Genomic DNA, 108,835 nt, shown 5'->3' with positions numbered 1-108,835 from the left:
GATATACCAGTAATGTATACTACTACTGGTAGTATACAGTACTGGTATGCCTGGAGGATGTTCTAGGGGTCAACATCCCCGTGGGCTGGTCCATGACCAGGCCTGGTGGTGGACCAGGACCTGATCAACCAGGTCGTTACTGCTGGTGGCACGTAAATCAACGTAGAAACCACAGCCTGGCTGGTCAGGTACTGACTTTCTGTGTCTGTCCAGCTCTCTCTTGAAGACAACTAGAGGTCTTGAAGACAGCCAGGGGTCTTTAAGACAGCTAGGGGTCTATTGGACAGCCAGGGGGTCTATTGGTAATCCTCCTTATGTATGCTGGGAGGCAGCTGAACAGTCTTGGGCCCCTGAGACTTAACAGTCTTGGGCCCCTGAGACTTAGTATGTTGTCTCTCAGTGTACTCGTGGCACCGCTGCTTTTCATTGGAGGAATGTTGCATCTCCTGCCGAGTCCTTTGCTTTCCTAGGGAGTGATTTCTGTGGGTAGATTTGGTACTAATCCCTCTAGGATTTTCCAAGTGTATTGTGGAAATTTATTTGGTCCCTAAAGTTCCACAGGACAGATACGACGTACGAAGGGGTCCCAGCATAGCTGTAATGGGACGGCTGAGCTGGGTGGGCCTTATACCCCACCCAAAACAAAGCATTCTCTAGTAGGCGTGGATTGCTGGTAGGCATTTATTTAATTTATAGATTTACTCTTCAGGGAAGGAGTAGGTAGTTTTACTGTTAGTATATTAATATTGGGTTTACTAAGGCAACTGTGGATAATAATAATGTAGACCTAAGACCTTAACATAGGTAGTAATAGGCCGATAATGTAGGCAAACACTAGGATAAGTTAGCTAGGGAGAACTGGCAGCCCTAGTTTGAACGAAGAGACGAGGGTCTGGAAGAGGGACCAGCTCGTTCTTCTTAAGACAGACACCAACTGGACAAGACGTGCCGTGATCAGCAGACGGCGCCCCCCATGTGCTTCACATTTGAGACCTGGGGAAATCTGGTAGAGGCACCTCGATGTACCATAGATGACCTCTGTCAGGTCCATACAGTAAGACAAGACCTCCACTTTATCTTGTAGATTTCTGGCCAGTGTCTGGGGAGAATTGTGAGTGAGTTTGATCTGTGGGCCCGGTGTGCAACAGGCAGTGCATGCCCAGTAAGTACCAGTGTCTCAGGGCAGTCTGGAGTTTACCTGGAGTTTACCTGGAGAGAGTTCCGGGGGTCAACGCCCCCGCGGCCCGGTCTGAGACCAGGCCTCCTGGTGGATCAGAGCCTGATCAACCAGGCTGTTGCTGCTGGCTGCACGCAAACCAACATACGAGCCACAGCCCGGCTGATCCGGAACTGACTTTAGGTGCTTGTCCAGTGCCAGCTTGAAGACTGCCAGGGGTCTGTTGGTAATCCCCCTTATGTGTGCTGGGAGGCAGTTGAACAGTCTCGGGCCCCTGACACTTATTGTATGGTCTCTTAATGTGCTAGTGACACCCCTGCTTTTCATTGGGGGGATGGTGCATCGTCTGCCAAGTCTTTTGCTTTCGTAATGAGTGATTTTCGTGTGCAAGTTCGGTACTAGTCCCTCTAGGATTTTCCAGGTGTATATAATCATGTATCTCTCCCTCCTGCGTTCCAGGGAATACAGGTTTAGGAACCTCAAGCGCTCCCAATAATTGAGGTGTTTTATCTCCGTTATGCGCGCCGTGAAAGTTCTCTGTACATTTTCTAGGTCGGCAATTTCACCTGCCTTGAAAGGTGCTGTTAGTGTGCAGCAATATTCCAGCCTAGATAGAACAAGTGACCTGAAGAGTGTCATCATGGGCTTGGCCTCCCTAGTTTTGAAGGTTCTCATTATCCATCCTGTCATTTTTCTAGCAGATGCGATTGATACAATGTTATGGTCCTTGAAGGTGAGATCCTCCGACATGATCACTCCCAGGTCTTTGACGTTGGTGTTTCGCTCTATTTTGTGGCCAGAATTTGTTTTGTACTCTGATGAAGATTTAATTTCCTCATGTTTACCATATCTGAGTAATTGAAATTTCTCATCGTTGAACTTCATATTGTTTTCTGCAGCCCACTGAAAGATTTGGTTGATGTCCGCCTGGAGCTTTGCAGTGTCTGCAATGGAAGACACTGTCATGCAGATTCGGGAAGCTAGTGTCCTTGTCTGCATAGTTATACTAGGGGATACATACCCTCTTGGATATAGGAATTTCTGAGGTGCAGGCAGGACACTAATAACGATTGAATATTGCAGGAATTAAGGCTCCCGGTTGCACGTGGTTTCTGAGGGGAAGTCCAAAGGGGCTAAGGCTAAGCTTAGGGAAGTTGAAGATCAGGATATATGCTGCAACACCAAGTAAGTTAGTCCTTTATACGTGCATGCAGGCGAGTTTCTTGCAACATCAATCATTTGTGAAAATCTGTCCTATAAGCCACTTGTGAGGCTGAGGTACCCACCTCAGCTCGGTGTCAACAGAGTTTGCCAGGGTAGGTGACTCACTTGGAGGCAGTCCACACAAATTTTCACATGTATATTATCATGTATCTGTCTCTCGCCTGCGTTCCAGGGAGTACAAATCAAGGGAAGTATGAACTACTGGTACACAGTAAACTACCCCTGGTAGTGTCTTCACGAAAGTCAAGTACCACAACCCCCCCCCCCAAAGCACCACTGGACTACTCACTTACACTCACTCACCCATTTGACCATAAACAGAAATATTAATCTCAATTTTAAAATAATGAATCCTGTGATACTCCAATACTGAAACTATGTACTGTGCCAAAACAAAAGCATTCACATTGCTAAACGCACAAACTAGTATTTAGTCACTTAGCCATAATACCAACTTACCTCATAATTTGTAATATTTTAAAATAAAGAATTAAACTAAGTCTGCCCGAAATTCCTAGCCATGCTAGGCGTTCTAGTGGTACACTCTGTAATGCCTAGCCATGCTAGGTGTTCTAGTGGTACACTTTGTAATGCCTAGCCATGCTAGGTGTTCTAGTGGTACACTTTGTAATGCCTAGCCATGCTAGGTGTTCTAGTGGTACACTTTGTAATGCCTAGCCATGCTAGGTGTTCTAGTGGTACACTCTGTAATGCCTAGCCATGCTAGGTGTTCTAGTGGTACACTCTGTAATACCTAGCCATGCTAGGTGTTCTAGTGGTACACTTTGTAATGCCTAGCCATGCTAGGTGTTCTAGTGGTACACTCTGTAATGCCTAGCCATGCTAGGTGTTCTAGTGGTACACTCTGTAATGCCTAGCCATGCTAGGTGTTCTAGTGGTACACTTTGTAATGCCTAGCCATGCTAGGTGTTCTAGTGGTACACTTTGTAATGCCTAGCCATGCTAGGTGTTCTAGTGGTACACTCTGTAATGCCTAGCCATGCTAGGTGTTCTAGTGGTACACTCTGTAATGCCTAGCCATGCTAGGTGTTCTAGTGGTACACTCTGTAATGCCTAGCCATGCTAGGTGTTCTAGTGGTACACTCTGTAATACCTAGCCATGCTAGGTGTTCTAGTGGTAAAATACTAGCCATGTAGGTGTTCTATGGTAAACTCTGTAATTATTTAACTACATGTAAACCACACAACAACCAAATTCTGTAAACTCACCAGGCCCGGTGGCCTGGTGGCTAAAGCTCCCGCTTCACACACGGAGGGCCCGGGTTCGATTCCCGGCGGGTGGAAGCATTTCGACACGTGTTTCCTTACACCTGTTGTCCTGTTCACCTAGCAGCAAATAGGTACCTGGGTGTTAGTCGACTGGTGTGGGTCGCATCCTGGGGGACAAGATTAAGGACCCCAATGGAAATAAGTTAGACAGTCCTCGATGACGCACTGACTTTCTTGGGTTATCCTGGGTGGCTAACCCTTCGGGGTTAAAAATCCGAACGAAATCTTATCTTATAGAGAATAAACTTTGAATTGAATTGAATTTGAACCATAGTAGTATCTCTGGACTCCTCAAGCCATCACAACCCTTCATCCCAGCAGCAACTACCTATTTGAAGTAAACGGTAGTGTCTCTACAGCTTCTCAAACCCTTATTTCTCTTAACTCAAACACTATTAATACGATAGTGTCTCTAAGAGTCCTGGAACTGTTACCACTTAACACCCCAATGTATATAAGTCAGGGGGGCCCAATGTAAATAAGTAAGAGGGGCCCCAGTGGAAATAAGTCAGGGGGCCTCAATGGAAATAAGTAAGAGGGGCCCCAGTGGAAATAAGTCAGGGGGCCTCAATGGAAATAAGTCAGAGGGGACACAATGTAAATAAGTAAGAGGGGCCCCAATGTAAATAAGTCAAAGGGGCCCCAATGTAAATAAGTAAGAGGGGCCCCAATGTAAATAAGTCAAAGGGGCCCCAATGTAAATAAGTCAAAGGGGCCCCAATGTAAATAAGTAAGAGGGGTCCCAATGTAAATAAGTCAAAGGGGCCCCAATGTAAATAAGTAAGAGGGGCCCCAATGTAAATAAGTCAAAGGGGCCCCAATGTAAATAAGTCCAGGGGGCCCCAATGGAAATAAGAACCACAATGGAAATAAGCTACTTAGTCTGACTTTTTTTAGGGTTATCCTGGTGGGTAATATACACTATGAATGATAATTATACTTACGTGTACCTGACCCTAAATAAACTTATTTACTTATTTACTGCCTGGATGGCATCCAGGGCCTCTGAACAGTTGTCTTCTAATTACTGAGTAATTAACCCCCCAGTGCCCCCAACAGGGCAGGAAGGACACCTCAAGTCATACCCTCAAACACAAGACATGTGTCAGCGTAATTATTCAAAATTATCATTCAAAATCATTATTATTATACAAATTTTAGTGTCAATTCCGTCCTCTGGTCCAAACATTAGAGTCTATGTCTGTCCAAACATTAGCGTCTATGTCTGTCCAAACATTAGAGTCTATGTCTGTCCAAACATTAGAGTCTATGTCTGTCCAAACATTAGAGTCTATGTCTGTCCAAACATTAGAGTCTATGTCTGTCCAAACATTAGAGTCTATGTCTGTCCAAACATTAGAGTCTATGTCTGTCCAAACATTAGAGTCTATGTCTTTCAAAAAGCCTGTTTTTGTTGACTCTGGTGGGGGATGTAGGTGGAACTCACCTATTTGTCTTCACATATTTGTGGTTCCGAGGGTTGAGACTCAGCTCCTGGGCCCCGATTTCTCTCCAGGTTGATACTTTTTTTTTAAGTTTCTCGGCTGCGTGAGCACTGTCGTACCTGTTCGGGAAGCTGTGTATGGATTCTGTCTTTACATTAATAATAATAATAATAATAATAATAATAATAATAATAGTAATAATAATAATAATAATAATAATAATAATAATAATAATAATAATAATAATAATATAAAATCTTGATTTACCTCAAGTACATGTACAAGGTATATAGACCATAGCTGACATTAATGGCCCGCAAATTAGGTCACTTTTGTCCCAGGATGCCAACCACACCAGTCCACTAACACCCAGGTGGCTAGGCCTGGGGACAGTTGGTCCCAAAGATGAGGAGGTACTTGTGCCTCCTCCCATGGGAGACTTAGGTCTCAGACACTCCCTAAAGAGGGAGCCAAGGCCGGGCCACCACTTGGAAAAGGCCCGGGCCGGGAGAATACCGGCTAATCTTTAACTAACTAACTAACTAACACCCAGGATGCCACCCACACCAGTCCACTAACACCCAGGATGCCACCCACACCAGTCCACTAACACCCAGGATGCCACCCACACCAGTCCACTAACACCCAGGATGCCACCCACACCAGTCCACTAACACCCAGGTACCTATTTTACTGATGGGTGAACATAGACAACCGGTGTAAGGAAACACTCCCAATGTTTCTACCCTGACTGGGAATCGAACCCAGACCCTCGCCGTGTGAAGCGAGAGCTTCAGCAACCAGGCCAACAGAGCCACCAACCTGTCTAGGTTAATAAATTAAACACATGTGCAGCACTTAGGTATCTTTATAAGAACATAAGCAAGGAGGATCACTGCAGCAGGCCTGTTGGCCCATACTAGGCAGGTCCTTTACAATCCATCCCGTTTCGCCACACAGTGGCTTCATCAGTCCATACAAAGGAGAACACTGAAGAACAGGACGAGTTTGAGGTAATCAGTCCCTCAGCCTTGAGTCGATGTAGTCAGTCCATCAATATTGAAAAGAATACAGCATATGTGCATAAAAGTAGCTTATATGCTGTAGGCAGGAGAGGTACATTATTATTATTATTATTATTATTATTATTATTATTATTATTATTATTATTATTATTATTATTATTATTATTATTATTATTATTATAATCAAGGGGGAAGCGCTAAACCCGTAGGATTGTCCAATATGGAAGTAGGTCGTGCACGAGGTTTAGGCCAGTGAAGAATTACCAAGTATTAAGATCTCAACATGTTGCAACATGTGTCTGATATGGAAATAAATGGTATAAAATACCGACATAATGCAAATATTTACCTGGAGTTTACCTGGAGAGAGTTCCGGGGGTCAACGCCCCCGCGGACCGGTCTGTGACCAGGCCTCCTGGTGGATCAGAGCCTGATCAACCAGGCTGTTACTGCTGGCTGCACGCAAACCAACGTACGAGCCACAGCCTGGTTGCTCAGGAACCGACTTTAGGTCGATATATCAGACACATGGAAATATAAACACATATGCAGTATAATGTGATCTTTTATTGACAATGTTTCGCCCACACAGTGGGCTTTTTCAAGTCACAAACAGATGTTTTTGACTAGAAAAAGCCCACTGTGTGGGCGAAACGTTGTCAATAAAGGATCACATTATACTGCATTTATGTTTATTTTTCCATGTGTCTGGTATATCAAGGTATCGGTTGCCTGAACCATTCATCTACATTATTGTCTAGGTTGGTTCACTTCCTGGCTATTGTAACCCTAAAGCTTGCTTTATAGTTTATACAAATAGAGCTTGCTTTACTTTATAGTTTATAGAAACAGAGCTTGCTTTACTCTATAATTGACATAAATGCAGTTTCCTTTACTCTATAATTGACATGAAAAAAGCTTGCTTTATTGTTTATGAAAATAAAGCTAGCTTTACACCATCATTGACAAATAAAGCTTGATTTACACCATAATTGACATAAATAAAGCTTGATTTACACCATAATTGACATAAATAAAGCTTGATTTACACCTTTATAGTTTATATAAATGAAGGTAATAATTGAAGTTAAGGCTGAGTTTTGTTTAAATTAAGGCTGAGTTTTGTTGGCCTTTAACACCAACAACAACAACAACAACAACAAGAGGGAAAAAACTCAAGATATTTGACAATTTAGAAGCTACAAAGTCTCCTGGATGGTATTTCTAACATCAAAATGTTCATAGAAGTGTCTTAAAACATTTAGAAATGATCACCAGGGTGAAATAAGGGCGGAAAGAGGCGGAAAATAGGAATATAAGAGGTGGTGTGTGAGGCAGAGTTGACCTTGAAGAAGTGACTTTCACTGTATCTCGCTCCTCCATTATTTAAAGCCATTTATTGTATTTTTAGCCATTTTTTGGGGGGGTTATTACATTATTTTTAAGCGGTAACATGTGTGTAAATTACCCAGATTAACCCCCAAAAATGTAATTATATCCATTGTGTTCCTTGACTTAACCTTCACAGCTTCGTTATTTAAAGCCATTTACTCTATTTAAGCCATTTTTGGGGGTTATTACATTATTTTTAGGAGGTAATATGTGTGTAAATTACCCAGGATAACCCAAAAAATTATTTCCATTGGGTTCCTTGACTTAACCGTCCCTGCTGCCTTATTTAACGCCATTTATTCAATATTTTAGCCATTTTTGGGGAGTAATAATATTATTTTTACGAGGTAATATATGTGTAAATTACCCAGGATAACCCAAAAAATATAATTATTTTCATTGGGTTACTTTCACTGCTGCATTACTTAATGTAACTTATTCTGTATTTTAGCCATTTTTTGGGTTATTACATTAATTATTACGAGATAACTTACGTAAATTACCTTGGATAACCTTAAATTACCTTGGATAACCTTGAATTATCTTGGATAACCTTAAATTACCTTGGATACCCTTAAATTATATTGGATAACCTTAAATTACCTTGGATACCCTTAAATTACCTTGGATAACCTTAAATTATATTGGATAACCTTAAATTACTTTGGATACCCTTAAATTACCTTGGATAACCTTAAATTATATTGGATAACCTTAAATTACTTTGGATACCCTTAAATTACCTTGGATAACCTTAAATTACCTTAGATAACCTTAAATTACCTTGAGTAACCTTAAATTACCTTGGATAACCTTAAATTACCTTGGATAACCTTAAATTACCTTGGATAACCTTAAATTACCTTGGATAACCTTAAATTACCTTGGATAACCTTAAATTACCTTGGATAACCTTAAATTACCTTGGATAACCTTAAATTACCTTGGATAACCTTAAATTACCTTGAATAACCTTAAATTACCTTGGGTAACCTTAAATTACCTTGGATAACCTTAAATTACCTTGGATACCCTTAAATTACCTTGGATACCCTTAAATTACCTTGGATAACCTTAAATTACCTTGGATAACCCTACAGAAAGTCAAAAGTGACTTACTTCCACTGGGGTCATTAGTTCCACTGGGGTACTTGACTTCCACTGGGGTCCGTCGTAAGATTTTGTTTAAGTTCCACGACCAGATTATTTTTACGTTTTTAATGGTAAATTACTTTGAAGGGAAATGCCCTAATGGTGGTGAGGGGCTTTTGATCCAAGAAATTGGACCTGACCTCCCATTCTGTAGGTCAAACCTGGTTGCCTCCCATTCTCTCCAACCTTCAAGTGACGGGCTTTTGTTCCTAGGAAATGAAGCTACACTTTCTTTGGATAAAACCAAATTACTCTCCCATCTCCATTGTTTTTTTTACCCTTATGGGTTTAGTGGTTACCATTCCTCCAGAAATTTGTCCATGAATTACGAAATCTAATTTTTCCTTTTCATTCCAGATTATGAACAACTAGCCTTTGGCCACCGGGAAATCACGACCAGCGCGCCAAGATGAAGTTCGCAGAGCATCTTGCGGCGCATATTACGCCGGAGTGGAGGAAGCAATATATTAGTTATGAGGAGATGAAGGCATGTTCTTAATTAATTTTTACTACAATAATAACAGTAACAATGACAAGTTTATTTCAGCATGATTCATGTTTGTACAAAGGAGTGTAACAATATGGTGAACTTGCCAAAAGTTGTTAAGTTTGCCCCGAAATGTAGAGCATTTCGGGGCAAACTTAAGACTAAATTAAGATTAAGCTTAATTTAAGATTTATAATACATTAGTGCCCGAGTCCACGGGGGATACCTTCCAAGACTTACTGTGGATACCTGAAACCATGGTTTGTTTGAAGTCATGTCATTACGATTTCATGAGTCTGAAACCACGGATAGTAGCGGATCCTATATATAAGTCATTTTTCCTTTACAGACATACCTATGATAAAGTTTAATTCATAAATTAAGCAAAATAAGTCTAGAATTAGGACTTTTTTCACTGATAGGAAGCATTTCATGGCTTCTCTTAGGCTTTGGGGAACTGCCACCATCACTACTTTTGCACTTTGTGGCCATCATTAAGCATATTTGGGGGTTATTTTTTGGGCCACAGTAAAGCATGGATAACTGAAACTGTGGATACCGAATCCATGGATACAGGGGTGCTGCTGTAATGCATAATTAAAATCTACCACTCCATAACCTATGTCTAGTCTTTAAAAAGTGTATAAGTACAAGTGTTTAAGGTCCCCAGTGGAAATAAGTCACTTTGTCTGACTTTTTTGGATTATCCTAGAAGGTAATCTACACATATGCTGCTGTGTATGATAATTTATGTAACTATTTACAGTGGAACTTTGGTACTCGAACAGCTCCCTACTCGAGCAAAGCTCAGCACTCGAACAAACAAATACAACCTCCCAGAACTTCACTGTAAACTATTTCATGTTTCTTCGCATTTTTTGTTGTTTTTTTATATTATTTGTATAAATAAGTCGCCATGGGGCCTACGAAGATTAGTGATAACAGCCGACCAAATAGAAAATTGGTTTGGAAAAATTTGTTTGATACTCGAACAGATCGGCACTCAGCCTTCTGGAATGAATTAACTTTGAGTAGCAAGGTTCCACTGTATGTGTACCTATACCTAAATAACCTTACTGCCATTAGTTGTGCTTCTGCATATCACTTCATGTTGTGTTCAGAATGCTCTGCACATTAAGGGGCTTTCTGCATACACACCCAAATGTCACCTGTTTCTGTACAAACATTGTATCATGCTGAAATAAAGACTGTGAATGGTGTTACAGGCTATGTTATATGCTGCTGTGGAGCAAGCCCCATCATCTGAGGTCACTGAAGCTGAAGTTATAACTCGATACTATGCCCGATTTGATGAGCAGTTCTTTCGGGTGTGTGACAAAGAATTAGCGAAGATCAACACTTTCTTCTCAGGTGAATATCAAAATGATACCGTTTTTATCTTAAAGAATTAAAAAGCACAATACCATGACTGGTACAATACACAAATAACCTGCACATAGGAGAAAGAAACCCACGAGTTTTTTCCTTCTATGTGCTGGTTAGCTGTGTATTCTTTCTCTTATGTGTAGATTATTTGTGTACAATTGTTGTCTCTTCAGATACTGTTTTATGTTGCATCTTGTAGTCAAGTTTTAAGCTTGGAGTGAGTTGTCCTCTAAACTTCTGCCTGAGCTAAGTGCTGTTAAATATTATTTTCTCATTGTGGTGATCATGAATCCTTAGCTAATAAGTTTTTTCCCAGCTTCTTGATTGGTATTTTTAATACCCAAGTGTCATGGAACTTGTAAATTTTTTCTGGCATAATATGTATAACAATAGCGACTAGAATACCGGGAGCAATGGGCTAGTAACACCTCGTGTATAAATTACTAAATGTGAAAAGAAGAAACACTTTTGTTTCTTCTTTTTCGGGTCACCCTGCCTCGGTGATCACCCTGTCTCAGTGATCACCCTGCCTTGGTGGTCACCCTGCCTCGGTGGTCACCCTGCCTCGGTGGTCATCCTGCCTGGGTGGTCATCCTGCCTGAGTGGTCACCCTACCTCAGTGATCACCCTGTCTCAGTGATCACCCTGCCTGGGTGGTCATCCTGCCTGGGTGGTCACCCTGCCTCATTGATCACCCTGTCTCGGTGATCACCCCTGTCTCAGTGATCACCCTGTCTGTGTGTTCACCCTGCCTTGGTGCTCACCCTGTCTCGGTGATCACCCTGCCTGGATGGTCACCCTGCCTGGGTGGTCATCCTGCCTGGGTGGTCACCTTGGCTGAGTGGTCACCCTGCTTGAGTGGTCACCCTGCATCAGTGATCACCCTGCCTGGCTGGTCACCCTGTCTGGTTGGGAGACGGCCGGTGTGTTAAAAAAAGCATACATCATACACATCCTTACAGAGAAGATGGCTGAAGCAACCAGAAAATATACCACACTGACATCGGACTTACAAGCATCAAAGGATCAACATGGGGATGGCCTTCGCAACCGCAAGGGCTTCACCTTTCTACCCAAACTCAACGTACCAGCGAGGAAGATGCAGGATCTGAAACTGGCATTTTCAGAGTTCTACTTAAGTCTTATACTTCTTCAGAACTATCAGAACCTCAATTTTACTGGCTTTAGAAAGATTTTGAAGAAACATGATAAAGTTAGTAAACTGTGGCTGCTGTTGTACATATAACACACAAACCTTTACTAAGACAAATGGAGACACACGGTGAAGTGGGAAATATATAAATAACAAAAAGGCACAATACCATGACTGAAACTATACACAAATAACCCGCACATAGGAGAGCAGAGCTTATGATGACGTTTCAATCTGACTTGGACCCTTTACAAAGTCACATTCTTTGTAAATAGTCCAAGTTGGCCTGAACTGTCACGGTAAGCTCCTATCTCTCCTATGTGTGGGTTATTTGTAAAGTGGGGAAATTTACACGCTCCTCAGTGTATGATGGTTCAACTTTAGATATTTTGACTTTACAATGGTAAGGTACAGTACAGTGGTAAGGTACAGTACAGTACTGTACAGTTCAGTACTGTACTGTACAGTAATTATTTGTTTATTTACTTATTCAGTAACAGTAATATTTATCATATCATATATTCATATTCAACCTCATTGTAGGTTGATGTTATGTTCCAATAAACATAACTTCAACTTGACTAGAGTTGTGACCAGATCTACCTGGAGTTCATTACCTTTGTAACTAGTTCAGCTATCATAACTTTGGGGTCCAGTCCCTGGACCAATTATGTACCTCTTATCTTTTGACTACCGCCCACAGGATGGGTATGTGGTGACTACCGCCCACAGGATGGGTATGGGGTGACTACCGCCCACAGGATGGGTATGGGGTGACTACCGCCCACAGGATGGGTATGGGGTGACTACCGCCCACAGGATGGGTATTTTTTTTTTTTTTTTTTTTTCAAACAAGTCGGTCGTCTCCCACCGAGGCAGGGTGACCCAAAAAAGAAAGAAAATCCCCAAAAAGAAAATACTTTCATCATCATTCAACACTTTCACCACACTCACACATTATCACTGCTTTTGCAGAGGTGCTCAGAATATAACAGTTTAGAAGCATATACGTATAGAGATACACAACATATCCCTCCAAACTGCCAATATCCCAAACCCCTCCTTTAAAGTGCAGGCATTGTACTTCCCATTTCCAGGACTCAAGTCCGACTATATGAAAATAACCGGTTTCCCTGAATCCCTTCACTAAATATTACCCTGCTCACACTCCAACAGATCGTCAGGTCCCAAGTATCATTCGTCTCCATTCACTCCTATCTAACACGCTCATGCACGCTTGCTGGAAGTCCAATGCCCTCACCCACAAAACCTCCTTTACCCCCTCTTTCCAACCCTTTCGAGGACGACCCCTACCCCTCTTTCCTTCCCCTATAGATTTATATGCTTTCCATGTCATTCTACTTTGATCCATTCTCTCTAAATGACCAAACCACCTCAACAACCCCTCTTCTGCCCTCTGACTAATGCTTTTATTAACTCCACACCTTCTCCTAATTTCCACATTCCGAATTTTCTGCATAATATTTACACCACACATTGCCCTTAGACAGGACATCTCCACTGCCTCCAACCGTCTCCTCGCTGCTGCATTTACCACCCAAGCTTCACATCCATATAAGAGTGTTGGTACTACTATACTTTCATACATTCCCTTCTTTGCCTCCATAGATAACGTTTTTTGACTCCACATATACCTCAACGCACCACTCACCTTTTTTCCCTCATCAATTCTATGATTAACCTCATCCTTCATAAATCCATCCGCCGACACGTCAACTCCCAAGTATCTGAAAACATTCACTTCTTCCATACTCCTCCTCCCCAATTTGATATCCAATTTTTCTTTATCTAAATCATTTGATACCCTCATCACCTTACTCTTTTCTATGTTCACTTTCAACTTTCTACCTTTACACACATTCTCAAACTCATCCACTAACCTTTGCAATTTTTCTTTAGAATCTCCCATAAGCACAGTATCATCAGCAAAAAGTAACTGTGTCAATTCCCATTTTGAATTTGATTCCCCATAATTTAATCCCACCCCTCTCCCGAACACCCTAGCATTTACTTCTTTTACAACCCCATCTATAAATATATTAAACAACCATGGTGACATTACACATCCCTGTCTAAGACCTACTTTTACCGGGAAGTATTCTCCCTCTTTTCTACACACCCTAACCTGAGCCTCACTATCCTCATAAAAGCTCTTTACAGCATTTATTAACTTACCACCTATTCCATATACTTGCAACATCTGCCACATTGCTCCTCTATCCACTCTATCATATGCCTTTTCTAAATCCATAAATGCAATAAAAACTTCCCTACCTTTATCTAAATACTGTTCACATATATGCTTCAATGTAAACACTTGATCTACACATCCCCTACCCACTCTGAAACCTCCTTGTTCGTCCGCAATTCTACATTCTGTCTTACCTCTAATTCTTTCAATTATAACCCTACCGTATACTTTTCCTGGTATACTCAGTAAACTTATTCCTCTATAATTTTTACAATCTCTTTTGTCCCCTTTCCCTTTATATAAAGGGACTATACATGCTCTCCGCCAATCCCTAGGTACCTTCCCCTCTTTCAAACATTTATTAAACAAAAGTACCAACCACTCCAACACTATATCCCCCCCTGCTTTTAACATTTCTGTCATGATCCCATCAGTTCCAGCTGCTTTACCCCCTTTCATTTTACGTAATGCCTCACGTACCTCCACCACACTTACAGTCTGCTCTTCTTCACTCCTAAAAGATGGTATACCTCCCTGGCCAGTGCATGAAATTACCGCCTCCCTTTCTTCCTTAACATTTAAAAGTTCCTCAAAATATTCTCGCCATCTACCTAATACCTCCCTCTCCCCATCTACTAACTCCCCTACTCTGTTTTTAACTGACAAATCCATACTTTCCCTAGGCTTTCTTAACTTGTTTAACTCACTCCAAAATTTTTTCTTATTTTCATTAAAATTTCTTGACAGTGCCTCTCCCACTCTTTCATCTGCTCTCCTTTTGCACTCTCTCACCACTCTCTTCACCTTTCTTTTACTCTCCATATACTCTGCTCTTCTTATAGCACTTCTGCTTTGTAAAAACCTCTCGTAAGCTACCTTTTTCTCTTTTATCACACCCTTTACTTCATCATTCCACCAATCACTCCTCTTTCCTCCTGCCCCCACCCTCCTATAACCACAAACTTCTGCCCCACATTCTAATACTGCATTTTTAAAACTATTCCAACCCTCTTCAACCCCCCCACTACTCATCTTTGCACTAGCCCACCTTTCTGCCAATAGTCGCTTATATCTCGCCCTAACTTCCTCCTCCCTTAGTTTATACACTTTCACCTCCCTCTTACTTGTTGTTGCCACCTTCCTCTTTTCCCATCTACCTCTTACTCTAACTGTAGCTACAACTAAATAATGATCCGATATATCAGTTGCCCCTCTATAAACATGTACATCCTGGAGCCTACCCATCAACCTTTTATCCACCAATACATAATCTAACAAACTACTTTCATTACGTGCTACATCATACCTTGTATATTTATTTATCCTCTTTTTCATAAAATATGTATTACTTATTACCAAATTTCTTTCTACACATAGCTCAATTAAAGGCTCCCCATTTACATTTACCCCTGGCACCCCAAAATTACCTACTACTCCCTCCATAACATTTTTACCCACTTTAGCATTGAAATCCCCAACCACCATTACTCTCACACTTGATTCAAAACTCCCCACGCATTCACTCAACATTTCCCAGAATCTCTCTCTCTCCTCTACACTTCTCTCTTCTCCAGGTGCATACACGCTTACTATAACCCACTTTTCACATCCAATCTTTATTTTACTCCACATAATCAGGATGGGTATATGGTGCATAATAAACATATTAAACTAACTAGAGTTAGAGATTGCAAAATATAAGTTCCACTTCCCGATGTGTCTTATTTTGTCTCCGTGCGCTATGTACACCCGTACCATATGAAAATATAAGACTTATACAAAGTATATTGAAAGATTAAAGTGCATTATTACAGTGCCTGCACTCTGAAGGAGGGGTGTTAATGTTGCAGTTTAAAAACTGTAGTGTAAAGCACCCTTCTGGCAAGACAGTGATGGAGTGAATGATGGTGAAAGTTTTTCTTTTTCGGGCCACCCTGCCTTGGTGGGAATCGGCCAGTGTGATAATAAATAAATAAATATTACCCGCAATATCAATGCATGGACACAAGTGGATATATACCATATTTCGTGGCATATTAGATGCATGTTTTTTCCCATAAAATGTCTCCAAAAACCACCCTGCATCCTATAAACTAAAGGTCAGTGACAGGAGCTATAAGTTTGGGGTGTGGGGTGGACCGTAGCTCTCCCAGTTCATCCAATGCCAAGTCATTGAAACTGAAACGCGTCTTATAAGCCGCGTCTCATAAGCCATGAAATACAGTGGACCCCTGGTTTACGATCAGCTCCCAATGCGACCAATTATATAAGTACATTTATGTAAGTGCATTTGTATGTGTGCCTAGGTAGTAGGTTGGTAGACAGCAACCGCCCAGGGAGGTACTACCGTCCTGCCAAGTGAGTGTAAAACGTAAGCCTGTAATTGTTTTACACGATGGTAGGATTGCTGGTGTTTTTTCTGTCTCATAAACATGCAAGGTTTCAGGTACGTCTTGCTACTTCTGCTTACACTTAGGTCACACTACACATACATGTACAAGCATATGTATACACACCCCTCTGGGTTTTCTTCTATTTTCTTACTAGCTCTTGTTCTTGTTTATTTCCTCTTATCTCCATGGGGAAGTGGAACAGAATTCTTCCTCCGTAAGCTATGCGTGTTGTAAGAGGCGACTAAAATGCCAGGAGCAAGGGGCTAGTAACCCCTTCTCCTGTATATATTACTAAATATGAAAGGAGAAACTTTTGTTTTTCCTTTTGGGCCACCCCACCTCGGTGGGATACGGCTGGTGTGTTGAAAGAAAGATTTGTATGTGTATGTTTGGGGGTCTGAAATGGACTAATCTAATTCACAATATTCCTTATGGGAACAAATTCGATCAGTACTGGCACCTGAACATACTTCTGGAATGAAATAATATCGTAAACTGGGGGTCCACTGTACAGTACTTTGGACATCTGGGACTGAGGTCCCAGGAGTAAACATGTCCAGTAGAGATGTCTTTAAGTGTCATTTGTGTCCTGAATCCACCATGTACAGAATATGTTTTCATTAAGCATTTATCTTCAACAGCTCATGAGTACATCAGATGGAGCTAAGTGGAGAGAAGATAATGTTGATTGCTCTCCCTTCAATACCAATAAAGACATTGACAAGCTCATTCAAGAGGTAAGCTGACATTGTACTCTATTGGATTGAGTGAGTGATGATGAGAGTGTCTTCTTTTTTGGGTCACCTTGCCTTGGTGGGAAATGGCCGATGTGTTAAAAAAAAAAATGAGGTGTAGTATCGACATGTCTCTGGCAAGACAGTGATGGAGTGAATGATGGTGAAAGTGTTTCTTCTTTTTTGGGTCACCTTGTTAAAAAAATACTACTCATTCGGGTTGCCAGCTGTATTAAAAGAAAGATAAAGCATGGAACAGTTGGGGTTCAGATTTCACCCATTCCATGGTCTGTTTACAATGTTGTTATTACAGTTTTGTTAAAAGACAGATTATGGTCATGACTGGTACTTATGTCCCTGCAGGTTGAAGGTACCTTCACCTCAGAGCTGGAACAAGGTGACCGTCAGAGAGCCATGAAACGACTGCGTGTGCCTCCCCTGGGTGAAGCTCAGAGCCCCTGGACCACATTTAAAGTTGGACTCTTTTCTGGAGCATTTATTGTCCTTATTGTCTCAGTTATTCTCTCAGGTGAGGTGTAAGCATTGTCATGTTAAACTGTAGAGGATTTGGAATATATCTTGTCTTAGATATTTTATGTTGACGAGTAAGACATATCCAACTGTTGTGCATGTTGGTATTTTATACCATTTTCAACATATTCAGAATGGTGGATTAGGGGCTCAAACTGGGGTCCGTAAACTGACAGTCCGATGCTCTACCGTCTAGGCTAACCCTATTAGAGGCCTGGATTAGTCTAGGTGGTAGAGCGTCAGACTGTCAATTTACAGACTGCAGTTCAAGCCCCTCATTCACCCTTCTGTTTATTCATTGACATTTGTTTATTATAACTCGATTTGAGTTCATATGTACTTTAAACACATGATTATTTTTGTTCTTCAGGAATCTTCCACTGGGGTTCACACAACTTGCAGGTCGTCCTGCGGCTCTTCCGAGCTCCACTCATGATCATTCTCTTCCTCTTTCTCATTGGCATCAACATCTATGGCTGGAGATCATCTGGAGTCAATCATGTCCTTATTTTTGAAATAGACCCCAGGAACCATTTGACAGAACAACATCTAATTGAGATTGCGGCAATTTTTGGTAAGATTTGTTGCTTTATTTTGTATGTTGAGTCTTGGAGGTGGGAAGTACAGTGCCTGCGCTCTGAAGGAGGGGTGGGGATATTTGCTGTTTGGAAGAGCATCTAAACTGTTGTATCTGTGTAGTGTGAATGATGAAAGTGTTTCTTTTTCGGGTCATCCTGCCTCGGTGGGAGATGGCCAATGTGTTAAAAAATAATACAGGAATGACAGTGTTTTACAATGTATCTTTTGTATCACTTGCAGGTGTAATTTGGGCACTGAGTGTGCTAGGGTTCCTCTATGCAGAAGCTTTATCCATCCCTTCATATACTGTTCCCTTGGCTCTTCTCTGTTTTATGATGCTGTTTCTTCTTAACCCAACAAGAACATTCCATCATGAAGCTCGCTTCTGGCTTCTTAAAAAGCTGGTAAGTAGCAATTATATAGCCAAAATTTCGTAATGATGGTAACAAATAAATAGTATTGTTGGCAACCTTTTTTTTTTTTTGTGATAAAAATACTGAATAAAGCAGTGGTTCTGGTGCTTTGTAAATCATACAGGTCAACAAAATGGTTGAACATCCTCACCGAGAGTATCATACACTCCTATCATAAACATTATCTCTCAGTCCACAGCAGGATTCGAAACTGCAAACTCGGCATCGACTCAGTGATAATGTTTGTAAATAGTTTTGCCTATTTGTGAATTGTTAAAGATTCCTTCTATCATATATGCAGTACCAGCCTAAAGCAGCTTCAGTCATCCCTCCTGCGTCCTAAACAAAAATCGCTGTTGTATTAAATTCATGAAGCTATTTTCCAATTTTCCCTGGAAGTTGCATTGTAGAATTTGCAGATATACAGTGGACCCCCGGTTAACGAACTTTTTTCATTCCAGTAGTATGTTCAGGTGCCAGTACTGACCGAATTTGTTCCCATAAGGAATATTGTGAAGTAGATTAGTCCATTTCAGACCCCCAAACATACACGTACAAACGCACTTACATAAATACACTTACATAATTGGTCGCATTTGGAGGTGATCGTTAAGCGGGGGTCCACTGTAATTTGTTTTTCTTGTTAAATTTTTTCAACACACCAGCCATCTGCCCATAAACCATGCATGTTGTAAGAGGCGACTAAAATTCTGGGAGCAAGGAGCTAGTATCACCTTCTCCTGTGTAAATTACTAAATATAAAAGTAAAAAAACACTTGTTTTTTCTTTTTTTGGATCACCTTTCCTCGGTGGTAGATGGCCGATGTGTTAATGAAAAAAATTAATTTTAATTATTTTATCTTAATATTGTCATTCACTCACTCTTGAGAAAGCATTGTTCAGCATGACTGTTGATGTTTCAGGGACGAGTGGTGTGCGCACCATTCTGCTTTGTGCAGTTTGCGGACTTCTGGCTGGGTGACCAACTGAACACCCTCGTGCAGGTGCTGAAGGACTTTGAATACTCTCTCTGCTTCTATACTCAAGGCATCAACTGGTATTCAAGTCTAAATGGTAAGTTAATGCCAAGTGTTCATTTTGTCAGCCTTAATCTGATTGTTCTCCATGGGGAAGTGGAAAAGAATTCTTCCACTGTAAGCCATATTTGTCGTAAGAGGCTTCTAAAATGCTGAGAGCAAGGGGTTAGTAACCCCTTCTGTATATATTACTAAATTTAAAAAGAAAAACAAATTGTTTTTCTTTTTAGGTCACCCTGCTTCAGTGGGAGACAGCCAGTGTTAAAACAAAATCTAATCGTTATCATGCTGGACTTTTGTAATGCGGCGAAACCTCAATGTAAAAAATTAATAACGACCCTTTAAAATATTCGGAACAATTCATTGGGTAGATTGTACTTGTAACTCCGTTATTTTCAGTGGGGTATTTGCAGTTTTGAAGATAGTGTGGTAAGAGAGGTGAATATTCAAATATGTAGACTCGAGGAGAAATAAATATTTTTCCTATGCTTCTCTGAGGCTATGGCTGGACCCCATCTGTTATGCAATAAATATTACCATACCACGGGCAGGATTGAACCTGCGGTCAGAGAGTCTCAAAACTCCAGACCGTTGCATTAGCCACTGGAGTTTTGAGACTCTGACCGCGGGTTCAATCCCGCCCATGGTATGGTCAGTTTGCAATCGTGTCATTACGATTTCGTGAGTCAATAAATATTGTTTACCTATTTATCAAAAAAGTGAATTTCATGTACCCTTCACTGACATGTTTGCGACAATATTTTTTTTCTATTTTTCTGCAGTAGATGATAACGTGTGTATCGACAAGACGCAGGTGGTGCGCAATATTGTCGCATGTCTGCCTGCTTGGTGGCGCTTTGCCCAGTGCCTTCGTCGGTACCGTGACACTCGTGAAATGTTCCCTCATCTTGTTAATGCGTTCAAGTACGCCACCACGTTCTTCGTTGTAACGTTCACCTGTCTCACGCACTTGTACAGAGGTAAGGCTTGTTGTACGTTCCCTAGGCATCATAAAGCCCCTTAGAATTTACTGCTTCCCCTGTCAAAATAATACTAATAATTACTCATTATAAGGAGAGATGTTATTTATTTTTTTTTTTTATTATCACACCGGCCGATTCCCACCAAGGCAGGGTGGCCCGAAAAAGAAAAACTTTCACCATCATTCACTCCATCACTGTCTTGCCAGAAGGGTGCTTTACACTACAGTTTTTAAACTGCAACATTAACACCCCTCCTTCAGAGTGCAGGCACTGTACTTCCCATCTCCAGGACTCAAGTCCGGCCTGCCGGTTTCCCTGAATCCCTTCATAAATGTTACTTTGCTCACACTCCAACAGCACGTCAAGTATTAAAAACCATTTGTCTCCATTCACTCCTATCAAACACGCTCACGCATGCCTGCTGGAAGTCCAAGCCCCTCGCACACAAAACCTCCTTTACCCCCTCCCTCCAACCCTTCCTAGGCCGACCCCTACCCCGCCTTCCTTCCACTACAGACTGATATACTCTTGAAGTCATTCTGTTTCGCTCCATTCTCTCTACATGTCCGAACCACCTCAACAACCCTTCCTCAGCCCTCTGGACAACAGTTTTGGTAATCCCGCACCTCCTCCTAACTTCCAAACTACGAATTCTCTGCATTATATTCACACCACACATTGCTCTCAGACATGACATCTCCACTGCCTCCAGCCTTCTCCTCGCTGCAACATTCATCACCCACGCTTCACACCCATATAAGAGCGTTGGTAAAACTATACTCTCATACATTCCCCTCTTTGCCTCCAAGGACAAAGTTCTTTGTCTCCACAGACTCCTAAGTGCACCACTCACTCTTTTTCCCTCATCAATTCTATGATTCACCTCATCTTTCATAGACCCATCCGCTGACACGTCCACTCCCAAATATCTGAATACGTTCACCTCCTCCATACTCTCTCCCTCCAATCTGATATTCAATCTTTCATCACCTAATCTTTTTGTTATCCTCATAACCTTACTCTTTCCTGTATTCACCTTTAATTTTCTTCTTTTGCACACCCTACCAAATTCATCCACCAATCTCTGCAACTTCTCTTCAGAATCTCCCAAGAGCACAGTGTCATCAGCAAAGAGCAGCTGTGACAACTCCCACTTTGTGTGTGATTCTTTATCTTTTAACTCCACGCCTCTTGCCAAGACCCTCGCATTTACTTCTCTTACAACCCCATCTATAAATATATTAAACAACCACGGTGACATCACACATCCTTGTCTAAGGCCTACTTTTACTGGGAAAAAATTTCCCTCTTTCCTACATACTCTAACTTGAGCCTCACTATCCTCGTAAAAACTCTTCACTGCTTTCAGTAACCTACCTCCTACACCATCCACTTGCAACATCTGCCACATTGCCCCCCTATCCACCCTGTCATACGCCTTTTCCAAATCCATAAATGCCACAAAGACCTCTTTAGCCTTATCTAAATACTGTTCACTTATATGTTTCACTGTAAACACCTGGTCCACACACCCCCTACCTTTCCTAAAGCCTCCTTGTTCATCTGCTATCCTATTCTCCGTCTTACTCTTAATTCTTTCAATTATAACTCTACCATACACTTTACCAGGTACACTCAACAGACTTATCCCCCTATAATTTCAATATGGCTATAACAAGATTATATATACAGAAGCAAAAAAATTTTGGAGATTAAATATGTATATGTTAAATATACAGGGTGTTTCAAAAAGATGGACCCAATTTGTATTATTATTATTATTATTATTATTATTATTATTATTATTATTATTATTATTATTATTATTATTTTTTTTTTTTTTTTTTTTTATTATCACACCGGCCGATTCCCACCAAGGCAGGGTGGCCCGAAAAAGAAAAACTTTCACCATCATTCACTCCATCACTGTCTTGCCAGAAGGGTGCTTTACACTACAGTTTTTAAACTGCAACATTAACACCCCTCCTTCAGAGTGCAGGCACTGTACTTCCCATCTCCAGGACTCAAGTCCGGCCTGCCGGTTTCCCTGAATCCCTTCATAAATGTTACTTTGCTCACACTCCAACAGCACGTCAAGTATTAAAAACCATTTGTCTCCATTCACTCCTATCAAACACGCTTATTATTATTATTTGTGAAAAAAATTTTGAATAGGTCAAAATTAATGTATTTCATTAGTGCTAAGTAGTACTAACTCAATGAAGAATTAAATATTTTGATTTTGGGGTAGTTTAGCTTTTTTGAATGACTTTCTAAAAAGCACAGGAAGTTTGAGTCTTGTGTTATCTTTGAAGGGTCTCAGGAACACTGGTTAGCCAGTATTGAGTTCTGGAGGTGGGAAGTACAGTACCTGTACTCTGAAAGATGGGTGAGGATGCAGTTCTAGTGGTGGGAAGCACAGTACCTGTACTCTGAAGGATGGGTGAGGATGTGGTTCTGGAGGTGGGAAGTACAGTGCTTGCATTCTGAAGGATGAATAGGGGTATTGTAATTCAGAGTATCATTTAAATTACACTTTCCATACATTTTTATAGAGGCAATTACTGAATAAACAAAGGTAAATATATCTTATTATTTGCATATAGTCGGACTTGAGTCCTGGAAATGGGAAGTACAATGCCTGCACTTTAAAGGAGGGGTTTGGGATATTGGCAGTTTGGAGGGATATGTTGTGTATCTTTATACGTATATGCTTCTAAACTGTTGTATTCTGAGCACCTCTGCAAAAACAGTGATTATGTGTGAGTGTGGTGAAAGTGTTGAATGATGATGAAAGCATTTTCTTTTTGGGGATTTTCTTTCTTTTTTGGGTCACCCTGCCTCGGTGGGAGATGGCCAACTTGTTGAAAAAAAAAAAAATAAAAAAAAAAATATCTTTATTTTGGGGTAGTTGGGGGTCATCTTACTTTCTTGGAGGAACATCTGACAGTATTAAAAAAAAGCCCAGACCTTGACATACTCATGAAAGAACATTGTAAACATTTCAGATCAGTACGAGGATGGCATCAACAATCCTTTCTTCTACATGTGGGTGGGATCAATGCTCTTCAGCTCATGTTTTGTCTTCTGGTGGGATATGGTGATGGATTGGGGTCTCTTTGAGAAGAATGCCGGTGAATACAAGTTTCTGCGTGAAGAGCTTGTTTATTCTTCACCGGTAAGCCATTTAATCTTTTTTTTTTAAATATTATTATTATTATTATTTTAATATGCTGGCTATCTCTCACCAGGGCAGGGTGAGCAGAAAAGAAATGCTTTCACTATCATTAACATTATCACTGTCTTGCCAGAGGTGCATAGATATGACAATTTAGATGTCCTTCCAAACAGCAAATGTAAATGGAAAATGAGGCACGTGTCTAAATTTTAAAGTATTTTTTCAGTGCACTGGCTGCCTCCCACTGAGGCAGGGTGACCTAAAGAAAAAAACGAAAGTTTTTGTTTTTAAATGTGATAATAAATTCTAAATTCTACTTATTAAAATCCCAAACTTGTTTCAAATTCTTGCTAGACAAATACCAACTTTTTTCCAAACTTGTACAGCTTTGCTGTGTCTCTCACAAACTCCTCTAATTCTAATTCCTCTAATGTAGTTTAATGTGATTGCAGGAAGTCATCAGCATACAAACACTTTGGGGACCAATATTGTGTATAATAATGATAATATAAACAATAATAATAATGATATTATACATGGTACAGAAGATTATCAACATATTTGTAAGTTGAGGGCTTACAGTATTAACATTTTGACCATTAAAATGGTATAAAATACCGACAGATTGTTAGGTAAGACACATACGCAACAGTTAGGTATCTTTATTTCGAAACGTTTCACCTACACAGTAGGCTTCTTCAGTCGAGTACAGAAAAGTTGATAGAAGCAGAAGATACTTGAAGACGATGTAATCAGTCCATCACCCTTAAAGTTTTGAGGTGGTCAGTCCCTCAGTCTGGAGAAGAGCATTGTTCCATAGTATGAAACAATATTGAAACATATTGTTTCAGACTTTGGAACAATGCTCTTCTCCAGACTGAGGGACTGACCACCTCAAAACTTTAAGGGTGATGGACTGATTACATCGTCTTCAAGTATCTTCTGCTTCTATCAACTTTTCTGTACTCGACTGAAGAAGCCTACTGTGTAGGTGAAACGTTTCGAAATAAAGATACCTAACTGTTGCATATGTGTCTTACCTAACAACATTTTGACCATTGCTGTTATGTACAGAATTTCTTTTATCGTGACGTGTACGTTTGTCTTTATTCCAGTACTACTATTACTTTGGCATCGTGGAAGATTTTATTCTAAGATTTAGTTGGACCTTCTCTCTCACTCTCACCGAGCTTAAGCTGACCAACGGTGAAATTATTGTTTCCATACTTGCTCCGTTGGAAATTTTCAGGTACGTATAGCCTCTGAACTTGTATATATACATGTGTTATTATTATTATTATTGTTATTATTATTTTGATTATTATTTTATTATTGTCATAATTATTATTATTATTATTATTATTATTATTATTATTATTTAACATACTAGTTGTCTCCCACCATAGGAGTCATACAACTCGTTGAAAATGGTATGTAACTAGGTTTGATCCAAGGAAGAGGAGGGTACCTCCAATATTTAAGATGAAGAGCGATTCCCCAGCATCAAGGTACCACCTTGATAGCTCAAACTTGCATTATAAATATCAACTTTCACAGTGTACTGTGTTGTAATTTGTTAGTGTTGAAATAGCTCCCAGATATTCAATAAAACTTTTATTAGTTCAGTAAGATGAATTTTTTGTAAAAAAAAAAAAATTATTTGATGAGTACATTGTTAGTTTTGGTGAATAAGACACTTCTGTCATATTTTTTTTTTTAACAAGTCGGCCGTCTCCCATCAAGGCAGGGTGACCCAAAAAGAAAGAAAATCCCCAAAAAGAAAATACTTTCATCATCATTCAACACTTTCACCACACTCACACATAATCACTGTTTTTGCAGAGGTGCTCAGAATACAACAGTTTAGAAGTATATACGTATAAAGATACACAACATATCCCTCCAAACTGCCAACATCCCGAACCCCTCCTTTAAAGTGCAAACATTGTATACTTCCCATTTCCAGGACTCAAGTCCAGCTATATAAAAATAACCAGTTTCCCTGAATTTTTTTTTTTTTTTTTTTTCAACAAGTTGGCCGTCTCCCACCGAGGCAGGGTGACCCAAAAAAGAAAGAAAATCCCCAAAAAGAAAATGCTTTCATCATCATTCAACACTTTCACCACACTCACACATAATCACTGTTTTTGCAGAGGTGCTCAGAATACAACAGTTTAGAAGCATACACATATAAAGATACACAACATATCCCTCCAAACTGCCAATATCCCAAACCCCTCCTTTAAAGTGCAGGCATTGTACTTCCCATTTCCAGGACTCAAGTCCGACTATATGAAAATAACCGGTTTCCCTGAATCCCTTCACTAAATATTACCCTGCTCACACTCCAACAGATCGTCAGGTCCCAAGTACCATTCGTCTCCATTCACTCCTATCTAACATGCTCACGCACGCTTGCTGGAAGTCCAAGCCCCTTGCCCACAAAACCTCCTTTACCCCCTCTCTCCAACCCTTTTGAGGATCACCCCTACCTCGCCTTCCTTCCCCTATAGATTTATATGCTTTCCATGTCATTCTACTTTGATCCATTCTCTCTAAATGACCAAACCACCTCAACAACCCCTCTTCTGCCCTCTGACTAATACTTTTATTAACTCCACACCTTTTCCTAATTTCCACACTCCGAATTTTCTGCATAATATTTACACCACACATTGCCCTTAGACAGGACATCTCCACTGCCTCCAACCGTCTCCTCGCTGCTGCATTTACCACCCAAGCTTCACACCCATATAAGAGTGTTGGTACTACTATACTTTCATACATTCCCTTCTTTGCCTCCATAGATAACGTTTTTTGACTCCACATATACCTCAATGCACCACTCACCTTTTTTCCCTCATCAGTTCTATGATTAACCTCATCCTTCATAAATCCATCCGCCGACACGTCAACTCCCAAGTATCTGAAAACATTTTACTTCTTCCATACTCCTCCTCCCCAATTTGATATCCAATTTTTCTTTATCTAAATCATTTGATACCCTCATCACCTTACTCTTTTCTATGTTCACTTTCAACTTTCTACCTTTACACACATTCCCAAACTCATCCACTAACCTTTGCAATTTTTCTTTAGAATCTCCCATAAGCACAGTATCATCAGCAAAAAGTAACTGTGTTAATTCCCATTTTGAATTTGATTCCCCATAATTTAATCCCACCCCTCTACTGAACACCCTAGCATTTACTTCTTTTACAACCCCATCTATAAATATATTAAACAACCATGGTGACATTACACATCCCTGTCTAAGACCTACTTTTACCGGGAAGTAGTCTCCCTCTCTTCTACACACCCTAACCTGAGCCTCACTATCCTCATAAAAACTCTTTACAGCATTTAGTAACTTACCACCTATTCCATATACTTGCAACATCTGCCACATTGCTTCCCTATCCACTCTATCATATGCCTTTTCTAAATCCATAAATGCAATAAAAACTTCCCTACCTTTATCTAAATACTGTTCACATATATGCTTCAATGTAAACACTTGATCTACACATCCCCTACCCACTCTGAAACCTCCTTGCTCATCCGCAATCCTACATTCTGTCTTACCTCTAATTCTTTCAATTATAACCCTACCATACACTTTTCCTGGTATACTCAATAAACTTATTCCTCTATAATTTTTACAATCTCTTTTGTCCCCTTTCCCTTTATATAAAGGGACTATACATGCTCTCCGCCAATCCCTAGGTACCTTCCCCTCTTTCATACATTTATTAAACAAAAGTACCAACCACTCCAACACTATATCCCCCCCTGCTTTTAACATTTCTGTCATGATCCCATCAGTTCCAGCTGCTTTACCCCCCTTTCATTCTACGTAATGCCTCACGTACCTCCCCCACACTTACATTCTGCTCTTCTTCACTCCTAAAAGATGGTATACCTCCCTGACCAGTGCATGAAATTGCCACCTCCCTTTCTTCCTCAACATTTAAAAGTTCCTCAAAATATTCTCGCCATCTACCTAATACCTCCCTCTCCCCATCTACTAACTCCCCTACTCTATTTTTAACTGACAAATCCATACTTTCCCTAGGCTTTCTTAACTTGTTTAACTCACTCCAAAATTTTTTCTTATTTTCATTAAAATTTCTTGACAGTGCCTCTCCCACTCTATCATCTGCTCTCCTTTTGCACTCTCTCACCACTCTCTTCACCTTTCTTTACTGTCCATATACTCTGCTTTTCTTATAACACTTCTGCTTTGTAAAAACCTCTCATAAGCTAACTTTTTCTCTTTTATCACACCCTATACTTCATCATTCCACCAATCACTCCTCTTTCCACCTGCCCCCACCCTCCTATAACCACAAACTTCTGCCCCACATTCTAATACTGCATTTTTAAAACTATTCCAACCCTCTTCAACCCCCCCCCCCCCCCCCCACTACTCATCTTTGCACTAGCCCACCTTTCTGCCAACAGTTGCTTATATCTCGCCCGAACTTTCTCCTCCCTTAGTTTATACACTTTCACCTCCCTCTTACTTGTTGTTGCCACCTTCCTCTTTTCCCATCTACCTCTTACTCTAACTGTAGCTACAACTAAATAATGATCCGATATATCAGTTGCCCCTCTATAAACATGTACATCCTGGAGCCTACCCATCAACCTTTTATCCACCAATACATAATCTAACAAACTACTTTCATTACGTGCTACATCATACCTTGTATATTTATTTATCCTCTTTTTCATAAAATATGTATTACTTATTACCAAATTTCTTTCTACACATAGCTCAATTAAAGGCTCCCCATTTACATTTACCCCTGGCACCCCAAATTTACCTACTACTCCCTCCATAACATTTTTACTCACTTTAGCATTGAAATCCCCAACCACCATTACTCTCACACTTGATTCAAAACTCCCCATGCATTCACTCAACATTTCCCAAAATCTCTCTCTCTCCTCTACACTTCTTTCTTCTCCAGGTGCATACATGCTTACTATAACCCTTCACTAAATATTACCCTGCTCACACTCCAACAGCTCGTCAGGTCCCAAATACCATTCGTCTCCATTCACTCTTATCTAACATGCTCACGCATGCCTGCTGGAAGTCCAAGCTCCTCGCCCAATATTTGGGTATCTTTATTAGGGAAGTGTTTTGCCAGCCAGTGGTTTCTTCAGTCCATTATAGGGACTGATGGTGGAAGATAAGGAGAAGTTTGAGGTAATCAGTCTCTCAATCTGGAGTCCATCAGTCTTGAGCACATCAACTACAGGCTGAGGGACTGATTACCTCAAACTCCTCTTCCTCCTCCTCATCTTACATCGTTCTTCTCTGCATTAGACTGAAGAAGCCACTGACTATCTAAATGTTCCCACCATACATACTTAGTTTTGGTAATTTTGAATAACACTTCTAGCAGACAACTGTTGAATGATAGTGAATATGTTGGAGATATCTTGCAGTCTTTGAACTGTAGTGTTGGTGCACCTCTGGCAGGACAGTGATGGAGTGAGTGATGATGAAAGTGTTTCTTCTATTTTGGGTCACCCTACCTTGGAGTATTAACCTTTAAAAGCACTTATGGCAAGGCAGCTACTGAATGAATGATGGTGAATGTGTCTTTTTTTTTTTTTTTGGGCCTCCCTAACTTGGTGTGAAGATGACTGGTATGTTCTGAAACCTAAGTTATTAGTTTGAGCTTATATTTGACAATAAAGTGACAATATTTGACTCATGAACATGTTCAAAGTTCATCTATCATTTGATCACATTCTTGTTCATTCGCTGATTTAATGAAAGTTTGGTTTCAGGCGATTCATATGGAACTTCTTCCGTCTTGAGAACGAACACATAAACAACTGTGGTAAATTCCGAGCCGTACGAGATATTTCCGTGATACCCATGGATGCTTCTGATCAGGCCCAGGTGAGTGCAAAACCCTAAGGAACTTACAGTGGAACCTTGGTCCTTGAACAGGTCCCTACTTGAACAATTCAGTATTCGAACTCTTTGTTCGGTAAAAAATCACTTGGTAGTCAATTGTTTGCTTGGCACTCGACTAAACAAACATGACCTGCCAGAACTTGATTATAAACCATTTCATATTTCTTCGCATTTTTTGGTGTTTTTTTTATACATATTATTTGTATAAAAAAGTCACCATGGGGCCTAAGAGGGTTAGTGATAACAGCCAACCAAAAAAAATATTGGTTGGGAGCAATTCGTTCAGTACTCGAACAGATCGGCACTCGAACAGCCTTCTGGAATGAATCAAGTTCGAGTACCAAGGTTCCACTGTATTACAGTAAGTCCTTAACTTAAAAACACACTGGGGACCTCCTGTATTGTGTATAATATTCATAATACAGGAAGTCTTCAACTTACGAACACACTGGGGACCTCCTGTATTGTGCATAATAACGATATTATACACAATACATATTTGTAAGTACATGTACTTACTGTATTCTGGTATGTAGATAAATGGTACAGAGAACCGTAAAGTTGATAAATTAGACATATGTGCAACACTGGGGTATCTTTATTATGGAAATGTTTCACCACACAATGGCTTCATCAGTCCATTGCAAAGAAGAATGGTGAAGATCAGGAGTTTGAGGTAATCAGTCCTTCAGGTCTGGAGTTGAAGTAATCAGTCCATCGATCCTGAAATCATTGATGGTGTTACTGGTAATGCTCAATATAATTTATTTATATTGAGCATTACCAGTAACACCATCAATGATTTCAGAACCTCGGCAGTCGAACTTAATTGGTTCCAGAAGGCTGTTTGAGTGCTGATCTGTTCGAGTACAGAACGAATTTTATCCAACCGATTTTCTTTTTGGTGGCTGTTATCACTAACCCTCTTAAGTCCCATGGTGACTTATTTACGCAAATAATATAAAAAAATGTGAAGAAACACAAAATAGTTTACAGGGAAGTTCTGGCAGGTCATGTTTGTTTGGTCGAGTGCCAAGCAAACGGTTGAATACTGAGCGATTTGTTTAGCAAACAAAGGGTTCGAATACTGAATTGTTCAAGTGTGGAGCTGTTCGAGTACCAAGGTTCCACTGTACAGTGGAACCCTAGTATTTCAATATACCTGACCTAGAACAAACTGGAGTCCGAATAATTTTGTTCCTAAGAAATTGACCCAATCTTTGAACGTTTTTCCGGAGTCAAAACATGCTGACATGTTTAAAATTCAGTTGTAAAAACTTTACAGGAAAGCCCTGTTTCAGAAGTGCTTTGACGTGACCTCTGACATTGACTTAACTCTTAGAGACTTATGGAAGAGTCAATTCAACATCCTCCAGTGTAAGAGGCTATAATTAAAGCCTGAGAAATACTGTTTCCCATATCCAACTTTTTGCAGGTCAAGCACCGGAACCAGTTAAGTTCATACAGCAGGGTTCCACTGTATGTACAGGAGAAAACTTATTACTTAGGCTTGCATATTAAAAATTTTTTGGTACAGTGAGCATGGCTCTGGCCTCAGTTGTTTGAGCTTGATGCAAAGGTCTGTTTGTTATGTTTTCCAACCTTGAGGCCAAATAGCTTTATTTTCCTTGCCTCCTAATGGTTGATTTTTCTTATAGCAATAAGGATTTAGAAGGCTGAGTTGAAATGTTTTGTAATAGTCATTTGTTAGTGATGATTGTTTTATTGATCTTATTTAAAGAGTTTGTTGTATATCTGATAGTAGCCTACAAAATTAATATGGCAAACTTGACTTACCTGACCAATAGGAGAAGAGTGGTTGGCCTGTAATGGTGATTGTGGTATATAGAGATGGGATTATTTTGCTATAATTGTTATAATAATAGTTGAATCTAACCCCTTCTCCTGTATATATTACTAAATGTAAAAGGAGAAACTTTCATTTTTCCTTTTGGGCCACCCCGCCTCGGTGAGATACAGCCGGTGTGTTGAAAGAAGAACGGTTGAATCTTTAATAAGTGTACTTTGTCCATTGATTCTGAATCAGTTGATCCAGGGGATTTTGTTCAGTATTTCCAAAGGCTGTTAAATCGAGATCCATTAAATTGAGTGCTTTTTGTATACAGTGTCTTTCCATATATTTAAGGATATGGGAGTACCAAAGTATCTGTATTGGTGATCGTTGACCAGTTTTGATAGTATCAGTATTGGTCCTAGTATCTGTGGCTCACTAATAATTTTGATGGTATTGTAACTGACCTAAAATTGAGCATTAGTATTGGCCAAAAAAAAGTGGTGTCATCCCATCCCTAATTAAGAAATTATGATTATTTTTCAGATTGTGAAGATGATGGACGAGCCTGATGGTATAGTAAATCGGAAAAAGAAGAAGGCGGGCGGCAAACAACGTAAGGGAATTGATGCTCGACCTTTGCTTGCTGAAGGGACAGGTGGTGGTGTTGGCGAGAGTGTTGACGAAGAGGCAAACTACCTCACCGTCACCTCTGTAGAGCTTCGCAACTGGTTTCGGGGGATAACTGGTCATCGCAACACACACACTGCTAACACCTAACTAGATACAGTGTTAGTTAGAGATATAAAATATTAACTGCATGCAGGGAAGATAGTGTATAACTGGGGATATATTAGACAACCTCTAGTGCTAGAAAAATTCGTACGATTCCATAATTTGTAAAACTTTAGTATGTGTTTAACACGTGACAAATTTTTCACAATGCTATGTGTGGTAATGATCTCATATACATATTTTATATTTAATTTGGAAATGTCAAAACATTGTTTTTAATATATTTGTGTATATTGTCTTGTATAAGTTGCTTATACTAGAGAGATATGTATGAAGCCACTCCATGGGGAAGTGGAGAAGAATCCTTCCTCCATAAGCCTTGTATGCCGTAAGAGGTGACTAAAAATGCCGGGAGCTAGGTGCTAGTAACCCCTTCTCCCGTACAAGTTACTAAATGTTCGGAGAAGATGATTTTATATTTTTTCATTTTTTTTTGGTCACCCTTCCTTGGTGGGAGTTGGCCGTTATGTTAAAAAATATATAAAGCTGTAAGTGCATTGGGTTTCTGCTGTAGATAAAACTTTTTATGTCAAATTACTGAACATTTGTAAAATAGGAGTGAATGGAGACAAATGGTTTTTAATACTTGATGTGCTGTTGGAGTGTGAGCAAAGTAACATTTATGAAGGGGTTCAGGGAAACCGGCAGGCCGGACTTGAGTCCTGGAGATGGGAAGTACAGTGCCTGCACTCTGAAGGAGGGGTGTTAATGTTGCAGTTTAAAAACTGTAGTGTAAAGCACCCTTCTGGCAAGACAGTGATGGAGTGAATGATGGTGAAAGTTTTTCTTTTTCGGGCCACCCTGCCTTGGTGGGAATCGGCCGGTGTGATAATAAAAAAAAAAAAAAAAAAAAAAAATTGTAAAATTGTGCGTTTGATGAATATTTCAGGTGCAAAACTTGAGAGTTCCAGCTGCTAACTATGATTAGTTGCAACTTCCATAGAAATTATCTTGTTTGACTATCATTTTTTATTTTTTTAATTACATTTTTCTAAAATTATCACAATAAAGAATTCCAGTCTTCGACAGATCCACGATAAGTATAACTGTGTTTTGACAGTTTGGCCATTAAAACATTAGTTTCATTCACGGTATTACGTCCTGTTTTCCCAAGATATTATTAGCACTGTTGTGTGAAAGCCATTGCATATAAAGAATAAAAAGTCACAATAGCGTGACTAGATCAATACACAAATAACTCACACAGGAGAAAGAAACTTGTGAGCACGTTTTGGATGGACTTGGACCATTAACTAGCTGCACACTGTGTGACTAGTGTTTGGCTAGTTAGTGGTCCAAGGATTGAAATGTTGCTATAAGTTTCTCCTATGTACAGGTTGTTTGTCCATGAAATGCATGATTACAAATATGGAAAATACCATTAAAAAATTAAGAGGTGATTTAGAGACCTTGGATATTTTCCGTTGCATTCACACACCTGTCTATGGGGGGACTAATTTCTCCGAAGATTGTGTGTGTGAATGATTCAGTATTTCCCGTTTAGTATTTTTATATGTAAATGCTTGAATTGCAGTTGTGTGCGTCTTTTTTTGACACGCATATATCCCGAACTTAGCATTGAGTTATAAGTGCAGTCGTTGCAAACTGTGTAGTGGCGTAATGAAACAATGCACATATCTGGAAGTTAACATCTGATATGCTGTATGTAACTTTGATTAACCACAAGTTGCATAGTCTGAGTGGACATAAACCAAGAGTTGTGTCTTTCTCAGCCTATGTGCTCTGAGAGTTTTACCTTAATTCTTATGACTTAAGAAATCGTAATGACACGATTGCAAATAAACACCTATGGTGTAGAAATATACCTAGTTGGATGAATCTTATTGTGGCTAGCTGGTCTAGTGGCTAGCGCGACGGGCTGGAGTTTTGAGACTCTATGACCGCGGGTTCAATCCCGGCCGGGGGTATGGCTTAATTCTTATTCTGGGGAGTAGCGTATTCTGGAGTAATAGTAAACAGGTTATATGCAGTCTTAATAACTTTTATGTAGATGATAAACCTTAAACCCCATTAACGAACCTGGTTTGAAGAATTAAGAGTCACAACACCGTGACTGGAACAATACACAAATAATTTATTCCGCACATAGGAGAGAGGAACTTATGACGACATTTGGATCCAAGTTGGACCATTAACTAGTGACTAGTTACTGGTCCAAGTTGGACTGAAATATCCTCATAAATTTCACTGTCCTATGTATGGATTATAATCCATATAAGTGTTTGCAAGTGAACATCAACCAGGTTCACTATACAAATAATTTGTATAGTGAACCTGGTTGATGTTCACTTGTAAACACTTGTCAACATATTTGATAAAATCTAGCAGGAATTTCTGTAGATAACTTCATGTATCTTGTAACAATGTACCTTATTAAGTCTCCATGGATCTTGCAGTAGGAATCTTAGACATATTTCTTGTGTTGCTTCAGGTTTTCAGTGCTTTTACGTTTAATGTACATGATTATGCAAGGAGCGCTGGGGACTTAACTGGTGCTTGCAAATGCAGCTTCACAGATGTATTGATTTAGCCACAAAATGAAGAAAAGTTTATGTAATTTTATGACATGATAAAATGCTCATATATGTTAAATGTGTGAAGAAAATTTCACTTGTAGATGAATGGTTCAAAGAACCGACACATTGCACATGTGTCTAATTTAATAACAAAAAAAAAAAAAAAGGCACAATACCATGACTGGAACGATACACAAATAACCCGCACATAAAAGAGAGAAGCTTACGACGACATTTCGGTCTGACTTGGACCATTTACAAAGTCACAAAGTCGTAAGCTTCTCTCTTTTATGTGTTGGTTATTTGTGTGTCTAATTTAACAAAAAAATTATTGTCGGAGGTCTTGGGGCTTCCTATCCCAGAAACATTTATGCCATGTATCATATACAGGTGCTCCTTGACTTACGATTGTTCGACTTACGATATTTCAACTTGACGATGGTGCAAAAGCATTTCTTTTGGAGATGAAACTAGAGACATTTACCCAGCATGAAGGCAGCAAGTTCTTAACTTGTATTCATTTATATACTTTTCAATGCTGGTATTTAGGTAGTAACAGTAATTATTTATTTATTTATTTGGTGACTATTTATTTATTTATTTATTTAGCATATAGTATTCATATTCGACTTATATGTTCATATATTCATATTCAACTTACGATGGGTTTGTCAGAATGTAACCCCATTGTAAGTTAAGGAGCACCTGTATATACGTACTGTATATTCCGAGGCATTTCAGATTGTGATAACAGGTTTTATATATAATATATATACAGTGGACCCCCGCATAACGATTACCTCCGAATGTGACCAATTATGTAAGTGTATTTATGCAAGTGCATTTGTACGTGTATGTTTGGGGGTCTGAAATGGACTAATCTACTTCACAATATTTCTTATGGGAACAAATTCGGTCAGTACTGGCACCTGAACATACTTCTGGAGTGAAAAAATATCGTTAACCGGGGGTCCACTGTATTATATATGGGGGTATTGTATACTATTTTTTACTAAAATTTTGGCATACACGGGTTCATGGTTTAATTGTTGTAGCACAAAATTAGTTAATAAGTGTAGTTGGATTATGTTTTTGTATATGTTATTGGTTAAGCACACTGTATGGCAGTTTGTTGAGTGAGCAGTGAACTTCATGGGTGCAGTGTTAGTACACTGGACTGGTTCCAGGGTTCTCCAGGAGGGGGGAAGGGAAGAAGCTGATTAGTGACCTAAGTCAAGTGTGGCCCTTAACTCCAGAACATACGAAACCTTTAACCTGTCCTCAGATTCTACATTATCTATACAGAGACTCTCCTACATGTGAACATTCATGTTGCAAACTTTCGATAATATGAACAAAGATCAGCTCGAAGCTCAGCAGCAGTGTTGGGTGCTGTTGAGCCTAACGCTGATCCAAGAGGAGCTGACCAATGTATTTTTCCTGTGTTCACGTATATGTTTAAACCATGTACATTCTAGGTTACTCAATGTTTTTACTTACACATATTAAACTACAATACTGTATACGTACATATTTTGGACTTAGGAACAAATTGACTTAAAAATGACGGCTCAGAACTGAACCTGTTTGTAACTAGAAAGTATCTGTATTGTTTTCTTAATAATTTTTTTTAATTTTCTGAGTTTTAGTATTATAAGTAAACTTCCTGGGTGCCATTTTTATTATGCAATGATGAGGAAGGCATGTAGAAAAACTAGGTTTGTGAATTAATTTTTATTTGGATGCTGGAATATAGTCTGAATCATTGAAATATGCAAAGAAATAACCTTTTAGCACATATTTCTTAATTTTTAATATTTCACATCTTTTTTAACCCTTAAACTGTCCAAACGTAGATCTGCGTTTTTATGCGTAGCGCTCCGACTTTGATTTTCCCCTTAAGAAAGAATGTAAAAAAAAAAGTAGATCTACGTTTGAAGCGCTGCGCGAGCGAGCGTAGATCTACTTTTGGACAGTTTAAAAAGTAAGTCTTAAAGAACTTATGAATTTTTCGCATGTAGCTCCTAACTTGCTTCAATCGAAATTTTGCTCATAAAATTAATATATTATTATTATACAGTTCACGTAGATGCTCATCTCAGAGTACAGTGGACCCTCGACCAACGATGGCATCGTCTAACGTTAAATCCGACTAACGATACATGTTAACGCTAACATGTTGCCTCGACTAACGCTAAAAAAACTCGACTAACGATATTCGTACTCTGGTACCAATTAATATCGTTAGTTGAGGGTCCACTGTATAGAATTATTTTTCATGCTTTGGTAGAGAGCTAGAGATCAAATAGGAGAATGGTTATAATTATAACCATGATTTTTAAAGAGGTGGAGGGGTAAGCCAGTGGAAGGTCTCGGCCAGATGACCAAAAGCTCCAGCTGTGGAGTCATCATATAACTAAGACCTGTGTCAGGAAGCACTTGTCCTGTTTCCTGACAAACCTTACTTAACCATGCACTTGGTAGTGCGTGGGTGCCAGTGGCTGGCAGTGGATAGACAATGGCTCTTATGCAAGCGGACATAGTCACAACAGGAACTTCAGACAATTCTGAAAGCAGCTTGTGTCAAGAGCTGCAAATGCTCTTTTGGTGACCTCTTGAACTTCCATACACCAGGAATCTATGCCCATTACCAGTTTTCTCAGGAAACTGCTGCTAGTCCATTGGAAGAGTAGTGCAAACATTAATCAGAAGAAAATCTACCACCCTTTCTGGCAGCTTGTTGAAGCATTGTTTGTAAGACTGATTTGCAGAGGTAATTTTATGACGTATGTACTTGATTAAACCAATTTGTTGTGATGTGTACCAATGACGACTCTTCCATAATCGTTGTTTCACCCTATTTCAACTTGTGATAAGAATAGCACTGGATGTACTGCCCAAGGACAGATACTATCTATGAAGGCATTTTTTAGCATGGGTGATGCCCTGACATAACTGGGATGGCTCTCCTGTGGTCTCAACTACTATGACTTTACCTGTGTTGTAGTAATTCACTGAAAGGAGAGTTTGAACCCATGTCAGGTCAGTGCTAAATCTAAAGAACAAAAAGGCACAAAACCGTGACTGGAACAATATACAAATACCCCGCACGTGCAGGTTATTTGTGTAGTGCTAAATCTAGCAGACCAGTATGCTGAGCACTGTACCATGCTGGTCTAATAAGAGACATCCAACTAGGAGTATTTCTATACACAAGAAAGTTTAACATAGCCACTACTATGACCACAATGCACGTTGTTACAGATGAATCTCACGCCAGCATGACTGTGACAAGCTATAGCTCAAGATCCTTGAAAGCTGCTATGAATGACTCATGAGTCAAGCGTAGTTATATGATGTGACTGGGCATATTTATAGCATTTTGTGAATGGAGTAATTTTTTATTTTTTGGAGGGGGCTGGGTTCCTGGAGACAATGGTGTTTATGAGAAACAGACATTGAATTTGCATATTCCTTTGCACATTCTGTACCTCATGAGCCTCCAGTTTTCTACAGGGAGGGTAATGGCTTGGAAATAGAGTAGTGGATGAGTAGAACAGTCTACCTAGTAGTGGATGAGTGGAACAGGGTACCTAGTAGTTGATGAGTGGAACAGTCTACCTATTAGTGGATGAGTGGAACAATGTACCTAGTAGTGGATGAGTCTACCTATTAGTGGAACAGTAGTGGATGAGTGGAACTACCTAGTAGTGGATGAGTGGAACAATCTACCTAGTAGTGGATGAGTGGAACAATCTACCTAGTAGTGGATGAGTGGAACAATCTACCTAGTAGTGGATGAGTGGAACAATCTACCTAGTAGTGGATGAGTGGAACAACCTAGTAGTGGATGAGTGGAACTACCTAGTAGTGGATGAGTGGAACAATCTACCTAGTAGTGGATGAGTGGAACAATCTACCTAGTAGTGGATGAGTGGAACTAAAATGCTTGAGTAGCTTCAAATTGCGGTTAGATAAATGTATGAGTGAGAAGGGTTGGAGTTGAGTGGGACTTGCACATGAGTGAGAAGGGTTGGTGTTGAGTGGGACTTGCACATGAGTGAGAAGGGCTGGTGTTGAGTGGGACTTGCACTTGAGTTTATAGTGTTATTAAAGCTTATTTGCCTTGGCTAACATTGATTTATAGTGTTATTAAAGCTTATTCCTTGGCTAACATTGATAATGGTCTTGGCAAGTATTTTTTAGTGGGTTTGGGTTGGACAAGGACCTGGCAAGTATGGGCCAGTAGTCCTGCTGCAGTGTTCCTCCTTTCTTAAGTTCTTAATAGCACAAAAGAATTGTACACTGTTGATGTTGCTTGTACAGTTCCCATAATGTTATTCTCAGTAATTTTAATTCAATGTACAGTGGTTGTGGTTATACTATATCCATTATAACAGTTCATGGGCTGGGTTAGGTATATTTTATTAAAAATATATGACAGCTTTGTAATATAGGAAGGCAACTCAAAAAGGCCTGATATTAATATTTTTACGTTGAAAGGCATGGTAGGCTCTTATGGCTCACGAAATCGTCATGACACGATTGCAAACAAACCATATCACATGGTGGGGTTAGAACCCGTGACAGTCTGGAGTTTTGAGACTCTGATTATGGGTTCTAACCCTTCCCGTGACAATATGCTGTGATCAGTTAACTCGTATAATTATTAATGTGGTTATTTTTTGTATATTGAGTGTAATATATGTGTGTGTCAGTTCTTGGAATAAAGGCTGACAGTCTTGAACAAATGCAAGGGACTTCTTTTTTAATCAGTAAAAGTACCCCTGATGGATATATTTATCCTTGTAAATAGTGATAAGTTATTAATCTTTTATGTTAAGAATTAATATTGCATTTTTGTAGGTAATAAGAAAAGTAAATATACATCAGATTAATTGAAATGCTTATAAAAAAATCAGGGTGGGCATAATAATGAATAGGTATAATAAATAATAATAAATGGGCATAAGAAAGTATATTGTGTTACATTTAGTATTTGAGGCAAGTATTAATCTAACACTTGAGCTAAATAATGAATATTTAAGAGACGTATGTAATACAGCCTCTCCTCACTTAATGACGGAGTTCCGTTCCTAAGACCTCATTGGTAAATAAATTCATCGCTAAGTGAGGATCGTACTATAATGGTAGTGGGTTTGTGTCAGCCATCTTTGATATTGTTTTAATGTCACCTTTGCACCATTTATAACATTTCTGGTATATTTTTTAAATGTTTATGCAGTAGTGTTCTGTATATTGTAATAAACAGAATAGAGGAAATCAGCTCTAATGTATATTAATTAGGTATGAATACTGGCCAAAGAGCCCGTCGTAAGTCTGAGTCGGTAAACGAATACGTTTCTAAGTGAGGAGAGGCTGTATAGTAAATTGTACATATGGTGAGTCGGGAAAACCATAGTCTACATTTCCGTAGCTTTTGCAAGAGAATTGGAGAGATTTGAACCAGAATGAAGTATGATGATGTAAACTTGTTGTACCAACACCCTGGCTATGATGACTGTAAACAAATTATACTAACACCCTGGCTATGATGACTGTAAACACATTATACTAACACCCTGGCTATGATGACTGTAAACACATTGTACCAACACCCTGGCTATGATGACTGTAAACACATCGTACCAACACCCAGCTACGATGACTACAGTGATAGTATTCATTATCATAGCCATAGCCAAATTGCTTGACACAGGTTCAAATCCCATCATTTCTTTCAAAATATTGGGCATTACATTTACAGAATGGCATTCCTACTTTCAACTGGTAATATTGAAAGTTGATATTATTTTTTAACTTGGGTAATATTGTGAATAGTTATGAGATAACTGCATTTTCTTTTCCTCAATAGAATAATTAAGAAAAAACAGCAGCGTGGCAGTAAGTACGGTAAAAATGGAAAAAGTCGCAGGCCTACTGCAATTAATGTGAAATTAGATTGAAATAAGGTAGTAGGTTGGTAGACAGCAACCGCCCAGGGAGGTACTACCGTTCTGTGGTAGTTGGTTGGTAGACAGCAACCACCCAGGGAGGTACTACCGTCCTGTGGTAGTAGGTTGGTAGACAGCAACCACCCAGGGAGGTACTACCGTCCTGTGGTAGTAGGTTGGTAGACAGCAACCACCCAGGGAGGTACTACCGTCCTGTGGTAGTAGGTTGGTAGACAGCAACCACCCAGGGAGGTACTACCGTCCTGTGGTAGTAGGTTGGTAGACAGCAACCACCCAGGGAGGTACTACCGTCCTGTGGTAGTAGGTTGGTAGACAGCAACCACCCAGGGAGGTACTACCGTCCTGTGGTAGTAGGTTGGTAGACAGCAACCACCCAGGGAGGTACTACCGTCCTGTGGTAGTAGGTTGGTAGACAGCAACCACCCAGGGAGGTACTACCGTCCTGTGGTAGTAGGTTGGTAGACAGCAACCACCCAGGGAGGTACTACCGTCCTGCCAAGTGAGTGTAAAACAAAAGCCTGTAATTGTTTTACATGATGGTAGGATTGCTGGTGTCTTTTGTCTGTCTCTATAAACATGCAAGATTTCAGGTACGTCTTGCTACTTCTACTTACACTTAGGTCACACTACACATGCATGTACAAGTATATATATACACACCCCTCTGGGTTTTCTTCTATTTTCTTACTAGTTCTTGTTTATTTCCTCTTATCCCCATGGGGAAGTGGAACAGAATTATTCTTCCATAAGCAATGCGTGTTGTAAGAGGTGACTAAAATACCGGGAGCAAGGGGCTAGTAACCCCTTCTCCCGTATAAATTAATAAATTTAAAAAGAGAGACTTTTCTTTTTCTTTTTGGGCCACCCTGCCTCGGTGGGATACTGCCAGTTTGCATTGAAAGAAAGAAGAAAGATTGAAGTTTTGTTTTGTAACTGATGCTTGTGGTTAAGGCATAATGTGTATTTAATAATAATAATAATAATAATAGTAATCTTTATTTCTACAAGTACATACCTGGAGTATACCTGGAGAGGGTTTCGCGGGTCAACGCCCCTGTGGCCCAGTCTGAGACCATGCCTCGTGGTGGATCAGGGTCTGATCAACCAGCTGTTACAGTTGGCCACACACAAACTGATGTACAAACCACAGCCCAGCTGATAAAGTATACTGACATTAGGTGCCTATCCAGTGCCATTTTTAAGACAGCCAGGGGTCTATTGGTAATCCCCCTTATGTTTGCTGGGAGGCAGTTGAACAGTCTTGGACCCCTTAAACTTAGTGTGTTGTCTCTCAGTGTACTCGTGGTACCCCTGCTTTTCATTGAGAGAATGGTACATCTCCTGCCAAGTGTTTTGTGTTCATAGGGAGAGATTTTCGTGTACAAGTTTGGTACCTGCTGCATGAGTGGGGCCCTACAGTAGCCTGGAACCTAACCTGCTGTATAAGCAGGGCCCTCCTGTACAGCAGTAGCCTGGAACCTAACCTGCTGTATAAGCAGGACCCTTCTGTACAGCAGTAGCCCAGAACCTAACCTGCTGTATAAGTGGGGCCCTACAGTAGCCCAGAACCTAACATGCTGTATAAGTGGGGCCCTACAGTAGCCCAGAACCTAACCTGCTGTATAAGTGGGGCCCTACAGTAGCCCAGAACCTAACCTGCTGTATAAGTGGAGCCCTACAGTAGCCCAGAACCTAACCTGCTGTATAAGTGGGGCCCTACAGTAGCCCAGAACCTAACCTGCTGTATAAGTGGGGCCCTACAGTAGCCCAGAACCTAACCTGCTGTATAAGTGGGGCCCTACAGTAGCCCAGAACCTAACCTGCTGTATAAGTGGGGCCCTACAGTAGCCCAGAACCTAACCTGCTGTATAAGTGGGGCCCTACAGTAGCCCAGAACCTAACCTGCTGTATAAGTGGGGCCCTACAGTAGCCCAGAACCTAACCTGCTGTATAAGTGGAGCCCTACAGTAGCCCAGAACCTAACCTGCTGTATAAGTGGGGCCCTACAGTAGCCCAGAACCTAACCTGCTGTATAAATGGGGCCCTACAGTAGCCCAGAACCTAACCTGCTGTATAAGTGGGGCCCTACAGTAGCCCAGAACCTAACCTGCTGTATAAGCAGGGCCCTCCTGTACAGCAGTAGCCTGGAACCTAACCTGCTGTAAAGCAGGACCCTTCTGTACAGCAGTAGCCCAGAACCTAACCTGCTGTATAAGTGGGGCCCTACAGTAGCCCAGAACCTAACCTGCTGTATAAATGGGGCCCTACAGTAGCCCAGAACCTAACCTGCTGTATAAGTGGGGCCTGCATGTATGTGATTTTTTGCAAATGGATTTGAGAAAGGGCATCCAAAATTAAACAGTATGTACTATGAGTGCCTTTTCATGTGATATTCAGTTTTGGATGAAGTTTTTTAATTTTATTTATAAAAAAGGTATATATATAGCAACTTGTTAAGAGGGATTTTAGTACGTATATTCTTAAGTATTTGATAGTTTTCTGGGAGTGAACACCCCCGCGGCCCGGTCAATGACCAGGCCTTGCGGTGGATCAGGACGTGATCAACCAGGCTGTTACTGCTGGCTGCACGCAGACCATTAATGGAGATGTATCACATGAGGGCAAACCTGTTCTAGCCTTAGTTTCCCCAGTTGACTTTCACATGACCTTTCAAGTCTTTACGAGGTTAGGGTCCTCTTGTCTGCTTGTGAATGGCAGGTTTGGCCAACCTTTTTTATTGAGTGTGTCAATCAAGGCAGGTTCCTTGATGCTGGTGAGTGGCTCTTGATCCAAGGAGTTGGAGTTGGGCTTGTCCTCCTCTTGACTGAATCTGATTGCTTAATTCTGCCTAGTAGTATTATTAGTAGTAGAGGTAGTAGGTAGTAGCAGTGGCAGTAGTAGTAGTAGGAGTGGCAGTAGTAGTAGTAGGAGTGGCAGTAGTAGTAGTAGGAGTGGCAGTAGTAGTAGGAGTGGCAGTAGTAGTAGTAGCAGTGGTAGCAGTAGCAGTGGTAGTGGTAGTAGTAGCAGTGGTAGTGGTAGTAGTAGCAGTGGTAGTGGTAGTAGTAGCAGTGGTAGTGGTAGTAGTAGGTATATAGTTGGTGTGGTTGGATCATTCGCCTAGAGGACTGGTGAATTCAAATTCAAATTCAAATTCAAAGTTTATTCTCTATAAGGATTACAATGCTGAGTTTACAGAATTGGTTATTGTGTGGTTTACATGTAGTAAAATAATAATTACAGAGTGTACCACTAGAACGCCTAGCATGGCTAGGCATTTCGGGCAGACTTAGAATAATTCTTAAATTTAAAATATTACAAATTATGAGGTAAGTTGGTATTATGGCTAAGTGACTAAATACTAGTTTGTGAGTTTAGCAATGTGAATGCTTTTGTTTTGGCACAATACATAGTTTCAGTATTGGAGTATCACAGGCCAACTTATGACTAGTTAGGAATCATTATTTTAAGATTGAGATTGATATTTCTGTTTATTGTCAAATGGGTGAGTGAGTGTAAGTGTGAACCACCGGGTGGTATTCGTGTAGTTAGTTGATGGGGTGTATCAGGGAGATGAGATGTTTTCTAATGGTAGTTTTGAAAGTGATGAATGTGTCTGCAGTTCTAGAGTTCTCAGGTAGGGTGTTCCAGATTTTAGGGCCTTTGACATACATTGAATTTTTGTAAAGGTTTAGTCAGACACGGGGAATGTCGTAGAGATGTTTGTGTCTGGTGTTATGCCTGTGGGTTCTGTCACAACTATCAAGAAAGCGTTTTAGGTCAAGGTTGATATTGGAGTTTAAGGTCCTGTAGATGTAGATTGCACAGTAGTAAGTGTGGATGTTCTGAACAGGGAGTAAGTTTAGATCTATGAAGAGTGGGGGGGGGGTGTTGCCAGGGATGGGATTTAGTGATTATTCTTACTGCGGCTTTTTGTTGGGTTATTATTGGCTTTAGGTGTGTTGCTGCAGTTGATCCCCAAGCACAAATAGCATAGATGAGGTAAGGATAAATAAGTGAGTGGTATAGTGTGAGAAGGGCATTTTGCGGCACGTAGTATCGTATCTTGGAGAGGTAAAGTTTGATTCTCACTACCCACTCTGGGCATACCTGACCAGTCAGACTAGCTGAATTGACTTTCAACTGTTACTAGCTCCCTGACAACTGTTACTAGCTCCCTGACAACTGTTACTAGCTCCCTGACAACTGTTACTAGCTCCCTGACAACTGTTACTAGCTCCCTGGCAACTGTTACTAGCTCCCTGATAACTGTTACTAGCTCCCTGACAACTGTTACTAGCTCCCTGACAACTGTTACTAGCTCCCTGACAACTGTTACTAGCTCCCTGACAACTGTTACTAGCTCCCTGGCAACTGTTACTAGCTCCCTGATAACTGTTACTAGCTCCCTGACAACTGTTACTAGCTCCCTGACAACTGTTACTAGCTCCCTGACAACTGTTACTAGCTCCCTGGCAACTGTTACTAGCTCCCTGATAACTGTTACTAGCTCCCTGACAACTGTTACTAGCTCCCTGACAACTGTTACTAGCTCCCTGACAACTGTTACTAGCTCCCTGACAACTGTTACTAGCTCCCTGACAACTGACAGGCTTGGTTAGTGAAGATAACTAGCAACGTTGCCTCCCAATAGCACTAAAGTCTAGGGACGGTATCTTTCCCACAGACGCAGTTCAAACTCCCGCAAGACTGGCCCCACATGACCCACTCCCACACACACAAAACTCCACTCCCTTTTCCCCACATATACATTACTCTCTTGCTCCCACACACACGTCTCCCCCATGCCCCACTACGCAAAACAGGGCCCACATAGTGATGGAGGCACAACTGGTTAGAGATAAGTGGCGGGTTGATGGAAGAGCCGGACGCAACCTGCTTCGTAGCTTCTGCTGTTAGAACTTTGTGGCCCGGTCCCTAGACCCGTATGCGGCTCTGATGTTGAGGTGCAGTCCCTGGACCTATTATGTGGCTCTAATGTTCAGGTACAGTCCCTGGTCCCATTATGTGGCTCTAATGTTGAGATACAGTCACTAGACCTATTATGTGGCTCTAATGTTGAGGTACAGTTCCTAGACCTATTATGTGGCTCCGATGTTGAGGTACAGTCCCTGGACCTATTATGTGGCTCTAATGTTGAGGTACAGTCCCTGGTCCCATTATGTGGCTCTAATGTTGATGTACCGTCCCTAGACTTACATAAATTATCATACACAGAAAAGTGTGTAAATTACCCACCACGATAACCCGAGAAAATGTCAAAGTGACTTAGATGTGTATGCAAAAAGCCCATACTTATAATTTCGCCCCCATTGTATTTCTCAAAACAGATATAGTCCCACTGCCCCCATGGGTTTAGCTCGTTCCCCATGAATAAGCGCAGGTGCCGAGAGAGAACCAGTAAATCGGGTGAATATGTCAGAAGTTCAAGATGGGTTATGATTTGCCAGTTTTACCCAACCTTCCCTGCCTGAGGTTGGTTCCTTGATGCAGGTGACGAGGCTCTTGATGCACTTCCTAAAGGGAGGTTCCTTGATGCAGGTGACGAGGCTCTTGATGCACCTCCTGAAGGGAGGTTCCTTGATGCAAGTGACGAGGCTCTTGATGCACCTCCTGAAGGGAGGTTCCTTGATGCAGGTGACGAGGCTCTTGATGCACTTCCTAAAGGGAGGTTCCTTGATGCAGGTGACGAGGCTCTTGATGCACTTCCTAAAGGGAGGTTCCTTGATGCAGGTGACGAGGCTCTTGATGCACCTCCTGAAGGGAGGTTCCTTGATGCAAGTGACGAGGCTCTTGATGCACCTCCTGAAGGGAGGTTCCTTGATGCAGGTGACGAGGCTCTTGATACATCCCCTGAAGGGAGGTTCCTTGATGCAGGTGACGAGGCTCTTGATACATCCCCTGAAGGGAAGTTCCTTGATGCAGGTGACGCGGCTCTTGATAAACCAAGTTGAACCTGATCTCTCTCCGATCCAACCTGATTTTAAGTATTCAAAGTACTCTTGACAGGTGGTGTACAGGTGACATGCAGTCTTAATGACCCTCGTGTAGTAGATAGACTTGATCACGTCTTACAAGCAGACAGTAACCTATCAAGGCCATAATGCCATTGTAGTGTCCGTGGTGGCGTCAGCGCAATGGCGTAATAGCGCACAAAATGCGTGCTAAAGGAATAACAGGAAAAGTTGGTCGATGGATCTATAATTTCCTCACAAACAGAACACAAAGAGTAGTCAACAGAGTAAAGTCCGAGGCAGCTACGGTGAAAAGCTCTGTTCCACAAGGCCCGGTGGCCTGGTGGCTAAAGCTCCCGCTTCACACACGGAGGGCCCGGGTTCGATTCCCGGCGGGTGGAAACATTTCGACACGTTTCCTTACACCTGTTGTCCTGTTCACCTAGCAGCAAATAGGTACCTGGGTGTTAGTCGACTGGTGTGGGTCGCATCCTGGGGGACAAGATTAAGGACCCCAATGGAAATAAGTTAGACAGTCCTCGATGACGCACTGACTTTCTTGGGTTATCCTGGGTGGCTAACCCTCCGGGGTTAAAAATCCGAACGAAATCTTATCTTATCTTATCTTATCTTATCAAGGCACAGTACTCGCTCCCATCTTGTTCCTCATCCTCATATCCGACATAGACAAGGATGTCAGCCACAGCACCGTGTCTTCCTTTGCAGATGACACCCGAATCTGCATGACAGTGTCTTCCATTGCAGACACTGCAAGGCTCCAGGCGGACATCAACCAAATCTTTCAGTGGGCTGTGTTGTGATAGAAACACAGGCCTTATCTCTAGGCTTTATTGAACATAGAATCTTCATAGTACTTCTGCAACAACAAAATATAATGACTAGTACATCTAATAATAGCTTCTACAGGGATGGTGATGTCTTGCATATGTCAAGAGAAAAGTTATAACTACAGGCCACATATTTAAACTCACCATGTAATCTGCATCGCTGATAAATGGATAAAGTAGGAGAGAATCACACACCATGTGTTGGTGCCCATGACACACACCAAACTGTTGTTGTTGTTAAGGGCCCCTAGAGGTGGTGCAGTATTATCCTGCTGCTGCTCCCCACAGGACCAGTATCACTACAATCTCCCCCTTCTAAAATATCAGAGACAGTAATCTCCCAAACTGTTAGGTGGGCGACGTACACGTCCCGACCTTCGTAGCCCTTGAGCCTCTTCACCAGGTTCGATATTTTCCAGCGGGGTTTGATTAACTGCTGGAGCAGAATCCTCTATTTCCATAGGGGTAGTCTCAAGGGGCTTTCCAGGAGAAAACGAAGCATCTTTCACATCTATTGGTGTATCTTGAGATTCCACACTAATAGGGATTTCAACTGGGGCTAAATGTCTTGTAGATACTGTAGTCTCTTCACCATTTTGGTAGCGAATGTGGGCGTAATGTGGATTAGCTTGCAGGAGCTCTACCTCTTCCACTAAAGGATCCGTCTTGTTCATCCTACGGTGACTCTTCAGGAGAACGGGTCCAGGATGACATAACCAAGTGGGCACGGAGGCTCCCGTAGAGGAACGACGTGAATAGTTGAGGAGTCTTTCATGAGGGGTTGCATTAGTAGCTGTGCACAGCAGTGATCTAATAGAGTGAAGAGCATCAGGTAGGACAGTTTGCCAGTGTTGAACAGGTAGATTGCGCGACTTTAATGTCATTGTAACTGCCTTCCATATAGTACCATTGAACCGCTCCACTTGACCATTGCCTTGAGGGTTGTAGCTTGTTGTTCTGCTGCAGGCAATACCTTTGCTAGCCAAAAACTCCTGAAGTTCGTTACTCATGAACGAGGATCCCCTGTCTGAATGGATATAAGCTGGCATACCAAAAATAGAGAACAACTGTGAAAGACAACTAATAACAGTTGAAGCAGCCATATTTGCACAGGGGAATACAAAGGGAAACCTTGAATATTCATCTACTATGTTAAGGAAATACCTATTCTGATTTGTGCTTGGTAGAGGTCCTTTGAAATCTATATTCAATCTTTCGAAAGGCTGGGTGGATTTTATGAGATGAGTCTTCTCTGGCTGATGAAAGTTTGGCTTGCACTCTGCACATACTCTGCATGCTCTGATCACTTGTCGCACATCTTCCACTGAGTAGGGCATGTTCTTTGATTTGACAAAATGGTACAGGCGTGTAACTCCTGGGTGACACAAAGCCTTGTGGAGAGCTGAGAGTGATTGCAAATCATGACATGCTGCTCCACAGTGGGACCTAGAGAATGCATCAGGTGAGATGTTCTCTTGACCCGGTCGGTACAGAATATCAAAGTCATAACACGATAGTTCCATCCTCCAGCGTAATATCTTGTCATTCTTTATCTTACTTTTGTGCCTCTTGTCGAACATATACATCACGGACCGTTGGTCAGTCCTTATGGTGAAATGTCTACCAGTTAAATAATGCCTCCAGTGGCGAACTGCTTCTATGATGGCCTGGGCTTCCTTTTCTACAGCAGCATAACATTTCTCTGATCCTTGAAAAGTTCTCGAAAAGAAGGCTACTGGTCGTCCTGCCTGAGATAAGACTGCAGCAATGGCAATGTCAGATGCATCCGTTTCCACTTCGAATGGTAGGGACTCATCAATGGCTTGAACTACTGAGTTTTCAATGTCCTGTTTGAGAGTATGGAAAGCGGCTTCTGCTTCCTTTGTCACAGGAAATGTGGTAGCACTCAATGGGCGGACTTTACTTGAATAGTTGTAGATCCATTGTGAGTAATAAGCAAAGAGACCAAGAGTTCTTCGGAGTGACTTTTTGTCTTGAGGCATTGGAAGTTCCCGTAGAGGTCGTAGTCGTTCAGGGTCTGGGAATATTGAACCTCCTTCCACTACATAACCAAGGATGCTAAGCCTTTTAGTTGAAAAAGTGCACTTTTCCTCATTGTAACTGATATTTTTCTTCTTGGCGGCTTCCAAAAACTTATCAAGGTTTGCATCATGTTCCTCCTGGGTCTTGCCACAAATGGTAACATTATCTAAATACGCGTAGGTTCCCATGAGTTGCTCTTCCTGAATGAGTGAATCCATAATTCGTTGGAAGCAGGCTACCCCATTGGTGACTCCAAAAGGGACTCTGGTAAACTGATACAGGCCATCACTAGCCTGAAACGCTGTGTATGGTTTATCTTCATTCCTTATAGGGACTTGATGATAGGCACTCTGCAGATCAATTGTGCTAAACACGTAGTACTGAGCAATTTTGTTCACTGTATCGTCAATTCGAGGTAGAGGGTACCCATCAAGAAGTGTAAATTTGTTGATTGTCTCAGAGTAATCGATAGCCAGTCTCCGTTTCCTATAACCATCTTTAACAACAACAACCTGTGCACGCCAAGGGGAATCACTCGGTTCTATAATACCCTCCTTCAGCAGCCTCTGAGTTTCTTTCTCAATGAACATCCGATCCTCATAAGAATAGCGGCGTGACTTAGCTGATATAGGATGGCAATCCGCGGTAAGATTTGCAAACAGCTTTGGTGGGTCTACCCTTAAAGTGCTAAGTCCACAGACAACAAGAGGAGGCAGTTCACCTCCATATGTTAAGGTGACACTACCATGCAGCTTTTGAAAGTCCTGACCAAGGATAACATCAGAGCACAGTTGTGGCAGAATAGCTAAATGTACATCTTGATAATCCTTTCCATTAACTCTGAGATTTACCTTACAAAACCCTAAGGTCTGAATAGAGAGAGATGTTGATGCCATGGAAACGGTACCTGATGAGTGATGTAGAGTCAAGGAGAGCCGTTTAACTAAGTCAAGGTTGATGAAACTCTCTGAGCTGCCACTATCAATAAGACCATCTACTTCTGTTCCTTTGATGAATACTTTCACAACTGCCTTTGACAGTGAATTTGGAGTAGCCGCAGAAGTCACTGTTGCTAGAGTCGCATGATCACTGGAATGTGTGGAGGCACTAGCTCTTGTTGATGCATTAGCACGACATACTTTAGCAAAGTGACCTTTCTTGTGGCATTTATGGCACATTGCTTCACGAGCAGGACACTTTGGACGTGGATGTCTTGAAAAACCACAAAAGAAACACACCGTACCTGCTGCTGCTGTCACTGAGGCAGGTTCCCCAGTAACTTCATTGCAAGAGTCTTGGTCAGGAATTGCAGCACTTACCACTCGAGAAGGCTGAGTGGTACTGTATACTTCAGAATTCTTCTGGGCTGAATCTAGAGCTCTTGCCTGGTCAAAGGCAGCGGCTAAGTCGAGAGTTTTATTCTCCAATAAACGCTGCCTTATTATTGGTGATTGCAGGCCACTGATAAAAGCATCCCTGATGGACTCTTCACAATACTGAGCAGCTGTCACTGCTTGGAAGTGACAGTCCTTACCTAAAATTTTCAGTGCTTGAAAGTATTCCTCTAAGGACTCATCAATCTGCTGGCGGCGAGTTGCAAGGCGATAGCGTGCAAAGATTTCATTTGTAGGTTTAATATACTGAGACTTGAGGGTTTTGATAGCATCTTCGTAGGTATTACACTCAGAAATAGCCTCATATATCTTAGGTGACACAAAATTGATGAGCAGACTTAGTTTATCTAGATCTTCTTTAGGAAGGGCTCCCAAGAAGTTTTCGAAAGTCTTAAACCAGTGCTTCCATTCCTGAGCAGCCGTTGATAAGCTGGGGTCACAGTCTAGCCTCTCAGGTTTCAGTAAACGCTCCATGTTGTGATGTAGTCTAGCGCAGGATCACCACCAGGTAGCCCAGGATTCTATGTTCAATAAATTGTTGTGATAGAAACACAGGCCTTATCTCTAGGCTTTATTGAACATAGAATCTTCATAGTACTTCTGCAACAACAAAATATAATGACTAGTACATCTAATAATAGCTTCTACAGGGATGGTGATGTCTTGCATATGTCAAGAGAAAAGTTATAACTACAGGCCACATATTTAAACTCACCATGTAATCTGCATCGCTGATAAATGGATAAAGTAGGAGAGAATCACACACCATGTGTTGGTGCCCATGACACACACCAAACTGTTGTTGTTGTTAAGGGCCCCTAGAGGTGGTGCAGTATTATCCTGCTGCTGCTCCCCACAGGACCAGTATCACTACAGGCTGCAGAAAACAATATGAAGTTCAACGATGAGAAATTTCAATTACTCAGATATGGTAAACACGAGGAAATTAAAACTTCATCAGAGTACAAAACAAATTCTGGCCACAAAATAGAGCGAAAACCCAACGTCAAAGACCTGGGAGTGATCATGTTGGAGGATCTCACCTTCAAGGACCATAACATTGTATTAATCGCAGCTGCTGCTGTATAGCCCTTGTGGCTTAGCGCTCCTCTTCAAGGGGGGCTCCTTGGCGTGGTGAAGAGGCTCTTGGTCTGAGGAATTAGACCTGTCGGTCTCCTTCCTCAGACCGAACCTAATTACCCCCCAATCCCCCGTTCCCTATCCCATCCTCCCCTTTTTCCTTTTCTCCTCCTCCTCCCCACCCCTCCCTTTTGCCCTTTTTTTTTTCTTCCCCACAGGCATGCTAGTTCCTGGATAGGGGAAAGGGTACCAGGGTCCATCCCATTCTGTTGAGGTTCTTGGCGGTGGCGTAGTTTGCTGTGGAATCTGGATTGCCTGGATCGCCAAAGCAGAGCTTCGGCTCTGCTTTGGCGTGTCAGCGTGCCTCGTTGTGCTCCGGGTTTTCTCGTGTTTTCACGGTCGCTCTTACGTGCTAGAACTTTAATTTGTCATCAATCCTATACGATACATCCCTCTAGCGCCTGGAACCAATCTATTCTGGACCAGTGTAAATCTCTACATTATATACTGAGTCAAAAAAGGAGAATTAGTGTGCACTACCTAGCAGAGTTTACTGCCAGAGGGGAATCATAGGCCTGTGTCCCGTGTGGAAAAAAATAATAATTGATCTTTTCGTGTCAGAGGAAAGAAAGTCTCCCTGATAACATTGAGTATACATAGTGTATACTACAGTGGCTCCCTAGTATATTGATGATAAAGGCTAAAGTGTCATTTGAAAACAGGTGAATTTGTAAATGAAGTGATAAGCCTATAGAGGCAGGTGCCAGAAGTCGCCAGAAACTTACCACAGGTCAGCTGTTTTTAATAATCTTCCTGGCCTGCTAGTGTACTCGCATATAATCTAGTGATACCAGTGAATAGTAGAATACAGTGTTGTAGTAGCAACTAACCAGTATTATAATGGTACTTAGTGGAGTGGAGTGACTTTCATTAGTTTCTTTTTTCTTGAAATACCAGACGTATACTGTGAATTTCATATAACCTGTAGTTACCAGTGGTCGCAATATACACAACGAGAAGCAATTATTACTACAGAAAAAGCGTCCTTCCTCCAAAATTTGCACCAGTCAACTATAGTGATAATATAGCATTTATTGTGGTGGAGACGGAAAAAAAAATAGAAAAGCCAGATACAGCGATTGATAAACAAGGGTTGAGGTTGACCGTTCGTCACTGTAGGAGTGCCAGCAGTCACCGGCTCTTCAACACGCAAGTTATACTTTTGTATCAGTCAAATCACATATTACTCGGGTAGATAATTTCCAGTAGATCCTTCATGTGTTAGCTCAAATCACCGACCAGTATGTTTTAAATAAGTGACCCACTGATCAGAGCAGATCGACTGGTCCGAACCCTTGACTGGTCCGAACCCTTGACTGGTCCGAACCCTTGACTGGTCCGAACCCTGGACTGGTCCAAACCCTGGACTGGTTTCAAACAGTTTCGTTGGACAATAAAACAGACTGTAAACGGATGGGGTTGTAGGCGCCCTTATAAACACAAACATTAAAAATCAGGAACGTGACGGTAAGCTGTCCAATATACAAAAAGAGTTAGAAACAGAAATACAAATAGCTAGAGCTTCATTTAAGGTTATTAATATAATATTCAAGAGGTTGCTAGTAGAATTGCAGTAAATCAACCATTCAAATCATTATGAAGCTGTGTGTAGTCTGTGGTCAGTCAAACAAACGGGCTTCCACATGGATAAATTGTCATTTTTGTGGAAATTGGTGTCACGCCCCTTGTGCAGATATCCAAGAACTAGCTACAAGCAGTATTAAAACAGAGAAGTGTTTTTGGGTATGCCCAAATGAGGAAAATCTGTGGACTAAAATCACAAGGGTATTAAAAGAGGACAACATCAAAGCTGCTTTCATAGAAAACCTGGAAGCTTTCTACAACAGATGGGAACATAAAAAGTCTGGGCTGAATGGTACTGCCCTTGATACTGGCCATGTAGTCACAAACTGTAAGGCTGGAGGTGATGTCCTGGTAGTCAGTAAATGTGGGGCTGATAGTGCTGTCCTGGGAGACAGTAATGGTGAAGCTGGAGGTGCTGTCCTGGGAGACAGAAATGGTGAAGCTGGAGGTGCTGTCCTGGGAGACAGTAATGGTGAAGCTGGAGGTGCTGTCCTGGGAGACAGAAATGGTGAAGCTGGAGGTGCTGTCCTGGGAGACAGAAATGGTGAAGCTGGAGGTGCTGTCCTGGGAGACAGTAATGGTGAAGCTGGAGGTGCTGTCCTGGGAGACAGAAATGGTGAAGCTGGAGATACTGTCCTGGGAGACAGTAATGGTGAAGCTGGAGATACTGTCCTGGGAGACAGAAATGGTGAAGCTGGAGATACTGTCCTGGGAGACAGTAATGGTGAAGCTGGAGGTGCTGTCCTGGGAGACAGAAATGGTGAAGCTGGAGATACTGTCCTGGGAGACAGTAATGGTGAAGCTGGAGATTTTGTCCAGGTAGTCGGGAATTATACGCAGGAAGGAATACATATAAATGACCTCATAGGGGACAGGAGCCATAGTAGGGAAACAAGTGTAGTCAAAGATAAGATAAAACCAATATTGCAAACTAGAAATACCGCAGGAAATAGCAAACAAGAGGACTCCAATAGCAATAGTGAGGATAAATTACCAAAAACAACTGGTGGGAGCTCCATTGTTGGTGCTAGGGAGGATAGGAATAAGACAGGGAAACATGCACCAACAGGGAATACAGTCACAGAAACCCAAGGCAAACGGAAACCAAGCCTGTGCACATACTATGCACTTGGTATCTGCTGGCATGGGAAATCTGGAAAAACAGATGGGACATGCAACTATGACCACCCTAGAAAATGTCATGCCCATATGACAACAGGAAAATGCAAACTCCCTTCCTGTAAGCTTTTTCACCCTGAAATGTGTACCTCTTCAGTACAGGAAAGACTGTGCTATAACTTAAATTGCCAGGCATACCATCTAAAGGGGACAAAAAGATACAAAACATCCAGGCCATGGGAAAACCTGGGTAGCCACAGCCACTCAAGAGGGAGAGGTTTTTTAGTGCCAGGAAGGAAAAAAAACTGGCAGGAAATGGCAGAAATCGTACACCAAATCCAGTCATTCCTGGAGTGGAACCACAGTCGATGGCCTCCACTCCAAACCAACAGATACAGATACTAATGCCGGAAAAAAAATCCCCCCCCCAGTACCAACAATACCACCAGTCCGATAACATTCTTCTTTGCAAATATACAGGGTCTAAAGCCAGCAACAAACAACAAAATACCTTTCATCCGTGGACTGCTTGCAGAGGCAAAGGCAATGTTCGCGGCTTTCACTGAGACCCACATAAAGGATCACTTGGACAATGAAATATGGATCCCAGGTTACAACCTATACAGATGTGACAGAGTGAACAGGCAAAAGGGGGGGGGGGTTGGCCTGTACATTGCAGAGTCACTTGTTTGCACAGAACTGCTTAATGCCTCAAATGACGTAGTGGAAGTTTTAGCAGTAAAGGTCGAGAACCAAAACCTAGTCATTATGGTAGTCTACAAGCCTCCGGATGCAACATCCCAGCAATTCCAGGAACAGCTGTTAAAAATTGACCACTGTCTGGAAAATCTTCCAGCTCCTGCACCCAACATCTTGCTCCTGGGGGATTTCAACTTAAGGCACCTAAAATGGAGGAATATAGCAAATAATATTGTTGCAGTAATAACACCAGGAGGCAGCTCTGATGAAAACTCACACTCACACGAGCTTTTAAATCTGCACAAAATTCAATTTAAACCAGCAAATAATAGAGCCTACTAGACTGGAGAATACACTAGACCTCATCTTCACTAACAATGATGATCTGATAAGAAATGTCACCATATCAAAAACAATATACTCAGATCACAACATAATTGAGGTTCAGACATGTATGCGAGGAGCCCCAGACCGACAAAATGAGACTAGTCACGAGGGAGCATTCACCAAATTCAACTTCAATAACAAAAACATAAAGTGGGACCAAGTAAACCAAGTCCTAACCGATATAAGCTGGGAAGATATACTAAGCAACACAGACCCAAACTTATGCCTAGAACAGATTAACTCGGTGGCACTCGATGTATGCACAAGGCTTATTCCTCTAAGAAAAAGGAGGAGTAGATGTAAAATAGAAAGAGACAGGCGCTCCCTTTACAGGCGACGGAAAAGAATAACAGAGCGGCTAAAAGAGGTCAATATATCTGAAATGCGCAGGGAGACACTGGTCAGAGAAATAGCAAGCATCGAACTTAAGCTAAAAGAATCCTTTAGGAGTCAGGAATCGCGGGAAGAACTAAAAGCCATAAATGAAACCGAAAGAAACCCAAAGTATTTCTTCTCCTATGCCAAATCAAAATCGAGAACAACGTCCAGTATTGGGCCCCTACTTAAACAAGATGGGTCCTACACAGATGACAGCAAGGAAATGAGTGAGCTACTCAAGTCCCAATATGACTCAGTTTTTAGCAAGCCGCTAACCAGACTGAGAGTCGAAGATCAAAATGAATTTTTTATGAGAGAGCCACAAAATTTGATTAACACAAGCCTATCCGATGTTATCCTGACGCCAAATGACTTCGAACAGGCGATAAATGACATGCCCATGCACTCTGCCCCAGGGCCAGACTCATGGAACTCTGTGTTCATCAAGAACTGCAAGAAGCCCCTATCACGAGCCTTTTCCATCCTATGGAGAGGGAGCATGGACACGGGGGTCGTCCCTCAGTTACTAAAAACAACAGACATAGCCCCACTCCACAAAGGGGGCAGTAAAGCAACAGCAAAGAACTACAGACCAATAGCACTAACATCCCATATCATAAAAATCTTTGAAAGGGTCCTAAGAAGCAAGATCACCACCCATCTAGAAACCCATCAGTTACACAACCCAGGGCAACATGGGTTTAGAACAGGTCGCTCCTGTCTGTCTCAACTACTGGATCACTACGACAAGGTCCTAAATGCACTAGAAGACAAAAAGAATGCAGATGTAATATATACAGACTTTGCAAAAGCCTTCGACAAGTGTGACCATGGCGTAATAGCGCACAAAATGCGCGCTAAAGGAATAACAGGAAAAGTCGGTCGATGGATCCATAATTTCCTCACTAACAGAACACAGAGAGTAGTCGTCAACAGAGTAAAGTCCGAGGCAGCTACGGTGAAAAGCTCTGTTCCACAAGGCACAGTACTAGCTCCCATCTTGTTCCTCATCCTCATATCCGACATAGACAAGGATGTCAGCCACAGCACCGTGTCTTCCTTTGCAGATGACACCCGAATCTGCATGACAGTGTCTTCCATTGCAGACACTGCAAGGCTCCAGGCGGACATCATGGGCTGCAGAAAACAATATGAAGTTCAACGATGAGAAATTTCAATTACTCAGATATGGTAAACATGAGGAAATTAAATCTTCATCAGAGTACAAAACAAATTCTGGCCACAAAATAGAGCGAAACACCAACGTCAAAGACCTGGGAGTGATTATGTCGGAGGATCTCACCTTCAAGGACCATAACATTGTATCAATCGCATCTGCTAGAAAAATGACAGGATGGATAATGAGAACCTCCAAAACTAGGGAGGCCAAGCCCATGATGACACTCTTCAGGTCACTTGTTCTATCTAGGCTGGAATATTGCTGCACTCTAACAGCACCTTTCAAGGCAGGTGAAATTGCCGACCTAGAAAATGTACAGAGAACTTTCACGGCGCGCATAACGGAGATAAAACACCTCAATTACTGGGAGCGCTTGAGGTTTCTAAACCTGTATTCCCTGGAACGCAGGAGGGAGAGATACATGATTATATACACCTGGAAAATCCTAGAGGGACTAGTACCGAACTTGCACACGAAAATCACTCACTACGAAAGCAAAAGACTTGGCAGACGATGCACCATCCCCCCAATGAAAAGCAGGGGTGTCACTAGCACGTTAAGAGACCATACAATAAGTGTCAGGGGCCCGAGACTGTTCAACTGCCTCCCAGCACACATAAGGGGGATTACCAACAGACCCCTGGCAGTCTTCAAGCTGGCACTGGACAAGCACCTAAAGTCAGTTCCTGATCAGCCGGGCTGTGGCTCGTACGTTGGTTTGCGTGCAGCCAGCAGCAACAGCCTGGTTGATCAGGCACTGATCCACCAGGAGGCCTGGTCACAGACCGGGCCGCGGGGGCGTTGACCCCCGAAACTCTCTCCAGGTAAACTCCAGGTAATTACACTGTTATCATCACTACTACACTGTTATCATCACTACTACACTGTTATCATTAATACTACACTGTTACCATCACTACTACACTGTTACCATCACTACTACACTGTTACCATCACTACTACACTGTTATCATCACTACTACACTGTTATCATTACTACTACACTGGTACCATCACTACTACACTGTTACCATCACTACTACACTGTTACCATCACTACTACACTGTTACCATCACTACTACACTGTTACCATCACTACTACACTGTTACCATCACTACTACACTGTTATCATCACTACTACACTGTTACCATCACTACTACACTGTTATCATCACTACTACACTGTTATCACTATTACACTGTTATCATCACTAATACACTGTTATCATCACTACACTGTTATCATTACTACTACACTGTTATCACTATTACACTGTTATCATCACTACTACACTGTTATCATCACTACTACACTGTTATCATTACTACTACACTGTTATCACTATTACACTGTTATCATCACTACTACACTGTTATCATCACTACTACACTGTTATCATTACTACTACACTGTTATAATTACTACTACACTGTTATCATTACTACTACACTGTTACCATCACTACTACACTGTTATCATTACTACTACACTGTTATCACTATTACACTGTTATCATCACTACTACACTGTTACCATCACTACTACACTGTTATCATCACTACTACACTGTTATCACTACTACACTGTTATCATTACTACTACACTGTTACCATCACTACTACACTGTTATCATTACTACTACACTGTTATCACTATTGCACTGTTATCATCACTACTACACTGTTATCATTACTACACTGTTATCATTACTACTACACTGTTATCATCACTACTACACTGTTACCATTACTACTACACTGTTACCATCACTACTACACTGTTACCATCACTACTACACTGTTACCATCACTACTACACTGTTATCATCACTACTACACTGTTACCATCACTACTACACTGTTATCATCACTACTACACTGTTACCATCACTACTACACTGTTACCATCACTACTACACTGTTATCATCACTACTACACTGTTATCATCACTACTACACTGTTATCATCACTACTACACTGTTACCATCACTACTACACTGTTATCATTACTACTACACTGTTATCATCACTACTACACTGTTATCATTACTACTACACTGTTATCATTACTACTACACTGTTATCATTACTACTACACTGTTATCATTACTACTACACTGTTATCATTACTACTACACTGTTATCATCACTACTACACTGTTATCATTACTACTACACTGTTATCATCACTACTACACTGTTATCATTACTACTACACTGTTATCATCACTACTACACTGTTATCATCACTACTACACTGTTACCATCACTACTACACTGTTACCATCACTACTACACTGTTACCATCACTACTACACTGTTACCATCACTACTACACTGTTATCATTACTACTACACTGTTACCATCACTATACCTTTCATCCGTGGACTGCTTGCAGAGGCAAAGGCAATGTTCGCGGCTTTCACTGAGACCCACATAAAGGATCACTTGGACAACGAAGTATGGATCCCAGGTTACAACCTATACAGATGTGACAGAGTGAACAGGCAAAAGGGGGGGGTTGGCCTGTACATTGCAGAGTCACTTGTTTGCACAGAACTGCTTAATGCCTCAAATGACGTAGTGGAAGTTTTAGCAGTAAAGGTCGAGAACCAAAACCTAGTCATTGATCAGCCGGGCTGTGGCTCGTACGTTGGTTTGCGTGCAGCCAGCAGCAACAGCCTGGTTGATCAGGCGCTGATCCACCAGGAGGCCTGGTCACAGACCGGGCCGCGGGGGCGTTGACCCCCGAAACTCTCTCCAGGTAAACTCCAGGTAAACTACACTGTTATCATCACTACTACACTGTTATCATCACTACTACACTGTTATCATTACTACTACACTGTTACCATCACTACTACACTGTTACCATCACTACTACACTGTTATCATCACTACTACACTGTTATCATCACTACTACACTGTTACCATCACTACTACACTGTTACCATCACTACTACACTGTTATCATTACTACTACACTGTTATCACTACTACACTGTTATCACTACTACACTGTTATCATTACTACTACACTGTTACCATCACTACTACACTGTTATCATTACTACTACACTGTTATCACTATTACACTGTTATCATCACTACTACACTGTTATCATCACTACTACACTGTTATCATTACTACTACACTGTTACCATCACTACTACACTGTTATCATCACTACTACACTGTTATCACTATTACAGTTATCATCACTACTACACTGTTATCATCACTACTACACTGTTATCATCACTACTACACTGTTATCATCACTACTACACTGTTATCATCACTACTACACTGTTATCATCACTACACTGTTATCATTACTACTACACTGTTACCATCACTACTACACTGTTACCATCACTACTACACTGTTACCATCACTACTACACTGTTATCGTCACTACTACACTGTTACCATCACTACTACACTGTTACCATCACTACTACACTGTTACCATCACTACTACACTGTTACCATCACTACTACACTGTTACCATCACTACTACACTGTTATCATCACTACTATCATCACTACTTATCATCACTACTAGAAAATGTACAGAGAACTTTCACGGCGCGCATAACGGAGATAAAACACCTCAATTATTGGGAGCGCTTGAGGTTCCTAAACCTGTATTCCCTGGAACGCAGGAGGGAGAGATACATGATTATATACACCTGGAAAATCCTAGAGGGACTAGTACCGAACTTGCACACGAAAATCACCCACTACGAAAGCAAAAGACTTGGCAGACGATGCACCATCCCCCCAATGAAAAGCAGGGGTGTCACTAGCACGTTAAGAGACCATACAGTAAGTGTCAGGGGCCCGAGACTGTTCAACTGCCTCCCAGCACACATAAGGGGGATTACCAACAGACCCCTGGCAGTCTTCAAGCTGGCACTGGACAAGCACCTAAAGTCAGTTCCTGATCAGCCGGGCTGTGGCTCGTATGTTGGTTTGCGTGCAGCCAGCAGCAACAGCCTGGTTGATCAGGCTCTGATCCACCAGGAGGCCTGGTCTCAGACCGGGCCGCGGGGGCGTTGACCCCCGGAACTCTCTCCAGGTAAACTACTACACTGTTATCACTATTACACTGTTATCATCACTACTACACTGTTATCACTATTACACTGTTATCATCACTACTACACTGTTATCATCACTACTACACTGTTATCATCACTACTACACTGTTATCATCACTACTACACTGTTATCATCACTACTACACTGTTATCATCACTATTACACTGTTATCATCACTACTACACTGTTATCATCACTACTACACTGTTATCATCACTACTACACTGTTATCATCACTACTACACTGTTATCATCACTACTACACTGTTATCATTACTACTACACTGTTATCATCACTACTACACTGTTATCATCACTACTACACTGTTATAATCACTACTACACTGTTATCATCACTACTACACTGTTATCATCACTACTACACTGTTACCATCACTACTACACTGTTACCATCACTACTACACTGTTACCATCACTACTACACTGTTATCATCACTACTACACTGTTATCATCACTACTACACTGTTATCATCACTACTACACTGTTATCATCACTACTACACTGTTATCATTACTACTACACTGTTATCATCGCTACTACACTGTTACCATTACTACTACACTGTTATCATTATTAGTACACTTATCACTGCTACACTTATCATCACTACTACACTGTTATTACTACTGCACTGTTATCATTACCACTACATTGGTATCGTTACTACACTTATCATTATTATTACACTTTTACCATTATCATTATTAGTACACTTATCACTGCTACACTTATCATCACTACTACACTGTTATCACTATTACACTGTTATCATTACTTCTACACTGTTATTTCCACTACACCGTTATCATCATTACACTGTTATAATTACTACTATACTGTTATCACTACACTATCATCACTACTGCTCTTATCACTACTACTCTTATCATCACTACTACACTGTTATCAGTACTATCCTGTTATCACTACACTGCTGTCATTACTACTACACTGTTATCATTACTACACTGTTATCATTACTACACTGTTATCATTACTACACTGTTATCACTACAATACTTATCATCACTACTATACTGTTATCATCAGCACTACACTGTTATAGGTACTACTACACTGTTATAGTTACTACACTGTTATCGTTACTACTACACTGTTATCGTTACTACTACACTGTTATAGTTACTACACTGTTATCGTTACTACTACACTGTTATCGTTACTACTACACTGTTATAGTTACTACACTGTTATCGTTACTACTACACTGTTATCGTTACTACTACACTGTTATAGTTACTACACTGTTATCGTTACTACTACACTGTTATCGTTACTACTACACTGTTATCGTTACTACTACACTGTTATAGTTACTACACTGTTATCGTTACTACTACACTGTTATCGTTACTACTACACTGTTATAGTTACTACACTGTTATCGTTACTACTACACTGTTATCGTTACTACTACACTGATATAGTTACTACACTGTTATCGTTACTACTACACTGTTATCGTTACTACTACACTGTTATAGTTACTACACTGTTATCGTTACTACTACACTGTTATCGTTACTACTACACTGTTATCGTTACTACTACTCTGTTATCACTACATTAGTGGGTAGTGACCACTACCAGCAATACAAGAGGGTGGTTAAGAATAACCTACAATAACACTATCATCTATAATAACATTGATGGACTTAAAGCCATTCTTGGAACAAACGTCACTTATGTTCCTATATAAAACTATCTCAGGTTTTTTAATAAAAATAAAACGTTGAAAGACCCTCATTTCTTGTGACTGAAGGCAGTGGACGTACGTTCCCAGTTAACTGTACGACTAAAGGCAGTGGACGTACGTTCCCAGTTAACTGTACGACTAAAGGCTGTGGACGTACGTTCCAAGTTAACTGTATGACTGAAGGCTGTGGACATACGTTCCAAGTTAACTGTATGACTGAAGGCTGTGGACATACGTTCCAAGTTAACTGTATGACTGAAGGCTGTGGACATACGTTCCAAGTTAACTGTATGACTGAAGGCTGTGGACATACGTTCCAAGTTAACTGTATGACTGAAGGCTGTGGACATACGTTCCAAGTTAACTGTATGACTGAAGGCTGTGGACATACGTTCCAAGTTAACTGTACGACTAAAGGCTGTGGACATACGTTCCAAGTTAACTGTATGACTGAAGGCTGTGGACATACGTTCCAAGTTAACTGTATGACTGAAGGCTGTGGACATACGTTCCAAGTTAACTGTATGACTGAAGGCTGTGGACATACGTTCCAAGTTAACTGTATGACTGAAGGCTGTGGACATACGTTCCAAGTTAACTGTATGACTGAAGGCTGTGGACATACGTTCCAAGTTAACTGTACGACTAAAGGCTGTGGACATACGTTCCAAGTTAACTGTATGACTGAAGGCTGTGGACATACGTTCCAAGTTAACTGTATGACTGAAGGCTGTGGACATACGTTCCAAGTTAACTGTATGACTGAAGGCTGTGGACATACGTTCCAAGTTAACTGTATGACTGAAGGCTGTGGGCATACGTTACAAGTTAACTGTACGACTGAAGGCAGTGGACATACGTTCCAAGTTAACTGTATGACTGAAGGCTGTGGACATACGTTCCAAGTTAACTGTATGCCTGAAGGCAGTGGATATACGTTCCAAGTTAACTGTATGCCTGAAGGCAGTGGATATACGTTCCAAGTTAACTGTATGCCTGAAGGCAGTGGATATACGTTCCAAGTTAACTGTATGCCTGAAGGCAGTGGATATACGTTCCAAGTTAATTGTATGCCTGAAGGCAGTGGATATACGTTCCAAGTTAATTGTATGCCTGAAGGCAGTGGATATACGTTCCAAGTTAACTGTATGCCTGAAGGCAGTGGATATACGTTCCAAGTTAATTGTATGCCTGAAGGCAGTGGATATACGTTCCAAGTTAATTGTATGCCTGAAGGCAGCAAACATGTATTCCTAGAATACTATATTAATATCTAACTCACAAAGTTTACTTCGTGAGGTATAGACCTATAAATATCAATTCCTTCACGATGAGTAATCAAGATATAACGCACTTCCGTGGAGAAAAGCCAGACATCAACCAGGAAAAACGTATCATGGATACAAGAGAGAGGTACGCTCGTAATTATCGCATGCACGCTGAGAAGTTGCAGCGATAATACCTCGACTAAGAATAGGTGGTAGGAGACCACAATTATGTTTGCTAATTAGAGGTTGTAGGAGACCGGGAGAAGATCAGGGACGAAGGCCTACTTAGGGTTCCCGTCATTCAATGGGTTGTTTAAATTATTTTTGAATTCGCCAAAAAATTGTCACTGATTACCTTATGTTAAATAGTCTGTCTAGGTGTTTACATCTGGGCAAGTTTATAAGGTTTTCTGTTAGTTCTGGAACCCAGTGTATAGGAAATTAAAATGCTCCTCCCGAAGAATGAGCAGGACGACAGATTCAGTATTTTTGGTTTCTTGACTGTCGTGCTACAGTGGTTCTCCCCCGGTTTCTACGAGATGGAGGTGGAGCTGCCTGAAGCATGGTACCTAAATCTTCCCCAGCCACTCACTCCCTTCGGACACTGTATGAGGGCCCTCCAACGCCTATGGTACTTGGAATCACTACTCGAGTCCAACTCATTGATAGTGATAGTAACGGTGGGGCTGGCCATCTTCCTATTGCTAGTTTTCTTCCTAGGTGTATGTTTAGTGTTGATATTCTCACAAAATCTTACTGAATGGTGCAAAAATGTTAAGATACCATGGCCCGAGAGCTTCCAACGTTTTAGAAGACTGTGGAGTAGAGTTGGATTGTTATAACTACAAGGATGGGATCTCACTCCACTCAAGCTCAAAGTAACTCAGTGGTTCCCATACCATAAGAGACAACCTCTGGGGTTCCAGAATCCACAAGAAGAAATGCTTGGGAAGGTCCGAGAATATAGAGAGATGACGTCGGGGGTTCCAGAACCTGTATGCATTAAAAATGAAATCTTAGCCGATACCACCACCATAAATGCCAAGAATGTTACTGAAACAACAGCTACATAGGCCTTGGTGAAGACCGAACCCACAACCCAGGTCACCGCTGATCTTCCCACCCAGGTCACTGCTGATCTTCCAACTCAGGTCACTGCTGATCTTTCCACCCAGGTCACCGCTGAACTTCCCACCCAGGTCACTGCTGATCTTCCCACCCAGGTCACTGCTGATCTTCCCACCCAGGTCACTGCTGATCTTCCCACCCAGGTCACTGCTGATCTTCCCACCCAGGTCACCACTGACCTTCTCACCCGGGTCGCCACCGACCTTATCACTCAGGTCACCACTGACCTTCCCACCCAGGTCGCCACCGACCTTCTAACCCAGGTCGCAACAGACGTTCGCACCAAGGTTGCTTGCGACCTTTTAACCCAGGGTCCCACCCAGTTCGCCAACGATCTTCCCATGAAGGTCGCCACAGAACTTCTTACCCTGGTCACCACCAATCTGCTCACCTAGGTCACCAAACATCCCATCCAGGTCGCAACCGACCCTCACTCACAGGTCAACACTGACCTCAGACAGCCCACCGACCTCACCCAGGTCGACACCGACCTCACCCAGGTCGCCACCGACCTTCTAACCCAGTTCGCAACAGACGTTCGCACCAAGGTCGCTTGCGACCTTTTAACCCAGGGTCCCACCCAGTTCGCCAACGATCTTCCCATGAAGGTCGCCACAGAACTTCTTACCCTGGTCACCACCAATCTGCTCACCTAGGTCACCAAACATCCCATCCAGGTCGCAACCGACCCTCACTCACAGGTCGACACCGACCTCAGAGAGCCCACCGACCTCAGACAGGCCACCGAGCCCACCCAGGTGGACACCGACCTCAGAGAACCCACCGACCTCATCCAGGTCGCCACCGACCTCAGTCAGGCCACCGACCTCACCCAGGTCGCCACCGACCTCAGACAGGCCACCGACCTCACCCAGGTCGCCACAGAAATCACCCAGGTCGCCACCGACCTCACCCAGGTCGCCACCGACCTCAGACAGGCCACCGACCTCACCCAGGTCGCCACCGACCTCAGACAGGCCACCGACCTCACCCAGGTCGCCACCGACCTCAGACAGGCCACCGACCTCACCCAGGTCGCCACAGAAATCACCCAGGTCGCCACCGACCTCAGAGAGGCCACCGACCTCACCCAGGTCGCCACCGACCTCAGACAGGCCACCGACCTCACCCAGGTCGCCACCGACCTCAGACAGGCCACCGACCTCACCCAGGTCGCCACAGAAATCACCCAGGTCGCCACCGACCTCAGAGAGGCCACCGACCTCACCCAGGTCGCCACCGACCTCAGACAGGCCACCGACCTCACCCAGGTCGCCACCGACCTCAGACAGGCCACCGACCTCACCCAGGTCGCCACAGAAATCACCCAGGTCACCACCGACCTCAGACAGGCCACCGACCTCACCCAGGTCACCACCGACCTCAGACAGGCCACCGACCTCACCCAGGTCACCACCGACCTCAGACAGGCCACCGACCTCACCCAGGTCGCCACCGACCTCAGACAGGCCACCGACCTCACCCAGGTCGCCACCGACCTCAGACAGGCCACCGACCTCACCCAGGTCACAACCGACCTCAGACAGGCCACCGACTTCACCCAGGTCGCCACCGACCTCAGACAGGCCACCGACCTCACCCAGGTCGCCACAGAAATCACCCAGGTCGCCACCGACCTCAGACAGGCCACCGACCTCACCCAGGTCACCACCGACCTCACCCAGGTCACCACCGACCTCAGACAGGCCACCGACCTCACCCAGGTCGCCACCGACCTCAGACAGGCCACCGACCTCACCCAGGTCGCCACAGAAGTCACCCAGGTCGCCACAGAAATCACCCAGGTCACCACCGGCCTCAGAGAGGCCACCGACCTCCTCATCCTGGTCGCCACCGACCTCACCTAGGTCACCACCGACCACACCAAGGTCAACACCGCCCTCACTCAAGTCACCACCGCCCTCACGCAGGCCAACACCGATCTGAACCAGCTCTACAGCGCCCTCACCCAGGTCAACACCGCCCTTACCCAGGTCAACACCGCCCTCACCCAGGACTCCAAAACCTTGGAGGTGTGAGGTGGCTTTTAATTTTGTTGCAGTTCGGTCACCACCCTTCTAGGGTAGGGTAGGTGCCTGAGCTCGAGCCTTTAGCTCATAAGACTGTCATTCCCATTTGCCCCCTTGTGGCGGGAATGGCAGACCAGAGAGGCCTAGCTTGTGGCTAGGCCTGGGGACAGTTGGTCCCAAAGATGAAAAGGTACTTGTGCCTCCTCCCATGGAAGACTTAGGTCTCAGACACTCCCTAAAGAGGGAGCCAAGGCCGGGCCACCACTTGGAAAAGGCCCGGGCCGGGAGAATACCGGCTAATCTTTAATAATAATAATAATGAGTTATTATTTATGCCCAGCCCTTCTAGGACAGGGTAGGTGCCCTAGCCTGAGCTTGGTATTACCCACAGCTGAGAAGCCTGCCATTCCCATTAGCCCTCCTGGGGTGGGAAAGATGGCAGACGAGAGAGGCCTAGCCTCTCCCTACGAGCCCCGTGAGGGCAGGGAATGTGGCTAGGCCTGGGGACTGTTGGTCCCGACGATGAGGAGGTACTTGTACCTCCTCCCATGGCAGACACTAGTCTGAGATACTCCCAAGAAAGGGAGCCATGGCCGGGCCACCACTTGGAAAAGGCCCGGGCCGGGAGAATACCGGCTAATCTTTAATAATTAAAATAACCACCTTGTACTTGACTTATTATTAATATTAAGTTTATTGTGTATATTACTGGACTTTGTGAATTTAGTTTTGTACATTGTATCAGGCCGAAATTAATTATTATTATTATTATTAAATATTTGGTAAATCTCAGCACCGTGTCTTGGCTGACTAGGTAGACAACGCTGTCGCCTCACACACTGGTGTCCTTGGTTCAATACCCGGTATGGGTGTACCTCGTATTATTTTTATTAATTATTATTTCTTGTTATAGTACTGTGGAATAACAGACAATTTTAGCATCAGGTAGTTTTGCCAGAGATGCAACACTACCAGCAACACTACCAGCAACACTACCAGCAACACTACCAGCAACACTACCAGCAACACTACCAGCAACACTGTCATCAACACTACCAGCAACACTACCAGCAACACTGTCATCAACACTACCAGCAACACTACCAGCAACACTACCAGCAACACTACCAGCAACACTACCAGCAACACTGTCATCAACACTACCAGCAACACTACCAGCAACACTGTCATCAACACTACCAGTAACACTGTCATCAACACTACCAGTAACACTGTCATCAACACTACCAGTAACACTGTCATCAACACTACCAGTAACACTGTCATCAACACTACCAGTAACACTGTCATCAACACTACCAGTAACACTGTCATCAACACTACCAGTAACACTGTCAGCAACACTGTCATCAACACTACCAGCAACACTGTCATCAACACTACCAGTAACACTGTCATCAACACTACCAGCAACACTGTCATCAACACTACCAGTAACACTGTCATCAACACTACCAGTAACACTGTCATCAACACTAACAGTAACACTGTCATCAACACTACCAGCAACACTACCAGCAACACTGTCATCAACACTACCAGCAACACTGTCATCAACACTACCAGTAACACTGTCATCAACACTACCAGTAACACTGTCATCAACACTAACAGTAACACTGTCATCAACACTACCAGCAACACTGTCAGCAACACTACCAGCAACACTGTCATCAACACTACCAGCAACACTGTCAGCAACACTGTCATCAACACTACCAGCAACACTGTCAGCAACACTGTCATCAACACTACCAGCAACACTGTCATCAACACTACCAGTAACACTGTCATCAACACTAACAGTAACACTGTCATCAACACTACCAGTAACACTGTCAGCAACACTACCAGCAACACTGTCATCAACACTACCAGCAACACTGTCAGCAACACTACCAGCAACACTACCAGCAACACTATCAGCAACACTGTCATCAACACTGCCATCAACACTACCAGCAACACTGTCATCAACACTACCAGCAACACTACCAGCAACACTGTCATCAACACTACCAGCAACACTGTCAGCAACACTACCAGCAACGCTACCAGCAACACTATCAGCAACACTGTCATCAACACTACCAGCAACACTACCAGCAACACTGTCATCAACACTACCAGCAACACTACCAGCAACACTGTCATCAACAGTCACCAACACTGTCATCAACACTGTCATCAACACTGTCATCAACACTGTCATCAACACTGTCATCAACACTGTCATCAACACTGTCTCCAACACTGTCATCAACACTGTCATCAACACTGTCATCAACACTGTCATCAACAGTCACCAACACTGTCATCAACAGTCACCAACACTGTCATCAACACTGTCATCAACACTACCAGCAACACTGTCATCAACACTGTCATCAACACTACCAGCAACACTGTCATCAACACTACCAGCAACACTGTCATCAACACTACCAGCAACACTGTCATCAACACTACCAGCAACACTGTCATCAACACTACCAACAACACTGTCATCAACACTACCAGCAACACTGTCATCAACACTGTCATCAACACTACCAGCAACACTATCAGCAACACTGTCATCAACACTGTCATCAACACTGTCATCAACACTGTCATCAACACTGTCATCAACACTACCAGCAACACTATCAGCAACAGTCATCAACACTACCAGCAACACTATCAGCAACACTGTCATCAACACTACCAGCAACACTACCAGCAACACTGTCATCAACACTGTCATCAACACTGTCATCAACACTACCAGCAACACTACCAGCAACACTACCAGCAACACTATCAGCAACACTGTCATCAACACTACCAACAACACTGTCATCAACACTACCAGCAACACTTTCATCAACACTGTCATCAACACTACCAGCAACACTGTCATCAACACTGTCATCAACACTACCAGCAACACTGTCATCAACACTACCAACAACACTGTCATCAACACTGTCATCAACACTACCAGCAACACTGTCATCAACACTACCAGCAACAGTCATCAACACTACCAACAACACTGTCATCAACACTGTCATCAACACTACCAGCAACACTGTCATCAACACTACCAACAACACTGTCATCAACACTGTCATCAACACTACCAGCAACACTACCAGCAACACTGTCATCAACACTACCAACAACACTGTCATCAACACTACCAGCAACACTACCAGCAACACTGTCATCAACACTACCAACAACACTGTCATCAACACTGTCATCAACACTGTCATCAACACTACCAGCAACACTGTCATCAACACTACCAACAACACTGTCATCAACACTGTCATCAACACTACCAGCAACACTACCAGCAACACTGTCATCAACACTACCACCAACACTGTCATCAACACTACCACCAACACTGTCATCAACACTGCCAGCAACACTGTCATCAACACTACCAGCAATACTACCAACAACACTGTCATCAACACTGTCATCAACACTACCAGCAACACTGTCATCAACACTGCCAGCAACACTACCAGCAACACTACCAGCAACACTGTCATCAACACTGTCATCAACACTGCCAGCAACACTGTCATCAACACTGTCATCAACACTACCAGCAACACTGTCATCAACACTGTCATCAACACTACCAGCAACACTGCCATCAACACTACCAGCAACACTGTCATCAACACTGTTATCAACACTACCAGCAACACTGTCATCAACACTACCAGCAACACTACCAGCAATGCTACCAGCAACACTGTCATCAACACTGTTATCAACACTACCATCAACACTACTAGCAACACTGTCATCAACACTGTTATCAACACTACCAGCAACACTACTAGCAACACTGTCATCAACACTGTCATCAACACTACCAGCAACACTGTCATCAACACTACCAGCAACACTGTCATCAACACTACCAGCAACACTGTCATCAACACTACCAGCAACACTGTCATCAGCACTATCAGCAACACTGTCATCAACACTACCACCAACACTGTCATCAACACTACCAGCAACACTGTCATCAACACTACCAGCAACACTGTCATCAACACTATCAGCAACACTGTCATCAACACTACCACCAACACTGTCATCAACACTACCAGCAACACTGTCATCAACACTACCAGCAACACTGTCATCAACACTACCAGCAACACTGTCATCAACACTACCAGCAACACTGTCATCAACACTACCAGCAACACTGTCATCAACACTACCAGCAACACTGTCATCAACACTACCAGCAACACTGTCATCAACACTACCAGCAACACTGTCATCAACACTGCCAGCAACACTGTCATCAACACTATCAGCAACACTGTCATCAACACTATCACCAACACTGTCATCAACACTACCAGCAACACTGTCATCAACACTACCAACAACACTACCAGCAACACTGTCATCAACACTATCAGCAACACTGTCATCAACACTACCACCAACACTGTCATCAACACTACCAGCAACACTGTCATCAACACTGTCATCAACACTACCACCAACACTGTCATCAACACTACCAGCAACACTGTCATCAACACTACCAACAACACTGTCATCAACACTACCAGCAACACTGTCATCAACACTGTCATCAACACTACCAGCAACACTGTCATCAACACTGTCATCAACACTGTCATCAACACTGTCATCAACACTACCAGCAACACTGTCATCAACACTACCAGCAACACTACCAGCAACACTGTCATCAACACTACCAGCAACACTACCAGCAACACTGTCATCAACACTGTCATCAACACTACCAGCAACACTGTCATCAACACTACCAGCAACACTGTCATCAACACTACCAGCAACACTGTCATCAATATCGTAGGGGTTCTTAAATGGAGATATCGAGGGTTGAAGGTAGACACTTGTTGGATGGTAACATATATTGTCAGACTGAGATGATGAGGAATGGAGCCCAGCCTCTGCCTGTCCTAGCCTGGATGTCTAACGCCGACTGAGGCCGAGGCCGAGGTACGAGCCTACACATGCGCATCCCGTGACATCACACAAAGTCACAGGCCTAAAAGGGATCTCCTATCTAGAGCACATGGATGATACTATATGCTATGCTATATAACACAAGGATCAGCAACTATGCTGACAGCTCGGTCATGTTACGTATGTCGTCTCGACATACACTACTATCTTATAGGCTGAACAGGCAGGCAGTTCTGGGCTGATTCTATACAATAACAAATTCATATATAACTTAGAACTAATGGATGGTATCATAATGGATGTTAACAAAATGAATTTTACGTAATGGGTGTTAACGTAATCACTTTTAACGTAATGGTTTGGGGCAGCCCGGTGGTTTGGTGGGTAAAGCTCCCGCTTCACACACGGAGGGCCCGGGTTCGATTCCCGGCGGGTGGAAACATTCCGACACGTTTCCTTACACCTGTTGTCCTGTTCACCTAGCAGCAAATAGGTACCTGGGTGTTAGTCGACTGGTGTGGGTGGCATCCTGGGGGACAAGATTAAGGACCACAATGGAAATAAGTTAGACAGTCCTCGATGACGCACTGACTTTCTTGGGTTATCCTGGGTGGCTAACCCTCCGGGGTTAAAAATCCCAACGAAATCTTATCTTATCTTAACTATAAGAACAAATCATTGTATAATATGGATGGAATTGATCGTTCGATCTGTATTCATGCACTCTACGGATTCTGAGGAAGAATAAATATATATATACAAGGTGTAATTAACAGCAAAGGCATCTGGTGCAGACTATTACTGTCAAATTCTCAAAATACGGAGGGAACGTGAATACGAAAAAAAAAAATTCTGAAAAAACTAATCACTTGATAACAAACAGTTGACAATTTACTTCATCTGGGACATCTAGTTATACAGACTATGTACATTTAAACCCAATTCTGCGAGGGTGAGGTTTACATATGCAGAATGGTTATCATCTCTGGAGGATCGAATTCCTCTGCAATGGCTAACACATGCCTTGACTGAGGGAGATCTAAACGAGTATCTACAAAAGATACTTGTGGGTTTCTCATTACTTGTTGAGTACGCAAAGAGTAACAACATTCAGGTTGGTTATCTGACTGAGTATCTGAGGTAGAGGGTACAGAGTCAAGAGGATTTTCAGCATCTGTCACATTAGTCTGGGTAGCAATATCATCAACATCACATAGTAATTTCATATGATCTAAATGCGATTCTTTGTACTTACCAGTACTAATTTCTTTAACCTTATACTTATTACCTGAGATATGTTCTACAACTCGATAAGGTCCGACAAACTTTTGATCGAGCTTAGGCATTTCGGATGTTTTGTTGAAATTTGTCAGCATTACTCTCGAACCTACTTTGACTTTTGATGGCTTAGCACGGCTATTAATTACTCTAGTAAATTCTGCTGTTGATTTATGAAGTGTTTCACGGATTCTTCTAAAAACACACTGAGCCATGCTGGTACGAGTTGCTACAAAATCATCAGGGTTGTAATTAGGTTTCGGAGGGGAATATAACAACTCATCGGGTAAACGCTTGTCTACACCATACAATACATAATATGGAGTATCACCTATGGAAGCATTGTAAGCAGAATTCATGGCACACTGGACATCTGGTATGACTTCATCCCAAGTTTCACTATTGGGGTTGATAGTGGCTCTCAGGACATCAAGTACTTTCTTATTGGTTCGTTCCGCTAACCCATTGCTGGCAGGATGATGAGGAACAATGGTGGATTTAGAGATCTTGTACAAAGTACACAAATTTTCAAGAATCTCATTACAGAATTCACCTCCATTATCTGTTACTAAGGACTTAGGGGTGGTATGCCTGCAGAAAATGCATTCTTTAAACGCTTTAGCTACTGTCTCTGCAGTCTTATCTACAATAGGAACTAACTCACAATATCTGGTGAAATGGTCTACCATAACACACAGATGTTTGTTGCCCTGGAGGTAACATTTAAAATTGGTTAACAAGTCAAGGGCAACTCTTTCCCACGGTTCGCTAGTGGTTGGGTACACTTGGATTGGATTAGGACCATTGACATTTCCTTTATGTTGCATACAGACACTACATTTCTTAACATACTCGGAAATGTCAATTGCCATACGTAGCCAAAAGTATTTCATTCTGGCTTGTTTCACAGAACGATCCATACCAGGGTGTGTAACACCTGGTGCATCATGAACTAGCTGTAGAGCTACGTTCACTAGTGACTGTAGAATTACTAACTGGTACACTCTTCTGCTTGGAGTACCCAACTCGGCTGTTCGATACAGTAATTCTTGGCTCATTACAAAGTCACTAATGGGTGCTGGTGGCTTCACAGTCAGAATAAGATCTTCCTGGAGCAGGAATCGAATCACACCAGACCACATGGGATCTGTTCTTTGGGCATTTTTGACATCCTCGACAGTAAATGGAGGATCTGCAGTAACTACACTAACGTGTCGCGATAAAGCATCTGCGACTACATTTGACTTGCCAGGTAAATGTTCAAAGGTGGGATTGAACTCTTGGATAGTCAAGGTCCATCTGGCTAACCTTCCAGTAGGTTGTTTGTTCTGGAATAAAGGTATCAGTGGAGCATGGTCTGTCAAGACATGAACAGGGTACTGGTAAATAATGTCTCGGAAGTGCTTTAAAGACCATACTATTGCTAAAGCTTCTTGCTCCGTTACTGTATAATTACGTTCAGCCTTTGTAAGGACTCGGCTAGCAAATGCAACTGCGTTGTACTTACCATCAGTCTTCTGAGCTAGTACGGCACCTATGCCAATTGAACTAGCATCAGTTGTCAGATAGAAGGGCTTAGAAAAATCTGGGAATTTCAAAATTGGAGCAGACGTTAACTTTTCTTTTAGAGTTTGGAATGCTCTTTCTTACCTGGAGTTTACCTGGAGAGAGTTCCGGGGGTCAACGCCCCCGCGGCCCGGTCTGAGACCAGGCCTCCTGGTGGATCACAGCCTGATCAACCAGGCTGTTGCTGCTGGCTGCACGCAAACCAACATACGAGCTACAGCCCGGCTGATCCGGAACTGACTTTAGGTGCTTGTCCAGTGCCAGCTTGAAGACTGCCAGGGGTCTGTTGGTAATCCCCCTTATGTGTGCTGGGAGGCAGTTGAACAGTCTCGGGCCCCTGACACTTATTGTATGGTCTCTTAACGTGCTAGTGACACCCCTGCTTTTCATTGGGGGGATGGTGCATCGTCTGCCAAGTCTTTTGCTTTCGTAATGAGTGATTTTCGTGTGCAAGTTCGGTACTAGTCCCTCTAGGATTTTCCAGGAAGGTCCAAACAAAAGGAGCATCTTTCTTAAGCAATTCAGTTAGCGGAGCAGCTATGGAAGAAAAATTGGCAATGAAAGATCTGTAGAAACCTGCTAGACCCACAAAGAATCTTACAGCATCAGCAGTTTTGGGAGTTGGAAAATTTAGTACTGCAGTTACTTTACTTTGGTCAGTCGTAACCCCTCTAGGAGTGACTACGTGACCAAGAAACTTAATTTCTGATCTGAAAAACTGACATTTGGACAGTTTGATCTTTAAATTGGCTTCTTCAAGCTTACCAAGTACTACATCAAGTCTTTTCAAGTGTGTATCCACATCTTCGGACATGATTACGTCGTCTAAGTACACCATAAGTGCTTTACCTATAAGACCTCTGAAGATGTTGGTCATGAGTCTAGAGAACGTGATAGGTGACGATCGTTGCAGCCAGCAGCAACAGCCTGGTTGATCAGGCTCTGATCCACCAGGAGGCCTGGTCACAGACCGGGCCGCGGGGGCGTTGACCCCCGGAACTCTCTCCAGGTAAACTCCAGGTAATGGACCAATCGTTTCGTTAGGAGTTATATGCAAACAGAAAGGTGAGTTGTCATCGAAGAAGGCATTTTCTACATCATCCCCAAATTCCTCTACGTCAGAGACGCGTGGAGCAGCATCAACAGCAGGGCTGTCAATCTCAAGGCTGGCTAAGGCTTCATAGGAATTCTGGACTGGGATGGTGTACTCGTTATCACCTACTACTGTCACGACTGGACGAGTAGACTTGGGCGCTCGGATTCCCCCGAATTGGAAAGAATGAGCCTGGTTCTGGTTAGTTTGTGAACCACGACGTCTGTTTCCTCTCCTGGCTCTGCGGTTGGAACGGCCATGGTAAGATCTAGAGTACTGCAGGTTGTAGAGAGCATTGCACTCAGATGTGTCATGTCCATGAATTCTATGATAAGTACAGTAGGGAAGATCTGACTGGTACTCATCATCAGTACGACGCTTCTTAGGGTGACTATCGTGACAATTAATAGCAATATGTCCACGGTAACCACAATTGTAGCAAGTTCTTTGACTGTGGATACTGTACATACTACGGGTGCTACGGGAATGATGGCTCTTAACACTACCAGCAACACTGTCATCAACACTACCAGCAACACTGTCATCAACACTACCAGCAACACTGTCATCAACACTGTCATCAACACTACCAGCAACACTGTCAGCAACACTACCAGCAACACTGTCATCAACACTGTCAACAACACTACCAACAACACTGTCAACATTACTAACAACACTGTCAACAACACTACCTACAACACTGTCAACAACACTGTCAACAACACTACCAGCAACACTGTCAGCAACACTACCAGCAACACTGTCATCAACACTACCAACAACACTATCAACAACACTGTCATCAACACTACCAGCAACACTACCAACAACACTGTCATCAACACTGTCATCAACACTACCAGCAACACTGTCAGCAACACTACCAGCAACACTACCAGCAACACTACCAGCAACACTACCAGCAACACTACCAGCAACACTGTCATCAACACTACCAGCAACACTGTCATCAACACTACCAGCAATACTACCAGCAACACTACCAGCAACACTACCAGCGACACTACAAGCAACACTACCAGCAACACTACCAGCAACACTGTCATCAACACTACCAGCAACACTACCAGCAACACTACCATCAACACTACCAGCAACACTGTCATCAACACTACCAGCAATACTACCAGCAACACTACCAGCAACACTGTCATCAGCACTACCAGCAACACTACCAGCAACACTGTCATCAACACTACCAGCAATACTACCAGCAACACTAGCAGCAACACTACCAGCAACACTACCAGCAACACTACCAGCAACACTGTCATCAACACTACCAGCAACACTACCAGCAACACTACCAGCAATACTACCAGCAACACTACCAGCAACAATACCAGCAACACTGTCATCAACACTACCAGCAATACTACCAGCAACACTACCAGCAACACTACCAGCAATACTACCAGCAACACTACCAGCAACACTACCAGCAACACTACCAGCAATACTACCAGCAACACTACCAGAAACACGGTCATCAATACTACCAGCAACACTACCAGCAACACTGTCATCAACACTACCAGCAACACTACCAGCAACACTGTCATCAACACTACCAGCAACACTACCAGCAACACTACCAGCAACACTACCAGCAACACTACCAGAAACACGGTCATCAATACTACCAGCAACACTACCAGCAACACTGTCATCAACACTACCAGCAACACTACCAGCAACACTGTCATCAACACTACCAGCAACACTACCAGCAACACTACCAGCAATACTACCAGCAACACTACCAGCAACACTACCAGCAACACTGTCATCAACACTACCAGCAATACTACCAGCAACACTACCAGCAATACTACCAGCAACACTACCAGCAACACTACCAGCAACACTACCAGCAACACTACCAGCAATACTACCTGCAACACTACCAGAAACACTGTCATCAACACTACCAGCAACACTACCAGCAACACTACCAGCAACACTGTCATCAACACTACCAGCAACACTGTCAGCAACACTGTCAGCAACACTACCAGCGACATTACCAGCAACACTACCAGCAACACTACCAGCAACACTACAAGCAACACTACCAGCAACACTACCAGCAATACTACCAGCAACACTGTCATCAACACTACCATCAACACTGTCATCAACACTACCAGCAACGCTGTCATCAACACTACCAGCAATACTACCAGCAACACTGTCATCAACACTACCAGCAATACTACCAGCAACACTACCAGCAACACTACCAGCAACACTGTCATCAACACTACCAGCAACACTACCAGCAACACTACCAGCAACACTACCAGCAACAGTACCGACAACACTGTCATCAACACTACCAGCAACACTACCAGCAACACTACCAGCAACACTGTCATCAACACTACCAGCAACACTACCAGCAACACTACCAGCAACACTACCAGCAACACTGTCATCAACACTACCAGCAACACTACCAGCAACACTGTCATCAACACTACCAGCAACACTGTCATCAACACTACCAGCAACACTGTCATCAACACTACCAGCAACACTACCAGCAACACTGTCAACAACACTACCAGCAATACTACCAGCAACACTACCAGCAATACTACCAGCAACACTACCAGCAACACTACCAGCAACACTGTCATCAACACTACCAGCAATACTACCAGCAACACTACCAGCAATACTACCAGCAACACTGTCATCAACACTACCAGCAATACTACCAGCAACACTACCAGCAACACTACCAGCAACACTGTCATCAACACTACCAGCAACACTACCAGCAACACTACCAGCAACACTACCAGCAACAGTACCGACAACACTGTCATCAACACTACCAGCAACACTACCAGCAACACTACCAGCAACACTACCAGCGACACCAGTAGTTATTTCTAAATTGTTCTAGCCACATAATTACTTTTGTTAATGTTTTTCCTCTTGGTTATTGTGTTACTTTTATAGTTGAGGGAATGTTGCAATGTGTGTGTTGCAGTTATTCTGATGTTGCTCTTGTTGTTGCAGACGGAGGCACACTTCCCTACCCAGCCAAGGAAGACGATGTGTCGACAGTGTCTGCCTTGTATGGCAGATGATATGTTGGTTCCTGCCACCACCAGTCACCACCACCAACACCAACGCTGCCAGTCATCACCACCAGTACCACCAGTCACCATCAACACCATCCTGGGCTCCAATATTGCTGTACACTAACGGCCCCTTTCAAGGCAGGTGAAATTGCAGTCTAGGAGAATATACTGAGAATTTTCACTGCACGTTTAAGTGCGATAAAGCACCAAAATTACTTGACTTGTACTCCCTGGAACGCAGGCGAGAAAGATACATCATAACATACACTAGAGCGACTGGTCCCAAATTTGCACACAAAAATCTCTCTATGAAAGGAAAAGACTCGGCAGGAGATGCAACATTCCCCCAATGAAAAGCTGCGGAGGCGCCACGAGTACACTGAGAGAACACAAGGAGGATTACCAATAGACCCCTAGTTGTCTTCCAGACCCCTGGTTGTCTTCCAGACCCCTGGTTGTCTTCCAGACCCCTGGTTGTCTTCCAGACCCCTGGTTGTCTTCAAGACCCCTGGTTGTCTTCAAGACCCCTGGTTGTCTTCCAGACCCTTGGTTGTCTTCCAGACCCCTGGTTGTCTTCCAGACCCCTGGTTGTCTTCAAGACCCCTGGTTGTCTTCAAGACCCCTGGTTGTCTTCAAGACCCCTGGTTGTCTTCCAGACCCTTGGTTGTCTTCCAGACCCCTGGTTGTCTTCCAGACCCCTGGTTGTCTTCCAGACCCCTGGTTGGCTTCCAGACCCCTGGTTGTCTTCAAGACCCCTGGTTGTCTTCCAGACCCCTGGTTGTCTTCAAGACCCCTGGTTGTCTTCCAGACCCCTGGTTGTCTTCAAGACCCCTGGTTGTCTTCAAGACCCCTGGTTGTCTTCAAGAGGGCCGCGGGGGCGCTGACCCCCGAAACACCCTCCAGGTATACCACCAACCCTGCAAGACTCCTTCAGTACTCCGTAACTCATCCAATACTCCATCCCTCCAACACTCCACCATCCCTCCTCCAACACCCTAGATCCAAGGAATTGGTGCAGTTAGTCTCTGAAAAAAAATATCCCAACTCAAAAAAAAATTAAAATATCTATGGAAATAACAAATGTTTTTATTTTTTCTTATACCATAATTTAACAAAAATATTTAGAAATATAAATCTTTAAAAATTTTATAAAAATTTTAACCCAGGTAAAAATTATAACATAAAATTAGGTAATTTTATGAATATTTGTCAAAAAAATATGAATAATCTATATAAATTCGCCCCATTAGCCATCGACACCATGCCTAACCCTTCTAGGGTAGGGTAGGTGCCTGAGCCCGAGCCTTTAACTCATAAGACTGTCATTCCCATTTGCCCCCTTGGGGCGGGGATGGCAGACCAGAGAGGCCTAGCTTGTGGCTAGGCCTGGGGACAGTTTGCCCCAAAGACGAGAAGGTACTTGTGCCTCCTCCCATGGGAGACTTAGGTCTCAGACACTCCCTAAAGAGGGAGCCAAGGCCGGGCCACCACTTGGAAAAGGCCCGGGCCGGGAGAATACCGGCTAAGATTTAAGAAGAAGCCCCATTAGCCCCCTTGGGGCGGGGATGGCAGACTAGAGAGGCTTGTGGCTAGGCCTGGGGACAGTTGGTCCCAAAGATGAGGAGGTACTTGTGCCTCCTGCCATGGGAGACTTAGGTCCCAGACACTCCCTAAAGAGGGAGCCAAGGCCGGGCCACCACTTGGAAAAGGCCCGGGCCGGGAGAATACCGGCTAATCTTTAATAATAATAAAAAAAAAAAAGCCTGAGCTTGCTACCACCTGCAGCTCATAAGACTGCCATCCCCATGAGCCCATTTGAGGCGGGGCAGACCAGAGGCCTAGCTTCTCCCTACGAGCCCCGTGAGGGCGGGGGATGTGGCTAGGCCTGGGGACAGTTGGTCCCAAAGATGAGGGGGTAGTTGTACCTCCTCTCATGGGAGACTTAAGTCTCGAGACACTCCCCAGATAGGGAGCCAAGGTCGGGTCACCACTACTTGGAAAAGACCCGGGCCGGGAGAATACCGGCGAATAAAAAAAAAAAAAAATTGTTTTTTAGGAATCCCGAAAAATAATGGTAGGTCAACCTACCATAATGGTAGGTCAACCTACCATAATGGTAGGTCAACCTACCATAATGGTAGGTCAACCTACCATAATGGTAGGTCAACCTACCATAATGGTAGGTCAACCTACCATAATGGTAGGTCAGGTAGGTCAACAATAATGGTAGGTCAACCTACCATAATGAGGTCAGTACCATAATGGTATCAGCCTAATAATGGTAGGTCATACCATGGTAGGTCTACTAATGGTAGGTCAACCATATAGGTCAACCTACCATAATGGTAGGTCATACCATAATGATAATACCATAATGGTAGGTCAACCTACCATAATGATCAGCCTACCATAATGGTATTAATAATGGTAGGTCAACCTACCATAATGGTAGGTCCCTACCAAATGAGTCAACCTACCATAATGGTATCAACCTACCATAATGCAATACCATAATGGTAGGTCAACCTACCATAATGGTAGGTCAACCTACCATAATGGTAGGTCAACCTACCATAATGGTAGGTCAACCTACCATAATGGTAGGTCAACCTACCATAATGGTAGGTCAACCTACCATAATGGTAGGTCAACCTACCATAATGCTACCATAATGGTAGGTCTACCATAATGGTAGGTCTACCATAATGCTACCATAATGCTTAATGGTAGGTCAACCTACCATAATGGTAGGTCAGCCAACAAGATGTACAGATAAAATAATTGCTACTCAACAATAAGAATAATAATGATAATTATTTTGATAAATTTATTAATAACCAATCCCAAAGAGTGATGCAATGAGGCGTAGGAACAGGTCAGGATAGTTTTGTTGCAGTAGTTCCATTGACTTCGCTGTCTCCTGCTGCTGCTTAGGTGTACATAAGGTGCTGGGACAGGTACCTCCGTTCCTCATGGCTGCAAGGGCTCGTTCTGTAATGAATCAGTATTTATTTAGGCCTAGTTATTATGTAAACTATGCGCTAAACCCACCAGGGTCATGGAGTGCTGTAGGGATGAGTCTGTAAGGGTAGTTTAATATGTTTATTATGTTCCCCATACCCATCCTGTGGGCGGTAGTCACCCCATACCCATCCTGTGGGCGGTAGTCACCCCATACCCATCCTGTGGGCGGTAGTCACCCCATACCCATCCTGTGGGTGGTAGTCAGCCCATACCCATTCTGTGGGTGGTAGTCACCCCATACCCATTCTGTGGGTGGTAGTCACCCCATACCCATCCTGTGGGCGGTAGTCACCCCATACCCATCCTGTGGGCGGTAGTCACCCCATACCCATCCTGTGGGTGGTAGTCACCCCATACCCATTCTGTGGGTGGTAGTCACCCCATACCCATTCTGTGGGTGGTAGTCACCCCATACCCATTCTGTGGGTGGTAGTCACCCCATACCCATCCTGTGGGCGGTATTCACCCCATACCTATCCTGTGGGCGGTAGTCACCCAATACCCATCCTGTGAGCGGTAGTCACCACATACCCATCCTGTGGGCGGTAGTCACCCCATACCCATCCTGTGGGCGGTAGTCACCACATACCCATCCTGTGGGCGGTAGTCACCCCATACCCATCCTGTGGGCGGTAGTCACCACATACCCATCCTGTGGGCGGTAGTCACCCCATACCCATCCTGTGGGTGGTAGTCACCCCATACCCATCCTGTGGGCAGTAGTCACCCCATAACCATCCTGTGGGCGGTAGTCACCACATACCCATCCTGTGGGCGGTAGTCACCACATACCCATCCTGTGGGCGGTAGTCACCCCATACCCATCCTGTGGGAGGTAGTCACCCATACCCATCCTGTGGGCGGTAGTCACCCCATACCCATCCTGTGGGCGGTAGTCACCACATTACAGATCCTGTTGGTCGGTAGTCACTCACATACAGATCCTGTGGGACGGTACTTCAAAAGATTACAGAGGTACATAATTGGTCCAGGAACTGGGCTCCAAAGTTTTGATAGCTGAGCAAGTTACAGAGGTAATGAATTCACAATTTACAAAGGTAATGAACTCACAATTTACAAAGGTAATGAACTCACAATTTACAAAGGTAATGAACTCACAATTTACAAAGGTAATGAACTCACAATTTACAAAGGTAATGAATTGCGTTGAAGACTGGTAAAGTACCATACATGGGTAAGGTTTCTGAGGTCAACGCCCCCTGTGTGGGCTGACGGTACTGTAGTATACTAATACAGTGGACCCCCGCATAACGATTACCTCTGAATGTGACCAATTATGTAAGTGTATTTATGTAAGTGCGTTTGAACGTGTATGTTTGGGGGTCTGAAATGGACTAATCTACTTCACAATATTTCTTATAGGAACAAATTCGGTCAGTACTGGCACCTGAACATACTTCTGGAGTGAAAAAATATCGTTAACCGGGGGTCCATAAATACTATTACCTGGAGACCTGGAGTTTACCTGGAGAGAGTTCCGGGGGTCAACGCCCCCGCGGCCCGGTCTGTGACCAGGCCTCCTGGTGGATCAGAGCCTGATCAACCAGGCTGTTGCTGCTGGCTGCACGCAAACCAACGTACGAGCCACAGCCCGGCTGATCAGGAACTGACTTTAGGTGCTTGTCCAGTGCCAGCTTGAAGACTGCCAGGGGTCTGTTGGTAATCCCCCTTATGTGTGCTGGGAGGCAGTTGAACAGTCTCGGGCCCCTGACACTTATTGTATGGTCTCTTAACGTGCTAGTGGCAGCCCTGCACCCATTATGTACCTCTGTAATGTTGAAGTACAGTCCCTGGACCCATTATGTACCTCTGTAATGTTGAGGTACAGTCCCTGGACCCATTATGTACCTCTGTAATGTTGAGGTACAGTCCCTGGACCCATTATGTACCTCCATAATGTTGAGGTAGAGTCCCTGGACCCATTATGTACCTCTGTAATGTTGAGGTACAGTCCCTGGACCCATTATGTACCTCTGTAATGTTGAGGTACAGTCCCTGGACCCATTATGTACCTCTGTAATGTTGAGGTACAGTCCCTGGACCCATTATGTACCTCTGTAATGTTGAGGTACAGTCCCTGGACCCATTATTTACCTCCGTAATGTTGAGGTACAATCCCTGGACCCATTATGTACCTCTGTAATGTTGAAGCACAGTCCCTGGACCCATTATGTACATCTGTAATGTTGAGGTACAGTCCCTGGACCCATTATGTACCTCAGTAATGTTGAGGTACAGTCCCTAGACCCATTATGTACCTCTAATGTTGAGGTACAGTCCCTGGACCCATTATGTACCTCTGTAATGTTGAGGTACAGTCCCTGGACTCATTATGTACCTCTGTAATGTTGAGGTACAGTCCCTGGACCCATTATGTACTTCTGTAATCTTTTGACTACCGCCCACAGGATGGGTATGGGGTGACTACCGCCCACAGGATGGGTATGGGGTGACTACCGCTCACAGGATGGGTATGGGGTACATAATAGATATTAAAATATGCTATCACCAGCAACCCTAAGAACCAGAGCTGGTCTGGAGAGTAGTTGCCACTCAATTTCCGTACTTCCAAACTGCATTCACTGAGTCAGTCGAAGTGACGTTAGAATCATAATCCCTCGTCAAGTGTGTTCAGCCTCTCGGACAACACATCGGTCAACTGCCCTCGCCAGCTTAAAATCCAGTAGCTCTGAGGTCCTGTTTTAATGATATAGGCCTCAAGCAGCATATTACAAACCCACTGCTCGAGCACAAGTTACGCATTTCTGAGGATGTCCATCTGAGGTTTCAGGGATTGTATTCGAGGCTGTGGTTAAAACCAAGGACAAAAATATCTACGAGTACGTTGAGAGACAACACACTAAGTGTCCGGGGCCTAAGACTGTTCAACTGCCTACCAGTAGTCTTCAAGAAGGCACTGGACAGGCACCTCAAGTCAGCATCTGACCAATCGGGCTGTGGTTCGTACGTCAACTTGTGTGTGGCCAACAGTAACAGCCTGGTTGATCGACCCCCGAAACCCTCCCCAGGTAAACTCCAGGTAATAACTCAGCAGTTGAGGACAAAGAAGAAGGTTTTTGACTAGAAACAGTTTGACGCGAGTAAATGACCCAGTTCGCCTGTTGAGATTGTCAACGTAGGCTACGAGGCGGTCGAAAATACACATGAGAAGACAGGAAAATGATCGAGGGAGCACCGTTGAGTGCAGTTGAGGAATAAGTAAGTAAGTAGCAAATTGAGAAATCTATGCAAGAGAGAGTGCGAGGGTCGAAATGAGCTGGAGAACCTGTATTTAAAAGAGAGGGGAAGAATACTGAGAAGAACCACTGAGCACCACGATAGTCACAGTGAAACTCCCCGGAGGAAATAATGAAAGTTAAAATCTACTAAGAGGAGAGGAAAGGAGAGGAAGAGGTAGGGAAGAAATCAGAGATGCCACATCCAGGATAAATAAATGGCAGAGAAGAGATAAAGAGTATACCACTTGTCCAAGTTGATACGAGCTGCTGTGTAATGCATCGAAGTACAGACAAGGACCCGAGAATGTGGTATACTGTGGCGCACGAGATGTACACTATCAGTTAAAGTTTCTCCGGGTAAAGAACCCGATGGTTGGAAGAAGATATAACCCGAGACGGAACGGAAAACAGCGGTAACACCTGAAGCTCAAGACCCCTGGTTGTCTTCAAGACCCCTGGTTGTCTTCAAGACCCCTGGTTGTCTTCAAGACCCCTGGTTGTCTTCAAGATCCCTGGTTGTCTTCAAGACCCCTGGTTGTCTTCAAGACCCCTGGTTGTCTTCAAGACCCCTGGTTGTCTTCAAGACCCCTGGTTGTCTTCAAGATCCCTGGTCTTCAAGACCCCTGGTTGTCTTCAAGACCCCTGGTTGTCTTCAAGATCCCTGGTTGTCTTCAAGACCCCTGGTTGTCTTCAAGACCCCTGGTTGTCTTCAAGACCCCTGGTTGTCTTCAAGACCCCTGGCTGTCTTCAAGATCCCTGGTTGTCTTCAAGACCCCTGGTTGTCTTCAAGACCCCTGATTGTCTTCAAGACCCCTGGTTGTTTTCAAGACCTTTGGTTGTCTTCAAGACCCCTGGTTGTCTTCAAGACCCCTGATTGTTTTCAAGACCCCTGGTTGTTTTCAAGACCTTTGGTTATCTTCAAGACCCTGGTTGTCTTCAAGACCCCTGGTTGTCTTCAAGACCCCTGGTTGTCTTCAAGACCCCTGGTTGTCTTCAGGACCCCTGGTTGTCTTCAAGACCCCTGGTTGTCTTCAAGACCCCTGGTTGTAAGAAGATATAACCCGAGACGGAACGGAAAACAGCGGAGAGTAACACCTGAACCTCACCGAGATTACCTGGAGTTTACCTGGAGAAAGTTTCGGGGTCAGCGCCCCCGCGGCTCGGTCTGAGACCGGCCGCACGCAAGCTGACGTACGAACCCCTGAGACCTCAGATATTCCTCTGTAAATAAACCAGTAACAGTAACATTTGGCAGGTGTTTACTGACCAGGTGGGTCAGTAAGGTCAACATGCGTCTTACAAGAAGAAAATTTTATGTCTCAGAAGATAGCTCTACGACCTATAAGATATTTCTACACCTTATACGATAACTCTACATCTTATACGATAACTCTACATCTTATACGATAACTCTACATCTTATACGATAACTCTACATCTTATACGAGACGAGAGGAGAGACTGACCTTTGATCTTCTGCTGTTTACGCGAACATGGGATCCTGTTTAGGAAGCATTCGATCGTTTTTTCAATTTCTGCACGATCATTAAAGGCTTCTTCTAGGGATTCTCTGTAGGAGGAGGAGTCTTCACCCACGCCTACGCCCACTCCCACGCCCACCAGCAACACCAGTGTCACGACTGCAACTTGCATCTTGAAAGTGGGCAGGTGGTGGTGCTGGTCTTGCAACGACGTCTGCAACCGGACTAGTGGACAGTGTACAAGGTTACCTTCTCTTCACCCCCCCAACACCTGTCTTAACCCCCTCAAACACCCCCCACACCCACACTTGTCTTAACATCCCTTCCCATACCTGTTTTTACCACCTGCAATCCCCTAAATCTTGCAATCTCTGCAACCACACTCGTTATCCCACAAATTACCCACAGCCAGACTATACAACATATACAATACTCACACAATATACCTTCAGGAGAGTAGCGGTGTTATATATATATATATATATATATATATATATATATATATATATATATATATATATATATATATATATATACAAAGACATCAAGTATTATGTGAAGGATGTACCTGGTACCTTGTACCTGGATGCCTGGTACCTGAGTACCTTGCACCTGGATGCCTGGTACCTGGATGCCTGGGCACCTGGATGCCTGGTACCTGGATGCCTGGGTACCTGCATGCCTGGTACCTTGGTACCTGCATGCCTGGTACCTAGGTACCTGGATGCCTGGTACCTGGGTGCCTGGTACCTGGTTGCCTGGTACCTGGGTACCTGGTACTATTAGCTTTATCATACCTCTTCTTAAAGCTATGTATGGATCCTGCCTCCGCTACATCACTCTCCATATTGTTCCACTTCCTGACAACTCTGTGGCTGAAGAAATACTTCCTAACATCCCTGTGATTCATCTGAGTCTTCAACTTCCAGTTGTGTCACCTTGTTGCTGTGTCACATCTCTGGAACATCCTGTCTGTCCACCTTGTCAATTCCTCTCAATATTTTATGTCGTTATCATATCCCCCCTATCTCTCCTGTCTTGCAGTGTCGTCAGGTTGATTTCCCTTAACCTCTCCTCGTAGGACATACCCCTTAGCTTTGGGACTAGTCTTGTTGCAAGCATTTGCACTTTCTCTAGTTTCCTTACGTGCTTGGCTAGGTGAGGGTTCCAAACTGGTGCCGCATACTCCAATATGGGACTAACGTACACGGTGTACAGGGTCCTGAACTATTCCTTATTAAGATGTCGGAATGCTGTTCTGAGGTTTGCTAGGTGCCCATATGCTGCAGCAGTTACTTTTCAAAGTTTATTCTCTATAAGGATTACAATGCTGAGTTTACAGAAATTTGGTTATTGTTTGGTTTACATGTAGTAAAATTGTGATTACAGAGTGTACCACTAGAACGCTTAGCATGGCTAGGCATTTCGGGCAGACTTAGTTTTATTCTTAATTGTAAAATATTACAAATTATGAGGTAAGTTGGTATTATGGCTAAGTGACTAAATACTAGTTTGTGAGTTTAGCAATGTGAATGCTTTTGTTTTGGCACAGTACATAGTTTCAGTATTGGAGTATCACAGGATTCATTATTTTAAGACTGAGATTAATATTTCTGTTTATGGTCAAATGAGTGAGTGAGTGTAAGTGTGAACCACCAGGTGGTATTCGTGTAGTTAGTTGACGGGGTGTATCAGGGAGATAAGATGTTTTCTAATGGTAGTTTTGAAGGTGATGAATGTGTCTGCAGTTCTAGAGTTCTCAGGTAGGGTATTCCAGATTTTAGGGCCTTTGACATACATTGAATTTTTGTAAAGGTTTAGTCGGACACGGGGAATGTCGTAGAGATGTTTGTGTCTGGTGTTATGCCTGTGGGTTCTGTCACAACTATCAAGAAAGCGTTTTAGGTCAAGGTTGATATTAGAGTTTAAGGTCCTGTAGATATAGATTGCACAGTAGTAAGTGTGGATGTACTGAACTGGGAGTAAGTTTAGATCTATGAAGAGTGGGGGGGTGTGTTGCCAGGGATGGGATTTAGTGATTATTCTTACTGCAGCTTTTTGTTGGGTTATTATTGGCTTTAGGTGTGTTGCTGCAGTTGATCCCCAAGCACAAATAGCATAGGTGAGGTATGGATAAATAAGTGAGTGGTATAGTGTGAGAAGGGCATTTTGCGGCACGTAGTATCGTATCTTGGAGAGGATCCCAACCGTTTTGGATACTTTTTTGGCTATATGCTGGATATGGGTGCTGAAATTCAGGTTGTTGTCAAGGTATAAGCCTAGGAATTTTCCCCCATTATTTCTGGTAATTAGAGTGTTGTCAATCTTAATGTTAATTTGTGCATCTCCTGCTCTGCTACCAAACATAATATAGTAGGTTTTGTCAGTGTTAAGCGTAAGTTTATTGGCTGTCATCCAAGTCGATATTTTAATCAGTTCCTCATTCACAATGGTGTTGAGGGTGGCAAGATTAGGGTGAGAGATGACATAAGTCGTGTCATCAGCAAAGAGAATGGGTTTCAGGTGTTGGGATACGTTTGGAAGGTCATTGATGTATATGAGGAAGAGCAGGGGACCAAGGACACTTCCCTGCGGAACCCCAGTATCAAGTGGCCGTGTTGTTGATGCTGTGTCTTTAATGGTGACATACTGATACCTATTAGTAATGTAAGATTTGAAATAAGCAAGCGCATGGCCTCTTATACCGTAGTGATCAAGTTTGTGGAGTAGGATGTGGTGGTCTACTGTGTCAAAAGCTTTTCTTAGGTCAATAAAAATTCCTAGTGGATATTCGTTATTTTCCAATGCTGTGTAAAGCAGATCTAGCATTTTTATGATTGCATCATTAGTGCTTTTATTTTTCCTGAATCCAAACTGGCAGGGGTTGAGTATGTTTTGAGCCGTTATAAATGAATATAGTCTCCTGTGCACGAGTTTCTCAAAGATTTTGGATAGCAATGGTAAGTTAGATATTGGCCTATAGTTGTTTAAGTCTGTAGGGTCACCACCTTTATGTATTGGTGTAACCCTTGCCATTTTGAGTAGTTTCGGGAAGGTGCTAGTCTCTATTGACTTGTTAAAAAGTAATGAAATAGCATGCGAAAGGACTTGGTTGATGTGCGCTTCAGGAGATGTGCTCGGTGTTATACTCACCCCAAGATCTTTTTCCTTGAGTGAGGTTTGTAGTTTGTGGCCCCCTAGACTGTACTCCGTCTGCGGTCTTTTTTACCCTTCCCCAATCTTCATGACTTTGCACTTGGTAGGGTTGAACTCCAGGAGCCAGTTGCTGGACCAGGTCTACAGCCTATCCAGCAACTGGCTGGACAGGCTGGATCCCTTTGTAGCTCTGCCTGGTCCTCGTCCGAATGAATTATTCTCATCAACTTTACATCATCTGTTGTGTTAGTTACTGTTTATCAAGGGCGCTTATCGATAGTGTGTGTGTGTGTCACACACACACACACACAAACAACCTGCATATAGGGGAGAGAAACGCTTTTGACAACGTATCGATCCATCTTGGCTCATTCATAAGTCACACTGACAGAAGAGTGAGTGAGCCAGTACACACAGACGAGGAAGTTAGACGGGACAGTAGGAAAAAGTGGTAGTAGTAAGGGGAGTAGTTTGTGCCACAAGAGACAGAAAGGGGAGAAAAGGGAGGCAATAGTAATAGTACAAATGACAGAGGCAGAAACAGTAGTAAACGAATGGTAGTAAAAATGGGGACAGTCTAAGGACAGAAACAATAGCACTGCAGGAGAGCTAAGGACCTATAAGGGGCAGGACCACAACAACACAGGGAAGAGGGTGGAAACAAGGACAGTATACAGTAGACAGAGAAATGGAAACGAAGAATTATGGTACAAACAGGAAAGAAGAAGAGGTAGTGAGAGAAAAAAGTATCATATGAAGTCACGAGTGTTCTAAAGTTGGAGCTTCTGACAATGTAAGGAGAAAACCAGGACTGAGATTCATACAGGGAAAGTTGTGAATAAGTGATGCTTTAACAAGACGATGTCTGTGGTGGCTAGAAGTAGGGTAGACAGTGTCTGTGGTGGCTAGAAGTAGGGTAGACAGTGTCTGTGGTGGCTAGAAGTAGGGTAGGTAGTGTCTGTGGTGGCTAGAAGTAGGGTAGGTAGTGTCTGTGGTGGCTAGAAGTAGGGTAGACAGTGTCTGTGGTGGCTAGAAGTAGGGTAGACAGTGTCTGTGGTGGCTAGAAGTAGGGTAGACAGTGTCTGTGGTGGCTAGAAGTAGGGTAGACAGTGTCTGTGGTGGCTAGAAGTAGGGTAGACAGTGTCTGTGGTGGCTAGAAGTAGGGTAGACAGTGTAGTGTGGTGGCTGTGGTGGCTAGAAGTAGGGTAGACTGTGGTGGCTAGAAGTAGGGTAGACAGTGTCTGTGGGCTAGAAGTAGGGTAGACAGTGTCTGTGGTGGCTAGAAGTAGGGTAGACAGTGTCTGTTGTGGCTAGAAGTAGGGTAGACAGTGTCTGTGGTGGCTAGAAGTAGGGTAGACAGTGTCTGTGGTGGCTAGAAGTAGGGTAGACAGTGTCTGTTGTGGCTAGAAGTAGGGTAGACAGTGTCTGTGGTGGCTAGAAGTAGGGTAGACAGTGTCTGTGGTGGCTAGAAGTAGGGTAGACAGTGTCTGTTGTGGCTAGAAGTAGGGTAGACAGTGTCTGTGGTGGCTAGAAGTAGGGTAGATAGTGTCTGTTGTGGCTAGAAGTAGGGTAGACAGTGTCTGTGGTGGCTAGAAGTAGGGTAGACAGTGTCTGTGGTGGCTAGAAGTAGGGTAGACAGTGTCTGTTGTGGCTAGAAGTAGGGTAGACAGTGTCTGTGGTGGCTAGAAGTAGGGTAGACAGTGTCTGTGGTGGCTAGAAGTAGGGTAGACAGTGTCTGTGGTGGCTAGAAGTAGGGTAGACAGTGTCTGTGGTGGCTAGAAGTAGGGTAGGTAGTGTCTGTGGTGGCTAGAAGTAGGGTAGATAGTGTCTCTGATGGCTAGAAATAGGGTAGACAGTGTCTGTGGTGGCTAGAAGTAGGGTAGACAGTGTCTGTGGTGGCTAGAAGTAGGGTAGACAGTGTCTGTGATGGCTAGAAGTAGGGTAGACAGTGTCTATGATGGCTAGAAGTAGGGTAGGTAGTGTCTGTGGTGGCTAGAAGTAGGGTAGACAGTGTCTGTGGTGGCTAGAAGTAGGGTAGGTAGTGTCTGTGGTGGCTAGAAGTAGGGTAGATAGTGTCTCTGATGGCTAGAAATAGGGTAGACAGTGTCTGTGATGGCTAGAAGTAGGGTAGACAGTGTCTATGATGGCTAGAAGTAGGGTAGACAGTGTCTGTGGTGGCTAGAAGTAGGGTAGACAGTGTCTATGATGGCTAGAAATAGGGTAGACAGTGTCTGTGATGGCTAGAAGTAGGGTAGACAGTGTCTATGATGGCTAGAAGTAGGGTAGACAGTGTCTGTGGTGGCTAGAAGTGGTCCGGTGGTCTGGTGGCTAAAGCTCCCGCTTCACACACGGAGGGCCCGGGTTCGATTCCCGGCGGGTGGAAATTCCGACACGTTTCCTTACACCTATTGTCCTGTTCACCTAGCAGCAAATAGGTACCTGGGTGTTAGTCGACTGGTGTGGGTCGCATCCTGGGGGACAAGATTAAGGACCCCAATGGAAATAAGTTAGACAGTCCTCGATGACGCACTGACTTTCTTGGGTTATCCTGGGTGGCTAACCCTCCGGGGTTAAAAATCCGAACGAAATCTTATCTTAGACAGTGTTTGTGGTGGCTAGAAGTAGGGTAGATAGTGTCTATGATGGCTAGAAGTAGGGTAGACAGTGTCTGTGGTGGCTAGAAGTAGGATAGTGTCTATGAAGGCTAGAAATAGGGTAGACAGTGTCTGTGATGGCTAGAAATAGGGTAGACAGTGTCTATGATGGCTAGAAGTAAGGTAGACAGTGTCTATGATGGCTAGAAGATGGGTAGACAGCATCTGTGAAGGCTAGAAGATGGGTAGACAGCATCTGTGAAGGCTAGAAGATGGGTAGACAGCATCTGTGAAGGCTAGAAGATGGGTAGACAGCATCTGTGAAGGCTAGAAGATGGGTAGACAGCATCTGTGAAGGCTAGAAGATGGGTAGACAGCATCTGTGAAGGCTAGAAGATGGGTAGACAGCATCTGTGAAGGCTAGAAGATGGGTAGACAGCATCTGTGAAGGCTAGAAGATGGGTAGACAGCATCTGTGAATTCAAATTCAAATTCAAAGTTTATTCTCTATAAGGATTACAATGCTGAGTTTACAGAAATTTGGTTATTGTTTGGTTTACATGTAGTAAAATTGTGATTACAGAGTGTACCACTAGAACGCTTAGCATGGCTAGGCATTTCGGGCATACTTAGTTTTATTCTTAATTGTAAAATATTACAAATTATGAGGTAAGTTGGTATTATGGCTAAGTGACTAAATACTAGTTTGTGAGTTTAGCAATGTGAATGCTTTTGTTTTGGCACAGTACATAGTTTCAGTATTGGAGTATCACAGGATTCATTATTTTAGGACTGAGATTAATATTTCTGTTTATGGTCAAATGAGTGAGTGAGTGTAAGTGTGAACCACCAGGTGGTATTCGTGTAGTTAGTTGACGGGGTGTATCAGGGAGATAAGATGTTTTCTAATGGTAGTTTTGAAGGTGATGAATGTGTCTGCAGTTCTAGAGTTCTCAGGTAGGGTATTCCAGATTTTAGGGCCTTTGACATACATTGAATTTTTGTAAAGGTTTAGTCGGACACGGGGAATGTCGTAGAGATGTTTATGTCTGGTGTTATGCCTGTGAGTTCTGTCACAACTATCAAGAAAGCGCTTTAGGTCAAGGTTGATATTAGAGTTTAAGGCCCTGTAGATGTAGATTGCACAGTAGTAAGTGTGGATGTACTGAACTGGGAGTAAGTTTAGATCTATGAAGAGTGGGGGGGGTGTTGCCAGGGATGGGATTTAGTGATTATTCTTACTGCAGCTTTTTGTTGGGTTATTATTGGCTTTAGGTGTGTTGCTGCAGTTGATCCCCAAGCACAAATAGCATAGGTGAGGTATGGATAAATAAGTGAGTGGTATAGTGTGAGAAGGGAATTTTGCGGCACGTAGTGAAGGCTAGAAGATGGGTAGACAGCATCTTTGAAGGCTAGAAGATGGGTAGACAGCATCTGTGAAGGCTAGAAGATGGGTAGACAGCATCTGTGAAGGCTAGAAGATGGGTAAACAGCATCTGTGAAGGCTAGAAGATGGGTAGACAGCATCTGTGAAGGCTAGAAGATGGGTAGACAGCATCTGTGAAGGCTAGAAGATGGGTAGACAGCATCTGTGAAGGCTAGAAGATGGGTAGACAGCATCTGTGAAGGCTAGAAGATGGGTAGACAGCATCTGTGAAGGCTAGAAGATGGGTAGACAGCATCTGTGAAGGCTAGAAGATGGGTAGACAGCATCTGTGAAGGCTAGAAGATGGGTAGACAGCATCTGTGAAGGCTAGAAGATGGGTAGACAGCATCTGTGAAGGCTAGAAGATGGGTAGACAGCATCTGTGAAGGCTAGAAGATGGGTAGACAGCATCTGTGAAGGCTAGAAGATGGGTAGACAGCATCTGTGAAGGCTAGAAGATGGGTAGACAGCATCTGTGAAGGCTAGAAGATGGGTAGACAGCATCTGTGAAGGCTAGAAGATGGGTAGACAGCATCTGTGAAGGCTAGAAGATGGGTAGACAGCATCTGTGAAGGCTAGAAGATGGGTAGACAGCATCTGTGAAGGCTAGAAGATGGGTAGACAGCATCTGTGAAGGCTAGAAGATGGGTAGACAGCATATGTGAAGGCTAGAAGATGGGTAGACAGCATCTGTGAAGGCTAGAAGATGGGTAGACAGCATCTGTGAAGGCTAGAAGATGGGTAGACAGCATCTGTGAAGGCTAGAAGATGGGTAGACAGCATCTGTGAAGGCTAGAAGATGGGTAGACAGCATCTGTGAAGGCTAGAAGATGGGTAGACAGCATCTGTGAAGGCTAGAAGATGGGTAGACAGCATATGTGAAGGCTAGAAGATGGGTAGACAGCATCTGTGAAGGCTAGAAGATGGGTAGACAGCATCTGTGAAGGCTAGAAGATGGGTAGACAGCATCTGTGAAGGCTAGAAGATGGGTAGACAGCATCTGTGAAGGCTAGAAGATGGGTAGACAGCATCTGTGAAGGCTAGAAGATGGGTAGACAGTTTTAACAGAGGACCAGTCAATAGCATAACAGTGATCCCTGACCTAACATACAAGGGCATCAATGGTATCAACGAGTCTAACACTGTGTCTTCTTTAAGTCTCTCACTGTTATCAAAATGAAGCGCTAAACCTACAAGAGTCATACAGCATCATCGTTACAAGCTGCACTAAATCATTCATGATAATAATAGTCTCTACTGCTCTGTTTACAACGTCAAAATCGCCAGATATTATGTCTGTCTAGGAACTTTTTTCCGCAGCTGTAGGAAAAAAAAGGCCGAAGGCGCTTAAAAAATTTTTTATTCAAACTCGAATTTTTAAAAAAAAAAGTAAAATAAAATTTTGAATATCTAAATAACTATTTTTTTATATTTTTCTAGTAACATTATTTATAAAAAATATTTTGAAATATGACAAACTAATTTTTACATTAATATACACACATAAAATTCGACATTAAAAGAGGTTGTCTTAATTTTTGGAAAATTAATTATAAATATATAGAAACTTTTTTTGTCGAAATTACGTAAAAACCAAGATAAATACATTACAAAAATAATTTTTAAATGAATAATAATTACAATTTAACTAATGTCGATCCCAAAGATTGATGCAATAAGCTGCAGGAACAAGTCAGGATGTTTTTGTTGCAATAATTCCATTGATCTAGTTATCTCCTGTTGCTGCTTAGGTGTACATAACGACCTAGGGCAGGTGCCTAGGTTCCTCATGGCTGCGTAGGCTCGTTCTGAAATGATAAGTACTGTTTAGGCCTAGTCCAGTGGTCACCACCCCTAAAATATATTTCTGTCACCCTTAATTGGGGTTTATATTATTTATCACTGAGATTTTAGGCTCAACGTGTACAACCCAAAGTTAAACATCAAAATGGTATAAAATACAGACAGGTTGTTAGGTAAGACACGTATGCAACAGTTAGGTATCTTTATTTCGAAACGTTTCGCCTACACAGTAGGCTTCTTCAGTCTAGTACAGAAAAGTTGATAGAAGCAGAAGATACTTGAAGACGATGTAATCAGTCCATCACCCTTAAAGTTTTGAGGTGGTCAGTCCCTCAGTCTGGAGAAGAGTATTGTTCCGTAGTCTGAAACAAAGATACCTAACTGTTGCGTATGTGTCTTACCTAACAACCTGTCGGTATTTTATATCATTTTGATGTTCAATCTGTCAGACACTGCAACACAAGGGTATCTTGGTACAGACCTACAATCAACTTCGACAACCTCTGCTAGTGAGAACGGCTGGATTTGAGAGGGACCTGACCTCCCAACACCTGCGTTCTTACTTCTACTAGTGACCTATGTCTCGCCTCCTGGCGCTATATAAGGCTCAATCCTGTCACTTCATCTCCATATTGTTTCATACTATGGAACAATGCTCTTCTCCAGACTGAGGGACTGTTCACCTCAAAACTTTAAGGGTGATGGACTGATTACATCGTCTTCAAGTCTCTTCTGCTTCTATCAACTTTTCTGTACTAGACTGAAGAAGCCTACTGTGTAGGCGAAACGTTTCGAAATAAAGATACCTAACTGTTGCATATGTGTCTTACCTAACAACCCAAAGTTAAGTGAGATTCTGAAGTTATATACATGAGATTGGAAGGTTAGAAGACAGTCTGGAGAGGCATTCTTAAGCTGCTGCATAGGAACTAAACCTTAAAGAGTTAGGATTTACGTCTACAGTTAGGTGCATAGGGAAGAGTTGAAGGTTTAGGGATCACAAAATTGATGGAGAATAGAAGGAAGGAATGAAAACTTTATTTCTTGAATTGATGCCATCCATAAACATCAAGGTAAGTTCCTTGAATTCAGAAGATGGAAGGTAGCATAAAGGTACCTTCGTTGAAGGAACATGCGAGGCACCATCAAGGTACATGCCTTGAAGGAAGATAGAAGAAGGCACAATCAAGGCAAGTTCCTTGAAGGAAGGACATAAAAGAAGGCACAATCAAGGTAAGTACCTTGAAGGAAGAACGCAGAAGGCACAATCAAGGTAAGTTCCTTGAAGGAAGGACACAGAAGAAGGCACAATCAAGGTAAGTTCCTTGAAGGAAGGACACAGAAGAAGGCACAATCAAGGCAAGTTCCTTGAAGGAAGGACACAGAAGAAGGCACAATCAAGGTAAGTTCCTTGAAGGAAGGACACAGAAGAAGGCACAATCAAGGTAAGTTCCTTGAAGGAAGGACACAGAAGAAGGCACAATCAAGGTAAGTTCCTTAAAGGAAGGACACAGAAGAAGGCACAATCAAGGCAAGTTCCTTAAAGGAAGGACACAGAAGAAGGCACAATCAAGGCAAGTTCCTTAAAGGAAGGACACAGAAGAAGGCACAATCAAGGCAAGTTCCTTAAAGGAAGGACACAGAAGAAGGCACAATCAAGGTAAGTTCCTTGAAGGAGATAGAATCATGAAAGCTAAACAAACTAACCTTTGATTTTCTGTTGTTGAGGCGAGCAAGTGATCTTCTCTAGGAAGCAATCAATTATGCTTTCAACAGTTGCACGATCGTTGAAAGTTTCTTCCAGGGACTGTGTGTAGAGGGGAGAGTCGCCAACTACGCCCACGCCCACGCCCATACCCACAGCCACGGCCAGCAATACCACAGCCACGACTGCAATTTGCATGTTGAGAGAGGGGGGAGGAGGAGGAGGAGGTGCTGGTCTTGCAACGACGTCTGCAACCGGACTAGTGGATAGTGGACAGGGTTACCTGCTTCTCAAACCCCTCTCACACCTGTCTTACCCCTCTCCTACACCCACCTAACCCCCCCTCAACCTTGCAATCTCTTCAACCTCAATCCTCCCACAAACAGCCACAGCCGGATTATGCAGCAGTACAATACCGCTTACACAATTCACAATTTGACTCACTTTTCAACCATTATTATTATTTTTATTTTATTATCATTATTCTTACTGTTATTACTAACATTATTATTGCTTAAACGAGATGGGACCTACACAGATAACAGCAAAGAACTGAGATAGTAAAGTCCCAGTACGACTCAGTGTTTACCTGGAGTTTACCTGGAGAGAGTTTCGGGGGTCAACGCCCCCGCGGCCCGGTCTGTGACCAGGCCTCCTGGTGGATCAGCGCCTGATCAACCAGGCTGTTGCTGCTGGCTGCACGCAAACCAACGTACGAGCCACAGCCCGGCTGATCAGGAACTGACTTTAGTTGCTTGTCCAGTGCCAGCTTGAAGACTGCCAGGGGTCTGTTGGTAATCCCCCTTATGTGTGCTGGGAGGCAGTTGAACAGTCTCGGGCCCCTGACACTTATTGTATGGTCTCTTAACGTGCTAGTGACACCCCTGCTTTTCATTGGGGGGATGGTGCATCGTCTGCCAAGTCTTTTGCTTTCGTAGTGAGTGATTTTCGTGTGCAAGTTTGGTACTAGTCCCTCTAGGATTTTCCAGGTGTATATAATCATGTATCTCTCCCTCCTGCGTTCCAGGGAATACAGGTTTAGAAACCTCAAGCGCTCCCAGTAATTGAGGTGTTTTATCTCCGTTATGCGCGCCGTGAAAGTTCTCTGTACATTTTCTAGGTCGGCAATTTCACCTGCCTTGAAAGGTGCTGTTAGAGTGCAGCAATATTCCAGCCTAGATAGAACAAGTGACCTGAAGAGTGTCATCATGGGCTTGGCCTCCCTAGTTTTGAAGGTTCTCATTATCCATCCTGTCATTTTTCTAGCAGATGCGATTGATACAATGTTATGGTCCTTGAAGGTGAGATCCTCCGACATAATCACTCCTAGGTCTTTGACGTTGGTGTTTCGCTCTATTTTGTGGCCAGAATTTGTTTTGTACTCTGATGAAGATTTAATTTCCTCATGTTTACCATATCTGAGTAATTGAAATTTCTCATCGTTGAACTTCATATTGTTTTCTGCAGCCCACTGAAAGATTTGGTTGATGTCCGCCTGGAGCCTTTCAGTGTCTGCAATGGAAGACACTGTCATGCAGATTCGGGTGTCATCTGCAAAGGAAGACACGGTGCTGTGGCTGACATCCTTGTCTATGTCGGATATGAGGATGAGGAACAAGATGGGAGCTAGTACTGTGCCTTGTGGGACAGAGCTTTTCACCGTAGCTGCCTCGGACTTTACTCTGTTGACGACTACTCTCTGTGTTCTGTTAGTGAGGAAATTATAGATCCATCGACCGACTTTTCCTGTTATTCCTTTAGCGCGCATTTTGTGCGCTATTACGCCATGGTCACACTTGTCGAAGGCTTTTGCAAAGTCTGTATATATTACATCTGCATTCTTTTTGTCTTCTAGTGCATTTAGGACCTTGTCGTAGTGATCCAGTAGTTGAGACAGACAGGAGCGACCTGTTCTAAACCCATGTTGCCCTGGGTTGTGTAACTGATGGGTTTCTAGATGGGTGGTGATCTTGCTTCTTAGGACCCTTTCAAAGATTTTTATGATATGGGATGTTAGTGCTATTGGTCTGTAGTTCTTTGCTGTTGCTTTACTGCCCCCTTTGTGGAGTGGGGCTATGTCTGTTGTTTTTAGTAACTGAGGGACGACCCCCGTGTCCATGCTCCCTCTCCATAGGATGGAAAAGGCTCGTGATAGGGGCTTCTTGCAGTTCTTGATGAACACAGAGTTCCATGAGTCTGGCCCTGGGGCAGAGTGCATGGGCATGTCATTTATCGCCTGTTCGAAGTCATTTGGCGTCAGGATAACATCGGATAGGCTTGTGTTAGTCAAATTTTGTGGCTCTCTCATAAAAAATTCATTTTGGTCTTCGACTCTCAGTCTGGTTAGCGGCTTGCTAAAAACTGAGTCATATTGGGACTTGAGTAGCTCACTCATTTCCTTGCTGTCATCTGTGTAGGACCCATCTTGTTTAAGTAGGGGCCCAATACTGGACGTTGTTCTCGATTTTGATTTGGCATAGGAGAAGAAATACTTTGGGTTTCTTTCGATTTCATTTATGGCTTTTAGTTCTTCCCGCGATTCCTGACTCCTAAAGGATTCTTTTAGCTTAAGTTCGATGCTTGCTATTTCTCTGACCAGTGTCTCCCTGCGCATTTCAGATATATTGACCTCTTTTAGCCGCTCTGTTATTCTTTTCCGTCGCCTGTAAAGGGAGCGCCTGTCTCTTTCTATTTTACATCTACTCCTCCTTTTTCTTAGAGGAATAAGCCTTGTGCATACATCGAGTGCCACCGAGTTAATCTGTTCTAGGCATAAGTTTGGGTCTGTGTTGCTTAGTATATCTTCCCAGCTTATATCGGTTAGGACTTGGTTTACTTGGTCCCACTTTATGTTTTTGTTATTGAAGTTGAATTTGGTGAATGCTCCCTCGTGACTAGTCTCATTTTGTCGGTCTGGGGCTCCATGCATACATGTCTGAACCTCAATTTTGTTGTGATCTGAGTATATTGTTTTTGATATGGTGACATTTCTTATCAGATCATCATTGTTAGTGAAGATGAGGTCTAGTGTATTCTCCAGTCTTGTAGGCTCTATTATTTGCTGGTTTAAATTGAATTTTGTGCAGAGATTTAAAAGCTCGTGTGAGTGTGAGTTTTCATCAGAGCTGCCTCCTGGTGTTATTACTGCAACAATATTATTTGCTATATTCCTCCATTTTAGGTGCCTTAAGTTGAAATCCCCCAGGAGCAAGATGTTGGGTGCAGGAGCTGGAAGATTTTCCAGACAGTGGTCAATTTTTAACAGCTGTTCCTGGAATTGCTGGGATGTTGCATCCGGAGGCTTGTAGACTACCACAATGACTAGGTTTTGGTTCTCGACCTTTACTGCTAAAACTTCCACTACGTCATTTGAGGCATTAAGCAGTTCTGTGCAAACAAGTGACTCTGCAATGTACAGGCCAACCCCCCCCTTTTGCCTGTTCACTCTGTCACATCTGTATAGGTTGTAACCTGGGATCCATACTTCGTTGTCCAAGTGATCCTTTATGTGGGTCTCAGTGAAAGCCGCGAACATTGCCTTTGCCTCTGCAAGCAGTCCACGGATGAAAGGTATTTTGTTGTTTGTAGCTGGCTTTAGACCCTGTATATTTGCAAAGAAGAATGTTATCGGACTGGTGGTATTGTTGGTACTGGGGGGGGATTTTTTTTCCGGCATTAGTATCTGTATCTGTTGGTTTGGAGTGGAGGCCATCGACTGTGGTTCCACTCCAGGAATGACTGGATTTGGTGTACGATTTCTGCCATTTCCTGCCAGTTTTTTTTCCTTCCTGGCACTAAAAAACCTCTCCCTCTTGAGTGGCTGTGGCTACCCAGGTTTTCCCATGGCCTGGATGTTTTGTATCTTTTTGTCCCCTTTAGATGGTATGCCTGGCAATTTAAGTTATAGCACAGTCTTTCCTGTACTGAAGAGGTACACATTTCAGGGTGAAAAAGCTTACAGGAAGGGAGTTTGCATTTTCCTGTTTTCATATGGGCATGGCATTTTCTAGGGTGGTCATAGTTGCATGTCCCATCTGTTTTTCCAGATTTCCCATGCCAGCAGATACCAAGTGCATAGTATGTGCACAGGCTTGGTTTCCGCTTGCCTTGGGTTTCTGTGACTGTATTCCCTGTTGGTGCATGTTTCCCTGTCTTACTTCTATCCTCCCTAGCACCAACAATGGAGCTCCCACCAGTTGTTTTTGGTAATTTATCCTCACTATTGCTATTGGAGTCCTCTTGTTTGCTATTTCCTGCGGTATTTCTAGTTTGCAATATTGGTTTTATCTTATCTTTGACTACACTTGTTTCCCTACTATGGCTCCTGTCCCCTATGAGATCATTTATATGTATTCCTTCCTGCGTATAATTCCCGACTACCTGGACAATATCTCCAGCTTCACCATTTCTGTCTCCCAGGACAGTATCTCCAGCTTCACCATTTCTGTCTCCCAGGACAGCACCTCCAGCTTCACCATTACTGTCTCCCAGGACAGTATCTCCAGCTTCACCATTTCTGTCTCCCAGGACAGCACCTCCAGCTTCACCATTTCTGTCTCCCAGGACAGTATCTCCAGCTTCACCATTTCTGTCTCCCAGGACAGCACCTCCAGCTTCACCATTACTGTCTCCCAGGACAGCACCTCCAGCTTCACCATTACTGTCTCCCAGGACAGCACCTCCAGCTTCACCATTACTGTCTCCCAGGACAGCACTATCAGCCCCACATTTACTGACTACCAGGACATCACCTCCAGCCTTACAGTTTATGACTACATGGCCAGTATCAAGGGCAGTACCATTCAGCCCAGACATTTTATGTTCCCATCTGTTGTAGAAAGCTTCCAGGTTTTCTATGAAAGCAGCTTTAGTGAACTGTTAACTAGGCTAAGAGTCAACAATCTAAATGATTTTTTTTTATGACCGAGACTCAAAATTTGGTCAATTCAAAAATCTCTGATATTATCCTAACACCACAAGACTTCGACGAAGCAATAAATGACATGGCCATGCACTCTGCCACAGGCCCAGACTCGTGGAACTCTGAGTTCATCAAGAACTGCAAGAAGCCCCTGTCACGTACCTTCAACATTCTATGGAGAGGGCGCATGGACACGGGTCATCCCACACATGTGTTATGGATGGTCACTCCTGCCTCTCACAACTGCTGGACCACTATGACATGGTCTTGGATGGTCACTCCTGCCTCTCACGACTACTGGACCACTATGACATGGTCTTGGATGGTCACTCCTGCCTCTCACAACTACTGGACCACTATGACATGGTCTTGGATGGTCACTCCTGCCTCTCACAACTACTGGACCACTATGACATGGTCTTGGATGGTCACTCCTGCCTCTCACGACTACTGGACCACTATGACATGGTCTTGGATGGTCACTCCTGCCTCTCACGACTACTGGACCACTATGACATGGTTTTGGATGGTCGCTCCTGCCTCTCACAACTACTGGATCACTATGACATGGTCTTGGATGGTCACTCCTGCCTCTCACAACTACTGGACCACTATGGCATGGTCTTGGATGGTCACTCCTGCCTCTCACAACTACTGGATCACTATGACATGGTCTTGGATGGTCACTCCTGCCTCTCACAACTACTGGACCACTATGGCATGATCTTGGATGGTCACTCCTGCCTCTCACAACTACTGGACCACTATGACATGGTCTTGGATGGTCACTCCTGCCTCTCACAACTACTGGACCACTATGTGACATGGTCTTGGATGGTCACTCCTGCCTCTCACAACTACTGGATCACTATGACATGATCTTGGATGGTCACTCCTGCCTCTCACAACTACTGGACCACTATGGCATGATCTTGGATGGTCACTCCTGCCTCTCACAACTACTGGACCACTATGACATGGTCTTGGATGGTCACTCCTGCCTCTCACAACTACTGGACCACTATGGCATGGTCTTGGATGGTCACTCCTGCCTCTCACAACTACTGGATCACTATGACATGGTCTTGGATGGTCACTCCTGCCTCTCACAACTACTGGACCACTATGACATGGTCTTGGATGGTCACTCCTGCCTCTCACAACTACTGGACCACTATGTGACATGGTCTTGGATGGTCACTCCTGCCTCTCACAACTACTGGATCACTATGACATGATCTTGGATGGTCACTCCTGCCTCTCACAACTACTGGACCACTATGATATGGTCTTGGATGGTCACTCCTGCCTCTCACAACTACTGGACCACTATGACATGGTCTTGGATGGTCACTCCTGCCTCTCACAACTACTGGACCACTATGGCAAGGTCCTGGTCGCTCTAGAAGACATACAGATCACAGATGTAGTTTACACAGACTTTGCAGAAGTCTTGGACAAGTGTGACCATGGTGTAATAGCACACAAAATACGTGATAACAGAATAACAGGTAAACTTGGGTTACGTGCAGCCAGCAGTAACAACCTGGTTGATCAGGTCCTGATCCACCACAGGGGCGTTGATCCCCTGGAACACCCTCCAGGTATACTATTAATATTATTCTTATTATTAGTAGTATTGTAAGCTCTGGTTCCTTGGATCAAGAGTCGACCTTCAGGAGAATAGCGGGGTTTTTTTATATATATAACGAGGACGTCAAGTACAATGTGCAGGAAGTGCCTGGTACCTGATGCTTGGTACCTGGTACCTGGTGCCTGGTACCTGGGTACCTGGTACCTGGTACCTGGGTACCTGGTACCTGGGTGCCTGGTGCCTGGGGTGCCTGGTACCTGGTACCTGGGTGCCTGGTACCTGGTACCTGGGTGCCTGGTACCTGGTACCTGGGTGCCTGGTACCTGGTGCCTGGTACCTGGGTGCCTAGTACCTGGGTGCCTGGTACCTGGTACCTGGGTACCTGGTACCTGGGTGCCTGGTGCCTGGGGTGCCTGGTACCTGGTACCTGGGTGCCTGGTACCTGGTACCTGGGTGCCTGGTACCTGGTGCCTGGTACCTGGGTGCCTAGTACCTGGGTGCCTGGTACCTGGGTGCCTGGTACCTAGGTGTCTGGTACCTAGGTGTCTGGTACCTGGGTACCTGTATATATGGGCACCTTACTACTCGGGTATTTGGATAGATATAAACATGGGCAGGTATCCCCTGCAAGGCAGGTATAATTATCCCCCTAAGTTAGGTACCCCACCGCCAACACCACCTAACTCACCTACTTTTTACCCTCGCCACCACCTGGTAACCTCGCTGATATGATAATGTCAACACCTGGTACCTGGTACCCCAGGTAAACACAAGTACGTAAAATGTTAGTCATGCCTAGGTACTAGTCTAAATTGTTTGGTATATCCTCTTACCTATTTGATCTTACTATTTGTAGTTGCTGGGGTCGAGTCACAGCTCCTGGCCCCGCCTCTTCACTGGTTTCTGCTAGATCCACTCTCCCTGCTCTAGGAGCTTTATCATACCTCTTCTTAAAGCTATGTATGGATCCTGTGTGTGTGTGTGTGGGTGTATATGTATGCAATTGCAAACAAGATACAAAGATGCAGAACAACCGCAGGGGAGTCGAATGATAGCTCTAGGCCTTTCTTGTTGAAATCAACACGTCATCAGGAGCTTGCAATGTTGCAGAAACGAGTAGGAAGTCCAGGTGGATTAATTTAGAACAATTTCTAGCTGGAAGGAGGCACCAGGCAGGCTAAGCAGCCAATATACAAACGCTGATATGAAACAAACCAGGCCAGTGCGTTAACCACTGGACCAGCTGGCTACAATAAGATTCGGTATTTTATACCATTTTAATGTTCAATCTGTCAGACACTGCAACACAAGGGTATCTTGGTACAGACCACTTCGACAACCTCTACTAGTGAGAACGGCTGGGTTTGAGAGGGACCTGACCTCCCAGCATCTGCGTTCTACTAGTGACCTGTCTCACCTCCTGGCGCTATATAAGGCTCCATCCTGTCACTTCAACTCCATATTGTTTCAGACTATGGAACAATGCTCTTCTCCAGACTGAGGGACTGACCACCTCAAGATTTTAAGGGTGATGGACTGATTACATCGTCTTCAAGTCTCTTCTGCTTCTATCAACTTTTCTGTACTCGACTGAAGAAGCCTACTGTGTAGGCGAAACGTTTCGAAATAAAGATACCTAACTGTTGCATATGTGTCTTACATAACAAGATTCATTCAACTAGGTAAGTTTACGCACCATAGGGAGGTTAGCATAAGCCACCACTGTGACCACAAATGCAAGTTTTTACAGATGAATCCTGCTGTATAGCCCTTGTGGCTTAGCGCTTATTTTTTATAATAATAATAATAATATAGATGAATCCCACACCCAACATAACTGAGAACTTGGTTACAGCCTTGGCGTACTAGATGAAGTTTTTTTTTTTTTTTTTTGCCACTTTCTAGTTGGTGCGGTGTCTTTGTTATGCATCAAATGGCCACCCTGTGGGTGATGGTTCAAACATTACAGTGGTACACAATGGCTCTAGGAATTTGGACACAAAGTTTTGTTAGCTAAGCAAGTTAGAGTTTTAAATATTCAATATCATGCTAGCAGTGAGAGGGTTCAGGCAGCCGCCTCAATACCGTGTCAACCCTTCCACCGAACCAGCTTTTCTACCTAGTGAACCCTTCCACCCAACTAACCTCTACTGTATAACCCTTTCCACCCAGCTAACATCTCTACAAAACAAACCCTTCCACCCAGCTAACCTCTCTACAAAACAAACCCTTCCACCCAACTAACCTCTACTGTATAACCCTTTCCACCCAGTTAACCTCTCTACAAAACAAACCCTTCCACCCAGCTAACCTCTCTACAAAACAAACCCTTCCACCCAACTAACCTCTACTGTATAACCCTTTCCACCCAGTTAACCTCTCTACAAAACAAACCCTTCCACCCAGCTAACCTCTCTACAAAACAAACCCTTCCACCCAACTAACCTCTACTGTATAACCCTTTCCACCCAGCTAACCTCTCTACAAAACAAACCCTTCCACCCAACTAATCTCTCTACAAAACAAACCCTTCCACCCAACTAACCTCTCTACCGAGTAAGCCCTTTCACCCAACAGACCATTCCATTTAACAAATCCTTAGACCCGACCGTCCTTGTACCATAGTCCTTAAAAACAGCAACAATATTACATTGTACACTTGAGAGGTTGAGTTACTTACCTGTTTCAAGTTTTAAGATTTAAATAAGATGTCACAAGGACCACAATGAAAATAAGTCAATTTAAAGAACAATACCGTGACTGGAACAATACACAAATAACCCGCACATAGTAGAGAGGAACTTAGGAACATAAGAATGGAGGAACACGGCAGAATGCCTACTGGCCCATACAAGGCAGGTGGCCTGGTGGTTAAAGCTCCCGCTTCACACACGGAGGGTCCGGGTTCGAATCCCGGCGGGTGGAAACATTCCGACACGTTTCCTTACACCTGTTGTCCTGTTCACCTAGCAGCAAATAGGTACCTGGGTGTTAGTCGACTGGTGTGGGTGGCATCCTGGGGGACAAGATTAAGGACCTCAATGGAAATAAGTTAGACAGTCCTCGATGACGCACTGACTTTCTTGGGTTATCCTGGGTGGCTAACCCTCCGGGGTTAAAAATCCGAACGAAATCTTATCTTATCTTATCTTATCTTGGACCATTTACAAATCACACTGTGACTATAAAACTAAGTATTGGCCAGAGACAGTCAATATTTATCTTATTAAACGCGTGGCAAAGCTTGATAATATAATGATAATTAGATGCATGTGAAACACTTAGGTATCTCTAGTGTGGAAACGTTTCACCACACAGTGGCTTCATCAGTCCAATACAAAGAAGAATGTTAGGTAAGACACATATGCAACAGTTAGGTATCTTTATTTCGAAACGTTTCGCCTACACAGTAGGCTTCTTCAGTCGAGTACAGAAAAGTTGATAGAAGCAGAAGATACTTGAAGACGATGTTGCATATGTGTCTTACCTAACAATCTGTCGGTATTTTATACCATTTTAATGTTCATTCTGTCAGACACTGCAACACAAGGGTATCTTGGTACAGACCATCAACTTCGACAACCTCTACTAGTGAGAACGGCTGGGTTTGAGAGGGACCTGCCCTCCCAAAGCAACCAACGTCTCACCTCCTGGCACTATATAAGGCCCCATTCTGTCACTTCAACTTCATATTGTTTCATACTATGGAACAATGCTCTTCTCCAGACTGAGGGACTGACCACCTCAAAACTTTAAGGGTGATGGACTGATTACATCGTCTTCAAGTATCTTCTGCTTCTATCAACTTTTCTGTACTCGACTGAAGAAGCCTACTGTGTAGGCGAAACGTTTCGAAATAAAGATACCTAACTGTTGCATATGTGTCTTACCTAACAATCTGTCGGTATTTTATACCATTTTAATGTTCACAAAGAAGAATGTTGAA

The 108,835-nt window shown here is 43.1% G+C and overlaps 3 protein-coding genes across 4 annotated transcripts; 1 reads left to right on the top strand and 2 right to left on the bottom strand.

The window, feature by feature from the left end:
- The first annotated feature begins 7,291 nt into the window (after nt 1–7,291).
- On the top strand, nt 7,292–81,164 carry LOC128704552 (solute carrier family 53 member 1). 2 transcript variants are annotated; one of them, XM_053799677.2, is made up of 15 exons: nt 7,292–7,379; nt 9,063–9,192; nt 10,419–10,563; nt 11,541–11,791; nt 16,978–17,073; nt 17,434–17,599; nt 17,972–18,175; nt 18,421–18,584; nt 19,517–19,667; nt 20,413–20,610; nt 23,622–23,791; nt 24,907–25,040; nt 29,600–29,714; nt 32,071–32,140; nt 79,861–81,164. In XM_053799677.2, the coding sequence occupies exons 2-15, from the start codon at nt 9,115–9,117 to the stop codon at nt 79,929–79,931; spliced, it is 2,013 nt and encodes a 670-aa protein (XP_053655652.1). In that variant the 5' UTR covers nt 7,292–7,379; nt 9,063–9,114; the 3' UTR covers nt 79,932–81,164. The 2 variants fall into 2 exon arrangements, with proteins under 2 accessions (XP_053655652.1, XP_069936131.1); XM_070080030.1 differs by lacking the exon at nt 79,861–81,164 and having other exon boundaries at nt 32,071–35,623.
- Nucleotides 81,165–82,738: 1,574 nt separating this feature from the next.
- Nucleotides 82,739–87,934, bottom strand: LOC128704584 (uncharacterized). The gene is made up of 2 exons (XM_053799704.2): nt 87,676–87,934; nt 82,739–82,916 (listed from the first exon to the last, which is right to left on the bottom strand). The coding sequence occupies exons 1-2, from the start codon at nt 87,860–87,862 to the stop codon at nt 82,756–82,758; spliced, it is 348 nt and encodes a 115-aa protein (XP_053655679.2). The 5' UTR covers nt 87,863–87,934; the 3' UTR covers nt 82,739–82,755.
- Nucleotides 87,935–96,366: 8,432 nt separating this feature from the next.
- On the bottom strand, nt 96,367–98,647 carry LOC128704583 (uncharacterized). The gene is made up of 2 exons (XM_053799703.2): nt 98,377–98,647; nt 96,367–96,674 (listed from the first exon to the last, which is right to left on the bottom strand). The coding sequence occupies exons 1-2, from the start codon at nt 98,570–98,572 to the stop codon at nt 96,511–96,513; spliced, it is 360 nt and encodes a 119-aa protein (XP_053655678.1). The 5' UTR covers nt 98,573–98,647; the 3' UTR covers nt 96,367–96,510.
- Between the last annotated feature and the right edge of the window lie 10,188 nt (nt 98,648–108,835).

The sequence above is a fragment of the Cherax quadricarinatus genome, unplaced genomic scaffold (assembly GCF_038502225.1).
Source record: "Cherax quadricarinatus isolate ZL_2023a unplaced genomic scaffold, ASM3850222v1 Contig85, whole genome shotgun sequence".
Lineage (NCBI taxonomy): Eukaryota > Metazoa > Arthropoda > Malacostraca > Decapoda > Parastacidae > Cherax > Cherax quadricarinatus.
This window is presented reverse-complemented; position numbering and strand designations above follow the sequence as displayed.

Excerpts from the sequence above, each read along its gene's own strand:
- LOC128704552 (XM_070080030.1), top strand. The coding sequence starts at position 9,115 with ATGAAGTTCGCAGAGCATCTTGCGGCGCATATTACGCCGGAGTGGAGG. Across the intron at positions 19,668-20,412 it reads CTGGTATTCAAGTCTAAATG|TAGATGATAACGTGTGTATC; the intron begins GTAAGTTAATGC and ends ATTTTTCTGCAG. Across the intron at positions 25,041-29,599 it reads GCTCCGTTGGAAATTTTCAG|GCGATTCATATGGAACTTCT; the intron begins GTACGTATAGCC and ends GTTTGGTTTCAG.
- LOC128704584 (XM_053799704.2), bottom strand. The coding sequence starts at position 87,862 with ATGCAAGTTGCAGTCGTGACACTGGTGTTGCTGGTGGGCGTGGGAGTG. Across the intron at positions 82,917-87,675 it reads TAAACAGCAGAAGATCAAAG|AACGAGCCCTTGCAGCCATG; the intron begins GTCAGTCTCTCC and ends GATTCATTACAG.
- LOC128704583 (XM_053799703.2), bottom strand. The coding sequence starts at position 98,572 with ATGCAAATTGCAGTCGTGGCTGTGGTATTGCTGGCCGTGGCTGTGGGT. Across the intron at positions 96,675-98,376 it reads TCAACAACAGAAAATCAAAG|AACGAGCCTACGCAGCCATG; the intron begins GTTAGTTTGTTT and ends TTATCATTTCAG.